Source organism: Dermacentor andersoni, chromosome 8, assembly GCF_023375885.2.
Source record: "Dermacentor andersoni chromosome 8, qqDerAnde1_hic_scaffold, whole genome shotgun sequence".
NCBI lineage: Eukaryota > Metazoa > Arthropoda > Arachnida > Ixodida > Ixodidae > Dermacentor > Dermacentor andersoni.
Window position 1 is genome coordinate 58069129 of NC_092821.1, and position 144179 is coordinate 58213307.

The 144179-nt window shown below is 45.7% G+C and overlaps 1 protein-coding gene, 3 long non-coding RNA genes and 1 pseudogene across 9 annotated transcripts; 4 read left to right on the forward strand and 1 right to left on the reverse strand.

The window, feature by feature from the left end:
• Nucleotides 1–11444: 11444 nt before the first annotated feature.
• Nucleotides 11445–22363, forward strand: LOC126520187 (uncharacterized). 5 transcript variants are annotated; one of them, XR_011889836.1, is made up of 2 exons: nucleotides 11445–11587; nucleotides 20900–22363. It is a non-coding gene; the product is annotated as an uncharacterized lncRNA (long non-coding RNA). The 5 variants fall into 5 exon arrangements; XR_011889835.1 differs by having other exon boundaries at nucleotides 11573–11661; XR_011889838.1 differs by lacking the exon at nucleotides 11445–11587 and adding an exon at nucleotides 11597–11665.
• A 24836-nt stretch (nucleotides 22364–47199) lies between these two features.
• Nucleotides 47200–100368, forward strand: LOC126526250 (cholesterol 7-desaturase nvd-like). 2 transcript variants are annotated; one of them, XM_072289696.1, is made up of 8 exons: nucleotides 47203–47397; nucleotides 59792–59869; nucleotides 63394–63556; nucleotides 63878–64004; nucleotides 75770–75958; nucleotides 76348–76769; nucleotides 96209–96382; nucleotides 98045–100368. In XM_072289696.1, the coding sequence occupies exons 1-8, from the start codon at nucleotides 47339–47341 to the stop codon at nucleotides 98207–98209; spliced, it is 1377 nt and encodes a 458-aa protein (XP_072145797.1). In that variant the 5' UTR covers nucleotides 47203–47338; the 3' UTR covers nucleotides 98210–100368. The 2 variants fall into 2 exon arrangements, with proteins under 2 accessions (XP_072145798.1, XP_072145797.1); XM_072289697.1 differs by lacking the exon at nucleotides 96209–96382 and having other exon boundaries at nucleotides 47200–47397.
• A 31384-nt stretch (nucleotides 100369–131752) lies between these two features.
• On the forward strand, nucleotides 131753–134543 carry LOC129382094 (uncharacterized). Its single transcript, XR_008610171.2, has 2 exons — nucleotides 131753–132051; nucleotides 133134–134543. It is a non-coding gene; the product is annotated as an uncharacterized lncRNA (long non-coding RNA).
• A 377-nt stretch (nucleotides 134544–134920) lies between these two features.
• Nucleotides 134921–137754, forward strand: LOC140212870 (uncharacterized). The gene is made up of 2 exons (XR_011889840.1): nucleotides 134921–135802; nucleotides 137610–137754. It is a non-coding gene; the product is annotated as an uncharacterized lncRNA (long non-coding RNA).
• A 3568-nt stretch (nucleotides 137755–141322) lies between these two features.
• Nucleotides 141323–142728, reverse strand: LOC126538919 (uncharacterized; annotated as a pseudogene).
• Between the last annotated feature and the right edge of the window lie 1451 nt (nucleotides 142729–144179).

Genomic DNA, 144179 nt, shown 5'->3' on the forward strand with positions numbered 1-144179 from the left:
GAATTTTATTGTTGGATGAAAAGAGTTTAGAAATGCTACACATTTATCTAGACTGTTTTGACCATGTCCCCATATTATGAATATGTCGTCTATGTATCATAGGTATGTATGGGGCTTGTCTGTGCAGCGCCAATAGGAAATCTGTTTCTAGAATCCCCATAAGTACGTTATTGCATTGCACCCCGTAAATAGGTTGGTGCAAAAGGCGTACCCATATTTGTCCCATGTATTTGTAGGTAGTAACCCTCCCCAAATTCAAAGTAGTTATGTGTTAGAACTAATTCAAGGAGAGACAAGTAGACTTCAATAGAATATTGCGCATTGTGTTTAGACAGCATTTCTTTTACCAAATATAAACCATCGGGAATTATAATGTTGGTGTATAGGGCCGTGACATCTAGTGTTGCGAGAGTTATGCTTTGGGGTAGTGTGCCTTTAGTATTAATGTCCTCCATAATTCTCAATAGGTGGAGCATATCTTGTACAAATGACGGAAATGGTTTGGGAAAGTCACCAAGTCATGTTTTCCTTTCTTTCTCTTTTTTTTTCTTTTCGCCTTCCCACTCTTCCACTCTTGTCCCCTCGTCTTAGAAACAACGCTTAGAGACGTCAGCCGACAGGGCTCATTTTCTTTGCAGTCTCTCCCTTTACAACCAGCCGCAACCTGCAACAACCGCATGTGACGTCATTCTACTAACCTATTAAAACTAACGTGCCGAGGATGACGAGCCCACCTTTGACGAAGATAGGTCCTCCTATTGAAACGTTCACTAACCTTTCTGAGGCACCTTATTTCTGTTCATAACCTTAATACCACAGTATACCACTCCATCTGTCAGCCCCATTCTTGATTTTGGAGTTAAGGATTTGGCCACCCATAGCAAGAACACGAGGAACCAAGGTCATCATGTATCAAATAAGAATCAGGTACACATATAGCATGCACTCATACCTGTTGGCTGGTGATGACCCACCTATCTGTGGCAAATGTGGCGAGACGTTGACTGTCCTGCACATATTTCTGGAATGTTGTGAAATAGAAGCTAAAAAAAAAAACTTTCGTTTACCATACCATCAGCAAATTATTCTTCAACCAGCAATGTTCCTTGGCAATAACCCACTTTTTGATAGTGAATCAGATTTAGGTTTTTTAAATGCTGCGTGTTTACTGAATGTTATACACACAAGTGATCCGTAGCACAGCCTCTTATCTGCTGCAATTGTAGCATTTAGAGCACAAGGGCATGCTTTATTCCTGAATATTCATACATTTAATTCTTACTATCGCTTTGCAAGAGATACTTTATGTTCATAGCTCACCTCACCTGTCACAGTTTTAATACATACACCATATATTTACAGCGAATATTTTAGGCTACTATACAGCCAGGTTACATCTATACCATTTATCACTGAACGCACCATTGAATACCTTATACCATTTCCTGGCACTCTTTGGCCATTATTGGCCTTGGTGCCATTAAACCCCATATGGCATCATCATCATCATCATACTTTGCTCTGCGTGAAGGGAAGGCTTGATTCAAGTCCTCAAAAGTGGCCACGCTGTTGCAAGCAATCGAAGGCACTGCCGCCAATGTAATAGTGTTTGAAGCGCAACATGGTGGCGCCATTTAGATGCTTCCACCAAGATCATTCATTAGATATGACCACAGAATAGCAAAGTTTGCAGACAATCTGGCAACCGACCGAAGAAGCTGTATCTGGAAGGAATGAATAACTGGCGATAGGTGTGCTTTAAATGCAGATCCCAGGGACACATTCACATTAACTGCCCTCATTTACATGAAAGATGGCCCTAAAATGTGGCCAAAGCCAAGTGCGATGACATACTGACAGCCAGGGTAGCTGCAGTGCACAGCGATGAGAGTGAGGACGGCTTGTTGAACGTCACACTGCGTTGCAAGGATGAAGGCATAGCAGCAATCGTAATGATGAGGCCAAAAGCATTGTTATTCAAGAGAGCACTATTCCACATGAATTAGTGCAGTCGCATGAAAAAACCTGGCTAATACAGCCATTCAGTGAGAAGGTTAAATCTAACTTGGTGGTGCTCCCTTTGGCTATCAGGCAAGGTCACCCATCGTTTGCAGGCATAGGGGAGCAGAGACCTTTATTGTGTGCTCTCACAAACTAATTGCACCCATGCATAGACTCTCTTATGTCCGCACAGAATTGGCACATTCGGTAGAAACAAAGGTATTATCCTGAAAGTTAGAGCATCACAGCTAACATGCCTCTGGTAGTCCCAAAGCTGGTGACAGCAGTAGAGTAGAAGCAGAAGAATAGTTGATTGAATGAATTGCTTGAGAATGCAAAAAGCAGGCAGGAGATAGCAGGGAAGTGTGAAGTAGGTGAAGGCAAAGCCATCAATGATGCAGGCATGGCGAAGAGCGATGCCAACTTATTCAGAAAGGATCAGAAGAGCGATGAGGCTCTCAAGAAGGTGTGCCAAGAAGCATTTTCCCACCTTTGAAACTAGCATGCAGATCAAACACCAGAAGCCTCAAACACCTTGATTGGCATTGGGTAGAGACAAGAAAGCCACATTCAAAGTGATTTTTGTGTAAGCTTGACCGAACGGACAAGACTAAGTAACCCTAGGAAGAAAAAACTCTTTGTTCTTCTTTTCTTATTCTGCTTTTTTTCATGTTCTGTGCTATGTTTGCTTTTTTGAATGTGTGCCATCGAAGTGTGGCATGACCTGTCTTGCGAAGCATTGTTTTTTTTTACAAGGCATACTATGTGTCAATTTCTTTTCATCATTTATGTCTGTGTTGACAACACTTTGAGCAAGTGGTTGTCGAATGTTGGATGGGGCGGGTGTAAGCCCGCCACTCCAGATGGTCAGGAAACAAACTAAAAAACGCTGGAGTTACCCGTTAGCTCATTTGTGCAGACCGCCTCTGACGGTGTGTCTCGAACATCGAGAGTAGGGGAGAACAGCTGCAACCATAATTTGCTTGCTTAGTTGGTAAAGTGGTGCCTTGTGGTCATCACGTGACTAGTGTAGTTGCTGAGCAAAATGAGAACAAGTTGAAAGCTGCAGCCAATGTTTAGACAAAATGACTTGTCTTTTTCAAGGTGATGTAGGCTTTCCTTGGCACAATATATATGGTATGGTTCTTCCGAAGGGGAGAGAAGGTAATGCGGCTGGATGAGGCCACAAACAAGGGTGTGTTGGTGGTGAGGGTGTAGAATTGAAAAGAGAGGTGTGCTATTCAATGCCGGCGGAGGAATGTGAGGTAGCGTCGTGTGTGAGCCAGTTGATGTGTTACTGTAGGTTACGTTTTTCATGAAAGGGGCTTGGACGACGGGAGAGGGTGGGGGATTATCTGCTCTGTTGAAGGTCAGCGAACTATCGTCTCTCTGAAATAGAGAATAAAAATAGCAGCAAGAAATGATGCTTATGGAAAAAAAAATTATTTAATAAATGTGTAAGTAAAAAATGAAAGAAAAGAAAAAAGTGAAGAAAAAAAAGCTTTTGAAGAAGTCGCACTCCCCTAAACCCATATCTTTCTAGCTTATTGCATGAAATATTGTGATCCACGGTGTTGAATGCCTTTTTAATATCCAGAAATACACGAATAGAAATATTTCTATTTCTGAGTGCTTCATTAATTATGTCAGTCACAGAAAGTATGGCTGTGGTAGTTGATCTAAATTTCTAGAAACCATGCTGGGATGATGACAGAATGGGAGGAACTGTGTTATTCTATGAGCCAGTACTTTTTCGAACAGTGTTAATACAGCTCAGGACTGAGATTGGCCTATAGTTTCCAAATTTATTAGGATTCCTACTTGTGTAGATAGGGACTACCTTGGCAAGCTTTAATATATCGGGATAAATGGCATACAAAAATGCTTTATTAAATAATATGCAATTAGGTACCAGCTAGGACACCAATGTTAATTTTAATTATGGACATTGAAATACTGTCTAGGCCCGTAGCCTTACTAGCATCCACTGAGTGAAGTGTACTGATTAGTTCATCACTACTTATTTCTATAAAACCAAAAGTGGATTTATGGTACTATAGCAAAGACGGTTCATCTGCAAGACCCATATGTAAGACTAAATCAGTACCAACTGAACAAAAGTGGTCGTTAAAATGATCTGATAAAAGATGTTTATCAATGGAGGAAGCCAAATCAAGAAGTGTCCGACTTCAAGCAGTAGGCCAAATTATATAGTTTCTTAGAATTGGCACTACACAAGTTTATTTGCTTACTGAAATAAAGCATTCTTTTTTGTTTACACATAGAAGCAATAGCTTTGTTCCTATGGATTCTGTATTCAGTACTGTAATATACGCTCCCTCTTTATTGTTTCATTTTAGTGTGCCAGTGATCTCGTATATTTATCGAGTTTAGTGCAATTTCCATCATACAAGGGCATAATGAGTGTGTATAGTATGTTTTCTTCTTCGTGATGCTACAGTCCTTTAGCACAGCTTGAATTTATTGACAAAGTAGCGGCAATGTTCACTTGCATACATTTCACCAAGGTCTTCAAATCTGAGTTGAAACAGCATAAGTGCAAATTTCTGGTAATCAATTTTCTTCACAAATCCACACATGCTGTCAGAATTCTTATGACTATCGTCTACACGGTATAAAAAAAGGAATGGCGAGGTGATCTGCCACAGCTGTGTCATAAGTCCAAGCGAGACTACAAGGCGGTGTGGAATTGCAAGCACATGGTCAAGACATGTTGAGCCAAATTCTGCTGTTCATGTAGGAGTAGATATAAGATTCGTAAATCCATATGAAGATAAGTCGGTGTATTTGCTTTGGGTGCTGTCGAAAATGGAGTGCAATTTCGATAAACAGAAGAAATCTCTTAAACGGAACTGCCTCTTAGATGGAACACCATCCTCATGGTTAGTTGGTTTTGTATTCGTGCAATTGTATTCAGCTTTGTCCCTCAGTAAATAGAACTCCTGATAAACGGAACCAATTTCCATGGTTCCTTGAGGTTCCATTTAAAGAGAGTCGACTGTATCAATGTTAGTATTGCCGATGATGATTGCATTTTTGTTCATTTCGCTTAGAAGCATAAAAACAGAGTGGAGCTCACTCAGGAACATGTTGCAATCTTCATGCCGGGACACTATACGCAACGTGAAGCACAGCTTCCAGCTTAACAAACAAAAACTCCGAACTACCACTGACACATGCGTCAAATGAGAGACAGGGGCAGTGTAAAAGAGACTTTCTAATGTAGAAAGGAACAAAGTTAGCTTGCTGCCACTGTTTAGATATTGGACTCCTCCCCCACCTTCAGAGTCGTGTTTGGTGTTCTCATCACCGTGCCTTACACCCAATCCTTTCCGTGCATGTATTTTGCTGCACGCAAAATAAATCTTCATTCACAAGTCAGCACTTGTCAGCCTCTGTTCCCTGTCCATATAGTTTGCACTGGTTTCATTCTAAATACAAAAACCAGCCCAGCAACAAACTCTCATGCCTTATTTTGTCTGTGCAGCACATCCCAACTCTTGATTACACCGAAGGTTGCTACCTCTTAATCACTCTGCTTAAATGCGTACAGGTTTTCTATATTAGATACACTTACACAGGTTAGCACTACTATGTATTTTATGCAAATGAAAGTTACTCTGCAGATAACTTGCATTTACTTTATTTGAAGACGAAATAACTTGAAGTGAATATGCATGTCCTGACAAGGTGAGGTTAATGAAAACTGATCAAAAATATTTTTTTAAAGTATACTGCTGGAGCTACACTACGTCAATCCGCATGATACTAATAAATCCCATGATCAATTTGGCTTGCTTTCTGTAAGCAGTGCTGACTGCGTAGAGCTGTCAAGACAGCTGGCCTTTGGTCTGACTAGCTTGCTTTGCTGTTGCTTTCGTTTACTTTATTTATTTATTTATACAGGCATCTCATGTGTTCTGATATGGGAACATTGTGTGAGAGAGGGATAAACTGTTGTTTTTTACAAGGAGCTGTCAATTCAGGCTTGTATACAATGTATCCAAGCTTAAAGCACCCTTCTACAGCCTTATTATGCTGAAGATAGTGAAAGGTCACCTGTGCCTTGCAATTTTTTCAGGCATCTGACTTATCAGGAGAGACCATTTCTGTTGGCAACAATAGTCAAAAAGTATTGAAAAATAAATTTCACCGACGATTACGATACTTCCTAATGCGAGGTTTCAGTGCAATTCTGTACGTGTTTCCATTTCGAGATATATTGGCTGGCGTGGACAATCTGTCCCGTGCGGCACATTGCAAACAGAAAAGTGTGGTGAAAATGCTTCGCCAATCAGGAGAATGTGAGAGGCAATGCGTGGGTGACACATGGGCGTGATTCACAGCAGCCACTGCAGACAGACCTCCACTCATGGAGCGTTTTGCTTCCATGTTGCAGCGAAGCTGTTAGCCTCTAGCTGGTTCGGTTTTCTCATGTCCACGTGTGGACATGAGATTCGTAAATCCATATGAAGATAAGTCGGTGTATTTGCTTTGGGTGCTGTCGAAAATAATGTGGTAAATATAGCGACATAACGGTTATAATGCGACAATAAGGTGTAAAAGACAGTGCAAGTACAAGAAAGCACTGTGCAACAACCATAAAACTTCACATTTCTTTAGTCAGTCAAGGCGTCATGGAATGAATCGTAGTTGGACGGGCATGCAATGCTGTCCGGGAGCGAATTCCATAATCTGATAGCATGAGGAAGAGCAGAGTAATGGAATGCATTTGTAGAACCGTAAAGGCAGGCATAGCTGAAATAATATTATGAAGCCTATGTGACGTGGAGTAGGGTCGTTTCAAGCATGCGGCTGTTCAAGTGGAGTGAAGGAATTTGTGGAACAGTGATAAAATGGCAATGTCTCTGCGAGTGCTCAAGGATTTGCGCAATGAGTGCATAAACATTCAAATTTGCAAATGCCACTTGCTGGACACAACCAAGGTAATGTTGTTTGCTGTCACTTGGAGGTACTCAGATTATATTTTGCATTCCACCTAATTGTGTAACTAGTCTTAATTAAATAATGTCTCAAATATTATAGTCAGATGAAAAGTTTTATGTGTGTTACACTGGACGGGTAGCTGTAATCATTTATGAGGAAGCAGCTTGCTCTGTTCTGGATCCGTTCTAGCGTTTCAATGAGGTATTTCTGGTGAGGGGACCAAATGGGAGATGCATACTCGAGCTTGAGATGAACGAGAGTTAGGTAAACTAGCTTGCGAACATTACAAGAAACATTTCTTAAGTTGCGTCGCAAGTACCCCAAAGATTGGGAGGCATTAGCTGAAATGGGCGTGATGTGCTCTGTCGAAGAAAGATTCGATGTGAATCGAATTCCTAGATACTTATTTTGTGTAGTGATTGCAACTGTGTAATTATTAATATGGTAAGGATACGGTGAGGTTGCCAACTTCTGGGTAAATGACATTACTTTGCATATTGAGGTACTTAAAGTCATTAGCCATTCGCACCAGCTAATAATTTGTTGAAGGTCTTGCTGAAGAACGAGATGATCATCTGAATATTTAATTGGGTGATAAATTATGCAGTCGGCAAATATTCTTATACTGGAGGACAAATATTGAGGTAGGTCGTTAATAAAGATTAGAAAAAGCAAGGGACTGAGGACACTACCCTGTGGTACACCAGAAGAAACGTCTGTTACGGAGGAAGGGTACTTATTTGCAATAGTAAACTGCTGACGATTAGACAGAAAGTTACGGAGTCGTGACAAGGTAAGACAGTCCAATTTTAGTGCGAACAGTTTTGATGTTAGGCGACAATGTGCAACACGGTCGAATGCCTTCTAAAAATCAAGAAACAAGCAATCAATTTGTAAGGTATAGATTAAGTTAGTGTGTACATCTGTTGCAAATTCAAATAACTGTCTCGCACGAGGTGAAGGGCCTCTCGTGCGAGATACCGTGCCCTTCCTAATTTGGACGTGATCACATCATCAAATTGCGTTATCAGGTGATATTGTAATGTGACAATGCTGTTATCACGCAACATAACATTTCACTTGTTGTCATGCGATCTTGGCGTGCACATGTAATCACCTGACCTTTGACACGATTACTTATCCAGTTACATCCTCATGGGCCGATCCCGGAGACTGCTTAAAGAAACGGCACGTGCACAGTGTGCTGCTTCTCAAAGAGGCATTACATGACATCTTAAGGTGACAGCATCACTTGACAATAGCGTCATCGCGTGACGTCACATTTGACGTGATTAGATGACATCATCAAGCAATATTGTGACGTAACGATGCCATTATCACGTAATGTTTGACGTGATAATGTAATCACATGACCTTTGCTGTGATTACGTCATTATGCGGCGCTTGAGATAATGACGTAATTATGTTTCGTCATCGTGTCAAACGTGACGTCGCCATTTGGGCATGTGAATTTTTTTCTGGCCCATTTTACTTTTAAACATTCATTTAGTTCAATAATCCACTTGTGCTTGGCGGAGGGCCTAGAAGAATGAGGATGCGTGCTGCATGTCTGCGCGCGTTGCTTGTGGTGGCGGTGTGTAATGTCGGCAACAACTTCGCTGTAGATCCACTTTCACAGTGGAATGGAAGCGGATTCTTATGGTATTGGTTGTGTCATCGATAAACAGACGATGCGCACTACTCTGGCGCCATGTCGTAGTGGTCATCGCCGCAAAGCCTGTCTTGTGCGGCACTACGCTTTTCTTCTCACGCTTTCTCCATGCCCTCCTCTGCGTTCCGCTTCATGGTTCTGCTGCACCCTCCTCGTCTGCTTTCCTCTTGGCACTTCGCTATCACTGCCTTTCATCCCCCGCTGCACTCCACATTCGCTCTTTTATTCTTTGCTGTGCTCGTTCGCTCAGTTACGCTGAGGGACGCTGACGCTCGCCACAGGAACGGGCACCTAGGAGCTTCACTCTAAAACTCAGGTACACACACTGATATAAGGGCCCGCCTGTTCTTCACTACATTGGACAATACGAGGATGTCTTCCTAAAGGCACAGAGGCTCACCACAGTTGCCCAGTGGCTGTGGTGCTGTGCTGCTGAACTCGGGTTCGTGTGCGCAGCAGCCGCATTTCGGTGAGGGCAAAATGGAAGAACGCTTGTGGGCTTATATTTAGGCGCACATTAAAGAAACCCCGGACGGGCAGAATCAATCGCAGTCCCCTACTTTGGTGTGCGTCACAACCATAATTTGGTTTTAGCACGTAACACCAAAATTTCAATAAATAATGAAGGCTTGAAGCTACTGCCACGTGTGTAGACATTGCCCACCAGCCATAGTGGATTCATATGAACGCAAGTGAAAAGCAAAATCACCATTGTGCTTGAAGTTAGTTGTATGTATAGCACCACAGTCCAATAAAAGTGCTTGTCCTCTACACACATTTAGCGACATTGCTGCCACTCCAATGGTGACATAGTGAGCATGGATGACTTAAGCCATCCCATGCAAAAATTCTCCAAAATTTTGCTGAAATATCCAAAGGCCCAACGTAACTGATAGACTAGCCGATTCCTTGTTTGGATATGCTGTCTAGTTTGTGCATGTTGTGGTGCAAGCATACTACCACTTTCGTTGAGCAGCCTGAAAAGTACGGTATATATTGCCCAATGGGTTGACAAGAATTTCTTCTGCCATCACGGATACAGCTGAAAAAAATTTCCAAGTCTTTTTTAAGTTGAAAACTCGTTCCATATGTTTATTTTCCTTGCCAAACATTTGCTAGCATTTGCCAAAATTTATTTTCCCTGCCTAGCTGAACTAAGAGGCATCAATGAAAAGTTCGCTTTTTTTTTAAAAAGCATGTTTTGTGATCCGGTTGTTCAGATGGCATTTATGACAAGACAATGACGTGATGTGACCGAAAAAATAGACACTTCAAATATTTGTATACTTAAAGTACTTTTAGCACCGGCAAAAGCAAGTAAGCTTGTAAAGTTCTAATTTTTTCCTGAACGTAGGAAACTCCGGAAGGCACACATAATAGACAGGGCGTCCCAACACACAAACACAAATAAATGCACAAACATTTAAAAATGTACAAATGCCACATGCTGGACACGACCAAGATAATGTTGTTTGCTGTCACTTGGAGGTACTCAGATTATATTTTGCATTCCGCCTAATTGTGTAACTAGTCTAATTAATGTCTCAAATATTATAATCAGATGAAAAGTGTCAATGAGAAAGTTGTACAGCAAATGAAAGCTGACGACAGTCAAAAAGCTCTCGAACGAAAAGCAAAGTGCTTTCGCTGCCATTCCATCTTCACATAGTGGAGTGGTAGTCATTTGTTCATTCAGCATCGTGGAAACGTTCTTCGTCGGTGGTCGTTAAATTTCGCGCCGGCGCCGTTTACATTCTCGTTGCTGTTCCCTCCGGCGCTCCTCGTACGCATGTTTTTCGGGTGTACGAACTATATGGGTCCGCCCCATCGATGGCGCAGTTGATTTTAGCGCCGATACCTCTCCTGCTTATATACTGCGATAACCCTGACGTCACGCTATTTTTCACGGCGAGCGTTCTAATCTAGCTGTTACGCATTTTGACATCTGCGTGGCCGCACTGCACCCGTAGGGTTTGTTAGAAATCGCTAAGTCCGTTTCTGTTGCCGGACGCCGGAAAAAACTACGGAAGGTTAGTCATATACAGCTGTCGCTGTAAAAACTCCCGACACATCTTTGTGTTGCTAATTACATGCTACATGGAAATGTTTTTCCGAGCTTGAAAGAAGCCTGCGAACACACGAAAAGTGTCTTGAGTGGCCACCCAGTCGCGCGGCAATTTGTGTGCATTCGCGGGCTGCTTTCACGCGCGAAAAAAACACTTTCAAGACGAAAGCCTTAGGTGCCTGTTGGCTGTAACTTTGGCGAAACTGCGCCGTGAATAAAAATGGCCGACTCCCCAAAAAGTAATGAAAGCACGTCGAAAAAACTCTGTGCCCTCTCACTCTGTGAAGAAGAATGACCAGCGAAGCTGTGTAGTGGGATATGGCGCATTGCACCTCCGCCGCGGGTCGGCCTGGCATTGCACTATCTTCGGGATTGGGCTGCGTATACATGTGGATTGCTTAACGCCTGCTTCACCTCCACCGCGGGTTGGGCCAGTATTCCGAGATCGGCTCACATGCCGAGTTTTTCTGCTTGCAAGGACACGAAAATTTCCTTGCACGGTAGAGGTATACAGCTTCGCTGTAAAATACCCGCATTGACGTCACATTTCTTAGGGAAGTTCCGGGAAACAAAGTAAATCCGTGGTTTTGAAAACTTTGTACATTTCAATCTAGGTGGACATCGAAACCGGGCCTTCTGGATACAAGACGAGCACGCTGGAAGCCACGGCTGCCTCACGATTCTGGCTTACTAAAGTTTTGGCCTAGTGGGTGCGTCATTGAGGAAAGCGTTCGAAAGTGTCTGCGTTCACCCGGTCGACGGAACGCAGGCGTTAGGTTCACCCAAACGTCACGTCCGGGATGTCGCATTCATTCTTTGTTTTTCGCGTCCGTGATGTCACATCCGTCTTTGGTTTTGGCGGCAGAATGGCAAGCTCAAAGGTGAGCTACGCTCAAACAACTGGACAAAGATGTGGATCGTTTATTTTTTGGGGCTTCTGCTAGCGTAAGCTATCGTAAGTACTTCACTTTTCCATTCGATGTGCCTCTACTATGCAAACCTACGCTTTCGGCTGCCTGATACTTCATTTCCAGGTTCCTTACCAGCTTATTTTCCTTGTGACGCATCCCGCGGACCGCCGCACCGATCAGCCAGTGCTACAGTGTACTAGCGCCGAGAACGCATATTAGACGACACTGTTTATCTTAGGTTCCTTCAAACTTGTAAGAGCCTTTTTCACAATCACTTAAAGGGGTTGGGACACCAAATTTTGAGGCTATAAAAAGCATGTTGTAGGCTGCTTCCGTATGCAAGGACACCCAGAACGAAGTATTGGACGCTGCAAACATTTTAAAATAATTTTAATTCAGCTCCAAAAAGTCATTAAAAACTCCTTCTCATAGTCGAGACCCATCGCTAGCGCGGCAGTTACTACGTCACAGAGGAGGAACGAAAATATTGACGTCATAGCACACTAGCACAAAAACGTGACGTATGATGAGTAGCGATGAAATGCCGATTACGGAGCGTGCTGAGCCGAGCGACCGAGCATAGCCTCCACTATGACCGAGCTACAGGCATATAGAAATCCTTTCTTAATTCAAAGAAAGAGTAAGGCGTGCAGGCACGGACACAAGAGGAGAGAAGTGGACAACACGAACGCCTCACGGCGGCCCGCGAACGGCAAACTGCGTGCGGCGAGTTGCCGAGCGGGCGGGCCTACGTTTGAGCCGGCCGACTTCGAAAGGGACCAGGATATGCGGCGTTCGTGTTGTCCGCTTCTCTCTTCGCATAGTCGCATAGTTCGGCAGCTCGGAGCAGTCTCTCATTCGCTTGGCCTTTCTCAATGTCAGGGCCTGTCCACGTTACCGACACGGAAACTCGCCGCACGCCGTTTGCCGTTCGCGGGCCCCCGTGCGACGGCGGTTTTGCTCGCGAACGGCGAGATTTCCTTGCCGTAGAGAGGATGGGCCCGGGACCCATTTGTGCGGCAGCCGTACGGCGAAGCGGCCAATCAGCGACCAAGGAGTGGTCACTCTGGCACCGAGGGCAGCTTCACCGCCTCTGATCGTTCGGCGCCGCCGATATCGTCGCTAGGCCTTTTCCGGTTCACTTCAAAGCTAAAGCGTACGGCGCTTCGGAATGAATCACCGACTCTCACAAGCCGCAATATTTCTTACCGTTGTTGTCGCTCTTCGCAATAATTATAATAATTGCGACATGCACTTCGAATCGCCAGTTGTTGACATCTGCTGGCAGAGCACGCGTATGCGCGAGCAGACGACGCAGAATAGTTTTACGTCACTATTTCTTGTGGCCCACGTGACCAAGCCATGTTGCGTTTCCTCCTCTGCGACGTCATAGCATCCCCCGGAGCCCAGAAACCGAAACCGAAATCGCTCGGTATAGCAATGCTATTATTAAATTATTTATCGGACATATATGAATCCCGCTGTGTGTATCGTGCTCCCTGAAGCATGATACAACGTTTGAATCAACAAACGCATGAACGAAAATTGTGATGTCTCCACCCCTTTAAACGTAACATTACCTGGTTACGGTGCTGCTACACGGCAGAATGTGTAAATAGCAGATGACCCAAGTGCGGCATGTGCGCGCACTTGTTTAGAGAAAATAAGGAGTATTCATCATTTATCTCGCAATGTAAACGCACATTCCTGACACATGGTTCAGGTCTGCCGTCCGCCGACTAAGGGCGGTAGTGAATGAAGTCGCTAAATGAGTGCTTTGCGGCGTCATTAAACGCGCGGGAAACAGCGTTCGTTTACATAGTAATATGAGCCTTTACATAGCAATATCGCTGCGCTGTCAACAGCCATTCTCTGGTAACCTTTCTCCGCAGCGTAACGCTCGAGTGCTCTGTGCAGATGTGACAAAGGTTGTGTGTGCGGTCGGTATTTGTGATTTTCTAGAAAGGAGCTTCATTACAAAGTGCATGATCAGGCTGCGTGGTCGTCCATTCTACTAGAGCGGGACAATCAATAAACGATACAAGCATGGACATACACATGCTTTTGCCAAATAACCCTTAAGGTGGGTCCATTTAATACTGGTGATTTAATCGTGGATGAAGACTGGGATGTTCTCTTTATGTGCTTGCTTCAAAGTAGGATAAATCGTAACTTGGCCAACAAATTTTACTAGTGTTATAAGGTTTTGTGAGAAAGGGTGTTGTGTATGGCTTTGTAACGAGTCATTGTCTCCCATCGCACGTGTATATCCCGGCTGGAAGTTATGTTCATGTGCTCAAGAGTGCTTCAGGAACCCTCTGAGCACTTGAACGTTGATATTACAGCCACTTGTGAATTCTGGTCCTATGTAAGCATTAAGGGGTTTTAGCACTCATCTTAGTGATAACCTTAGACGTTAATTCTATAGTGTATATTGTTAACTGACAAGCTGGGTCTGGTAAGTTTTACATCTTGACACTAAGAACCTGTGGCATGATGAGTTTGTGCAAAAGAACAGTGCAGGTGCCATCATATATACATTCATTGTCATTCACGCACACTATTGGAGGGACTCCAATCTACATTAAGTACAGCGCAATCGGCGCCAGTACCAGTGGTCGCTCAATGTGTGGTTTGGAATTTACGCCAGTGCAATAATCAGTACCATCTTCAATCACGCACTGACTGGACAGCGTTATGTGAACGAAATCCTTGAAGGAGTGGTTGATGAGTTTCTCGGCAAAGTCCCGCTGTCACATCTTCCACTTCTGCTGTATCAGCAAGATGGGCCACCTGCATGCAGCAGCAGCCGAGCACGAAACTGGTTGGGTGCTACTTTTCAAATAGATTGGAAGGCACGAGCCTGCAAAGAGGCCGGCTAGGTCACCTGACCTCTCCGTTAAGTTTCTTCCTTTGAGGTTATGTGAAAGATTGCGCCGGACGTCAGCTTAGACGGACGTCACATTAGTTCAAGGTAAGGATAACGGATGTCTGCCATAGAATTCCGGCATCGGTCATCAAGAAAGTCACTAAAGGTGTGATAAAATAGACAGTACTGCGTAGCTGCAAAAGGAGACCTATTTGAACACGTCCTCTAGGCTGATGTTCAACGCAGCTTACAAATTAATAGATAGTAAGAGCACACAGTTTTTTTTTTTTGTCTGTGTGTGTGTGTGTGTGTGCCGACATTCTGATTGCCAGTTCGGCTCATAGAAGTGGTATATTTAATATCGTGAACGCATTGGTTTTGCCTTTTCTCTACAAGTTGGTCGCTTTCCAGTGTGTTTATTTCGCTTTTATTTGTTGACACGAACCTGTTTTTGCAGCACGTGCACACTTTCATGAAAAATAAAACGCTCACTTTATATTGGCTTTGATCCGAAGCAAGTTTCTGGTGCGAAATATAACTTCGCCCGCACTCTTTCGATGCGGTGCGAGCAAAGTCTGGATTTTGAAACATTCTGTGCCTATTACATTGCTCTTCACATTTCGTGTGTGGTCAGAGCTGCACTATGGCTGCGTTATCAAGGTGCTTTTGTTATCATTTATCAGTCGGCCTTGAGAGAGGGATAATAAGTGTGACGTAGAGAGAAAGGAGAAGCTGCGAAACCTGCTGTTGGGGCTCCTTCCGTACCATTATCAAGGTGGTGCGCTGTCTCTTCGGGTTTGCGATAGGCAATGCAGTTACTTTCAATCAGCTTATTTGAGGGCACTGCTTTATGGTGCGGGTGAGAGTTCACTCACATGGTATTCGCCACCGCAAAGCCCGCATCGGCATAGCAGGTCTACAATCGGACATATATGATCTACCGCAGAAGGGTACTCCGCAAGGATCAATAATATCTCCTTTCCTCTTCAACATCGGACTTAGAAAACTTGCTTTACAACTGGAAAACATCCCAAAACTCGGATGTGCCTTCTATGCTGACGATATCACTCTATGGGCAACCAAGGGTTCATACGGCGACAGAGAAAACACATTGCTCACAGCTATCGGATACATTGAGTCATACCTAACCACAGCAGGAATGAGGTGCGCCCCACACAAGTCGGAGTACCTTCAAGTCCGGCCTAAGCAAACTAAGGAACATCGAGCCCCGCCAATACATCTCGAGATTGCCGGGCAACCTATAAAGCGCGTCCCGACCGCACGCATACTAGGTATGCACGTCCAGGAAAACAACGGCATAAAGCTAGCCTCAGAGAAATTAAATCACGTTATAAGAAGCACCGCATCACTCATCGCCAGAGTAGCGCGCAGCAAAGATGGTTTCACAGAGGACGAAACCTTAAGACTGGTACAAGCCCTCGTCATCAGCCGTGTCACGTACGCACTACCGTATCAAGTGAAGCGCAAAAGCGAGACGGAGCGCATGGACACTCTTATAAGAACGGCGTACAAAACGGCCTTACAGCTACCGTAAAGCACAAGCACAAAGAAATTACTAGCGCTAGGTGTATACAACACCTTTGAGGAGCTAGCAAGTGCCACGCTCATAGCGCAGAGGGAGCGCCTAAACAAGACTCAACAGGGAAGACACCTTCTTCAACGGCTAGGGTATCCGCTGACACCTCAGTACTGCAAAGAAGAAACACAACTCTTGCCTAACCACATTAGAGAGAACATTGTAGTAGACCCTATCCCCAAGAACATGCACCCCACCCACAATCAAGAAAGAGCAGCGCGTGCTCGCATGTTGCACAAACGCTGTTTCAGAGACCCGGATACGTACTACACGGACGCTAGCCCGTATCCCTCGTCGCCACGTTGCGGGCCCAAATACACACTCGCCGTTGTCAATCAGGGGAACCTGGTAGCCTCAGCCTCCATCCGCGCCACATGCAGCGCAGCAGCAGAAGCAGCAGCAATCGCACTCGCACTTCGCGACGCCGAGAGCAAGGGAACGTCCGCCCGCGTCCTTACGGACTCACAAGCGGCTTGTCGTTTATACATGAATGGAACACTCCCTATACAAGCCATTCGAATCCTGGGTCGCACACTAGAATGGACCCACGGTATCGTCTGGTGTCCCGGGCACGAAGGCCTGCGGGGCAACGAAGAGGCGGATTGCGCAGCTCGAGGTCTCACTAGCCGAGCGGCAGACCACACCGTTCTTCAGCCCCCGACAGACCGACGAGCGACCCACGAGTTATTAACGACAGGTCAACAAATATTACAGGACCAACGGCTCGGAAGAATGCAATACGCTCCCCCACGCAAAGCTCTCAATAAACTCCAGGCAAAGGACTGGCGCCGCCTGCAAACTAACACATACCCACACTTGTCTCGTCTACACGCAATCTCCCCAGACAGCTATACGTCCCGAACATGTCCCTGGTGTAGCAACCACATAGCGACACTCGCGCACATAACGCACGAATGCACCGACCGTCCGGGCGACGCAATTTCGCCACGAGTCACAACACACGCACTCACTACGTGGTCTTGGGAGGCGAGACTCTCCGAACTGGACCTGGGAAGCCAACTGGCGACCCTCGACCAGGCCCGGCGAGCCGCGATCGCCAGTGGAGCCCTGTCAGAGGGAACCACCCAGGAATAAACCGCGCAACGGCTTCTGCAATAATAAAGTTCCTCCTCCTCCTCATAGTTCGTGAGGTTATTTTCCAGTCGGTTAAATTGTACGCAATTAGTATGTCGCTGAAAACACTGCAGTTAGATATCATTTTGGGATGCCAACAAATGCCTCATTGACACTTTGAAAATTATGAGAGTACTTCTCGAGTTAGATAATTGTAATTCCCAAATTAAATCTCAGTAACGAAAGAATTACTGGCTACTACTCCACTTTACTGGAAACAATATGCACTAGGTTTTCTTCGAGTAACGGAACTGTATTTTTTTTTAAATCTTAGTGCATGATAGCTGTGGAACACTCTCTCTCTTCATCCCTATACCCCGTTTTCCAGTGCAGGGTAGAAAAACGGACATGCGTCTGGTTAACCTCTCTGCCTTTCCTCTCTTCTATTTCTCTCTCTCTATAATTCACTCAGTAACCATAATGAGGCCAAGCCAGATTCACTCGAAATCAGAATCAACAGCAGTCATGTGCGGCAGCACTTATGCTCGGACTAGCAGAAAAAAAAAGAGGCTGCAGTTTTGCAGAAAGGCGAAGCAGTGTTAGTGATAGCCAAGTATGCGACAATTACACGAAGGAAGATTACACCAGCAAGGGGACTCAGGCTGTGAAATTGAACTGTCTCCTACTATGAGGTCTTGTATATACTTAGCGCCGTTACTTCAGTGCTCAAGTCTTCGAGGTCAAACGAAGTTTCTTGAAGTACAAGAAATATATATATATATATATATATATATATATATATATATATATATATATATATTTCGTAAGGAACCGCTTTATTCCAGCCAAGCTCGGACTACTACCTCGAGGATTAAACTGTGCTGCTAGTGATGATGTATGCAGATGAAAAAGATGTGCAGATGATGAAGTTGAAAGCCAGGCATGTGTTGTGCCCATGCTAATTCTCTCTCGCTGTGGAAGCGGCCGCCTGGCTGCGCGTAAGTACTATAAAATGCGTCAAGTATTTGGTTTTAAGCGGGAGACATGCACTATCTCTGTGCCACAGCAACGGGAATCGGGTGGCGTTCTAACAAGCGAGACATGGTAATTGACAGGTGATGTCTGCTCAACGACCGCGGAAAGTCGAATAAAACACCAGAAATTTTTTGCATAAGCCAGGAACGCACACAGGAGTCCAAAGAACTTCGTCACCAGGAGAAAAAGTCACAGCACAGTGGGTCGAGTCGTAACGAAACTTGCGAGCGTCCTGGGAGACGCCTGTGTTAAGCGGGGCGAGGCGACTGCACTCCTCGAGGCGAGACACAAAGTGCTCCAAGAAAGGAACTGATGGGGGTACAGGAGTCGAAAGGAATGATACATCAAGAATGAAACTTGGTGAACAGCCATAGATGAAGAAAAAATTTTAAAAGCCAGCAGTACGTTGCGTAGCCATGTTATAGGCGAATGTCATGAACGGCAGGATTGCATCCCCGTTCGTGTGGCCAGGGCGGATGTACATCGCAATCATGTCAGAGAGGGTATGGTGAAAACACTCCGTCAAGCTGTTGGTCTGCGGATGGTAACTGGAAGTCGTCTTGCGAATTGTGTTAGAGGCGCACAGAACTTCGGTAAGGATTGAAGAGAGGAAGACTGCTGCGGTCACTGAGGAGAACGCGCGGAGCGCTGCGGTGTAAGATAATGTTGTGTAGAAAGAAATCGGCGACTTCAGCAGCAGTCCCGGATTGTAGAGATGCTGTCTCCGCATAGCGTGTTGGATGGTCTATGGCCGTTATAATCCAACGATTGCCATGTAAGGTCGTGGGAAGAGGACCATACAAGTCTATTTCAACTACTTCAAAAGGCGAAGCGGGACAAGGCAGAGGTTGTAAAGAGCCAGAAGGAGCTGTTGGTCGTTTGCGGCTTTGACAATGAACGCAGGGTGCAACATACTTCGCAACGGCTGAAGATGGGCCAGGCCAGGAGCAGCGACTTCATATTCTGTTGTAAGTCTTGTGGTAGCCTAGATGACCAGTCGTCGCATGATCGTGAAAGGCTTCAAGCACCTCACATTGCAGAGAACATGGTATGACCGCGACCCATTTGTTGCCATCGATGTGATAAATGTTGCGATGTAAAACCTCATTGTGCAGCTTGAATTGATTAAGTTGTCGACGAAGTCAGGCGTTTGGAGGTGACGAAGAATCTTCCGTGCGTTGGAGAATAGTTCAGCAGTATGGGTCGATGCGTTGGTGGGACACAAGGAAAGATGGGCTGTCGTGTCTTAGCCATTCGAGGGTTACAATGGGTAAAGCCGATGAAGAGGACTCAGGACGTACACAATCACGGAGAGGTTATGGTGAATCGTCATGATTCTTCAGAGGGTAGCAAGAGAGAGCATTGGTGTCTTGATGCTTCTTTGCAGCCCTGTAGGTGACATTGAAATCGTACTCCTGTAGGTGAAGCACACAGCAACCCAGGTGACCTGATAAATTCTTTAGCAATGAAAGCCAGCACAGTGTGTTATGGTCAGTAACGACTGTGAAATGGCGGCCATGAAGATATGGGCGAAATTTTTGCACTGCCCAACAGCAAGGCACTCCTGCTTGGTTGTGGTGTAGTAATTCTCTGCACTGGTTAGTGCACGACTAGCATAAGTAATTACTCGTTCGCGGAATGTGTTGTCACGTTGCAGTAGAATGGCACCGAGACTGACTGCTAGCGTCGGTGTGAAAGATGGTGGGCGCGGTCGGATCAAAGTGGCACAGTACTGGGTCTGACGTCAGGGCATGTTGCAAACGCAGGAAAGCATGTTCACATTCGTCGGACGAAACAAAGGGCGCATTACTGGCGAGGAGTTGATGGAGCGGGGACGTAAGCGTAGCGAAGTTGCATATGAAGTGCCGGAAGAAGCAAGTCCAAGAAAACTGTGCATGTCTTTTTGACGCAGGGGACACAAAATTCGAGAAGGCAGTAAGCTTATCGGGGTCCGGTCGAATACCTTCTTTGCTGACTATGTGCCCCAGAACTTTGATGGCCTTGCTGGCGAAACTGCATCTGTGTGTGTGTGTGTGTGTGTGTGTGCGCGCGCGCGTCTGTTGAGCTGCAAACGAGCATTTGCAAGAGAGACAAGGACTTCATCAAGACGTTGCAAATGTTGTGAGAACATGGTTGAAAACACAATGTCGTCGAGATAGCACAGACAGGTTTTCCATTTCAAGCCACACAAGACTTATCGATCATGCGTTCGAATGTGGCAGGCACATTGCAGAGTCCAAAAGGCATCGCACTGAACTCGTAGAGCCCATCAGGGGTAGCAAATGTCGTTTTTTCTTTGTCGGATTTGGACATCGGTATTTGCCAGTAGCCTGGTCTAAAGTCAAGGCTAGAAAATTATTCAGCACCGTGGAGTGAATCTAGTGCATCATCCATCCGTGACACGGGGTAAACATCCTTGCGCACGATTTTGTTCAGCGCACGGTAATAGACGCAAGAACACACTGAGCTATCTTCGTGACAATTGCAACGACATGAGTGTCAACAGCTCAAGTGACAGTTGATCCACGAGGCAACAGTTGGGGTTCGAGAGTTTGGTTTATTGCAGTAAGCAATGCAGACCCCTCAGAGAAGCGAATAAGGCCAGGGGTAATCAGAATTGCTCGAGATAGGGTATGGTCATAGGGTAGAATGAGTACGCCGCCATCCACAATGTTACAGGAGTTGACACCTATAATCTCTTCTCTAGGTGGCCAAAGAACGTAATCGGAAGAGGTGACGAGACGAATGCGTTCTTCGTGGTTAGGAAAAGAATTGCCAGTGGCATCCAGTTGTGTGAGGCGCTGACGACAAGAGATGGAAGCAGACGCCAAAGAAGTCCCACCCCAAGATGAGTTCATGGGTCACTCACGAAATACCGCAAAAACAATGTGGTGAAGAATTTAGTCTATGGACACACGAACAGTACACGGTGCGATTGGACGAATAATAACGTTGGCTGCTGCACAAAGAGAAAGGCCGGAGTAAGGCAATTCTTGTGTTTTATAGAGACCCGAACAGTCATATGGCAATAATCGCCAAGCGTCTTGTAACATGGAGCCACCTCAGAATTGCACCAAACAAAGATGATGGATGCAGCCAGTCTTGCCAGATAACTACATTTTGACTATTCTGTATTGTTTGCATTTATTGTGCAAAAGGAATTCTCGCAGATAGTTTTATCTTCAGTGGCCTTCAGTTGACGTCATCTGCTACAACTAGCACATAAGTTAACTCCATAGCACCACTAGGATGGAGACATTGTGTCGTGGGATGCTTCCTTAAAAGTGGGCAAGAAGATTCTAAAGGAAAAGTGTGAGATGGTCACAGTAATAACCAAGGCATTTGGCATGGGAATGACCCAGCTATGAAGGTATTATCAGATGTGGACAAGCATATAATACTAAATGGCGCCTTGCACGAGTCCCAAGTGTCAAATGTAATGAGTATTGTGCATTGAAAGGGCCAAAAATGTTTTGTACATGCAAGGGAACACTATGGGCATTTGATAGCAGTTGCTTAGATGTACTACATTAAAGGGAACCAAACGAATTCCCTTCGACATAAGCATGCAGCAAATTCAAGGACTAGATGAAGCTTCAAAGAAACTGCATTTCATGTAGGATAGGTGTGAATGACCTTTGTGCATGAGATCAGTGACAAAAACACTAAATGAATGCAGTACAGTGTCTGTATCATATCTTGTGCAGACCAAACTAGCCTGGAGTTTCAGCATTCCTTGTCAGTACATTTAAATAGGCACTACATTGTTCAAAGTGCTATATTGTTCTACAAAACATAATATGCAAGATGTAGCATGCTAACCCTCGTGGCTCAACAACTACTGAACCGAAACCTCAATGAGCAGTGAAGCGTCCTTGTAATTTTCATCGTAACCATACTTTTGCTCTTGAAAGTGAACCTCTTTAGTGAATTTGCTTGTGTATTAATTTTTTTTTAGGCAAGTATTTTTTATACATGTTAATGTCTCAATCCTGCTTTCTCTTTCCGGAGCTAAAACAAAATGCCTCTTATTTCAATTTGATCTTTTGACCTAGGAAGCCATCATCTGGTGCTGTGTACAGCAAGCACATGCTTCGGGCAAGGAGGGAGCCAGCACCACATCTACATCAGCAAGAACCTCGGTGCTCAAAATAAACATTTTCTGTGCAAATACCTGTCTTTTTATACTTCCAGCATGAATTAATAAGCTTCTTTTTTGCCTTCACATGCAGGAAGGTTTATAGGAATAAATAGTGACTGTTGAATGCCCAGGAAAAGCCTTGAAGCCATTCTACTTGTACAGTGATAAAGTACATGTGTACTTGAACTTGATAGTACAGAAACGAAAGGCAAAGTAACAGGCAAAATGCTCGGGGCAGCAGTCGTATAAATGGTAGATGAACACAGCTAATTGTGCTGTCCAGTTTCATTCAGTTTGACCAAGTGTTGCAAGAATTGCCTTCAATATGAATCATTCAGTTTAGCCAGCTAAAGTCGAACTCGTACAAACTTTGGAATGTCTGCTGAGAATTTTAGCATACATGGTATGTGTGCATCCTTCAGCAGCATTACAAGCCCAATAAGGTTTTTGCGTTACTGTCCCCCCTCCCTTGGGGTTATTGTAGTGTCTACTTCAAATGCTTGAGGGTATAATGGAGAATGACTCCAATTTGCTATAAATATGTGCAGTGTTGATGCAGAAATGAGAAGGCTATATAAATATGCAGGACAAGAGCTGCTAGGCCTGGTTATAAGCATGAATTAGAAATTTATACATCAAAGGCAATATGAGTACAATATGTTAAATGACATCCATATGTGGGAACTGCCCACATGAAAGGAAAGAAAGTGCAATGCTTGCAACCTACCAACACAAACATCAGTCGGGAAGGATTCTGTGAGGATACACTAAGTGGACTATTTCAGCACACACTGATTAGGTAGAGCTCTAAGCTGGTAGAGCAAGCGGCAATCGTCACCGTGGGCTCTCGTGCTCTATTCATTCAGCGTGTACTGGAATGGACAGTCCACTTAGTCAACACTTACAGACTAGCCCCCTAGGGCTGTGGAAGCACGCAGTATATTAAGCTTAAGTCTGTGTGGAGTGCTACCTCCTGCTTATGTGGCAAGTCCTCCTGTTTACCTGTTCCTTTCAACTGAGAGCTGAGCACCGCCTACGTTAAGTCAGAAAAAGCAACCAGCGTCCATAGAATTCAAACTATTACTATTTGCCCTATAAAAGGGGACAGTGAAGCCTAAAATGACACTTGATTTGGGCCATATTTTTCGCAATATGCCCGAGAATATTGGGATTTCCCATCAATTTTACCCTTCCTACATCACATAGTGAACAACCTGAAAACTTAACACTGTTGCGCAGAGCGATGAAGGGTCAGGATTTGATCGAGAAAACAACACGACACCTGAGCGCAAACTACGAACTGGTTTATTTTTCTGCAAGTGAAGCGTACATAAAGCCTACACGCATGCACAGGAGTCCTCTTCCCGGTCTACCTACACCCTCTATGGTCAGCGATTATGCTAATCTCTTTATTGCTGAGTGAAATAGACGGCGGGCTGACGCATGAGCCCTGTGGGTCCACCTTGAGGTTGTATGCTTCCACGACTTCTCTTTTCCTTTGGTTCCTACTTTTCAGCAGAATCATTGTCTTGTGATAATCACCAGTTAATAGTTTGTGCTCAGGTGTCGTGTGTTGTTTCCTCACTCAAGTCCTGTCCCTTCGTCACTCCGCACAACAGTGTTAAGTATGTCGAACCAACTAGCCCACTGCACAATTTTCCTGAACTTGAAAACAATTGTAAGCTAAAGTCCGTGAGAAACGAAGTGTTCTGTCATGACATACAGATTTATGCATGATCACTTTGCTATGTAAAGATACAATTTTAGCCAATGTTAACGAAGAGCTTCACTTTTGGAGTTCACTTATATAATGTCTGTGATGCATTGTGACAGTACGAGGTCCTGGAGATGCTACTGTGGAGATATGTCAACATTGAGCCTATTCCTGTTTAATCTATGGATAGATGCCTTCACGAAGAGTTGGAGAAACTGCACAATACAATGTTTTATATCACATGTAATAATTATGCTGTGATAAAGTGTACACGCTGAGCTTAATGTTTTAGAAAAGCTCAAGAAAAGGCTCCAGAATAGGTATGATGGATAGGCAACCTTTAATTTGGCTCTCTTCATAGTGAAGTCTAGACGCATCACCTCAGCCACACTTAAAAAATCTGTGGGCTCGTACTGCCTATGCCTTTACTGCACAAGTTGCCTTGGTGCTCCCAGTCTTGACAGGTAACACTTAAGCACCCTCTCATGCACATGTTTGTTCCAAAGCTACAGTTGCTAACTAAAGTAACTCCCACATGCGATTCTGTAACTCTAGACCTAATTGCAAAAACGCATGCAGTACTACGAGTTTGGCATAGAGTCCACATGAAATGTGCACAACTTCAAATTTCGTATAGGCAACAGATAACTGGTAACCTGTTAGAGTAACAAAATGGATGCCAAGGAAAATTCACCCAAAGCCTTAGGAAGAAAAATGAGGTGTTGTGATGAGATAAATAGAAATCACATTTGATCGACTGACTAAAGGCTGGCAGGGGTATTGCATTTGACATGATTGAAATGAGCTGCAGCATGGCATGGTAACTGTGGCAGCCTTTACAATGCCATGCTCTCTGAATTACACTTATGTGCATCCATATGCTGCAGCGACCAACTGTTTTTATTCAAGAAAGCCAGGTTTGTGGTTCAGCACACATCATACGCTGGCAAACTCACTGATGAGTCAACTCCCTCAGATCATCCCATGAGTCTGAGTGAGCCCAGCTGAGCAGTATTTTGGCGAGTTTGAGCCCGAGTGAGCTCGGCTGAGTAGTATATTCTTATGAGTTCAAGTGAGCAGCTAAGTATAATTTTGGCGAGTCTAAATAGTGAGTTCCGATTATTTTGCCAACATATATATGGTCCGTGTACTTTCGAAATTCAGGTACGACACTTGCGCATAGGTTGGAAATTAAGCTTCTCGCCAAGTGACTACTGCAGAAATGATCATAGAGCTAGAGAAGAACGATACGCCTTAATGATGCAGCGTGCCGCGCGGGATCCGTGGTGTGCAGCGTGCCAGTGGATGGGTGCGTGTTTGGGAAATTAGGGGGTTTCGACCCATCCACAGATAATTTCCATAATACCTTTCTCCATAGTGTATTATTGCGATAGCAATTTTTGGACACCCTAAGCGAATTTTCGCCATCGCCGTGATGTTTGGTTTAAAGTCCAAGTGTGACAAAAATTATAGTGCCCCGTTGCATCCCACGTGCTGGGGTTAATTGCGAATGAAAGGGTGCGAGGGTGAGCCGAGAAGGATGGCAGCTTTATGCGCGCTGTCCACGTCCCGTGATCAAGCGCGCGCTAGGGTAGGAGAGCGCGCGACGTCTCTTGCCCGGCCGTGCCCGTGCATACGGCTGTCCGCGCGCAGCAGAGTGCATATACACGGCCCGCGCGCGCCACATTTTTAAAAAGTAATTTGCGGCTGGTGTAAAGGCGGCAAGCCGACGTGGCTGCTGGTTTCACGAGTGTTGGAAGTAGCGTTATTCAAGTTTCGGACGAAACTTAGAGAACAGTGACTTAAAACAGTGACTTCCTTAGAGGGGCCAAAATTTTGGGGTGCATGAGCGACACGTATTGTAGAATGCAGTGTTCCATTGTAAAAAATTTTTTGATTTAACAAAGTAGAGTGCTGAGTGTTACGTCTTTGTTACATCAAGGTTCAACAAAAATTAAGCGCTGGATCCACGCTGCAACTGGATCCACACTGAAAACATTTGAGAAAAGATTTTTTTTAAAATACTCAGTACATTTGTATAAATCCCTACCTGCAGATATTCCTCTGGTTTAGCGTAATTATGTGCTGCCTACTTAACTTACTGACGCAGCACACGTATCATTGCGAAATTTGCTTTTAGAAAAAGCACTGAGTTATTGAATTTTGCGAACAGAAAAAAAATTGCAACTTCCAATATAGCGCGCTTTCTAGGCTACTAGGCTATTAAATAGCTACAATGTTCAAGGAACGTACTGTTTCCATGAGTGGTTTACTCATGCAGTAATTAAGATGAACTGCTCCTACACCTTGTAATAAAAAGCATATGCATCGACACATAGCAGCTGATATTCTTGCTTATTTTCTCATCACAGAGGTAGATGGGGCACATGAACCTATATGCTCACACAAATCAACGTGACCAACTACTGTGGAGACATGGCAACGAATTCTTTGTTTACCTTGTACACCACAAGTGCGAGGTTTGCGCATTCATTTGACTTCATGAAACCCTATTTATACTACAGGCTTTACGGCAATGCTTGCATGCAGTGCGGTGAAGCGCTCGACAAAACTGCACATATATTATATGGTTTGTTTGATATTAACTCGAGATGCAAACGTTTGTGAAGGCAGGCAAGCAATGTTTCCATTCACGCAGCGCACCAAAAGAGCGTGGTATATGCATTGATCTGGTTTCATGACATCGTACTTTTGCCATTAGCTTTACGGCAGTGCTTGTGTATAGTGCTGCGAAGCACGACGGAACTGTACATTATTATACGGTGTGCTCGAAATCCACTCGAGATGCAGACGTTTGTGCAGGCAGGAAACGAATGATTTAATTCACGTAGCACAACACGAGAGCGCGCTCTATGCAGTCCTTTGATTTAATAAAACCATATTTCTGCCACAGGCTTCACAGCAATGCTTGTGTAGTGGGCTGTGAAGCTCGACGCAGCTGTAACAACATCCCACGGTACACCCGATTTTTACCGCGTTTGTTTTAAAGGGCCCCTCACAGGCTACATAACAAATTTTGGTTATACGCTGAAAGATGTTACGTGCCCTCTAAGAAGTGTTCTACCGCAAGCATTTTTCAAATTGGTTCATTAACAGCAGAGAGAGAATGGTTGAAGTGCCGCGAACACATGATTTCAGGAGGCAAGCGTCGCCGCCTATATAAACACTCTCTCGACGTTCCCCGTTTCGCCTGTGTAAGCGAATTTCCTTCACTGCGTTCTCCCATACCGGAGCCGAGGGGTCGCGCGGCGGGTATACCCTGCCGTCTTCTTTTTTCCACCGTCACCGGCACACTTCCGGTGACGGTGTCGTGCGAGCTGTTGCGCTGCGCTTGTCTCGTTTCCTGTAGCGGACGATAATGCGCGCTCTACACGAGAACACGTGATTAGCGGTATAAGTCAGTGCCCCAGCACTGAGGCAAACGCGAGGGGATGAAGGAGCATGATCGCAATGCTGGAACACAGTAGACAATGACGTATAGTTTCGTTCTCTGCGCGCGTGCAAACGTCGGAAAAAGGAGACGAAACGGAAATTCATATTGCTACAGTGCGAAGTAAAACAAAAGCACCCAGACATTCGGGTTGTATTTTTCATTATTTCTCTTAACTTTAATTAGTCCACTGAAGCAACAGATTCAACAAATAACTGATGCTGCCTTGAATCTAAGTCACGTGTCACTCTGAATGACATCACAGCACAGCCTGTGCTCCTACGCAGCAGCAAAGTTATGGGCATTCATCTGCTTGCTGCTGCGATAACATTATGACACTTGAACTCAGAGGTACGATTTTTGTTGTGTGAGGTTATAGATAGCCAGTAGACTACTCGTCTGATGTTAAATGCTATGACCCACTGGCAATCCACGATGCACTCAATGAAAACGTTTTTATGCTGTGTGCGGCGTGACTCTCCAGTGACCCACACGCAAGAATTCTCGCTCTTGTGTTGCCATCTGAGGTTTGAAATTGCAACTAACATATATTTTTATTGCATTGGACACGGGGTGGCATGTTTGTTTCGGAGAGTCGAGTGGCGGCGCATTTCTCAGTTAGGTTTCTTGCAAACTTTCACCGCAGTTTTTGAAATACGTGCCGTTGGAATAAGTACCTGCATTTTTCTTGCTACTCCCAAACTTTTCAGCGTGTCTAATAGATAGATCCTCATGCCCCTTACGGATGCAAAAAAAAAAAACCACAATGCAGAGGAAACAAATAAACTTAGTTTTGGGCCAGAAGAATGCACCAGCAACTTCGCGATCACCAGCGGATGAGTCAAGTGCTTCAGTTTCAGATGTTCAGCAGTGGACAGACAGTGAAATCAGTGACAAAGATAGTGTTTACGAACCATCACAGACCTTAGCCAGCATGTCGAATGGAGAGTCAGACCTGACTGATGATTCTGAGGTGAATGATTCAGGATACGATGCTCACATTTCCCTCAGCCCATCTCTAGAGAAATGGACACCGGCAACAACCACTTCGCCTAGTGCGACACCGCACTCTAGGCCGCCCACTATCATTCAGTTGCCATCTAGCCGTTATGCCCCATCTTTATGTTCACTGTTTATTACGGATGGCATTTGGCAAATGACGGTCAATGAAACAAACAGGTTCACACAACAAGTGTTGAAGTCAACTACTCCTAAATCTAAATCACGGTTGAAAAATTGGACGGAAACCAATGCCCAAGAAATTAAAGCATTTATTCGAATACTGATTTGTATTGGTCTCCTCTGTCTTCCTACTCCCAAATCTAAATCAAAGTTGAAAAATTGGATGGAAACCAATCTCCAACAAACGAAAGCATTTGTTGGAATACCAATTTGTATTAATCTCGTCCATCTTCCTATCTGAGTCACTACTGGGCAAAAAGTAACCTGTATGGTGTTGAACTCATTCGTCAAAATATGAGCCGTGGCCGCCTTTTCCCTACTTTTGAGGTTCCGGCATTTTGCGGACAATTAACTGGTTGCAGAGTTGCAGGATCATGTCTTTAAGATCCATCCTTTGGTAGAGAAATTGAACCAAAATTTTTGCCACTGTGCTTGAGCCGGGAAAGGAGGTTGTGATAGATGAAACAATAGTGCCATGGCGTGGCAGACTTTCGTTCTTACAGAGTCAGGCTGTTCAAGGCATGTACCAAAGACGGTTACAGGCTAAAGGTTGATGTATATGCCGGAAAGTGTGACTGAACAGTTGGCATCGGACATGCCGAAGATGTATGCTTGAAACTCCTGCAAAATTACAAGGAAGTCGTGTGCCCGCTGTACGTAGACAACTTCTACATGAGCTTGCCGCTCACTCTTCGCCTTCTAAAGGAAGACACTTTCATTCGTGGCACAGTTCGCTCAGTGAGGAAAGGGCTGCCAAAAGATCTCACTGAAGTAAAGGTTGCAAATGGCAGTGTTACCGGACTTCAGTCCAAAAATGGAGTGAAGGCACTGAAGTGGATGGACAAGAGGCCTGTTCTGATACTCACATCTGTCGCCAAATATGAAGCAACTTTGGTGGACAGTGGGAAGAAAACAAGGGACGGCGCACCAATCATGAAACATCAGGCCGGTCTCGATTGCAATGCAGCAAAAAAGGGCGTCGACTATAGTGAACAAATGACGTTATACCACAACTGCCTTAGAAAAGGACTCAAGTGGTACAGAAAGGTAGCTGTTGAGTTGCTTGTTGGAAGTGCCATCATAAATGCGTGGAACTTCCATGGCATGCTTGAAGGAAACTCTACGCCAATTATAAAATTTCAAGATGAACTGGCTCATTCACTGTTCGGCCCTCGTCAAGACAACATCGAAGAAACTCGTGGGAGAAGTGTCCACATGCTAAGAAAAACTGGCACATCGGCACACGACACTCAGTGGCACTGCACTGGCTGCTATGCGGCAAACAGTACCAGCAGTAGCCCAAACACTACGGTGAGAGTGAGAAAAGTGACCACTTTCTGTGGATAACACCCCGGCAAGCCATTCATCTGCTTTAATTCTAAGCACAAGTAACCTGAGAAGCAAGCTAGCTTCAACTGTAAAATGAGTAGGATGAAAACTTCAAAACATGGCTAATGTTCATACTAAATTTTAGCCTTTCTCTAACTAATACATATTTCTAACACAGGAACTGACTTCTTGTCTTTTCTAATGGCAAGCACTTTGTGGTTCAACATAAATTTCTAGCATCTTGAATCCATTGAGGGGCTACAGAATGTATTAAAGAAAGATAAAAATGCATAATGTTGTGCTGAATGTGATCAAGACACATGTACAAGAAACTATAGTTATTAGTTCGATGAGGACAGTAATGTGCTTTAGCAAGTTAGAAATTTGTTACCAACTTGCCCACATTCACATCTTAACAGATTTAACAATGTTTCCACTACGTGGAGAACCTTGATCTACAGTGCTTTTATCATCCTGAAGAAGGTTGGTGTTCCTATTATAACACGTGTACTTAAGAAGCTCAATCTCTCAGGATTTCATGTTGTTTTACTTGACATAAGCTTACAAGGCTTACAGATTACGTGCTCATATCTCAACGTGAACACTTACTTCCTTTTCAATGATTTTCATTTCTGTAAAAGCACAGTAAATTTCGTCAGACGAGAAGTGCAAATGTGTTTTTTATTCTTTGATACTTTGTGCTTGCTATTATACAACTTACTTATATTACAACTTGCTTGTTTAGAAAACTCATAAAAAACACTCCCCCCCCCCCTTTTTTTTTCTTCTTTTACTTTCCATTGACTCTGACTTTCAGTATGTTAATTAACTTCAGAAGAGCTTGCTCTCAGGCTAGTTTGTACACACTGCTAAGAATGAAAAAATGGAGAGAAAACAGGACAAGAAAGAAAGGCCTACAGAATGTTGATTTGCGCGCGGCAATTTATATCAAGGATGGGGTGCTGGACCAGGGAAGCTAAGAAGCCGCCACAACAAACTAGGGGAGCTAGGTGAATGGCTTCGATATCCACACAGAAACATAAATATAGGAATGTTAGAGAATGCTGTGTCATTCAACAACCCCATGAATGTTGAAAAGTGCGACAGTGATTAGCTGAAAAGAGTTTCAGAGAGCTCCAGGGAGTGGGAGGTGGATAAAGTAAGGGGGCTAGGGTGGTGATGCGCATTAAGGGAGTCAAGAATGAAGTTAAGTGAAAAATTATGGAACATAGGGGGATTGTCTCATCACTGCTCGATCGCTCAACACCAGATGGCCGTGGCCAGTTGCCTTAGCCGAGATTCGCCTACCCTGTCATAGCATGTGCTGTGCTTGCTGCTCTGCAGTCTTTAGAATAGCCAGGTGTCAGGGCAGCATGCCCCTAATGTCTGCAATTAAGTAATAGGCGACTTGCAAAATAGTGCCCGCTCTCTTCCATACACAGCCATGGCTGAACCACTCACTAGCAAACCTGGTAAGAAAATAACGCTGACCTCCACTGTTACTTCGGCTGCAACAAGTCTGGGCTGCAAACAAGAAGACACAAGACAGAGCGCTGTCATGTTTTTAGCACAGTTTGCTTTCCTAAGTAATGTACCAACTAGGTCATAATATACATTATATAAGTACATCAATTTGTAAACAAAATGTTATTTTTAATATAATCATTTTTAAAAACAGCACAAGGATGATAGCATAATTTTAAGCATAGTGGCTGCATGCCTTAGCAATGAAAAACTTTTGTCAGAAGTTAAGCAAAGTTGTTTTGACAACGTAAAAATGTGCATACTATTGCTAAAGCATTCCTGTCCGGGGAGTGCTAGGAGTTTGTCTTGGTGTGATGTAAAACCCTCCACACATTTATATAGTGCGAGAGAGAGAGGTGATGGGGGAGTGGTAATGGCCAGTGGAGAATCCTTCCCTGAAATAAATTTCTGGCTACGTCACTGAATGTCTGCAATGCCTTGTAATAGCAATAGGTCTTGGATGGAGACACTATAGATGATACCAGTGAACCTATTGAGCCTATTCCTGTTTAGTGAGGTGATGGATGTTTTCCCAAAGAATTATAGAAACTGTACAATGGAATGTTTTGTACCACCTGTAATAACCATGCTGTAAGAAAACAGAAAGGCTGAGCTTAAATGTTGTAGGAAATCTCTTAAGAAGCTCGAGGATAGGTAAAGATGACTAACTCCTGTATTCTCCACTCACCACTCCACCTGGATTCAAATGCACAACAGCCCCGCTCCTTGACAGAGGTGGTTGCTTAGCTTTAATTAAACTTCATGTCAATTACTGTGAAACACAGCATCGGCTTCAGTCGAGGGGTGGCACTGCGCTCAGCTCAGTGGAATGAAGCTTCCAGTCATAGATGGTTTCAGAATACAGGGCAAGTGACCTCACATTTTACTCTCTTCGTCGTGAAGTCTAGACACCAAAGCCTTGGTTTGAACAAGTAATGCTTTAAGCGCTCTCTCATGCATATGTTTGCTTTAAGGCAGAGTCAGCTTACTATTTCCTGCTTCTGCCACATGCAAATGACACAAAAATATCTCAATAAAATGATTGTGATTTAAGTGGTAGACACTCTCTGCAAGGTGATTAAATGTTAGTAATAAAAGAAGCACTACTCATGTGCTGGTCAGCATCTGCAGCAATATGTTCACCAAGGTATTTTTTTTTGTCTCAATATATTCGATATTGTTGCAAATTTAAGAGGTTTTGCAGCTAACATGTAGCTGTTTACTTGTGTCTCGAGAACATACAGCTTTAGGTAAGAGGAGCGCTATATTGCATGATACAAAGGAACATTTTTAGATTGCGTGTTTTATTTTTGTGTGAAAAACAATTGTGAAGGTTTTAATTGCAAAGTAATACAGTAGGTGTTGGCAACGCGAACAAGCCATGCAAAGTGTATGCATTAGAAATGAACTATCCAGATGAGGACCCCCCCCCCCCCCCCCACTGATATATGTCAATGCTATAATATCAAATGCTGTGACATTTAACACATATGGTGACAAAAAAAAAGATAACTAAAGCAAGAGCAGCATTAATTAAACAACAATATCAACTGCAAAATTTATATAATTTTTCTCAAAACTTTTATCTTCGCATAAACTGTGGCCTCACACACTGTGGGCACCTTTGCTAACAACCTTCACATTTCACTAGTGCTAATTCTAGCTTCCCTCTAGCTTCTAGCTCAACTGCAATGTTTTGAATGTCAGGGCATGTGCAAGTGAAAATTAGTTTGTGATGGCCATGTGGATCTGTTTCTTTGCCTTAATAATAGGGAGAGGAGGGCAATATAATTGCCTTGAGAACTATTAAGCAGAAGAAGCATGGTGGATGAGGAGGAGTGGCCAAGATAAAACATTTCAGGAGTTCAATGTGGTAAGGATACAGGAGTAATATGATTAACTTCACAAGAATATGAGGCCATTATAACACTAAGGGAAACAGACTGGCCCATCACAATGAATTTTCAAATATTGTAACTGATCTAGAACACCTTGCACGGCTGCTGTAATTAGGAAAAAAAATGTAGCATTGCCTTAAAAAGACAGCTTTTTTGTTTGTTTACTCTGCTAAGCCACTGTACACATTATTACTATTACTTTTTTTTCTTTTGGAACAGAAAGTCACCATATGCCTGGAGGTTTTAGATCACCTTCTTGGTGTGCTCCCGATATATGAACAGTTCGAAAACATTAACATTGTTGCTTGGCTTATTGCCCAAGTAGACCGGCACGTAACGACTGACTAAGGGAGCAGGCGTGTGAATATGCACACCCTGTATCCAATCAACCCCTATATCAATCAATTTTGTACAATTAGACCTCCATATATTGAACTTTAATGTAACAAACCGTTTTACTTTGCAGAACTTATTTGGTGTGCATATAGAAATCTTCAAGTTATTGAATTCTGTTTAACTGCAATTTCAATTTACTGAAATCATAAATTCTTCTAAAATTTAAATGAGGATATGTGTTGCATTTGAACTGTAAATTCTATGGACGTACAAGCGCTTTCCGGGAGTAAAGCTTCACGATTTCCTTCCCAAGTTTATTCGACTTAAGGACAAAATTTTGCAGCAAAGTTATAAAACGACCACTGGTGACAAGCAGCTGACGGGGGAAAACTTACAAATCACAATAGCACACATTCAGGCGAGTATGTAAACAGGCGAACTAAGCAGGGAACAAAAACAACACAGCACTGCTTTCATAGGTCCCAAATGATCAGAGTTTCGTCAGAGTTGGTGCAAGCACGCATCCGCAGATAAAACGGGCTCCCACCGTGCATTGCCCAATACTTCGAGAGCTGACGCCTACACGACCACCGGGGTACGTTATAGCACTTGTTTCTGCTCTGATTGTATAGTGTTCGAATGATGTCGCGACAACGCAAGTACTTGCAATAGGGGCGACGACCTTTCACAACTCCAGAACATCACAAAAGAGCGTTTGCACATGTACTAACCAGCCAAACAAACTAACCACGGCAGTGAAGACCACTTAAATCGAAAATACAACGCAGAAACACCTCGTAAAGGTTTCACCATAGAGAAAGGTTACACCCTGTTTCACAGTCGCTCACAAGAAATGTCCAAAGTGCACTACCGCTGCCTTTTAAAAATCCAACGGGAGCCAAGCCAAATCAGTATTAGTTGGCTATATGGGTGAACGCAACGCACCCGTTCGCACCACCGGGTACGCGCAACGCCGGCCGTCATTGAGCGACGCACGTGATGGTGCGGAGGAGGTGGCGTCACGTCAAAAGTGTACAAAATGAGCTCATTAATGACGTTCCTAGGTCTACAAACGGTATAATGGTGTCGCATTCCCACACGTAAGCAGTCCTAAGTGTCTGCCGAATTTTAAGTTTAGTAATGCTTGTCGCGCTCTCTCTCTACGCATGGACGTCACAGTCGTAGCGGCAGTTGTCGGCGGCGAGCGGCCCATGGAGGAGCGTGCAGGCTCTTGCGGCTCGCGAGGACGGCCGCGCAAGTACGCGACTGCGGAAGAAGCGCGTGCCTGTGCACGAGCACGATGCTGCAGACAGGGGGATCCTGAACTGCGGAAGCGAGAAGTGGAAGAACGACGAATACGACAAGCGGAAGAAGCCGAGCGACGACGCCCGTTTGTATAACTTCATGTAGTGCCATATGTGGAGCAGGCTTTCGCCTTCTTGTGTCTGCCAACCGGGAGAACCGGGAATTCTCAGGGAATTGGAAGAGTCTGGAAATACTCGGGAAGAAATTAGGAAAAAATTTGTGCTTCTATCAGGGAAAATTAGCTGCAATTTTATTGAAAGTGAACGAAATTCGCGCTAATATGCAGGCTCCAGTAACAGAGGAATCGCAACAAATCGTATTTGACGCCGTGTAGTCGGCTCGAGCAGTTTCCAGACTACAGGAGTTTCCAGAGTACGCCCGACTTTTCTGACATGCCCGATAATTCAATGTATAAGAACGTCTGAAATTTGGAATGCAACTTTTGCCGTGACTGCACGTCCGAAACGGCATTAATCAAAGCCACCACCGCCGCCATTTTGATTATCTCGCCGCCTCGAACCGGCGCTCAAGCACGCAGATCCGCTGGCAGCCGTAGCCACGTCACCGTGGCAACACCAGGCCTAGTTGCTTCTACGTTCGCTATTAAGCTTCTTGCCGTGCGGCGCCATGTTTTTAATTGAGAGAAATCGCCGCTATGAACAATGGCAATGACTCCGCCGTTGTAATCCTCCATATTGGCTTCGAATCTTGAAAAACAATGCGTTGTATAATGCCGGCTCTCGAAAGTCAGCTTCGCCACAATACAGCAATGTTAAACGGCGAAGCATACGCAAAATATTGCGGTGAAGTTTGACAAGCGTGGGCAGCGGCAATTATCACGGGACACAATATGTATTCCTTAATTATACATGCGTGCATCCTCGTATCCTGTCGCACTATGAGCACCAATATGCCTAATAAGTTGACTGGCAGGCCTCCAGAGCTTTTTCGGACGTGCCTGTGGCCATTTGAGCCCTTAAGGGCAGTTGACATGCATTCATTTTTTCGGACTGCCCGATTTTTTTGGACGTTTTCGCGGCCCTTAGGGAGTCCGAAAAATCGTACGTTCAAAGTACAACTGACCAAGAGGATGCTTCGAATGGTTCGTGGGGCGAACGCATGGTGGAAGGAGGACAAGAACAGGAAGGATCCATGCATTGAGGAACAAACGGGAAAGGAAGCGTGCCGCCGCCTCACTGAAAAAAAAAAAAAATATGGGGTTTTACGTGCCAAAACCACTTTCTGATTATGAGGCACGCCGTAGTGGAGGACTCCGGAAATTTCGACCACCTGGGGTTCTTTAACGTGCACCTAAATCTAAGCACACGGGTGTTTTCGCATTTCGCCCCCATCGAAATGCGGCCGCCCTGACCGGGATTCGATCCCGCGACCTCGTGCTCAGCAGCCCAACACCATAGCCACTGAGCAACCACGGCGGGTGCCTCATTGGAGAAGTTTGAACTAAAAAAAAAGCAAACTGTTGGCTGACGCCGAGATGCAGGTGTCCCTCATCTTAACCAAAATAAACTTTAAAGCAGTGCAACCCAACACTGAGGTGTTGTGTACGTGCTGGGAGTATGTCAGGACAGTTTGGGTTGACTTTCGTTGCGACAAAGTTCAGGCCACATACTAATGAGCTTCCTGTTAGTTTACCGAAATAGCTCGTATTCGAAAATAGTTGCTTCTGTGTGCATCTCCTTTTTTATTGGTATTTGCAAATGTCCGACACGATTTGGAATGGGGTTTGCCTTTTTTTTTTAAATACATTTTATTCGTTGTGCATTTTACTAACATTTTGCTTCTGTTTTCTATTTGAATAAAATAAACATTGCACCTTACTATTCAAACTGGATTAAGTGTATTTTTATATTTTTTAATATGCTTACTAGAGAGTGACAGCATCGGGCAACATGGCGTCAGCCCGTCTTGACATATAACAAAGTTCTGTCTCATTCATAAAGATTTCCGGAGGCGCTCAGGGAAAACCTGTAAAACTGTAACCTGTAATTTGGAAATGTCAACATGGTAGACATCGTAGTAACACCTGCCGAACTTTTTTTTTTGTGTAGCAGGTACTGAGCAACAGATAGCTGTATCGGGAGTTTTTCATGTTGCTCTACAATTTTTTCTTGTTTACGCTTTTTATGTAAATATATCATTTCATAGGTTGATTATTTAAGACTAATTATGTAAATAGGCGGAATGCAATAAATAATCTGAGTGTCACCGAGTGACGGCAAACAATATTTGTTCTGTGCAGTTACGTGGCATTTGCATGTTTTAACGGTCGAGCCTTCGCCGTCCGGTGTCACTTAAGGGGGCCGAGCGCGCGCCGGGGTAGGGTTGGAGAATAGGGATATAGGAGCAGGTGCTTCGCCTGCGCGCGCCCTTTCGCCCCATGGATTCCGCTCGGCACGAGCGGTAGCGCCGACGTCGCACAAATACCGAGCTTCGAGAGCGAGGAGCGCAAGCAAGCGCCAGCGGAGGGAAGCCGCTACCGCCGAGGATCGAGAACGGCAAGCGCAAGCCAAGCGCCGGTGGAGGCAAGCCAACCCCCATTTTCAAGAGAAGGCAACCCTAACCGAGCGCCAGCAGGGGCGAGCTAAGCCCAACTTCGAGAATAGGAGGCCGAGCAGAGACGTCGACGCAGAGAGATTCCTCCCACGGAGGGTGCCGTTGCACGGTTCAAGAAAGAACTCCTCGACCGTGAGTGCGCCCGCAGCTCCAAACTGTGTGATAGACTGTGGTTTGATCACAACCTCACGCAACTGAAGAGAATGCGCAATCCAGAACCGAAGCTATAATCTAGCAAAATGACGATAATGCGACAAAAAGCCTTTCATGAAAGTCGCGCTAAACACGAGTTGGAACTTGAGCAAACGGCCACCAGCTTCGCTGTTTTGACAGCTTTCACTGCGTCGAACTGGCTTTACTTTTTTGAGATCTTCGTGCATGATAGTTGGGACACCCTGTATAGAATGGTAGCCCGGTTAACATAGCACAGTAAATGATCATTTAGAAACTCCTGTATGGGAGTTGTCCAAGTATGCGTAAGCATTGTGCCACTTAATTGCTCATCTCCACGCAGCCCGGTGTCGTTATCAATGTTACGAAGCTTGATTCGTCGTGTACAAACGACAGCGCTGCGGCGACACAAACAGGTGCGGACGGTGCCGCGATCAAGGAGCATTGATGACGCAAGCAAAGTACTGCAGGGGGCGGCGCCAGGTGCGCTGCTGACGTTCAGATCATTATAATCGTTATCGCTATTTAGCGCTTTATCCACTCGCGTCAAACCGTTATGAAGCGTGACCAAATGCACTCGGCCGGTGGCACCACCGCGCGGACCGTGCTTTGAAAGCGATCTGCGATGCCGACGAAGAGTACCGACTGCTGATAGCTTCGCGCGCCGTGTTCTCGCCGCTTGCTAAGCGTTGAACTGAGACGCTGGGGCCTTTATCTTGAAAGTGGTCCGTGAAAGTGGCAGAGTGAGGCGTGTGCTGAGAGCTCCGTGAGCGCTGTGTTCTCGCCGCTTTGTTGGCGTTGAAACGAGAGGCAGCACGAAGGTGAATTCGCTCGCTGCTGCAGGCGCTATTTTGAAAGCGATCGTCTTACGGGAGGGACGGGCGGATGATGGACGGACGATTTTCTCGCTGGGTAAGCATAGAAATGGTTACGCACAGTGGTGGAACAGCTGCGCCATTTGCGCCAAACTGCGTTGAGAGCGGTGTCCTTGCGCCAGCCTGCGCCGAAGCGGCATTTTATCGGAAAATTGCGCCAAGCCTGCGCCAAAGCATGCATAAGAGCGAAGCCCTTCTTCCGTCCATGCTTCGAAGCGAGAAAAACTGAAATCGAAACCAACAGCACGCTATCATCATAGAAGAAGGCAGATGCCCGGCTGTACCCGCCGGGGTTGCTCAGTGGCTATGGTGTTGGGCTGCTGAGCACGAGGTCGCGGGATCGAATCCCGGCCACGGTGGCCGCATTTCGATGGGGGCGAAATGCAAATACACCCGTGTAGTTAGATTTAGGTGCACGCGTTAAAGAGCCCCAGGTGGTCAAAATTTCTGGGAGTCCCCTACTACGGCGTGCCTCATAATCAGGTCGTGGTTTTGGCACGTAAAACCCCATAATTTAATTTTTTAGGCCCGTCTATAGCGTTTCTCACTGTATAGTATAGTCAGACTCGGTGGGCCCGTCCGGTTCGTCATTCGCGCATTTTCCTCTGACGGACGTATACAATGTAGTGGCGTTGTGTCGCCTCTCTGGCACTTTCTTTCGATGTTCATCGAACCCGCGTGGTACCGCGGAGTTTGCCGAAATATGATGTCACATTCTAACATTGAAGATGAACTTTTTCTATGTCTATGAGTGATAGCGGGGGTTTGCAAAAGCGCCGATTAGATCAGAATCGCAATAGTGCATAGTTAAGAACGGTATTAGCGAACAAGGTCCAAGTGATGCACGGCGAGGGCCGCAAAAGCATTGCGACCACCGCGCGATGCTTACATTATGCCACAGCGCAAGGTCATTCTATTGTTCCTGGCAACGTTTAACGCTTGAACGTTGTCTAGTGAGGCGAATCTAGCAGTGCTATTGGAGGAATTAGAGGGCAGTAAATGGCATATAATAGGGCTCAGTGAAGTTAGGAGGCCAAAAGAAGCATATACAGTGCTAAAAAGCGGGCACGTCCTGTGCTACCGGGGCTTAGCAGAGAGATGAGAACTAGGAGTCGGATTCCTGATTAATAACAACATAGCTGGTAACATACAGGAATTCTATAGCCTTAACGAGAGGGTGGCATGTCTTGTCGTGAAACTTAATAAGAGGTACAAAATGAAGGTTGTATAGGTCTACGCCCCTACATCTAGTCATGATGACCAGGAAGTCGAAAGCTTCTATGAAGACGTGGCATCGGCGATGGGTAAAGTCAAAACAAAATGCACTATACTGAAGGTTCAATGCTAAGGTAGGCAAGAAGCAGGCTGGAGACAAGTCAGTGGGAGAATATGGCATAGGCACTAGGAATAGCAGGGGAGAGCTATTAGAAGACTTTGCAGAACAGAATAATATGCGGATAATGAATACCTTCTTCCGCAAGCGGGATAGCCGAAAGTGGACGTGGAGGAGCCCGAATGGCGAAACTAGAAATGAAATAGACCTTATACTCTACGCTAACCCTGGCATCATACAAGATGTGGACATGCTCGGCAAGGTGCGCTGCAGTGACCATAGGATGGTAAGAACTCGAATTAGCCTAGACTTGAGGAGGGAACGGAAGAAACTGGTACATAAGAAGCCGATCAATGAGTTAGCGGTAAGATGGAAAATAGAGGAATTCCGGATCAAGCTACAGAACAGGTATTCGGCTTTAACTCAGGAAGAGTACCTTAGTGTTGAAGCAATGAACGACAATCTTAGGGGAATCATTAAGGAGTGTGCAATAGAAGTCGTTGGTAACTCCGTAAGACAGGATGCCAGTAATCTATCGCAGGAGACGAAAGGTCTGATCAAGAAACGCCAATGTATGAAAGCCTCTAACCCTACAGCTAGAATAGAACTGGCAGAACATTCGAAGTTAATCAACAAGCGTAAGACAGCTGACATAAGGAAGTATAATATGGATAGAATTGAACATGCTCTCAGGAACGGAGGAAGCCTAAAAGCAGTGAAGAAGGAACTAGGAATTGGCAAGAATCAGATGTATGCGTTAAGAGACAAATCCGGCAATATCATTACTCATATGGATGAGATAGTTCAAGTGGCTGAGGAGTTCTATAGAGATTTATACAGTACCAGCGGCACCCACGACGATAATGGAAGAAAGAATAGTTCAGAGGAATTTGAAATCCCACAAGTAACGTCGGAAGAAGTAAAGAAAACTTGGAAGCTATGCAAAGGGGGAAGGCAGCTGGGGAGGATCAGGTAACAACAGATTGTTGAAGGATGGTGGGCAGATTGTTCTAAAAAAACTGGCTACTCTGTATACGCAATGCCTCATGACCTCGAGCGTACCGGACTCTTGGAAGAACGCTAACATAATCCTAATCCATAAGAAAGAGGATGCGAAAGAGTTGAAAATTATAGACCGATCAGCTTACTGTCCGTTGCCTACAAAGTATTTACTAAGGTTATCGCACATACAATAAGGAACACCTTAGACTTCTGCCAATCAAAGGACCAGGCAGGATTCCGTAAAGGCTACTCAACAATAGACTATATTCACACTATCAATCAGGTGATAGAAAAATTACCGACGATTACGTTACTTCCTAATGCGAAATTTGAGCGCAGCAAATAAGCTATTTCACCTTTTCGATAGATTGAGGCAAAGAAATCGAGCAACACATGTATGCGCTATCACAGAATTTTTTTTTTATTTTTCACACGTATTCCTTTAACAAAGACTCCACTAACAGTTCTTGACAGTCATGAAGGAAGCTTTGTGGTCGGAGAAATTAGACGCAGGCGGCGATGAGCCTCCGCTTCGGCGGTGCGAACGGCAGAGTCTTCTCGGCGGCGGCGATGAGCTTCTGCTTCAGCCTCGCTTACTGCTGGTTGCTCTCGACGGCGGCGATGAGCCTCCGCTTCGGCGGCGCGAACTGCAGGGTCTTCTCGGCGGCGGCGATGAGCTTCTGCTTCAGCCTCACTTACTGCTGGTTGCTCTCGACGGCGGCGATGAGCCTCCGCTTTGGCGGCGCGAACGGCAGGGTCTTCTCGGCGGCGGCGCTTAGCCTCTGCTTCGGCGACGCGTACTCCTGGATCATCTCGACGGCGGCGACGGTAAGCTTCTGCTTCGGCGGCACGCACCTCTGGATTCTGACGGCGACGGCGCTGGGCCTCTGCTCTGGCAGCTCGTTTAGCAGCAGCAGCAGCAGCAGCAGCAGACGGAGGGCTTCCATCGGTCGTCTCGCTCATGACTCAGAAAGAACTGGCAGATAATTTCGCAGTGGCGAACGGCAGCGGCAATTTCGGCTCGGGCGGTGCACATATACAGATCCGCCGCCACCGATCTGGCTCTCTGATTGCCACCGCACAGGGCGAACGGCAGCGGCAATTTCGGCTCGGGCGGTGCACATATACAGATCCGCCGCCACCGATCTGGCTCTCTGATTGCCACCGCACAGGGGTTGCATTGGAGGAGGAGCGAAGAAAGGAATTAAGTTCGAGCCGGCGCTTTGACAACCGGAGACTCGCAGGAAGAGGGGGGAGGGGGGCGGCGTGTACACCCAGCGGCAAACGATGGGGGCAGAAGCGCGCGTAGCAAGCGGACAACACGATAAAGGGAGGAGGGAAGAGATAGCAGCGACTGACTGATGCCGCTGACGCCGATAGTGAGTCAACCCCAGCTGCGGAGTTGGTTTCAGGGACAACGCCGCCGATTCCGACACAAACAATATGATACCCTCGCTTCCGCAGCGCTAAGAACCAGGTCTAGCCGTGGGAAGGTGGTCACGTATTCGTCGACGTGCCGGGGCCTACGTGAAATAACCGGCGCGTCGGCAACTGAAGAGCACCCTATCCGCCACACAAGAACAGGGGGGGGGGGGGACCCTTTCCTCCTCTTTCTGCATGGCGGCGACGGTGTTCTATGCAGTCACGTTATCTTGACTCTCTAGCGGCGTCAGCGGCATCCAGCGGTATCAGTCGGTCGCTGCTAGCGCTGGGGGGATGAAAGGGGGGCGGAGCTGGTTACGAGGCCGGCGACAACGCCGACGACGACGCGAAACCCAGGAACGGACGCCAAAGAGCTGCGCTCTAAAAATGTGCGTAATATAACCAACCCTTATATATAGCTTTCATTGATTACGAGAAAGCGTTTGATTCTGTCGAAACCTGAGCAGTCATGGAGGCATTACGGAATCAGGGTGTAGACGAGCCATATGTAAAAATACTGAAAGATATCTATAGCGGCTCCACAGTCACCGTAGTCCTCCATAAAGAAAGCAACAAAATCCCAATAAAGAAAAGCGTCAGGCAGGGAGATACGATCTCTCCAATGCTACTCACCGCGTGTTTACAGGAGGTATTCAGAGACCTGGATTGGGAAGAATTCGGAATAAGAGTTAATGGAGAATACCTTAGTATTGCCTTACCTTAGTAACTTGCGATTCGCTGATGATATTGCCTTGCTTAGTAACTCAGGGGACTAATTGCAATGCATGCTCACTGACCTGGAGAGGCAAGCAGAAGGGTGGGTCTAAAAATTAATCTGCAGAAAACTAAAGTAATGTTTAACAGTCTCGGAAGAGAACAGCAGTTTACGATAGGTAGCGAGGCACTGGAAGTGGTAAGGGAATACATCTACTTAGGGCAGGTAGTGACCGCGGATCTGGATCATGACTGAAACAATCAGAAGAATAAGAATGGGCTGGGGTGCGTTTGGCAGGCATTCTCAGATCATGAACTGCAGGTTGCCATTATCCTTTAAGAGAAAAGTGTATAACAGCTGTGTCTTACCAGTACTCACGTACGGGGCAGAAACCTGGAGGCTTACGAAAAGGGTTCTACTTAAGCTGAGGACGACGCAACGAGCTATGGAAAGAAGAATGATAGGTGTAACGTTAAGGGATAAGAAAAGAACAGATTGGGTGAGGGAACAAACGCAAGTTAATGACATATTAGTTGAAATCAAGAAAAACAAATGGGCATGGGCAGGACAAGTAATGAGGAGGGAAGATAACCGATGGTCATTAAGGGTTACGGACTGGATTACAAGGGACGGGAAGCGTAGCAGGGGGCGGCAGGCTAGGTGGGCGGATGAGATTAAGAAGTTTGCAGGGGCGACATGGCCACAAGTAGTACATGACCGGGGTAGTTGGAGAAGTATGGGAGAGGCCTTTGCCCTGCAGTGGGCGTAACCAGGCTGATGATGATGATGATGATGATGATGATGATGACTGCACGTTTATCAACACCAAATGTCGTGGGATCGGCTTTCGCCAAATGTCGTAAGCATGAGCCTCAACTTAATTAACTGGGCTTTAATTAACTTCGCCTTAACACCAAAGGTCGACGGTTCGATGACTTTGTTCACGCCAACGCCGACAACTACGCCGGATTTTCCGCCTGATGAGCCATATAATGCTTTCGCATTAAAAAAAAATTTCACGACGTGTTCATTTCGTCAGGGAGTCAGTTGAAAGGTACGTTTCATGCAGAAAATGTTGCAGTTTTGCCCGAAAGGCGAAGCATCGAATTCAAAAGCAAACTAGTAGACTGATATACGAAGTAAGGATAGTAGTTTTATCGGTCTTGTAAACTCGTGAGCATTCGCTTACTAAATAAATTTTAAGAAAAATTCACTAACGATTACGATACTTCTTAATGCAAAATTTGAGCGCAGCTGTTTCCGTGTTTTGAATTCGCGATGTATTGTGTCAAAGAATTTGATTCTGAACGACAGGGTGCTCTCGGCGGCGGCGCTGAGCCTCTGCTCGGGCAGCTCGTTGAGCAGCAGCGGCAGATCTGCCGCTGCTGCTCAACGCAACCGGTGAAAATGTTTCGTCGACGAAACATTTTCACCGGCTGCGTCGCTCATTATTTAGAAAGAAAGCGTGACGACGGAAACGCGTCGCTCGCGCGGATGCATATTGTAACGGTGGCGGCGCCGCAGGCGAAAAAGCGCATGTGCATTGGCTTCATGCCTGATACCTGCTCGATGTATGCTACATGCCTGGTCGCCACCGGCACTCCGCTTTCCTGCTCACCCTTTGGCCATTCCCTCCTCCGCTTCCCGCCTAATGGTTCCGCTACACTCTCCTCTCCGCTTTTCTCCTCGCGCATCTTCGTTCTCGCCGTTTTTTTTTCATCTCCCGCTGCAGCACCGCGTTCGCTCTCATCTTTCTCTGTGCTCGTTCGCTCGGTTACGCCGACGCTCGCCGTACAGGAACTTGTGAACGCGCGCATGCGCAGTGCAGCACGGCTCGTACGCGTCGAAACGTGGCGCGATCTCGGTGAACACCTGCTCCCTGTCATCGCGCGCTTGGGCTGCCTCGCGTCGGCGCGCCTGGCTACGGAGATACGGCGCGGTACATTCAACTCTCAGTGAAGCAGATTTTTATCATGCAAAAAAGTGCTTAATCTTTCCTTTTTGTGCTGATCTAACAGCTCCAAAAATATAACAATTATTTTTATAGATATCGAACCATGTTGAAACACTGGCAGTAATAACGTACGAAGTAGCATCTTCCAAAGCGTCTAGGCATAGAGTTTCTCACTACAACACCTAGAGGGTAATCTGGCGCCACCGTCTATGGGAGTTTCTTAAGGGGGCACCGTGCCGTCATGGGAATGACGGGATATGTGTCTGCGAGGCTCGTGTTGGCTGGTGTTGCAAGAGGCTTCGACTAAAACGTGGATATGGCTACGCAAATAACGCGTTCTCAAAGTAAAATCTTCATAAAATGTTTCATTCACGCATATTACATCTTTACTCACCCACGATGCATAACCAAGCGAAGAAAAGCAAGAACAGACGACCAACTGTTTCAAAGCGAGCGCTGACCTTTGTCGTCTGTCCTCCAACTTTAGCGGCCCGCTGATACTTTTTGCGTAACATGTAGTCGTACACACAATAACAAGTTCAAATAGTTAAACAAAACATGTTTTCGCGTAATAATAAAGCTAAAACAGCTTTTCACGTGCTGTTCTAGTAGAAAATGAATCATTGTGACAGACGGAACGGTACTTGCCAAGCGCGTCTTCAAGGTGTCCTGTCTCTACGAGAACGATGCCAATCCGAATCCACAATATACCGGCATTCCCATGCATACCACAGCGCAGCAGCGCCAGATTTCCCTCTAGGTAATGTAGTGAGAAACTCTATGCGTCTAGGAGTGAGCCCAGTGAACGCGTGCTGTCGCGCGCATGGAAGCGCGTCTTTGCGGATGCAAACCACCATTCCTCGCGAGGCGTGGCAGGCGCGTAGAGGCAAGCCTGCGCGGATCTGCAAGCGTACGTGTGGTCTAGACTTAAGAGGTGCGCTCTAAAAGCATGGTGTCAGGCGCGCACATGCTAGCAGAAACACATCTCACACGATGAGCGCGGGCCCTCGCTGTCGACACGGTGGCGTGAGGAAGAGCAGCAGTAACAGCGAGCGAATTGACCTTCGTGCTGCCTCTCGCTTCATCGTGAATTGAGCGGCGAGAACACAGCGCACACGAAGCTATATATGAGCCCTCGACGCACCTAGACTCAGTACCCATCGCTTTCCAGATGGGGCGCGCGTGGCTGACTCTATTCATTGCAGATCGCTTGCAAAGTAAGCTCAGCGCGCCGTACCAACACCTCCTGGACAGGTTTACGCTGTCGCCGCCGGAATAGAACGCCCCCTCCTTTCCCAGTGCTTTGCGCGCACGACATCAAGTGATCAAGCCACCATCGTCGGCTTGATGCCTGGCTTGAACCCTCGCATGATTTCACTTGCACATGCAGCACACGGCGCGCGGCTACGGTGTTATCGCACCTAGACGACGGCATGACGACAATGGGAGGACGATGCTGAATAGACAATGGGGAAGCTACAGGATAACGACAACGACATGGCGACAGCCGTACGAGTCTTACGACGATGACGGCTTGATGAGCGTCGGATGTCGAAATTACAGGGATGACGATAGAACGACCCCGATGGTATCCCGACGACATTTAAGACAACGAATGCGTGACGACGGCTATGACAACGATGCAGTGACGACACGGCATGACAACGGCTTGAGGACAATGGGATGACGACCAGTGAATCGGGATAACGACGTGACGATGACTGCATTACGAAATCTATATGACGATGATGGCATGAAGAGAGTCGGATAGCGAAGCTGTGGTGCCGATACTGGCACGACTACGACGGCATTACGACGACTTTCTGACAATAGAGTCGTGATAGCGACTGACGATGACGGTATGACAACGGCGGCGTAATCACGATTAAATGACGACAGTATGATTGCAATGCAAAGGTGAAGAAAGGATGACGTTAATGGGGTGACGAAGGCGGTATGAGATCTGCGGTATGAGTATGGGATCACGTTACTGAACTGATGACAACTATAAAACGGCGGCGAGACCATAGAGAAACATACCTACGTAAAGGCCGGACACCCGAGCCGTTTAGCGGCCGCGTAAGTAAGGGTCTGACCACCCGTCTGGCGGCGTAGCGATTTGTGCTTCCACTTTACCTCAAAGGTAGGCTGCTTATCATATGTCTATGGGGTTACGTCCACGCGTCCCGTTTTCATAGAGACGTTCATGCTGCGCCGGTCATGTGCCGCTGGTTACGCCCACCCCACCGTGCTTTTCCACCCGGCGCCTCGCTCGTGCGGTAAGCTGTTTCCTTTTCTCTGCCGAGATAATTTTGCTGTTTCTTACGTTAAGAACACTGTTAGCAAGACGTTTGTTATGCTGAGTGAGCGTATTTTGGACGTGTATAGCATAGAATCTGAGCCATGGCATCCATTTACCGCGCAGCCATCCGTTTGTTTTTGCACCCTTGAAAAAAAAAAAACGGAAATAGCAAACAACGGGCAGGAAAGCACTAGACTCACCATTTAGGCAGTGGCTCTCGCAGAAGGCATCTGCGTTAGCAAACCATCCCTAGCATTGACTGCTAAAGAATTTGCATTCCTGAGGTCTGTATGTAGGAGGACGCTTTAGGCCTTGGCGCGGCCATGATGCGCTCTTGTTTATTTGTGATGACCATGTCGACTTGCACGATTGTAACTGATTATGATCAAGTGCGCCAGAGTATTATACTTACCTTTTTGTAATAAACACCCGTTGGAAGTTTGTGCTTGTCCTTGTCGCCTTTTCAGTGTCCCGTGTCCACTCTTGCGCTAGTCACTTCTACAGGGAATACCAACTAACCCGCTCTCACACCCTGCTGTAATGGTTGGCAGCCAATACAGATGCGGCATTGTGGAAAATATGGCTCACAAGTAACAAATATTTTAATAAAGTTTTAATTAGCGATTTTAGAGGCAATATTGCATCTGCAAAATTGAAGCTCGACAGTCATATGTTGCCCAATACAACTTAACAAAATTCGTCGTAGGTACTACGGCGTGCAGTATTTTGGCTGTGGGCAGCCCTGAACCCAAACTAAAATTAAACAGCGTGTCAGTGACGGTGACCTTCCCATCCGATTAGAAAACGCCACATGCTTCTCTGCTGTGCAGGCGGCAAAGCTATGACATTACGAGTTCTCTTCATTCTGATTCATAAAGCTTTTCTTTGTTTGTTGCTATTCACAAACGTCATTATCCGAGCTGCGGTACCGCCACAAGGTTGGGAACGGAGTAGAGCAGGCTTCGCGTCGAGTCCTGGCGTCACCATGCAAAGTAACTGAAGGCCGCGATGAAGCCCGTGCCAGCGAAAGCTTGGGCTCATGGAGGAAGGAAAGTTTTCCTTCCTCCATGCTTGCGCTACTGTTGGTCTGCACTCGTGACATTCTTAAAACTGCTGCACCCTTTGGGGTCTATATTTGCCCCACAATAACATTTGGCATCTCCCTTGCTAGCGTTTCCTTTCTTGAAAACTCGGCACTCGTTACTTTCCTGTCGAGAAAGCTGTGTCACGCTGATAACGCGCAAGCCGTTCGTGACTTGAATGTACCGGGTTCACAGCGTTAAAGAAAGGAAATGCGGGTAAGACAGACGGCGATTATTGTTGAGGTACACCCTCGCAATGTTTTAACAATAACGCGCGAGTGTCAACCGCGCGGCATGTCAGTGGCGCTGTAGCGGTGCGGTGATACCCTAAAGCCGAACAGCGCTGCAGAATACATTCGAACTAGAGTTCGTCTTGCACGACCGCACATAAAGTTGGCAATCCTGCAGCCCTCGCCGCTACAAAGCCATTGACACGCCTTGCGGTCGACACTCGCGCGTTATTGTTAAAAAATTGCAAGGTGTAATTGCAAGGTGTAATTGCACACAAAATTGCACACAAAAGGTGTAAATTTTTTAAAGAGCGAATGTAGAGGATAGAGATATCGACGTCACTGGTGCACTATTTCATATTTTTTTCGGTACTGCCATACTGGGCCGCCCGCAGTGCCAAAGTACTGCAGGCTCTAGCACCCAAGACGATTTTGTTTAGAGGAAAAAAAAAATGTTGAGTTAATAATGGGACTTGGGTCCGCAATTCCCGAATTGTAATGTTTCCTCTATGACTGCTACTTAACCAGTCATTTAAGATATCCTATTTTAACATAGCGCGGACTGAACTGAAGAGGGACCCAAGAGCCCCATCGCCGGACTATGTTCAGCGACGCCCGCTCCGAGCACGAGCGCGCCGCACGAGCGCACCGCACACGAAACGTTCCGCTAAAAGGCGAGTGGTTTAGCGACCACTTGGCGAATTAAATTTTTTTAGCTCGCGCGTTCGTGTAGTTACTACGTAGGATGCTGATAAGGCTGCAGCCGACAATTCTGCGGCACCACACATCGGGTACAAGAGGCTCGGGCTGCTGGTTACCGGAGCATTCTTTACCATTTACGCCCAGTCAAGCCAGCTGAAAGAGGGGCGCCTTCAGACATATGACCCTCCCACTGGCACCTGGCAACCGAACCCCACGGCTCCCGCCCCCGTTACAACGCCACTGCTTGTAGTTTGTGTATTTATCAAGTGTGTGATCCAGTATTTTTTTAGTCCAATTCCCTATGTAAACAAGAAAAAATAATTTTTTGTATGGAACTCCTATAGTGCGCAACTGAGAAAAGCGCCTCAGAAACAGTAAAAGAATTGCAATAAAGAGAGCCCTGATCGCATTACTTTTCCAATCTGCATGAGCTGACTCAGCCTTGCTGGTTCTTCGAGAAGCTTGGCGACTTTTCCAGTAAAATGGTTGCGTTCCACTAGTTTATTACCTCCATTTGTACGGCATTCTTAAAAATAAAACATTGAAACTCACGCGCTCCACTAGAAATGACGTATTGAACATTTTTACACCCAGAGGTAAACCAGAATCGAAAGCATTGTTATCGAAACCGAAATCAAAACATAGCTAAAGCACGCGTCTAAAATCTCGGAAGATAAAATTAGCGGTCTGACCAGCCGCTCAGGGCGCTGGCGGTAGTACAGTAGCCATGTTTTCCCAAGGCGTGACGACAACGGCATGACAAGGTTGAAATGACCGCAGTGCAGCTATCACGACGGCATAACAACCACGAGCCCATACCTAGTGGTTAAAGCTATCGTAGAACCTGAGTCACTGGACAGGAACAGAATGATTGGAGTAAGATATCGCGAGGCTGGAATGACGACAATGAAGCGCGCACGACGGCATCACTACAAGGAGCACATACCTAGGGGCCCAATTTCATGCAATTGACGCACTTTAAAAAAAATGGAGGCGAGAATGGATGAAGGAAGTAGGCTCAAGCAGGCAGAAAAGTTGGGCCACTGGGTCGGCGTAAGAGGTACGTAGGTAGGTAGCGAGCTTCTTCTAGCCATAGAGTTTCTCACTATATTACCTAGAGGGAAATCTGGCGCTGCTGCGCTGTGGTATGCATGGGAATGCCGGTATATTGTGACTTCGGATTGGCATCGTTCTCGTAGAGACAGGACACCTTGAAGACGCGCTTGGCAAGTACCGTTCCGTCTGTCACAATGATTCATTTTCTACTAGAACTGCACATAAAAAGCTGCTTTAGCTTTATTATTACGCGAAAACATGTTTTGTTTAACTATGAGAGCTTGTTATTGTGTGTACGACTACATGTTACGTAAGAAGTATCAGCGGGCCGCTAAAGTTGGAGGACAGACGACAAGGTTCGCGCTCGCTTTGAAACAGTTGGTCGTCTGTTCTTGCTTTTCTTCGCTTGGTCATGCATCGTGGGTGAGTAAAGATGTAATATGCGTGAATGGAAACATTTTATGAAGCTTTTACTTCGAGAACGCGTTATTTGCGTAGCCATATCCACGTTTTAGACGAAGCCTCTTACAACACCAGCCAACGCGAGCCTCGCAGACACATATACCGTCATTCCCATGACGGCACGGTGCCCCCTTAAGAAACTCCCATAGACGGTGGCGCCAGATTACCCTCTAGGTGTTATAGTGAGAAACTCTATGCTTCTAGCTATCTCTACCTAGCAGCTGGATAGCTAGCTAAGGAAGGTCGTCATAGTCAGTGACAATGGTCGTTATAGTCGCCATGGATGGATGGATGGATGGATAGATAGATGGATAGGCTCAAAACAGCTGAAGCAGACAATGCTATTCACATTAAAAAGAATGAGTCGAGGCTGTGGCGCTTGACGTCGCTTGTCTTGGTTTTCAGTTTGTAAAAGCCAGTCACACTTTGTTGAATAGCTTCTCGAACTCATTTTATTAACAATCTTTCCTTGATTCTCAATTTCATGGGCAAGGTTTCATATTGTTGCAGTTATGGTTGAAATGTGTATCTTACAGGACGAGGTTGACGGTATGTTCTAGATGGCGTCAATAGGCTTCGCCGGCTAACGTAGTCTTCCTCTTCTCATCGCCCGGCTCATGCCGTAGCAATCCTCGGTTCCGGCGCAGACGAAGCCCGCTGCACTCTTAAGCAAACTTACACCCTTTTGCCACACAACGATAACCGCCATCTGTCTTGTCCGCATTTCCTTTCTTTAACGCGGCGATCCCGGTACTTCCAAGTCGCGAACGGCATGCCCGTTATCAACATGACAGAGTACTCTCGACAGGAAAGTAGCGAGCGCTGCGTTTTCGAGGAAGGAAGCGTAAGCAAGACAGATGACGATTATCGTTGTCTGGCAAATATACGCCCCAAAGGGTGTACCATCAGCGTCAAATGAAACGTGAACAGCGGAGCGCGTGGCCCAAGCATAAGTGAAGGTGAAGTGCGCGCCGTTCAGTCATCACCATTGACAAGCGCGCGCATCCTATTTGTCTGCACGGCGCTCGTTTGGGAGTCAAACAAACAGCCAAACAAACTGCCAAACGCGCTCAGCACGCCCACGCCGGCCACCGTCGCGGCTGCCAGCGATACCGCGCTGTGCAATATTGCTTACTGAAAGAATGAATGTGACGCACAAGCGGCAAATCACAAGGGAATATATAATGACGGTGCAAACTGCTGCACTACGCGCACCGCTGTTCGCGCCGATAGCACTTGAGGTTTCGACGAACTATGCGACAATACTCGTCGCAAACTGAAATATTTTAGCTTCTCTTTCATTTTTATTTTCTCCCTTTCAAATGTAAGAACCAGAACAGAACAATGGGAAGCCCACAAGTGTGATTCGCCATTCACTACTGTTACGAGGGAGCGTGGCACAAGTACGTACGTCTTTATTTGCGCAGCTCGACGTAAGTGGTTGGATTTGCTCGTCAAACGATGAAACGTCGGCAGCAGTGACATTGACAGGGACACGTAACAGCGACCAAGGCGGTAGCAGCAACTCGTTCGAAACAACGAAATAGTTTTTCTCTGGTAAGGATGTGTCGGCAAGGGTGTAGAGAAGCGCGCTATTCAAAGTAAGTTCGGCTGTGCCGCAATTAACCGAAGCACAACAATCCTGAAGAAAGTCAATCCCGATAATCACATTACAGCGCGGTGGTATGAGAAATTGTTTTAGGATCTTCTCCTTTGAATAAAATGCTTGCAACACGAATACCAAGGGGAACAAGGCACTCTCCACTATTACTACGAAACATCGCACCATCATTCGACGGGAACACATCTTTCCGACCGATCGAGGCTTTCTTCGAAAGTCACACTCATGACGAAAACGGTAGCACAAGTATCCGCTAGTGCAGTTGACGGTATGCTATCAATTACCACACGCGCTTTGTTCATCATCATAATAGGCAGAGGAGTATTTCGCAGAGACGCTGACTGTCCGGCAACCTTACCTTCGTGGGCCGTGCCTGCTAGTTCCCCGACGGTGGTGGTTACGTAGCACGTCGCCGTGGTGACAGTGAACGGCGTTGGCGACTGGTTGGTGACGTCAGGCTGCGATCGGAAGCTGGCGAGTGACTCCTTCTGTTATGTCAACGGAAGGTATTCCCACGTGGCGAGCCCGTGGTGTTTGCAGCACCAGGGTCTGTCGGCCAGTGGTCGTCATAAATGCCATGTTCGAAATTAGGCCAATTCGGCGGCGGGCCATATCTTGTCTGTCGGCGCCGGCGACAAAAACGAGCAATGTTTCCTATGGCGCCACAACTGTAACCAACAGGCGATGCGCCACCGGCGTTGTATGCTTCGGTCAACCCTGGGACGCTACGAATAGTAAACGCGGTCTTGCGAATGCCTATTCTTAGTGGTAGCCCTACGAATTAGTTGATCGTGCGTCGTGTCGTCGGGGAAGCAACGTCGATGCTGTCGCATCTGATTGACTCGACGGTCTGCAGCTCCTGGCATGACAGACAATGGGGACACAGCAGATGCATGTTTTTGAGGTTGGTTGGAAGCGCAACCAAGCTGTTCGACATCCGCCTCTTTGGTGTGTCGTTCAAGTTCTTCGTGGACAATCTGCCTCACAGTTGCCGCAAGGTCAAACTGAAAACTGTAGTTGCATGTCAACGATTGCAACCGTTGTAACATTCGCTGACCTCCCGAACTTCTCCTTTCCGGCTATCCTTTCCGATTAAGTAATTGTACACATGCTCAAAAATTTATTTGAGAAGGTGTCCAACTTTGTCCTCTTCAGACGTTCGAGGATGGACCGTTTTAATAGCATCAGTCGCCTCTATGTATGCAGTACAAGTCTCACCTGGGACTTGAGCAGGCGGAAGCAATGTCTGCTGCGCCCGCTTCCTTTTCGTGGTGGAATCTCCAAAGCACTCTGAGGTCAGCAACGACTAAGCTGTCCCACATTGTGAATGTATCTTCATGCATGGTTTTCGAACCACACTAGCGCAGTGTCTTTGAGGAAGAGAGCGACATTGTCTAGCCGAGCCGTGAAGTTCCAGCCGTTGTACTTGCTTACACACTTGTAGTGGGTGAGCCATTCCTTTCCTGATAAAGGGCGTGGCTCCATCTGACGCATCCAGGCACCGGTTGACCGTGCTGGAGCAGTCAGAGAAGGCTGTTGGTCGCCGCTGTGCGACATTGGGATCTCCAATGGCATAGGCGCCGACTACGGGAGGGCTCCTTGGCCCTCCCCCCGGCGATACCGAAGCCTACTCTACGCCCCCCCCCCCCCCCCCCCGCTTAGTATCAGTACATAGTTCTGGCACCGACGTCATTTGAGGTTTCTTTGGAGTTGCCGCTACCTTTTCACTTAAAATGTTATTGTGGCTAAACACTTATACCGCATTACTGTTGGCGCGGACGTGGACGACTTTTAATACTTTCGCTTATTTCCGCAAATCCTGACATTACGACGACATGCGCATTAGCAGCACCAGTGGCGGCTACCTCCGTATTTTTTCACTTTAGCATATTTTTAACACTTTCACTGCATAGAAACAATATATTTAAGTGTATACACAGGACAACGCTTATATATTTTAAAAAGAAGGCGGTAGCCAACTAACATTTGTTTCGAATGGTATGGATTGTCAATGCCTAACGAATGAATATGTTGCTGTATGATCACCTTGCTTCAAATTGCCTTTTTTTACCCCGAAAAAAGAAAACACCTGCAGACTTCAGTGACCCTTCGGCAGAGTCTTTTATCAACAGCGTGTGAAATGCACGTGAATATGTCTCGGTGTTGATTTTCTTTCCATCAGGCAATGCTAACGACTCATGAAAATAAAACTCTTATGATAATTAAAAAACATTATTCTGGATGGAAACATCGCTACTTGCATGCAGAGGTCATAAATACATATAATTCACTGAATAACCGAAATGAGGCCAAGCAGGATCCACTAGAAATCGGAATCAATAGCAGTCACGCGCATCAGCGCTTATAGCCGGACTGTATTATAGCGAAGTATAAGACAGTCACACGAAGGAAGGTACGCCACCAAGAGACGCCAGTCTCTTGGTGGTGCGAGGGGACTTGGGCTGCCAAAGCGAACCGTCTCCTATTGTGAGGTCGTGTATATACTCATGCAAGGCCGTCACCTCAGTGAAGAATTCTTCGAGGTCACACGAAGTTTCTTGAAGTGCAGTTGTTGGTGAAGGCAACATATAAAAGCTGGTCAACACCCCCTCCCCCCCCCCCCCTCCCGGGGAAAATGCAAACTTTCCGCCTTATGTCGAAGTGGTTTCGGACGCAGTCAAGCGAGGCGTCGGCTTCGGCGTGGTGGGACTTGCTGCAGCAGCTCCGTCGTCTTGGCTGAAGTACCCAGCGCCTCCACCTCAAAACTGTTACGGTTACAGTTGAACTGTGTTTATATGCAGGACGGCGTTGATGGTCTGGTAAAGATGGCCTCAATAGGCTGCGCCAGCTAATGTCTCTTTTAGGCTGTCTGCGCGATGCACGCACTAACATTTCTAAAAATATTTTTTTTTTCCAAAGTAGGAAGTGTCTTTTTGTAGCTGCTCGCATGCATAGCTGAAATATAGTGCTATTTAATGACGTAAATTATATTTTTAGGCCGGCTACCAAAAGAACTTTTTTGACCTTGAACACGAAGCTTGTGTTCAAGGTCAGAAAAAATAATCTTTGCAGTTTGTTTTCGGCGATTTGCTGAACCCTCAACGCTTCAAATATTTTTCGGCTATACTATGTTAACCAGACTACTATAAATATAGCGCCTTCTGTATGTTCCTACGATCCGAGAAAGAAATTCGAACTTTGCAAGTTTACTCGCTTCTTCCGGCGCCAAAAGCACTCGAAGTTTTCAAATGATTGAAAAATTGGCCATTTCGGCAGTCATACCAGTTCACTGTCTTGCCATACACGCCACACGAATGACTGTATCGCGCAACAAGTCTTTAAAAATAATGTTGATTGGTGCCTTGCTGAGCTGGGTAAGAACATATTTTTGCCAAGAAAAATAAACGTGGAGAGCGTGTTTGGAACTTTAACAAACATGCGAAAATTTTAAATTTTTATCTGTGACGGTCAAAAAAAAAAAATCGCCGCCCCTTCCATAAGGATGGTCCGTAAGGATGGTCGAACAGCGGAGCTATGTTAGCTACACCGAGTGTTGCACCTTGCAAATCAAACTTCGCAAGCAGTCTATATTGTAAATCTTTCGTTTCACCGTTCTTTCACCTCATTTTCGCTTTTGCGTGCTTCGCATGGTGAGCACGTTTTACGAGCTTTTTCTTTTTCAGTTCTCCCAGTGTTCCTTTTTGTTTTTGCGCGTGAGGTTTGTCTGCGTTTTGCCGTGCTTTCTTTCGCGTACAAGTTGCTCGGCCCCTTTTTTGCGCACCAGTAATGAGAGCAAGTGAAACAATGTGAAATGCAATGTGAAATTAATTTTGTATTTTTTCTCTAAGTTTTTCTATTCATTTTGTGTGTAATGTTTTATTTGCTTGGTCTTGTCTCTTCTACCGCTCGATCTCGAGTTGTCTCTCTTGCGTGTGCACTGCTCGGTGTGCCTCCTCCGCTCGTAGTGCTTTGTCTGGAGACGTTCAATCTTGCTTTGCTTGCTCTTGAGCTGACGGCAGGCGACGGCGTTCACACTTCACAATCACAGCCTTGCGCTTCAAAATTAAATCTGTCCATTGGCCGCCCAGCGGGCCGAGGATGCCGCCAGGGCCCACGAACTCCTGGCCGTCACCTAGGCGGGGCCTTTGGCCCTCCCCACCAACTCGCAGGACACACAATAAAGTTCTTTCCTCCTCCTTCATGAAAGGCAATGAACGGCTCATACCCCCTACAGCAATGGCTCAGAAGTGGAATTCTACGCTTGAATGACGAGCGGCAACGCAGGTAGCTGTGGAAGAAGACGCCGACGACGAACGGGGGAGCAGTGGCACGAGCGCGTTGGCGCGCGCTATAGCGCCGAGGGGCGCCAACGAGCCAGCTGTGGAAGACGACGACGACGCTCGAGCCATTGCTTATAAGTGTGAGTGAGTGAGTGAAAAACTTTATTGAGCTCCAGATTCGCTGGTCTTCTGTGGTCTTCATATGGCTTCGTCCATCTTCTTGCACAACGGTCGGTTGCCCTTAGTCCAGGGCTCCGCTGGATGCTGCTACCAGTTGTGAATCAGACCTTCTTGGTCGACCCGGCGATCGCTGGAGAGCACTCCCTCCCATTTCTCCGCGCTCGGGTTTGGTATAACGGGTACCACGTCTATCTTCTGGCATGCCCACGTTATGTGATACAGCGTGGGTGTTTCGGAGCATCGTGGGCATTTGTCATTGTATTGTGTGGGACGATAGTTTTAGCGAACTCCGACAACGACGGCACAGGGTCCGCATAAACACCTTCGCTGCCAAAAAAAAAAAACGCCCGTTGATTTGGCGTGGAGTGACCGTATTCCAGCAATGTTTAGCGTAATAGTACTACCTATATCGCTAAGGGCGACCCCTCTTCGCCCACACCGCAGTTTTTATTTGCTTTAATCTATTAAAGTGGCCCTGCAACGCCGTTTGCTGTAGGTTTACTCTCGGCAAGTCATAGAACACAGAACAAAAGGAATTATGAAAATTGACCGACACAAATCCAAGTTATCGGTCAGAGAAAATGAAACATACAAGCAGAATGAGAGTTAGACCATTCAAAATTTTTTTTTGCAACGCGGAGTTAAGAGATTCCAGACACGTGTATCTATACCGCAACCAACACCCATGGCTAATTCCGTATTCTTTCTCAAACTATGGCCGGCGAAGGATCACTCAAGCACACACTAATCACAGCGCTTAACCACGTACACTGGCAACAAAACATTTTCAAATTAAATAATGCATAGATTTTGAGACTCCTCGTTAAGAAACGCATACCTTGGCATATGCTTTGATGTTGTACTCTTTGTGACAACAATCACAAAGGATGTACTTCAGCATGATTTCTAAAGCTAAAAGTGCTGGCTATACCGCAATCCACAGCAGATGTAAGCATGAAATGGCTACCGGCAAAGCAGATTTGTTGGAGACGATACTAGGCGCAGTCTTAAAAGGGGTGTAGTGCATGTTCGCAACGGCACACACCACCTCGCCACACCACACGACACCATACTGTGCACTGGCCCGTATGGACGCAATAGTTTTGTGCCGCAGACAGAACCTCATTGCAAGTGTCGTCTCGGTCAAACAGCCATCCGCGATGCGCCAGACGCGCCGCGGACCTCACGGACCGCTGGCGTTGAAAGGAACACAGGCAACTGTCTCAGCGCCAAAAGGTGACAATCGAGTGTATAGCCTTTTTAACGTCGCTATTGGAAATGACAAATAAAAGTTCAGTGCACTAGACGTTAAGACTTTAGTGTCATTGTGAACAAACCTTTGGAAGAACTCGAAAGCAATATGTTTTTTGTAACTTGTTTGGGAAGTAACTAGCGCTTGTGATGCGGTCTTGACTGGTTGGCCGGATGATCTAGTGTTCTTCTCGCAACTTGTCCGGATGTTCTCGTTTGAGTGCTTGGATAACGGCTCCGGCTTTTGGCTCAAGGTCTCTTGAAGGTCGCCGATAACGGGAGCAAAAAGTATTTGATGCTTAAAAACCAAGTTATCTTAGCTAATTACCCTTCAGCGCTCATACCTATGGTCATCTTGGAGAGATGAGAACATATAATGGTGCGAAAAGCGCTGGAAAAAATTTATAACCATAACGAAAGTATCCTAATTATCTCGTTTCGCGGAATGTTCTGATCGTCAGTGCCCCAGCTGAATGTGTTTAACAAAACATTATGGCTTAAAATGCTTTGTTCATTGTTACCATCACTTCGTCAAGTGTTCGTCTCAATGTTTCCAAAGTTTTTGTGCGAAAATTTTGATATTTTCACTTCAAAAATTTCGGAACGTGTACATTTTTATAGCGGTCCTGCACTCTCTTCGTTTCCTACTTTTTTCTTATTCTACTGAATGTGGAAGATCGTGCACGAAAACGAAAATAAAGGGGGGGGGGGGGGGCAGGATGGCGGGGGTATGTTTCGTGTAACGAATACGGCGCCCAGCTCTGCCTCATAGCGTGGACGTGAGCCACTTCTGGGAAAGATGCCACCGACACAGGAAAACAGACACGCTCATGGTGCGAGAAAGCGCTTTCAAAACTCCACGACCCTGCCCTCATGTCTTTAAGAGAAGAGACTGCTTTTGGTAGTGCTTCCTCCGGCTCTCAGAAATTAGCTGAGTGCAGCGGATCCAACAGCCGTATTTTTTTCTTCCCGCCTCCCTCTTTTAAAGCGCGTGTACAAGACAGTGGGGGAATCGTTGTCTTGTCTATGGTGGTTAGTGGAAACGTCGGCCAAATGGTCCCTGATCAAATACGGCTGTCAGAAAATCAGGCCGGATATTTCGCGCGCTGTTTTTCTCTGAAACGTATAATAACATATGTGCTTTTCGCTTATCCGTTTCTTTATGTGGCTGACCCGATGACTTTCTTCGATTGCTCGCCACTGGAGAACCGACCGCGGACATCTGTGTTTGGTACCCTCTTATCACTGCGGAAAGGCTAAATGCTGGTGAGGAGGTGGCAGCTACTCTTCCTTCCATTTGACTCGAGGGCACCGCTGTGGCGACCACCGTTCGAAATACTAGCGCTGTTTTCGTTTTCGCGGCGCGGTAGGACAAGGAACAGCCGAAGAAGAGAGGGAGGGGGTGTCCACGTTTCAGTGACGATTTGTGGCGGAAACTTTAGATATAAACAGGACAGGCGCTGGCGAGCGTGGCCAGTTCACTCACTAAAGTCCGGGTGCTTCGCAGTGAGCCTGCAACGGTGGCCATGGCAAGGAACTCGTCGTCGTGGGAAAGTGCTGGTGCGAAATCGCTTGGCTTTTTAGGGTAAGTTGCCAAGATGTTCTATGCGCGAGAATTTGTCATCTTCTTAATTTATGAAGTAGCGTGTCAAGGCTATTGGCAGGGCCGACATCTACGGCTCGCATCACAGCCGTTACTTGCTTTATCTTTGTCTCTTTTTCGCATGAAAGGATTTGATAACGGTGAAACTCGAGATGGCGACCACGTGGCCAGCCTTTAAAAAAACATGTATTGTACTCAAGAAGGATCACTTGACTACCGCTAGCGTTTTTTCGCGAGTGGCATTTAGCTAGAAAAAAAAAAAAACGAAGTATTCACTATAGAGAAAGTACGACAGCGTACGACTATAGACAAGTGCGTCGAGCGAAGGCGCCAGGATGCTTTCTCTGCGAAAAAAAAAAATTACACAGATCGTTCCTGTCTACTTTCGCGAGTGGCATTTGGCTAGAAAAAAAACAAAAACGAAGTACTGACTACAGAGAAAGTACGACAGCGTACGACTATGGACAAGTGCGTCGAGCGAAAGCGCCAGGATGCTTTCTCTGTCAAAAAAAAATTTACATAGATCGTTCCTGTCTACTTTCGCGAGGGGCATTTGGCTAGAAAAAAAAAAAGAAAAACGAAGTATTGACTATAGAGAAAGTACGACAGCGTACGACTATAGACGAGTGCGTCGAGTGAAGGCGCCAGGATGCTTTCTCTGCCAAAAAGAAAAAAAAATTGACACAGGTCGTTCCTGTCTACCTTTAGGAATTGAATCCTTTTACGTAGCCCGTGGAATCTGGTCAGCCGGAAACGAAGACGTTCAGCCATATTCCACAGCATGTAACGGTTGATAGCAGCAGGCGGAGGATTTGGAGTAGCGGTCGAGTGCTCGACTTAAGTCGCGTAAACACCGGTTCGATTCCCCACACCACCTCGTTATCATTTTTTTTTATGTTGCACAAGAATAGCTTTGAATTCTTGCGAACGGAAGGACACATTCAGACTATTCCCTGTAGCTCACAACTGCTATATGCAGTAAAAGAACGTAGACTTGAATTCGAGTATTCTTTTATACCAGAATGTCGTCGTGCACTTCTGAAGCTGGGCTTTGCATCACAGAAGCGTTCGGCAACTAAATAAAATAAAACAACTGTGCTAGGAGGCTGAAACAATTTATTAGAGACAATTAATTAGAAAAGAAGCTATAAGCAATTGAAGCATTTCAGAGGAAACGCCCCTTGAAGTATGGGTGTAGTAATTCACGCTTCATTCTAAACACTGGTAATGGGTACAGAATATATAGATTTCTAAAATATTAAATTTAACATCTAAATCAATAGGTAAATCGAATCAGTAAGCCAACTTAATTGCTGCTAATTTGATATCATACTCTGGTTAACAATAATTTATTACTCCCATTAATTGAGTTGCAAACGCCCCCTCAGTAACATGAACTTGAAATATCTGACAAGAGGAAGTGTTAATCACAGAATGAGTGACATATTCGGCGTGGGACATGCAGAAGGGAAGCATTTGTTTGGCGCGGAATAGCAACGTTCACTCTTAATCGCCTCCGTGTCAGCGCGAACAAACTATCGAACATGTTTTTGCAGAAAGCATGCGGCAGTTCTTGCAACATTATTTTCATGCTCTTCGATGTAATGAGGCGTCCGTGGCAACGAAATACTTTCGATTTGTCTTTTCAGTTTTCAATTCATTTCAGACATTAACGGACAACGTGAAATATGGCCACGAGGTAAAGTAAAAGGACACTCCTATGTCTCCTGACAAGGCCTTCACCCCGGACTTGTGTCTGACAGCTGGAACAAAATCATTACAAACATGATGGATACAATAATAATTACAGTACTCATTACACGGGTATGCAAACAAGAATGAACATAAAAACACCTGGAACACGATTGTTAGTGAAAAAGATTATGCAATCTCTAACAGTGCATGTAGCAATCATTGGACAAGCATTCCACAGAGGAGTAATACGTCAAATTTAGCCATTCAGTATGAATCAGAGGTATTTCTCAGCATTGTATGAGACGTCATGGAAAAGCTATTGTAGGTTAAAGCGAGGCAGGAGAAGTTGCTTTAAAAAAACAAGGCATAGATGCGTTTTCATTTGCGAGTTTGATTAAGGCTGGGTATGCATTACGCTACAAAATTATTTGATTCTCGGTAGTTTTAGTACCATATTTAGTACTTGGTCTTGACCCCGTTAGTGAAATAGTGTGTAGGTCGTATACCACATCTCTGTTTAAATATTTATTTGAAAAGGCGGCATAATTGTGTTTAACTTCACGGAAAAGTCAGTGTGGCTAATCAAAACTTATACAACTGTGAAGACGGTAATATGTTTAGGGTTTCGCACAATGAATTTGTCGATCAGGACGGATGAGAAGAAACCAATTTAAGCTTCTTTTTTTTGGAGAAGCTGCACGTTCCCTAGACTAGGTGACAGCATGTTACTTGAGAGTGGATAAATGAAAAATATAGTTATTTCCTAACACGTAAGGGCAAAAAATTATTTGTCTGTATGACATACCAAAAGATCTGGATAACTTAGCACGAATATATTAAGTTCAGACCAACTGAAGTCAAACCTAGAAAAGACTCCCAGAAATCGACAAGAGTCTACGTGTGGTATTACAGAATTGTCGGTGCTCTATTTTGTGTCATGAAAGAGCGAAGTATTTTTCGTACGAAATAATATGTACTGTGTTTCGTGTACATTTAAGTTAATCTCATTTACATTAAGCCAGATGTGAAGCTCGTTAAGCCAGGTGTTCTAATGTGTCAAGATCTCACCAGAAAAGTACATGACGCACATGGCAATGACAGGAGTTAAATAAATATTAGTGATATTATTAATGTATAAAAGAAAAAGCAATGGACCCAGAATTGATCCCTGTGGGACCCCAAAGTTTATATCGCCCAAACCTGACTGAAATTCGTGAAGCTGTGCGCATTGCATTCTTGCGTTAACTTCGGCTTTTCGGGAATAAAGAAAAATTCCCACTGTAAAAAGTCTCTGTTCAAAGTTACTAAATACGTTTTCTTTTATCTGCAATATGCAGGTTCCACCGATTTTTCAGGCTAAAAGCCAAACTGGTGTTTAGAGATAATATTTTTAACTTTTATGAATTGATACAATCGTTTGTAAATAACACGTTCTGCGATTTTTTTTTAAAAGCGGCAATACCGATATTGGTCGATAATTATTGAGGCCATTTTTACTACCGCCTTTAAATACGATTACCTCGTGCAACTTTCATTCGGCCAGGAAACGTGCCCGTCACCAGCATTCTGTCAGAAATATAAGTTGGTGGTACCGGAGATATAGTAGATAGCTGCTTTGACAGGTAGCACGCTGGTTTTATCGTAACCGGGCGAGCAAGTGTCTTTCAGTACTTAGTACAGTGAGTGCTATCTCTTCTGATGTTGGCTCCAAAAGCAAAGATTCGCTGCAGTTCGTAGGAATGTATGAACTAGAAGATTTCGAGGCTGCTGCTATTTTGATGGGTTTATTGCAATTTATGCGTAATTTTCAGGAACGCAACGGCCAGCGGTGAAAGAACGGAACTGCACCTTCCCTTGCCAGAGATTAGCATACAATGCACGGTCTACGATCAATGTCTGGGGCTTGTTGTTGCCGTAGCAGCCGGCGCTATACTTTGGAAAATCATGATGTCCAAGAGTAGCCTCACAAGAAAGGTGAGAAAGACAAAATTTTTTTTATTAAATTTGTTAGGTCCAAGAAATGTGCAAGCAAACATACCTCACATTGTCGCTGATGCCGGCCGTAATCCTACGTATTTAGAAAAAGAATGAACAGACAGAAAAGATGACAGAAACAAATGTTGATGTATGAATAGGCTCGTTGCATTGTGACCTTGAAAGCAGACAAACCTTCAACTTTAGCAAAATATCGCAGAATAATCACCTAAAGGACACTTTGTCAGCGGCATAATGAGTGTAACAATGATTTGTTTATTATGCACGGAAGCAATAAAACATATGCAATACTTTTTTCAGCCACATAAACCAAAATCACGGAGGCTGCTGTCTGGGGCTCTTCCGCCAGTTTTTCCAAATGGTTGGATTCCAGTGCTTGAGTCGACGGAACTTGTTGTAGGAAAAATCAAATCAGTCAGCGCCTTAGGTAAGTTTCCCTTATCCTACAATTTCTGACTGACTCGAAGTGCCTAAAGTTCAAGATATTCAAGATCAAGATATTCCATCTACATATGTGCGAGAAATTCCATAAACTCCTTACGTCACTTAGCACTCTCGTATCGCATTGTCTAGCAGTGCTAGCAGTCTAGCAGTCTAGCAGTGCTATTGGAGGAACTAGAGGGCAATAAATGCGATATAATAGGGCTCAGTGAAGTCAGGAGGCCGAAAGAAGCATATACAGTGCTAAAAAGCGAGCACGTCCTGTGCTACCGGGGCTTAGCGGAGAGACGAGAACTAGGAGTCGGATTCCTGATTAATGCGGATATGTGGGGTAACATACAGGAACTCTATAGCATTAACGAGAGGGTGGCAGGTCTTGTTGTGAAACTTAATAAGAGGTACAAATTGAAGGTCGTACAGGTCTACGCCCCTACATCCAGTCATGATGACCAGGAAGTCGAAAGCTTCTATGAAGACGTGGAATCGGCGATGGGTAAAGTCAAAGCAAAATACACTGTACTGATGGGCGACTTCAATGCCAGGGTAGACAAGAAGCAGGCTAGAGACAAGTCAGTGGGGGAATATGGCATAGGCTCTAGGAATAGCAGGGGAGAGTTATTAGTAGAGTTTGCAGAACAGAATAATATGCGGATAATGAATACCGTCTTCCGCAAGCGGGTTAGCCGAAAGTGGACGTGGAGGAGCCCGAATGGCGAGACTAGAAATGAACCCTGGCATCATACAATATGTGGACGTGCTCGGCAAGGTGCGCTGCAGTGACCATAAGGCGGTAAGAACTCTAATTAGCCCAGACTGGAGGAGGAAACGGAAGAAACTGGTACATCAAAAGCCGATCAATGAGTTAGCGGTAAGAGGGAAAATAGAGGAATTCCTGATCAGGCTACAGAACAGGTATTCGGCCTTAACTCAGGAAGAAGACTATAGCGTTAAAGATATGAACGACAATCTTATGGTCATCATTAAGGAGTGTGCAATAGAAGTCGGGGGTAACTGTGTTAGACATGATGCTAGTAAGCTATCGCAGGAGACGAAAGATCTGAACACGAAACGGCAATGTATGAAAGCCTCTAACCCTACAGCTAGAATAGATCTGGCAGAACTTTCCAAGTTAATCAACAAGCGTAAGACAGCTGACATAAGGAAGTATAAAAATGGATAGAATTGAACATGCTCTCAGGAACGGAGGATGCCTAAAAGCAGTGAAGAAGAAACTAGGAATAGGCAAGAATCAGATGTATGCGTTAAGAGACAAAGCCGGCAATATCATTACTAATATGGATGAGATAGTTCAAGTGGCTGAGGAGTTCTATAGAGAGTTATACAGTACATATATCAAATGGATACACAAATACTACAGTGGAATGTTAGAGGACTTCTCCATAACCTTGACGACATTAAAGAACTACTACACAAACACAATCCCAAGTTGCTGTGTGTTCAAGAGACACATCTAAAACGCACACACTTTCTTCGCCAATACACCATCTTCCGCAAGGACCATGATGAGGCTAACACCTCGTCCGGCGGTGTAGCAATCCTTGCAGACAAGTCCGTAGCTTGTCGCCAGGTGGCATTACAGACACCCCTCGAGGCAGTGTCACTTAGAGGGATTATTTTCAAGAAGTTGGTAACCGTCTGCTCCATTTATATACCTCCCAGCTATCATCTCCAAAAAACCGATTTCTATAACCTGAAAAATCAGCTGCGGGAACCCTACATACTTGTAGGTGATTATAATGCCCACAACACGTTGTGGGGAGACGCGCGTTGCGACGCAAGAGGCCGACTTATTGAAAATTTTATCCTGACCTCTAATGCCTGCCTATTTAATAAGAAGGAACCAACATATTACAGCCTTCAACACAATTCATATTCATCCATAGACCTAGCAATAGGCTCTGCTTCCTTTCTGCCTCTTCTTGAATGGAATGTGATAAAGAATCCTTTTGGAAGCGACCACTTCCCTATAATTTAAAATCAATAATGCAACATGACAACCCTCCCCGGTTTCCCATTTGGAAATCAGCATCGGCTGACTGGGAGCATGTTAAAGAATTTACTCATTTACCACTCGATTTTATAAACAATTTTAGTATAGATGAAGCTGTCGCATATTTTACTGCTTTTATTATTGATGCTGCTGAAAAGTTTATCCCGCGAACAAATGGTGGTTCATTTAAAATACGTGTTCCCTGGTGGAATGATGACTGTAGAAATGCGCGAAAGAGGCAGAATAAGGCATGGGGAATGTTGCGTAGGTCGCCGAATGCAAAAAATCTTATTTAATTTAAACAAATAGTCACAGGGGAGGCGCATACGGCGTCAGGCGGAGAGAAAGCTGGGTGAGGTTCCTTTCAGGCATCAGTTCTTAGCGAAAGTTTGGAATGGCGTAAGAAAGCTAAATGGGCAGCAAATAAATCCGTTGCCTTTGGTGAACGATCAAGTAAATACCTTTGAAGAGCAGGCAGACACCCTAGGGGAGCACTTTGAGCGTGTGTCGAGCTCAATCCACTATTCCCAATCCTTCCTTAAACATAGAGAAATAGAGGAACGAAAGTCAATCACACGAAAATGCAGACAGAATGAACCGTATAACCGGCCTTTTAGTATTGCCGAGGTGAGAGCCGCTTTGAACACATCCAAAAGTTCTGCACCGGGACCTGACAGGGTCATGTATGACATGATCAGAAATTTACATACTGACACACAAGTAACACTACTCGCACTTTTTAACACAATTTGGGCTGTGGGATACCTCCCATCCACATGGAAGGAAGCGATCGTAGTTCCTGTGCTGTAGCTGGAAAAAGACCCTTCCTTGGCGACAAGTTATTGTCCGATAGCTCTAACAAATTGTCTGTGTAAGCTTTTTGAAAAAATGATAAGTCGCAGACTTATACATTTCCTTGAGCTCAACAATATGCTCGATCCTTATCAGTGTGGCTTCAGAGAAGGGCGGTCGTCAACCGATCATCTTGTGCGCATTGAAGGAAATATCCGCGATGCATTTATACATAAACAGTATTTCCTATCGATGCTCCTTGACATGGAAAAAGCGTATGACACGGCATGGCGTTACGGTATCTTGCGAGACCTGTCGGAAATGGGCATCCGTGGAAATATGCTGAACATAATTGAAAGCTATTTGTGGAATCGTATCTTCCGCGTGAAAATCGGCAACGTATTGTCGTGACCTTTTATACAAGAAACAGGTGTACCCCAGGGAGGAGTACTCAGTTGCACTCTCTTTATCGTTAAAATGAACAGACTTCGTCCTTCACTGCCACCGGCCATTTTTTATTCCGTCTACGTAGACGATATAGGGATAGGTTTCAAATCCTGCAACCTTACAGTGTGTGAAAGACAGGTACAGCAGGGCTTAAACAAGGTGTCCAAGTGGGCAGACCAAAATGGATTTAAAATCAACCCCCACAAAAGTTCTTGTGTCCTCTTCACAAGAAAGAGAGGTCTGGTCCCAGATCCTTGCGTAGAAATGGGTGAACAACAAATACCTGTAAACAATGAACACAAATTCCTAGGTGTAATACTTGACTCGAGGCTTACTTTCATCCCACATATAAAATGTCTTAAAGCAAAATGTCTAAAAGCAATGAATTTACTTAAAATCCTATGCCACACAACGTGGGGTAGCGACAGACAGTGTTTGTTGAATATTTACAGCAGCCTAGTTCGATTACGACTCGACTACGGTGCCGTGGTTCATCACTCTGCCGCACCGAGCGCGCTTAAGACGTTAGACCCCGTTCACCATCTCGGTATCCGCCTGGCCACTGGTGCATTTAGAACAAGCCCTGTTGAAAGTCTATCTGTCCAGTCAGATCAGTGGTCACTCCATTTTCAGAGAACGTACACCAGCTTTAACTATTTCCTTAAAGTTCGCTAAAATAAGGAACATCCGTGTTTCACAACTGCTAATGACTTGACGTGTGAAACACGTTTTCGCAATAGACCCTCTATGAGACTTCCTTTCTCACTGCGTGCAAGAGAACTTAGCGCGGAAATGGATGTCCCAGTTCTCGAACATCGCTTAATGCCTCCAGCTAAGTTACTACCGCCCTGGGAGTGGCAGGTGATAGACTGTGACATATCCTTTGTAGAGGTCACAAAGCACGCTCCTGAGGTTGAAATTGCTATGCATTTCCGTGAACTTCAATCGAAGCACTCCTGCAGCGAATTCTACACAGACGCGTCAAAATCCAATTCTGGCATGTCTTTTGCTGCAGTTGGTTCCTCATTTTCTGAATCTGACGTGTTGAATCCTTTAACAAGTATCTTCACTGCAGAATCCTATGCAGTACTTTCTGCAGTAAAACATATAAATTAAAACTCGACGGAGCAATAGTATTTACAGATTCGTTAAGTCTTGTAAAAGCGTTAATTTCCTTACGAAAGCATACAAATCCTGTTTTCTTTGAACTTTACTCGCTCTTATACAATATTTATGTATCACATAGACACATAGTAATATGCTGGGTACCTGGCCATAGAGGTATCGAGGGTAATATACTGGCTGATAAAGTGGCCACATCACTCACATCGCTAAACACTTTTCCTACAGCTGCTGTCCCTGTCACAGATCTGAAGCCTTTCTTGCGTAAGAAACTGCGACAACACTGGCAACGCATGTGGAACGCAGAAATAAACAAACTGCACGTTATAAAGCCACAGTTAAATTTTTGGCCCTCCCCAACAAAATCACGATGTCCCAACAATCAACAGATGTCCTATTCTGCCGCCTCATTATAGGGCACACATTTGGTACACACAATTTTCTGTTTACTGGAAATGAACCGACAACCTGTGGTCGATGTGGTGAGAGGCTGACCATCCTCCACGTCCTCATGGAGTATCGCAAAGCCGAATCTGAAACATTTTCCTCTTGCATATCGTTATTCCGTACCTCTTCACCCAGTTATGTTTTTTGGTAAGGAACCATTTTTCAACACCAAAGTAGTCCTCAATTTTTTAAATGAGGTTGTCCTACATGTTATGAGCCCAATAAATTCGTAGCGCATCCTCTTTCCAAAGGGTGCCGCTGTGATAGTCGTTTTATATAGCACATGCCTCCAGGCCCTTGTGCCTCAAGGGCTCTAACGAGGCCATGGTGCTCTAGTGAATTTTAGAAACTTATGCATTTTTTATATCGTATCGTTATTTTGCAATGTACCTTAATGCTCATAGTACACGTCATTTGTCATCGCCATAATTTTATTACACGTATATTTTACGCACTTTACAGTGACTATATTTTAGGCCCCTTTACAGCCACGGCACATCAACTTCATAGAACCCATCACCCCACTGCGAAATCACTAACACTTGCATGGCGCTCTTTGGCCATACCTAGCCCTTGCGCCAATAAAAACCACACATTCATTCATTCATTTTTACAAGTAACGCCGGAAGAAGTAAAGAAAGCCTTGGGAGCTATGCAAAGGGGAAGGCTGCCGGGGAGGATCAGGTAACAGCAGATTTGTTGAAGGATATGGTGGGCAGATTGTTCTAGAAAACTGGCCACTCTGTATACGCAATGCCTCATGGCTTCGAGCGTACCGGAATCTTGCAAGAACGCAAACATAATCCTAATCCATAAGAAAGACTTGAAAAATTATAGACCGATTAGCTTACTGTCCGTTGCCTACAAAGTATTTACTAAGGTACATCCATTTCCATATATATTTGCCATATATATATGGCAAATAGAATCAGGAGCACCTTAGACTTCTGTAAACCAAAGGACCAGGAAGGATTCCGTAAAGGCTACTCAACAACAGACCATATTCACACTATCAGTCAGGTGATAGAGAAATGTGCGGAATATAATCAACCCTTGTATATAGCTTTCATTGATTACGAGAAAGCGTCTGATTCAGTCGAAACCTCAGCAGGTATTGAGGTATTACGGAATCAGAGTGTAGACGAGCCGTATGTAAAAGAACTGAAAAATATCTCTAGCGGCTCCACAGCCACCGTAGTCCTCCATAAAAAAGCAACAAAATCCCAGTAAAGAAAGGCGTCAGGCAGGGAGATACGATCTCTCCAATGCTATTCACAGCGTGTTTACAGGACGTATTCAGAGACCTGGATTGGGAACAATTGGGGATAAGAGTTAATGGAGAATACCTTAGTTACTTGATATTCGCTGATGATATTGCCTTGCTTAGTAACTCAGGGGACCAATTGCAATGCATGCTCACTGACCTGGAGAGGCAAAGCAGAAGGGTGGGTCTAAAAATTAATCTGCAGAAAACTAAAGTAATGTTTAACAGTCTCGGAAGGGAACAGCAGTTTACGATAGGTAGCGAGGCACTGGAAGTGGTAAGGGAATACATCTACTTAGGGCAGGTAGTGACTGCGGATCCGGATCATGAGATTGAAATAATCAGAAGAATAAGAATGGGCTGGGGTGCGTTCGGCAGGCATTCTCAGATCATGAACAGCAGGTTGCCATTATCTCTGAAGAGAAAAGTGTATAATAGCTGTGTCTTACCAGTACTCACGTACGGGGGAGAAACCGGGAGGCTTACGAAAAGGGTTCTACTTAAGTTGAGGACGACGCAACGAGCTATGGAAAGAATGATGGGTGTAACGCTAAGGGGTTAGAAAAGAGCAGATTAGGTGAGGGAACAAACGCGAGTTAATGACATCTTAGTTAAATCAAGAAAAAGAATTGGGCATGGGCAGGACATGTAATGAAGAGGGAAGATAACCGATGGTCATTAAGGGTTACGGACTGGATTCCAAGGGAAGGGAAGCGTAGCAGGGGGCGGCAGAAAGTTAGGTTGGCGGATGAGATTAAGAAGTTTGCAGGGACAACATGGCCACCATTATTACGTGACCGGGGTAGTTGAAGTATGGGAGATGCCTTTGCCCTGCAGTGGGCGTAACCAGGCTGTTGATTATATATAATCTCAAGCGCGTCGGCTTTTGTACATGAGCCATTGAAGATTCCAGAATTATCGCAGGTGCCGCGCCTATTACTATACAATTCGCGCCGCGCATACAATCAGATTACAGAAGGCTCGGTGACAACGGATAGAACCATCGATACCACTCGAAGAACTTCCGATACACATGCAGGTGCGTTCTGCACTGAAAGACAAACACGTGGGAATATATATATATATATATATATATATATATATATATATATATATATATATATATATATATATATATATATATATATATATATAGACACGTGTACTTGTTTATCTTTATCGGGCGACCACGTATCAAGTTTCTGGAATGTTATCGATGGTTCCATCCCCTGTCTGTGACTGAACCTTGTGTAATCTGATTGCATGTATGCGCGACGCAATTAATGTAGAACTTTGTCGAACACACGCAGGCCCCAGCGATCACTCTGGAACGTTCGACGACTGATGTATGAAAGCCGACGCGCCTGACCCGCTGTTCAGATTTTGACGATCGCCAACTGTGTTCGCCGCTGTCGCCGTTCTTTAAGTGTAGCCTGTTTTTGTGGGCACAGGTTCGCCCAGGTGATCGCTTACGCTAGCTGGTCGCTGTCAAAAGCGGAAGGCAATTATTCTACGACCGAAAAGGAATGTCTCGCCATCGTTTGGGCTACAACGAAATTTCGCCCTTACGTATATGGCAGGCCATACAAAGTCATCAGCGACCATCACGCGTTGTGTTGGCTAGCGAATTTAAAGGCTCCTTCAGGACGACTGGCGCGGTGGAGCGTCAGTCTACAAGAATACGACATCACTGTAACCTGCACGTCTGGACGAAAACGCTCCGATGCCGATTGCCTGTCAAGCGCCCCCATTGACCCGCCGCCGCTAGAGGACGACGATGACAAAGGCTTCTTTGGAATAATACGCGCGGAAGACTTCGCTGAACTGCAACGAGCAGACCCGGAGCTAAAAGGCCTCGTCGAGTATTTGAAAGGGCACACCGACGTTGTCCCTAAGGCATTTGAGCGAGGATTATCTTTGTTCTCGCTTCAAAACAACATACTAGTAAAGAAGCACTTCTCACCGGTCCGCGCCGACTACCCTCTTGTTCAGTCAGCGCTGCGTCCAGAAGTACTGCACGCCCTGCATGACGATCCGACCGCTGGGCACCTCGGATTCTCCCGGACGCTATCGAGGATACAGGAAAGGTATTACCGGCCGCGCCTGATCACCGACGTTGCCCGTTACGTTTCCAGCTCTTTCATGAAAACTGAAGGAGTTTGATCGCTAGCACGCCTAGCATGCTAGTCCAGGTTATTTCAGTGGTAAACAAAATTATACACACAGGTCATGCGACACACGCATAACTCACACACATAAAAGAATATGCATAATTACAGTATCTCCCTGAGATCTTAGGTAAGTTAAAAGCACCCTCGCAGTGCGGGGACGCGCAGGCTGCGGTATATTCTGTGATCAAGTGCAAGTTATAGCTCGAATATACTCAAAGGTATATTTAGTGCGCTCATTAGGACCATAGAGTTTCGTTTGACCACCATGGGAATGATGAGTAATACATGAATTTGTCTGATCTTCATGTTTGGGTTTAGAAGTTCTTGTGGCTTCGTTTATTGCTGTTTATCTGGGCCTAAAGTGAACTAAACTAAAAAAAATTATACTTTTTCAATACAAAAGGTGATAAGACTCTGCAAGCATAATCGCAGCTGCAGTGGTTCCGCTTGTGCATGCATTCGTGGCATACTTATTTCAATATCGGGCTTCTATGCTAGACGTCCTGTGTTCAAATTCTGCTGTCTGACAACTTTAATAATGTGTACTTCATTATTTATAACGCAGTACTTTCTTTAAAATGACCACTTTGCAGAGACACGAAGCCGTTAAAGCCAGAAGGACGAAGTTTAGGCAAATTCATATACTACACATCATTCGCATGCTGGCTGAACTATCCTGCTTGCAGCTCCCGTAGACACTAGCGCCGCAGTTTCCTCTAGTAATTGTATGAAACTCTATGATTAGGAAGACCTTTGGGAGTGAAAAACATTTACCGATGATTGCGATACTTCCTAATGCGAAATTCGAACGCAGCTGTATATGTGTTTTCGTTTAGCGATATATTGGTTGGCGCGGACAATCTGATCATGCGGCACGTTGCAAACGAGCTAAGAGTGGTGCGACTGCATGCCTCACTAATCGGGAGAACCCGAAAGGCAGCGCGCGGTTGACGCGTGGCCGCGATTCAGAATGCACAGCTGCGGCTTTCTATAGGAAGGTCCCGACGCTGGTTCGGGTTCGGCCGCACCGCTTTTTACGGCGACGCCCCTCGCCTAGTCCCGGTGCAGTGCCGTTCCTGCTTCTGCAGCCGCCGCAGACAGACTTCCGTTCATGCAGCGCTTTGTTTTGACGCGCTTGCCGCATGCCTTATCGATGGCATCATCGGTGAGCAGACGACACGCGCTACTCCGGCGCTATCTCGGAGCGATCGTCGCCGCGGAAAGCCCCCATTCACACTAGCAGTAAAACGAGCGCGGCGCGGCGCCGGCGTTCAAACGCAGCTGCGGCAGAGCAGCCACACCAACTGGCGGCGAGCCGCTGCGGCAGTCACGTGACAGCATGAAAATATCGCCTCCTCTTTGTAGGCGCAAGATGTCTCGTGCTTTTTTTTGCTTGCTTTTTGGAATAGCTTCGATTGAACAAGAGGGGACACTCGACAAAAACGGGCAAAAGCAAACACGTCACGCCTAGTGTTAATCCCATCCGTTAGCTGACGCGAGCACCGAAAAAAAAAATTAATTTAGACGTTTTATTTATTAAAATTCTTTTTCGCTAAAAATTAAAAGTTTTGAGTACAAACGAACTTATAATTTGAGTCTTATTTTTGTTGCGTTACCTAGCAACAAGCTAGCGGCACGCCAAACACGCCATACATATGCGCCATTTGCATGCGTCATGCGCCAGACACGCCACTGAAGCGAGCCAGGCCGGCTGCGCATGTGAAGTTCGCCTGTTGGGCGACCCGTTTCTTTTGGACGTAGCTTGCTTGTGGCTCCCGTTGTATTCTTGCGCTTTTTGTGCACTTCGACATCCCGCCACTGCACTATTGACTACGGAAAGGTAAGAAATATTGTTTGACAATCTGCTACGCATTTCAAGCTATTTAGGGTTTTACGGCAGGCAACCGAGACTTGTGACGCAGTTAGCGAAAAGCAGTTCGGGCGTGTGGCGCAGTTCGTTTCGCATGTACTGAATATTGCTGGGACAAGTTCGTGACGCTTTCTCTGACCCCGAGCATTATCGTAATTAATTTTGCTGGTTACGTTTTGGGACACTTTTGAAGTACGCTCGCCGCTCCTGACGTTGTGACGCAGTTAGCGAAAAGCAGCTCGGTCGTGGAGAGAAAGTAAGTTCTGCGTGCACTGAACCTCAGTGGGACAAGTTTGTGACGGTTTTGTTACCCCGCAACAACATATGCATTCTTTGGGTACTCACGCTAGCGAAAACGCGACAAGCCAGGAGTGATAATACTGGAGTGCGCTGCTTGCGCCGGCAGAACGCGCAAGATATAACGTCGAGGAGCTCAAAAACAGCACATACAACAATTAAAGCAGACAGTATTTGTGCCATCTGCATTGTAGCTGTATTAAAATGTAGATCACCGTTGTAAAGCTACGCCCATGATCTATGAACAAAAGCAACGGACCTGTATAGGAAGTTTGGTGAGCCGATTCATACTCATATATGTTTAATTTTGAAAGTTACCGTAAAAGCGACAGCAACAGTAAAGTGGGTTCGTTTACCAGCTCGCTCACAACGTACACATTGTATGATTTACCTCCACGGCTCACAAGAGAGCTGCTAAGAAGCTTTAAGGGAAGGAAATATGCTTTCGTTATCTCATTGCAACAAATGAAAGCCTTTGACGCCCCTACGCGGTCAGCGCAAGCAGTGAGAAAGGTAATTAAATGCAGCCATACGCTGCATGGGTACATAAGAGGTGCATAGCGTAGTCGTCCTATAGATATGTAGGAAAAGAGAACTACGCACGACATAAATATCCTAGGGCGACTATCCCACTGGTCCAGTGCATGCATTGCTGGCGCGTGGAAGCTATCGCCGTTCTATTTACATCGGTGGATCGCATAGGAACTGCAGTACCATTTGTTGAAGGCACGAACAAATAAATTATCCTGCGACAACCGTTTCGTGCTTTCTCCGACAACGCCAGGACGGGCGCCAACTTCCAACTAATTTTTTTCAGAACGAGAAATTATGGGAAAGTGAGACATCCACCCAATCGCAGCAATTGGATGAACTATTGGATGAAGTGCAGAACTATTATGTCAAACTCTTGCCTTTGCTTCGAGTTGACAAATTCGACTTCGCTCTGCCATCTGCTAGCCTCCTGGTTAGCTCAGATGGTACAGCGGCTGCCCCGGAAAGGCGGTGGTCCTGGGTTCGAGTCCCAGACCAGGACGAATTTTCTTCAACTGCGAGGTTTTTCTTTCGAGGAACCCATATGGGTTTCCTTTCTTGCAATTGCTACGACTGGGTGTATGTCTCATTTTCCCTTAATTACTTATCTCCACGCTGTGGGTTTCCGCCCAACTATTACGTCGGAACGAGAAATCCTTTATAACTACAGCCAGGTCACGCGATCACAGTGAACATGCTACAGCGGACTCTGGACAAACAAGGATAAATAACAAAAATCAAGGAAACGAACCCATAGTTTGCATTATTATTTACGCACGTAATTGTGGATTTTCTGCAGGTCAGGAATTTGTCGCAGTCCGATGTGAGGACGGAACGGCACGAGTATTCGATGCATACTGCCCACATTTGGGCGCCCACCTGGGAATGATGGGCCGTGTGGCGGGAGACATCATCGAGTGTCCTTTCCACGGATGGAAGTTTGATTGTAAAAACGGATCTTGCATCCACGTGCCGTACTCCGTCAAAGGTGAGTGGGCGTGGTAAACTTTAAGAGCTGACGATTTCACACAACATTGGTTGAAGGGTTCATTCGGCCAGTTCGCAAACTACCAAAGTCCTGCGTGCACTAAATATCTCCCAGCAAGATGGACGTAGCCACTGGTTATTGTTCTCAGCAGCGAGCGCATTGAATCGTTCGAATTTAGCGCCAATACAACACCGTGCTGAGTCATATGTGTTTGTACCGGCAAGACTATCTATTATCTCCACTCTGTAAAGCATTCATTCACACAGTTCTCATTGCAATGCGCCTCCTAACAGTAAGCCCTGAGAGTAGCTATAATATGCGTAATACTCCAGCGATGAGCCGCGATGAGCATTTTAAGCCGCAATGAATTATCTCGTTCCTTCCTGCAGCCCCTTCTTTCGCCAAGGTGAAGGTATGGACGTCTAAGGAACTCCTCGGCCTGGTGTTCGTATGGTACCACGCAGACGGCAACGCACCCTCATGGAACGTACCAGAGGACATATTGAGCCGCACTCTAGAGTCGAAGTCTACGGGTCGATTCGAGCACTCGGTGCACTGCCACATCCAGGACATAGCTGAGAATGGCGCCGACTCGGGTCACTTCAACAAGATCCACAAGGCGAGCAGCTTGGTCAACGGCACCGATTTCGAGAAGAACATGGGCGAGTCGTGGAAGGGCCGCCTTTTCCAGCACCAATGGGTGGCTACATGGAGCCCAAACAAGCACGAGGCTACGGTGGTCATTGAGGCCTTCATATCTATACTCGGCTGGAAGCCCGACTATCTGCGTCATCATGTCGAGGCTCGCCAGGTACATCCAAACACACTGAGTTTCTCCTCTTTTCAGACATTAGGTTTAGGTTAGAGCCTGCCAGCTCGTTTTGTTAGAAATAATGCGAAATGTGGATTGAACAGGACATTTTGCGGTGGAACGGCCGGTTTACTTCATCGTGCTGCCTGGAAGAGCAGATAAACATGTTGGACAAATATGCAATCGTTTTGTTATCTGATAAGGATCCTGAGTAGACGAATTTTTTCTAACGCCAAGGACCAGTAAGCATGTGGATGACTTGGACATAAGAATTGTCTTGGGCTGATCGCCTTAATCATCCCATCAAGGCGATAGCTATGAACTCTTTGCAGTTGAGTTGTGTGTGTGGGGGGGGCATGGTTAGAGGAGCAGCTATATACTTTATCGCGATTAATCATGAGAGGTGACGCTTGCTTTCAGTTCAAGTAACATGGTACCTAGTATTGAACTGTTACGTACATGACTAAACGGCTAAACGGTAGCCTAGCCCCTAGAGCTTCTGAAAAGTGGCACAAATTGATGGTCTGCGGCGACTTCTAGGTGACATGCTGTAGATTTTTTTTGTATTCGTAACAATGGCGTTTTCAGGTTGTTACACAGCGTTTATAGGAGAACTTTTGATGGTTACTACAGGACGTTCATAGCAGATTATGTGCGCGTTATCTTGAAGTCAGGAGAGAGGAGCGTTTTACTTGTCATTGTGGAGATCGAGGTGCCATCCCGCGTCTCATCTCCCACCTCAATCGTGGTGACGGTCACTTGTCATGCTCTGTCTCCGGAATCGCTGCCAGCTACTTTGCCGCGCCAACCGTGCTTCTCCCTCCGGTCGTCGAGTCATACGCTCGAACACACGCCGTGTGCGCTCCGATTGACCTCACCGTGACTAAACACCTATATTCTGGAAAGTAGCGACACCCTCCTTCGCGCGCGCTGCGTACGGTACGCTTTTTCTGCCAGCGGCTGCTGGGCGCTGCGGAAGAATCGGTGTGCGCGCTTGTTGTTCCAGCCATTTGAAGCGTTACTGTGGTATTAATCGCCCAATGACCCTGGCGTGATTGCGGTAAATTTCCGATAGGTCATGCTGGCCAATATTTTCGAAAAAGACTGTGCGATGAACTAGCGGAAGCACTCTAAATAAAGTTAGAGGCACTTAAATCTCCTTACGTGCATTGATTGCGAAAGCATTATGACACTTCCGCGCGATATTTCTTGCATTCTTTGTGGAGGCAGCGGCGTGTTTGGGTATGGCGTGTCTGGACGTGTCGACTATATTGACGTTCATACTATTTCGACATCCAGGTTACGTGGCATTGTCATATGATGTCATCACTTGGTCATGTGACCTTGCAACTTATGATCCTTACTTGGTCACGTGACTATGTCACATGACGGGATCCCTTTGTCATGAGCTCGAATTGGACAAAGTAACTTTTGAGGGTTGGCCAGGTCGGTGTTGAACGTGGGTCAACTCGACTTTCGAATTGAGCAAAGTCAATTTTAGGGGTGGGCCAAGTAAATTTTGAGTGGGCAAGGTCGGCTTTGAACGTGGGTCAATAAAATTTTTTTCGAATTGGGGAAAGTCAATTTTTGGGGTGGATCACCCAAATTTGGGGGGTGGGCCAAGTCAATTTGAGGAGTGGCCCAGGTCTGTTTTAAACGCGGGTCAACTCAATTTTCGAATTGGGCAAAGTCAATTGTTTAGGTGTGAGCCAGGCCGGCTTTATTTGACATTGAAACGGGTCGCCATCACTTATTCACGTGGGTTTTGGTACGATCGGATGTTAACGCTGGACGGATGCCGGACTTTTCGCTTCATGGGGCATATCAAATATCAGACGTTTTCTTAACGGATATGCGACCTGGGTGACAGAGTATTTGTATAAAATATGTACAACCTCGTTAGAACCTTTTGTGATACCCGACGATTGGCGCACGCGAGGATATTCTCAAATCCTAAGTCTGGATCTCCATTAGAATTAAACAACTACAGACCAGTTTCCCTAACATCCACAATTTGTAAGCTGTTAGAACATATTATACTTAAGGCGATTATGATACATCTAGAAAATAACCAACTGCTTCCTAACAATCAACATTGCTTCAGGACTGGTCTGTCCACTGCAACTCAGCTAGTCGAAATAACCAACGATTTCGTAAATTCACTAAATATGACGAGTCATATTGACGCAGTATTTAGACTTTTCTAAAGCGTTTGATGTTGTTCCGCATGATGGTGTAGTAACTAAACTGTATGCTATTGGTATTGAACACATTGTTCGCTGGATAACATGCCACTTAGCTTCAAGGAAGTAATACGTGGCTGTTAAGAGGAAGTTTTAGCTCGGGCCCAACTCCGACGCGGCTTATTTAAATACATGTAAAACGCAAAAACGTTTTTCTGAGATAACCCCTGGACCGATTTTAGTGAAATTTGCTGCATTTGAGAGGTAACGTTATATTCTAGAGCCTGCTGGAAGTGGAATTTCGATTTAGGGCGTCAATGTTGTTAAAATAATTTTCAAAAATTCGCAAGCTTGAAAATAATAGATGCACGAAGTTTACAGATTAATACCTGTGCATCAAGGACAGATGTCGCGGTTCTGTAAACGGCACCCATTAGACTATTAAGAGCGGACAAATAGAATTTGTCATTTTATATCTTACACGAGTTTGTTACTTCGTGTACAAGGGTTCTGCAAAAGCTGTATTTTTATATTACTAAATTTTTTGAGATTCCTGTGTGACATATCAATTTTGTCCTCTTAAGATGTGCTGTTAGATACAATTCACGGAATTGTGATATCATTTTTCATTGCCGAGTTAGAGTTGTAAACATGATAATTTCATTTCCTGAAAATTTTTGATTTTCGCCAATTTTTAATGAAAAATTGACCTAAATAAAAAATTCGAAACCAACAGTCCCTAGATTTTAAGGTGTCCCTTTAAAAGCAAAAAACCTCGTCAAATTTGGTGCAGTGGTTGCCGAGAAAATCGAATTCTCCTTTTATATGTATTTAGATAGGAGCATCCGAGCTAAAGCTTCCTCTTAATGACTGCATCTGATACACTCGATGTACACTCAAGAGTACCACAAGGGTCGGTGCTCATTCCACTGTTGTTTTTGTTTTATACAAATAATATATATTTATGAGTCCAACCAGCTGTAAAGATCTGACTTCTTGCGGATGACTGTGTTGCTTATACCAGCATAAATCAACACTGTACAAGTCTGACTTAATAGTGCATTGCATTCAATCAGTACATATGGTGTGACAAATGGGGCTTGAAGCTCAATACTACGAAAACGGCGAGCATAACACTTAGTAACAAAAAAAAGCATTTAGAATGAGCTTAAACCATTACATATGCTTATGTTAAAAAAACTCTGCAGGTGAATTATTTGGGTCTTACACTCACGAGTAACTTAAGTTGGGTACCCCATACAGATAATCGTTGTAGTAACGCAGTGAAAAAACTAGTAATTTTCAAATGGAAACTACCTCATGCGTCACCCGCTGAAAAGTTAACAGCAAACAAAGCTCTCATCAGGACAAAATTAGAATATGTGGACCAAATCTGGAGCCCTTATCAACAATATGTAATTACAAAAATAGAAAGGGTACAGAAATTACCCTTGATGTTTATCATTCCACCTATTCGTGCTTCTCGATCCTATCTCCTTCACGATCTAGGGCAAAGATGAAAAAAAAAACGCGGTCATCGTAGGGTGGTGTCCAGATTAAAATTTACCTATCGGCTTTACCATGGTCACCTTAAAATACCGCGTCAGTCACATAACCGAGCCGTCCATGCGCTTTCACCGTACACACCACAACAAAACAGTTAACTATTTAGTTACCTTAACATAATACGACACAATCGTTCGTTCATCTGTTGAATAATCTTTCTTTTAATTATTAGCATCCTGCACACAAGGAAGGAAATTAATAAATCCTCGTGTTTGTTTTATTAAATTTAATTAATATATGCTCAATGCAGTGAACTGTTGTGTGTATGGTATTTCACTTTGTTGTTGAGTTGCGAAGTGCGAGTATTGTTCCTACTTCATATTTATTGTTGATAATTCTAAATTGCAGATGCTGATGTCCCTGTCTTATTTATATTCTTTTATTTCTTGTCTTGTTTATTAGCATTGATGTAAGCACTCCTGCTTGGGCCCGAATAGGGCCTGCAGTATTTGTAAATAAAAGAATAGTAAATAAATAATGCTTTCGCATTAATAGCTATCGAGCAGTAATTCAGTGGTTTGCTCTCCATGGCAGTGCCGCTTTGGCCATCCGTGGCGCGGCAAAGTACCGTATGCGGAAAATTTAAGCAGTGCAGGCAACTCATGTGTTGATTACATATGCGTGGCTTCAAAAAAAAAAAGAAACTTTCAAAATGCGTGAAGTCAACAAACTTCACTTACGTCGCTTTACAATGAATCAACAGGATGCAGCATGTACATACATTATACCACGATTAAGGGGCCAAACGCAATGCGCGCAGCTCTTATTCTATGACAAGCCGCGAATAAAGCACGCCTGTCACGCGATTTTCTTTCGTGTAGCTGGCTGCTTACTGCACGGTAGAGGCTGTTAAGGTTTTTTTTTTTTTTTTTTCATTCGGAAGGTCAGACTGAAGGGTGGGAGCCTACCAGCATACGTTTAAAAAAATCAAGCCACATTCTCAAATTTATGCACAAGAACTTGGACACTTAAATATACCGAGCCAAAAAGCATCGCGCTTCAGTGGCTTCAGAAGTGCTACACACAAAAGTTATGAAGGAAAACGAGACACACAGTTAGGCGAACGATGAGTCGCAGGCAGAACATTGTAAGGAATAGGTGGGTTAAAAATAATTGAAGTGCTCATTTTGTGCTTCTTTGAGGCGTCCTTGTTCAGAGTCGTCTTGTTGAGCTTGTGACGTGGTGTCCGTGTATGTGTCAAGCAGTGGTCAATCCTGGATCATGTGGTGCAGGGCATCTAGGACGTCACAGTGGGTGCATTTGTACGAGTACTGCGCAGGATGGAGTATGTGCATCATTATTCCGTGTAAATAGGTATTTGTCTGTAGGCAGTGGAGGATGACTCCTCTTTCTGCTCAGGCAGGGTATGTGGTGAAGGGTACGTTCTTCTGTGGAGTCGGTGGTGTTGCAGAAGCTCCAAGTAGTTTAGAGTGATGTCATCAACACTGATGGCCGGCCTGGTGTGTGATGGCAGTATTCTCGCGAGGAGCTGCGTGTGCTGCCTCATTTCCTGTCACGCCCGATGGCCTGAATCCAGTTGATGTGTGTTTCGGGAAGCGGAGCGCTTGCGATGTGATTTCGAAGCATCTTGACTGTACTTTCTGATATGCATCCTTTTTGATAGTTCAGAGGTGCCACTTGGGAGTCAGGCAGGATTAGTGCTACTTCAGTGCAAGCTGTTATTGCCGAAGCGATTGCCCTTTTTTCTGTGGTCTCGGCGGATCTTGCCCAGATGGAGTGAGCTGAGAGTTTTTTTTGCCTTGGTGATCCGTGACGCTTACGGTGAAGGCGCTTCGTTTAATATACTGGGTAGCATCAGTGTATCTTATATCAGGGTCTCTCCCGTATCTCCTGCTGCTGAGAGCGCGAATTATGCTTTGCCGACGCTACTTATGGTAAGTTGGATGCACATTGCGCGGCGTACGTGCAACGCTGTACACTCCCGGAGTGCCGGTGAGTTTCTTGCTTTCTGGCCTGTTTCGGCAACGTAGCTTTCACTATAAGTTGAGGTAGCGCAAGAGTGCACGTTCGGTGGGTGTGAATTTGAGCAGCTCTAGTTGACTGATTTTGTGAGCCACGATGAGCTCTTCCTACGTGTTGTAGACGCTGAGCTTGAGGAGTTTCTCCGTTGATGGCATTGGTGGAAGGATCAAGGCTACTTTGATTGCCTTTCGAATGACGTTAAGTTTCTTGATTTCAGCCGACTTGAGTGTCAGGAGTTCCGTAGGTGATACGGCCAGTTACGAGGGCTTGGATTATCCTTAGTGTGTCTTGCTCCTTCAGTCCGCTTCTTTGGTTTGTGATCCTCTTGACGAGGTGCGTAACTTATGATAGTGTGCTCTGGAGACGCGGGAGAGTGGCCGCCCCTGATCCGTCCTTGTGGTTGAAAAGCCCCAGTATTTGAAGGACTGTAGAGATTTGGCTCCGCTGAGGAAGACGCAAGGATCGGGTTCGATATAGCTGGGTGGTCTTGCTCGTGTCCGTGTTCTCAGGACGAGAAGCTCCGACTTTTCGAGTGTGCATTGGAAAAGGCTGTCTCGGAGGTATCTTTCGATGGTATCAAATGCTTTTTGTAGATTACGTTCTTGTTGTCCGGTAGTAGGTGCTTTGGTCCAGACCGTGACGTCGCGGGCGTGAAGGGCGTGGTGTATGTTTGGGATGGCGTTGAGTTGATTTGGTAGTTTGATCATTGCGACGTTGAAAAGGATGGGCGAAATGACTTATTCTTGGGGGTTACTTTGTTGGGTAGCTGAAATTTATCGCTGCGGAAGTTACTGACGCCTACTGGGGCTATTCGGTGCGTCAGAAAGCTGCTGATGTAGTTACAGATCCGGGCTCTACAGCCTGTACCTTTGAGGTTGTGTAGTAGGGCTTCGCGGGTCACGTTGTTGAACGCGCCTTTTACGTCGATTGCTAGGATTGATTATTTGGGTCTGCGATCAAGGTAGTCGAGCAGGTCTTCGTTGAGGAGCAGGAGGACGTCCTGCGTGGACAGATGCTGTCGGAAACCGAACATGGTGTGCGGCAGGTATACGTTGTCCTTGAGATATGGTGTTAACCGGTCGTGACCTTGTGCTCGAGGAGTTTGCCCACAGGACGTGAGGGAGATGGGTGGAGGTTTTCGATACAGGGGTTTGTTGGGTTTTGGAATCATGGTGACTTCCGAATGCTTCTGGGCTGCTGGTAGGTCCCCTCTTCCCCAGCAGTCGTAGTAGTGGAGGAGAGCTGTGGGGGTCGATAGCGGGAGGTTACGTAGGAGCTTATTAGTGATTCTGACATTGCCGGAACTGCTGTTTATAGTGGGTTTGACTAAGGCTGCGTGGAGCACTGTTTGCGTAAATGTTCGATTCAGGGTTGGCCTTGTTGCACCGTCGTTTGACTTGCCGCTCGCCGACGAAGTGGGCTTGTCGCTGCTCAGTTTCTGCTGAAGCTCGCGAAACAGATCGTGCTTCGATATAGCGTGGTTGTGGATTAGTCTGCGCAGGTCTTGCCTTTGTTGCACTTTGGTATGATCGGTAGCAAAGAGAGTGCGTAGGAGGTGCAGGTTTTCTTGATGCTGAGTGTTCCTTGTGTGTTGTCACACCAGGTGTGCCAATTTTCCCTGCAAAGTTGCTCCGCGTAATCTTGGGCCTGTTTGGTGAGAAGGGCGATTCGTTGCTGAAGTTTTCTACTGAATTTCCGTCTCTTCCACCTCCTCAGGATGCTTATTTTGGCCCCCCATAGATGGAGATGTGGGTCGATTGCGGGGGTGTTGGTGCTTAGTTGCATGTTTAGTATGGCTTTCTGCGGAGATGAGAAGGCCCCTGAACTAATAGTCGATGTTGTCTATGGTTGTGTTGCCACTGAAGTGGACGCAGAAGGACTTCCAGTCTGTTAGGCGGAAAACTCCAGTCTTCGTCGGTTTCCGGTTGTGGACAACGTCTAGTTGGAGAATGTGGTGATCGCTTCTGAGCGTCGGCTCCACTCCGACCAGGGGACGTTGGCTGTGAAGGTTAGGTCCGGGTTCGTGTCCCTGGAGACGCTGTTTCCGACTCTGGTGTCCTGTAGCGGGTCGTTCCAGAGGGTCAGCCTGTGTTGTTCGGCAGTGTCGTGCACTAGGGCTCCCATTTCGGCGGTGTTTGGATAAGCCCATGCTGCATGTGAGACGTGAAAATCTTCCATGATGACAACTAGACGGCCTTTCGTACGTTTCCTAAGTTCACGGATAAAGTGGTCGAAGGGACACGACATCGCATCGGGGATGGGACGCTCACGCTGGTTCATGTTACAGGGCGCTATCTCCTTGGCGGTCTGTTCTTGGCTTCCAAGCCAGCACTCTGGTGCCAAGTTATTGCTACCACTGTCTGCATCATAGCGCTGGAAGCCGGTCCTGGACGAAACTTGCTTCACCTATTGGCAACCCGGACGTGCAACGACTACGCTCCACAGAGCGTGTGGAAGCCATAAGAGCCAGCCATCGACAACGTACCTTGGGCATGACATCGCGTAGGGAATGGCAAGTTAACGTTGATTTATGCTACAGGTCAGTTACCTGAATAATTCGGCGTGTGTTAGGAGCAGTAACTACTGTATATGCGCGGTGTCCTGCCCTGTAGAGCTTCATGATTTGTTTAAGCGGTTCTTGCTGTTGGATTCTAACATTCACAGTGCTTCATCTGCCCTTCTACTCATACTTTCTGGAGGAGTGAACCAAACCCTGGTCCAATGTCCAAACATGAAGCTGGTGCATTTGCCCAGGCTCTAGAATCCATTCGAAAGCTTGAAAGTAGTCACGCTGCTTTAATCGCGGAACTCAAGAACACGAAACAAAAGCAGGAGGCAGCAGAAAACGAAGTCAAGCTGCTCAGTGCAAAAATCATAAAATTAGGATCCGCCATTTCTTCGCATTGCACAGCCGAAGCCGGGACAAATGCTGAGGCTGTAAGCAATGTTTCCAAGCAATTGGCAGCAATAGCTTCAAGATGTAATGACGCTGAAAATAGACTACGCCGCTCGAATCTTATTTTTTGCAATAGATGATGATCCTAAAGAAATTTGGCTGCGTCTGAGCAAAAAATTTTCAAGCGTTTCTCAGAAAAACTTCGTGTTACCTCGACAGGTCAACAATTCGAGCACGTTCGCCATTTGATCAAACATTCGCAAGAAAAGTGCAGGCCAATTATAATAGCAAAGGCCACTTTTTTCAAAAACAAAGAGCGCATCTTGGCTTCAGCGTCTAAACTTAAGGGATCAACGTTTTCAATCCACGAGGAATTTTCACCCGCAACGCGACAAGCGAGGCGGAAATGAATTATTTTTACTAAAAATAAAAACAAGGCGGTTAAGTTGCATGTCGACCGAATGCTCATAGACTCTGAGACGTACACCTACGGTGTCGCAACTCATGCACTTGTCATGGTCAATAGCTCTGGCACAATACTCATGTGCACAATCACCATAAACGGAATCAAACGCATACTTCCTCATTCTGATCATTATCGTTTGCTAATACCCGTCGTATTATGTCAAAGCGCGATCTTGTTTCTTCTCTTGACGACTGCAATTCGGATTATCTTGCTTTTACCGAAACCAGGTTAAACCCTGAAATAACTGACAACGAAAATTTCCCCAGTAACACAACTTACAACATATGCAGTCGCGAATGGTATAAGAAAAGAGGGGGTGGTGTCATGATAGGAATTAAAAAGAATATCACATCTTCAGTTGTTAAAACCCATACTAACTTCGAAATCATTTGGGTGGCCTGCTTCGTATCAACCGTGAATATAATGCTCGGTAACTGTTACCGTGTGCCGGATTCTGATTTTTCCTTCCTAACTGCATTACATATAGCAGTATTAATGAAGTAATTGCTCTGTATCAGGTAGATATAATGTATCTATTCGGAGGTTTTAATCTCCCTTTAATTGACTGGTTTAATTTATCCTCATCGTGTCATATATCCGCAAGCTTTATTACCTGAACATTCGATTTTAACCTATTTCAAGTAGTTAATCACTCGACTCGTAATTCCAATCTTCCGGATTTCATTTTAACAGCAGCTCCAGAAACTGTCACACACAACTTACTTAGATGGATTCGGTGCTCACCAGCTACTCCAAGTGACCATCAAATTCCGTGCGCGTCCACCGGTTTCACCACAAAGCAAGTTAGAGACTACAATAAAGGTAATTATATCATTACTAATATGGATGAGATAGTTCAAGTGGCTGAGGAGTTCTATAGAGATTTATACAGTACGAGTGGCACCCACGATAATAATGGAAGAGAGAATAGTCTAGAGGAATTCGATATCCCACAAGTAACGCCGGAAGAAGTAAAGAAAGCCTTGGGAGCTATGCAAAGGGGGAATGCAGCTGGAGAAGATCAGGTAACAGCAGATTTGTTGAAGGATGGTGGGCAGATTGTTCTAGAAAAACTGGCCACCCTGTATACACAATGCCTCAAGACCTCAAGCGTACCGGAATCTTGGAAGAACGCTAACATAATCCTAATCCATAAGAAAGGCGACGGCAAAGACTTGAAAAATTATAGACCGATCAGCTTACTGTCCGTTGCCTACAAAGTATTTACTAAGGTAATTGCAAATAGAATCCGGAACACCTTAGACTTCCGTCAACCAAAGGACCAGGCAGGATTCCGTAAAGGCTACTCAACAATAGATCATGTTCACACTATCAATCAGGTGATAGAGAAATGTGCGGAATATAACCAACCATTATATATAGCTTTCATTGATTACGAGAAAGCGTTTGATTCAGTCGAAACCTCAGCAGTCACGGAGGCCTTGCGGAATCAGGGTGTAGACGAGCCGTATGTAAAAATACTGAAAGATATCTATAGCGGCTCCACAGCCACTGTAGTCCTCCATAAAGAAAGCAACAAAATCCCAATAAAGAAAGGCGTCAGGCAGGGAGATACGATCTCTCCAATGCTATTCACAGCGTGTTTACAGGAGGTATTCAGAGACCTGGATTGGGAAGAATTGGGGATAAGAGTAAATGGAGAATACCTTAGTAACTTGCGCTTCGCTGATGATATTGCCTTGCTTAGTAACTCAGGGGACCAAGTGCAATGCATGCGCAAAGCAGAAGGGTGGGTCTAAAAATTAATCTGCAGAAAACTAAAGTAATGTTTAACAGTCTTGGAAGAGAACAGCGGTTTACGATAGGTAGCGAGGCACTGGAAGTGGTAAGGGAATACATCTACTTAGGGCAGGTAGTGACTGCGGATCCGGATCATGAGACTCAAATAATCAGAAGAATACGAATTGGCTGGGGTGCGTTTGGCAGGCATTCTAAGATCATGAACAGCAGGTTCCCATTGTCCCTCAAAAGAAAAGTGTATAACAGCTATGTCTTACCGGTACTCACGTACGGGGCAGAAACCTGGAGGCTTACGAAAAGGGTTCTGCTTAAATTGAGGACGACGCAACGAGCTATGGAAAGAAGAATGATAGGTGTAAGGTTAAGGGATAAGAAAAGAGCAGATTGGGTGAGGGAACAAACGCGCGTTAATGACATCTTAGTTGAAATCAAGAAAAAGAAATGGGCATGGGCAGGACATGTAATGAGGAGGGAAGATAACCGATGGTCATTAAGGGTTACGGACTGGATTCCGAGGCAAGGGAAGCGTAGCAGGGGGCGGCAGAAAGTTAGGTGGGCAGATGAGATTAGGAAGTTTGGAGGGTCAACATGGCCACAATTAGTACATGACCGGGGTAGTTGGAGAAGTATGGGAGAGGCCTTTGCCCTGCAGTGGGCGTAATCAGGCTGATGATGATGATGATAGTATAATTAACTCAGAGCTAGGCAACCTTTTATCGATGTATTGGAGCCATCCTTTTACAGCAGATCTGTCTACGAAAATTGGGTTCTATTCAGAAATACGTTGTCTGCGTTAATTGAAAAGCACGTCCCTCTTGTTACTATAAGTAACGATAATTCCAATCCATGGTTTACTGCCATTCTTCACAGAATAAGAAACAAGAAAAACGCCTATATGAAAAGGCGAAGAGCGTACAAACAACATTGGCTTGGGATAGATACAAAAGCTATCTAAAAGAGTACTGCACAGCTTTCTTGGTCGCCAAGGATAAATATTTCTCAAGATCTACCAGGAATACTTGCAAGTAATCTAAGTAAATTCTGTGGCATAGATAACCCTAGTAATAAGTGCAGTAATATTTCATTGCAGGATAAAAACCGCTCACCTATTCCTGACAGTGTCCGACAGCATTCAACTCATTTTTCACATCCGTCTTTACAAGAGAAGGTAGTTCTAACATACCTATTGTACCCGATTTTGATTTCCAGTGCATGGCTCCCATCACTATCACTTTAAAAGGCGTAGTCCATCTTATAGAGAGAGAGAAAGAACTTCATTTAATCGCCTGCAGAACGACACCATGACTAAATGGCGCCGTGACGTGGTTTGGCTTTCTTGGTCGTAGCATTCCGCCGCAGCCGCGAGTCGCGGCGGAATCGTTGTACTTGTCGAAGTTTCGTCGGGGAACTTGGTGCAATCCCATAGGATGTGCGTCAGGGTGGCCCTCTCCCGCTGGCACACGCGGCACACATCACTCACATATAATTTCGGGTACAGATGATTCATTAACACTGGGGTGGGTAAGGAACCAGTTTGCAATTGTCTGAACAGCCCCGCCTCCGCTCGGCTCAGCCCAGGGTGCGAGGGTGGGAAAGTCCTTCGAGCCAGGCGGTGGAACTGTGTAAGTTCGTTGAACGTCGTCATGCGGTCCTTGGCACTACACCACTTTGGACGGTCGGTTGCAGCGGCGCGGTTGGTTAGCGCTCGCGCCACTGCGTAGATAACCTTAAGATGTCTTCATCCTTTGGCATAGATGTATAAATTATAAAATACTAAAAAAACGCAGTACTATTGTCCAGCAATATTCTTCTACACCTATTTGACCAATCCCTTACAAATGTTATGCTTCCTACAGACTGGAAGACAGCAACAGTTTGGATTCTAACATAATTGACGGCACCACAGAATATAAGTACTTAGGAGTGTTCCTTACGCCTGTGTTTAAGGAAGGTAACAAGACTTCTCGTGAAAATTACCGTCGTATGTCACTAACGTGCATTTGCTGTAAAATGTTAGAACACATTATCGCATCCCACATATATTCTCATCTTGAATATAACTTTTTTTTTTACCCGAAACAGCATGGTTTCCTAAAACAATTTTCTTGCGATACCCGACTACTAGAATCCACGTCAGACTTACTTTCATACGAACAGTAATAAACAAATTGACTGCATCTTTTTGGATTTCTCGAAAGCATTCGATCGTGTAGCCCATAGTCGCCTGATATCAGTTTTCTGCAATTAAACTTGACTCACTAATATATCATGGATTCGTAATTTTTTTTCTAATCGCGATCTGTTAACTTTTCCTCTGCCCTGTCTGACTTCACCTCCGATGTACCTCAAGGCAGTGTACTAGGACCTCTTCTCTTTTTAATTTACATTAACTACTTACTGAGTAATATAGCCTCTTCTGTACAATTATTTGCTGCTGACGACTGAATGGTATACCATTCAATTAACTGTTCTGCTGACCACGCGGCACTACAGAATGATCTTGAACATATCAGTGATTGGTGTGCTACGTGGCTCATGTCCCTAAACGAGTCAAAGTGCAAAGTAGTTTCCTTTTCTCGAACTGTCAACTCTCACTTTTCTTATAATTTGGATTCTAACATAATTGACCATACCACGGAATATAAGTGCTTAGGAGTGTTCCTTACGCACAATCTTTCATGAACTAATCACATCACCTCCATTTCGGCTAACGCCTCCAAAGCATTAGGATTTCTGGGCTGCAACTTAAGAACTGCGCCGTCACCACTAAGAAAACTAGCTTACATAACTATTGTACGGCCACAAATTGAGTACGCCTCTTGTATATGGCCTCCTCATCAAAAATACATAATCAAACTCCTGGAGAGCATCCAGAATAGAGCGAGCCGTTTCATTTCAAAAAACTATAGTAAGCAGTCAAGTGTAACCCAGATAAAAGTCGATCTTTCGTTGCAACCACTAACTACTCGCCGTGATATTTCGCGTCTATTATTATTTCATATATCCTTTCACACAGTTGGCCTATCCTTATCAAACCTGAATAAAGCATCCTCGACGTCGCAGACTGAACAATCAGTTCAGCTACACCCGAATTTATGGCAATACACACGCTTTTAATTTATCAGCTTTGCCCCGTGCGGTCCGTTTATGAAACTCTTTACCAGATAACATCGCTTGCCATTCGAAACACAGTGCATTTCACAATCTTCTAATCTATCAATATGCCGTTTCAACCATTTAACACGTCTTGCCTTTTAATTTCTTCCTGCATTTCTCTACAAGTTAAAAATGAATTTCAGTGATACTAATTTTTTACTATACTTATTACTGTATACATGCAAATACGTTTATAATATTATTATGCTATTGTGTTTACTGTTTTTTGTTATTGCTCTTCATATTTTATTTGCTAATGTCGTATTAATTTTCCATGTTGCGTGAATATTCCTTTCATTGTACTGATGTTTATTTTTCTCCAATTCTATACGAATACGTTACCGTATTTCCCCCCTTACACAATGTCTTCTCGAAGGCCTGTAAGGTATTTGTGAATAAATAAGTAAATAAATTCCAGGAGTTGGTCGTCAGGAGGGCTGTATATGCTGGCGATAAAGAGGCTTCGGTGCGTTTTTTCGTCTGGCAAAATCTCCAGTAGGGTGCGCTCGATGGGGAGGTCTTCTATTTCGTGTTCTTGTGTTGTGGGAGTTTTCTTGGTTAGGGTGGCTGTGCGCTGGGCTGTGTATGAGTGGCGTAGACTTGAAGTCGAACATTGTGGGCGTTGAGTTCCTGTAGCGCAGTGACATCGGGATGGTCCTGTTTGACGAGTTCTCGTAGGTTTGCATAGCGGAGGTGGAAGGACCGGCAATTCCATTGCCAGATGCGCAGGGTTTCTTGCGGGCTCCTCGTTGTGGTTTTAGGTGTTGCCATAATTAGGCTTTTCAGTTTCAGAGGCAGATTCACGGTTGGGTGAGATTGAGTGGGAGGCATTGTGACTGTTCGTGTGAGCCTTCTTTCTGCCTTGTTCGGTGGTGCTGAGAAGGCTGTCGAGATAAGAATTCATAACGTAATTCTTCTTTGCGTGCGCTATGAAACTGTTGACCTGGGCTGTTAGGCCAGTGACCTGGCTTGGGAGAGTGGCCACTTGATTCGTTGTGGTGGTGACTTGGGTGGGAAGGCTCGGAATCCTGTCAAGATAGACTTTGTGTTGATTTCGAGCATGGTGAGGTTGTACGTTGTGAATATATCCTCGAAGGCCAGGAGATGCTTCTGAACTATAGCTTCGATCGCGGCATCAACTGCCTCCGTGGTGTAGATCGGAGCCAGAGAAGCGTTCCAGAGTCGAAATTTCGGCCGCTAGCCAGAGCAATCGGTGGCCGGAAAGAGAAAGTCGTCACGCTTCTGTTGTAAAAAAGAATGCTGAATCAACAAGCCGCGCATCCGCCTTATGCAGCCGCTGAAGAAGCCGCGACATCAGCGACAGTTGCAAAAATCACATGCCGCTCGTCCACTAGATCTCGCTCGCGCTCCTAGGTCGAATATGGGGGCGCCTCCGAGCGCTCTGAAGTGAAAGGCGATGCTCTGAAAGAACCAGGTGAATGTGTTCCAAGCGATCGATTTCGACCAGCCGAATGAGTTGAGTGGTTGTAGGCTACAGGTGGGATTAGCCACTGGTGCTACTGGTGGCTGCTGGTGACAGCCGAATGTACCATTGTGTGTGTGCTATCTGTTTGAGCAAGTATTTCGTTTTTGTCTCTTGAATAAGATAGACAAAGAAAGCATCATATGTATGCCAAAACAGCTGAAAAAGAGCGGGTAAGGTAAAAGGCACCTTTTAGACAGAGCGATGATCAGCCACTTTTTCTGCCTGGTCTGTGATTTATTTGCCGCTTTTTTATAGTAGTAAGTGCGCCCACAACTAAAAGCGCCTATCCACGCCTGGGAGGGCCATTATTGGGCGCACTCAACTTTCTCGTGTGAGCAAGGTAATCAGAGCTACGAAGTTTTGCAGGAATCAACATTTGGACTTGTTAGCAGAAATTCATATTTGGCTTAATCAGCGCACAGGAAACGGACAGAAATATAAAGCAAGGGTTTGCCGTGTTCTCTCGCCCTGCCCATAATCTTCTGCGCGGTCTTCCAAGTGAAAGATGGTTCAGGCCAGGCACGCACCGCCCCCCCCCCCCCCCCCCCCCGAAGCTAAGCGGCATACCCCCCCACCCGCGCCACCACTCCTCACACACATTCCTAAAGCGCCGCCATATCAATCTTGAGACGTGGCAGCTATTCGGCGGTCAACATTTTGCTGCCTTTTTCACTCCTTTTGGATGGCAGTAGTTATCGGCATCTCCCGGATTTTGAAGGACAGTTTCCGCATCGATTCGGTGCCCGCGCGATTAACTCGAGATGCGTTCAGTTGTCACCATCTATTGCAACGGTCAAGCGCATCGTTGTTGCTTCGTTAGTTCAACCTTCTTTGCTTAGGATGATCCAGTGACCAGGAAAGAGGTTCAGTTCGTAGTCATCTGGTCTGTATGCTCGTGGAACGAGTTGCAGCCGGAGACAACGCCAGTTGCGTTTAACGTTTCCTTTTGCTTCATTATTTCATCGAGTGACGGCTCGCCGCGACGCTGGCATATCTTCGGAACCATACACCCGTGATATAGGTTATATAATGTGTCAAATGTCGTGCGAAACAGCGTCTATGACCAAACCCTGCAATAACCGTTAATCCCATAAGCAGTACGAATGTCACCCGTTACTTCGTCTGGTTTTTCGCTAATTGTACAGCATTTTTCATGCAAAATTGGCAACTGGAAGCAAGAGTCGCAAGGTGTTGAAAAATTAAGCGATCTACAAAGGGAGACAGCCGAGGCGACAGCCAAACAGGAAGGAAACACGGAAATTAACAAATTTAACCGTTACTTGTGAAACCATTTATGGATATCAACATCTTTTTATTTAAAGAAGTAGAGAAAACGTCGCCGGAATTGGAAAAGGATTCCGTATGTTCTGAATGACGCTTCTACCGTTATCAGTCTAGCCGCCTGACATAGCCACTTCTATGCTATGCTTCTGTGGGTGTTTTCCTAACCTTCCGCGGTGGGCTCAGTACGTCTAGAACGCAGCGTCCTGCGCTCTACGCGGTCGTATGGGACTGGCATATCCACGCATCGTTACGAAACTTCCCAAATAACAGTACAAGTCTGTTTTGGCACTTAACTTGGTAGAGCAGTAAACGAGGGATCCAAAAGAACTCTGATTGTTCCGCAAATATATATTCCTGTGTATTTCTTCCAGAGCTAACTTAAAGAAAAACCTTACTAGAAATACACTTTCACTTGTTTACTTGTTCTTAGCAGTGTTCTTACTGCGCTTCTTTCCTGCGCCAGTCCATTTGATGTGGTTCCTTGTTTGTCAAGCAAAGGAGACATCCATCTCACAGGCGTATACCTGTGAGATATACCTTATTCCATTTCTCTTTTGCGCATTTACGCGGTGTTATGGCGAACGGTTGGTATTACTCACGTTTACACTAATAAAGGTCCCCCCCCCCTCATTTGGGCAGAAAGGTTACCTTGGGTTGCGCCCCCCCCCCCCCCCCAAAAAAAAATCCTGGGTACGTGCTTGGTTCAGACTATACTCTTCCTTAAAGCCTAGTTCGTTTTCCTTTCTTCACGCTCCTTCTTTAGATTCCGGACGTTCTTCACGTTTTGTTGCTGTGTGCTCCTATTTAATGACAAGCACCTCTGCGTGGTCGCTTGCGCCTGGCCGTTGCGTTCGCGAACAGTTACTAATCCTTGGTTTGAATAGCCGACAGCGCTGCTTCAAATGTCTGCCGTTGCGAAGAAACACTACGTGACTGCCCTTCTGTAATAATTAACGAATTGACCTCAGCAGCCCCTAAGCCAGCTAAGTGGGATACCTTACGGTGATAGCAAAATCGTGGGACCGCCTCGCATGTCGCAGCAGCGGCTACAGAGCCACAAAAGCACTGCCGCGGTTCTTGAAGTCGACAGGACTGAGTGACAGGGATGAACATTACAGTTCGTCTCGGTCTACAGCGCACCAGAACTCTGTCCTCTCAACCCGTCAATGAGCTGGACTCATCAACCAGAGCACTTACGCCTTATGCTCTGCAGTGACTCCTTGAGCAGCGCATCCACCATATTCACAGAATCTCCCGACCCCAATACAACGCCTAATGTATTACCAGTGGCGAGGGCTCGGACAATGAGATGCGTGTACAATAAAGTTCACCTCTCTCCCACCTTTATTTTCTACCCTTGCCCATAGGCGCCGACTATACGGCCCCCCTCCGGAGTTTTCCCGGGGAGCAGGGCCTCCCCCCCTCCCGGGTTATGTGAAAGATGGTGCTTACATGATCGAAACGCACGTCAGGTTAGGATGTCTGCCGTAGAATTCCGGCGTCGGTCATCAAGAAAGCCACTGAAAATGCGATAAAATGGACACAGTACTGCGTACCTGCAAAAGGAGACCTATTCGAACACGTTCTCTAGGCTGGTGTTCAACAGACCTTACGAATCCATATATAATAAGGGCGCGCTGAAATCTGATGTTTTGTTTTTTTTCTTTTTTTTTGTGCGTACATCCTGATTGCCAATTCGGCTGATTTAGAGATGGTATACTTACTTTCTTAAACGCATCGTCTTTGCCTTTTCTCTACACGTTGGTCGCATCCCGGTCGGTTTATTTATTTTTTGACACTAACCAATTTTTGCGACACGTATACACTTTCATAAAAATAAAACGGTCACATTAATTTGGCTTTGATCCGAAGTAAGTTTCTGGTGCGAAATTTAGCTTCGCATGCACTCTTTCGATGCGAGCAACACCAGGATTTTGGAGCATTCTACTGCATTCTATTGCATTGCTTTTCGCATTTCGTGCGTGATCAAAGCGACGCTTCGGCCGCGTTATCAAGGGGCTTTTGTTATCAATGTGATTGTTCGGCTTTGAGAGACGGATAATAAGTGTGACCGCAGACATGAGAGGAGGGAATAGCTGCGAACCCGCGAAACCTGCTGATGATGCTCCTTCCGTAGCATTATCAAGGTGATGCGCTGCATCTTCCGGTTTGCGAGAGGCAATGCAGTTACTTTCAATCAGCTCATTTGAGGGCGCTGCTTTATGATGCGGGTGGGAGCGCACTCACGTGGTGTGCGTGCGTGTGTGTGTGTGTGTATAATATATATATATATATATATATATATATATTTGTCCCGGACCAGGACGAATTCTTCAACTATGAGGCTTTTCTTTCGAGGAACCCGTATGGGTTTCCTCTGTAGCAATTGCTACGAACGGGTGGATGTCTGATTTTCCCTTTATTCATATATATACACACACACACATGGGGGGGGGGTTCGGAAAGGTGGTCGCCCCCCCCCCCCCTCGGGAAAATGAAAACTCTCGGCCTATGCCCTTGCCACCACTTCCCCCGCGTTATGGTAACCATATGAGCCCACTCCTCGTTAATCTTTCTCTTACCTCTTTCTCACCAACCTATATACAAGATTTCTGCGACTGAGCAGAAATGACCCATCTGCCTGTATCATTCGTGCAGATAGGACCTGCACTCGTCGCTATATCCGTCTGGGGCCCTACAGGACACTACGTGGCCGTCCAATCACTGACGCCAGAAGGCCCCTTCGACATCAAAGTGGTACACAGGCTGTATTTCGAGCCAGGAGTGAGTTGGCTGCTGCGGAAGTTCTACACCATGACGCTGCGAAACATGGTATGCGATAAATTGATTTCGACGGTTCACGTGATTCACAAAGACAAGAAAAGGAAAGTTTACTAGAATGGCTGTCATCAAAACATACATTCCAAAGAGCCTGTTGGGCAAATTCGTCAAAGTTGAATACAGAGCTGAGCGCAAAACACGCACGCCCAAGAGCGAAGATGAACAGCGCCTAGCTAAGTTCCTGTTCTCTCTCTTGAGCAAACGTGTTTTGCGCTCAGTTCCCTACAAAAATAAGCAATGTTACCTATACCTTGCGGCAAACACGCATTAGACCGATAGCGTTCGTTGTCATTTATAACCTAGAAACATGTTGTGCAGTGTCATCAGCGTCAACATACGATTGTACTGTGCTAAAATTACCGCATTCTTTGTCATTTATAACGTACACACATGTTGTGCAGCGTCACTAGCGTCAACATACGATTGCACTCGGCTAAAATTACCATGAACTAAAGGCATTACGTACTGCGCTCTCACTTTCAACAGAATAGTGAAAGAACGTGATCGCGCGCTTCACTGTGATTTGTTTGTACGTCAACGCCACTTCATAGTGGCGGTCGGGCAGGGCGATAACCGGCAGCATTTGCAAGTTTAGGTTCACCTGCTGCAAACAACACTCGTCCTCCTCCTCTGACGCTGCCAAACAATTTTTCCTCGCCCTTTCGCTGTGCTGTGCGCCAAAATTTCATAGAGCATTCTTTGCTTCAAATTTGTGACAAGCGCACAAGTTCTTTACATACGCTGTATGTGCCAATTACAAAGTATATATGTGGCATATGACGCATGCAGATTGCAGTAGATATCTTACAATATTTAATTCCAATAATATTGCCGGTATGGAACCGTCAAATTTATGCATGGTGCAGGGTCACGCGTTTGTACAGCCTCATCCATGTCATTCACCTGATAACTACAGAAGGCAGCGCAAATTGCTGTCGAACAATATAGGTGATGGCGAACAACTCAGACGGCTGGAGTGCAAACCATTTTCCGCGCTGTTTGCCATGTTCAACGTAAACAAACTAGCGCAGCTTAGAACTCTCGATCGATAAGAAGTGTGAGCAACAACTGTAGGATGCGGGTCTGTGGCACCCCTTTCGGTCAACCGTAACATGCACCTCTAAATTTAACAGGACGCTGTCGTTGCCACTGCGAATGATGCAGAAATTCAGGACTGCAGCTATTATTGCGTTTTGTTCCCATGTGCGCATTCTGTAAAAGAATAGCACGTATTGCTTGTATGCCGTAATGATCTCTGTAAATACTGAATCAGTTGATTTGGCCAAGTGACCATTCCGCCGTGTAAAACCTGGAATCTTCGCCTTCTTACCGCTATTCCAACGCATGTCACCCGCTTTCTTATGAGTGTTAACGTCACGTCAGTGACCACCGATGCACAGACATTCTAATTGTGCGCTTCTCTGAAGACTATAGGTTCTGATCAACCAGGCTGCAGATCTGTGGTTATGGCTTTTCGTTCTGCTGATGGAGTTGGTTCTTCTGTGAGGTCCATATTGGCGCCCCTTCTCGAACTGTGCGGGTTGTCTCACACAGATTCTTCGCTTATTACACGTGATACAATGCAGTACTAAGAATCTCACTCGTTCTGCGGCGTTGAATGTGCACGCTTACGTCTTTTTTTACTCTTCGTAGGTGGACCGCGACGCGGCAGTGTGGAACCACAAGTTGTACCTAAACAGGCCAACGCTTGTCAAGGAAGACCAGTCGATTGCCGCCTTCCGCAAATGGTACTCACAGTTCTACAGCAGCAGCAGTCCTACGTGGCAGGAGATACGCGAGCACACCTTGGATTGGTGACCGCGGACATCCCACTGTGTCACATGAACTATGGACAGCGGGCCTGAACTTAATTGCGTGGTATACGTGAACTTATTTTCAAGCCTAGCTTCGCGGCCCGCATCCCAAATCGGGTATCCGTGCATCTTCCGGCGCTACCACTATGCGGTGGGAGACGACTGAAAAAAGAACGGACAAAGACCCAATCGGGTTTCTGCACTCAAGGCATTCGCTGCTTAGAATCATGAGGACTCGTGAATTGTGCCACCGACATTGAAAGTTTGTAGCGCGTTGCATCTTTCTATCACCTTTTGTTACCTTTATCCCTTTCCCCAACACAGAGTAGCCAGCCTGTGCTTGCACTGACAAACTTCCATGTTTTCCCCTCTCATTTTTCCCCTTAGGAATTGTCAGTTAGCTTTTTCCAATGAACCCGGCATAGCGACTGCTATTTGTCGGCACATTTACAAGGTGTACGTCCCACGTAACTCGAGCCAACATTTTAAAAATGAAGAGCGCGTCGGAAGCGAACTAAACCGGACGCATACTATTCGCAATAGGCTATAGTAGCTCAAGCAACTTTTTGTTTTCCCCATTACTAGCTAATTAATAAAGTTTATTTACCCAACTTATTATTATTGGCTGAGGATACCAAGTATAATACGCTGATTTGTAGAGCACCTTCAGAAACCACCGATCGAGTTGTTCCCTGTACGATATGTCTCGCGTAGTCCTTTTTTCCGGGTTTCTAAGGAAGCCCGCGAAATACTGAAAAAAAAAAAGCCACCTGACGGAGCGCTTGCGCAGTGGTATCGTGCTGCTCTCAAGCGTGCGTTCGGTGAACATGGTCGGCTGCATTGTGACTGGCTACGGGGAAGCGGCTGGGCGTTCTTTATCTCCTCGGCAGTGCTCGACCGGCAGCATGCATTTGCGCCGTCATCAGACGGGAGCCGCCGGCCCAGCTGCCTACAACCACCATAACGCCCTGCCGCTTCACTGTCGCCAGCCACGACGCAGCCGACCATGTTCACCGAACGCACGCTTGAGAGCAGCACGATACCACTGCGCAAGCGCACCGTCACGTGACTTTTTAAAAAATATTTCGCGGGCTTCTTTTGCCACCCGGGAGAAAGGACTACGTGAGACGTATCGTACAGGAAACAACTCTGTCGGTGGTTTCTGAAGGTGGGCTACAAATCTGCGCATCATACTTGGGGCACTCAGCCAATAATTAAAAAGTGGGGTAATTTAACATAAGTAATGAGTGAGTTATGCGGAAAACAGCAAAATTGCCTGCGTTACTATAGGCTAGTGCAAATAGCATGTGTTCGGTTCAATTCGCTTTCGACGCGCTTTTCATTTTTAAATACTTGGCTCGAGTTACGTGGAACGTACACCTTGTATACCGTTTGCAACCGCTTATTGCAACCATTGAGCGCACAGGAGCAGGCGTGCGCATTGCTGTTTGCGTTGGAGGTGGATAAGCAGCAGGGACTGCACTCAGCTTAACCGAGCAGCGTAGCACATCACGCTCGCAAAGGAGTATGCTCTGTGCGCATGCGCCTTCCGTTGCTACTTACGTGGATTGACCATCGCTTTGGTCTGCGCTGCCATGACACGACGTGACTTATATACAGCCCGTTGGATAGCTGTAAGTCACGTCTTCCAGTTCGCTCTTGTTTCCAGAAGACAGATCCAGCTCCGTGGAACCATTGTAATCAGTATATCTGTCTAAGTCATCCATATGCGCGCTCATATTTTCTACCAGTAGCACCTGGCACAATTTCTTGAATTCATTAATATCGCTTTTAATGACATTAATCAATTGTCTTAATCTCTGCTATCACTACCTGTCTATAGGTAAGCAACTCCAAGCCACGTCTTTTTGCCTTAAATCCATAAGTCCATAAATGTTCCTTACATGTCTGTTTTAACCTTTAACACTTCCTGCCTCACCTAATTATCATGCCTGCGCCTTTCCTTGACCCAGTCATTCTGTTGCACCCATCCCATATAAAGTTCTCTAACAGGCAGCTGCGTCCCTTCCGCTTCATAATCATCATCACACTCTGTTGAACACTCTGCCCCTAATAATAATAAATGATCCTAAATGAAATACCCATTTCCATGTATTTATTGTGTTTGTGCGTCAAAAATTAAAAAAAAAGTGGGCTTGGGCCGATCCCGGAGATATTGAAATACCGGGCCGACCCGCAGCTTAGGTGAAGCAGGTTTCAAGCGCTCTGTCCACAATCAATCAGTCGGTCGGTCGGTCGGTCGGTCGGTCGGTCAAAGCAAAGGTGGTTTTAAAGTGCCCAGGAATAACCTCGAGTGTCTTAGGGCCGGTGCACTCGGCAAAACAATGCACAATAAAACGGTGCGCACACGTACACATGCGCGCGCACATAAAAAATATTTTTGAAAATACAGATTTTAAGAGCATAACATGTGTACACGAATAGAACATAAAGCAAAAGTGGAAACAGAAAAAGGATTACAGAATGACGAAACACACAAGAGATGTGAGTTTTTGTTCAGTTATTGAAATTCCTCTGCTACTCCTTTCAGGAAAATATTAAAATTAGGCATCAGGATATTCAGGAACTCTGAATGGGCGTTATATGTCGCCTGCACTCTAGATAGAGGGTCACAAAAATTTGAAGCCTGAAAGGCGCGCTGTTTCCTTGTGCCTTTCTGCGGAATGTATAAGCCTACATTAGAAAGCAAGTGCGAGCAGCAGATTTTTCCATGTATTAACTTGTGGAGAAAAAGAACATCCCATTTGTTGCATATACAAGTGAGGGTATACGCAACGGGAGTGTCTTTGTCAGCTCTTTGAAGATGGAAGGCTTTTCACGGAATCGATGTTTAAATATAGATGTGAACTTTTTTGCATATATTTTTCGAGAAGTTAACAATTTGACCTACAAGTGCCGCCCCAAACGACGGAGGCGTACTCAAGAACTGGAATTCATGCGCTCTTATATAAAGTTTGAAATGGCCCAGGTTGTTTGAGGTCTCTCGTCACCCGACATACTATTACGATATTAACGATATTATCGGTAGATACCCGAGAGACGAGCCGCCGCGAGAACGACGACGAAGTGGGTCTGTGCCCTTGGCGCGAGTGAAGATCACTAGGAGAAGTGCGCGACGTTCTGACAACTGTAGGATTCAGCTCGTTCGAACCGGGACCGGGATCGCAACAGTGAGCTTTCGGGGTTTTGGCTAAGTGTCGGGTGGATTTAGTCCAGCTTTGTAGATACCAAGCAGGGTTTTAAGATAAATTTACATTGTCTGCTACGGCGATAGAGCCACAAATGTCTAAATGTTCTCCAGGGGACGGCTCGGGGCGATCTCCGCCCTGGTCGGCCTCGCTACCACCTGATAAAATGCCTCTTGAAGCTTTCTTTCGTAGTGGGGTGAGCAGCATTCCTGTGGCGCTGGTGCCTCTGCATGGAGGAGCCATCCGGCTCAACAACCCGAAGGCAGTGCAGGCGGAACTTCAGGCGGCAACGCATCACTACTTGCACGTCACTGATGTGCGACAGTTTGGCAGAGGTGGAATTGTTTGCCGTTCGCCAGACCAGGCGTGTGTGTACGACCTACTTAAGTGCTCATCATTTGGATCGATGCAAGTGAGTGCCTTCATTCCCCCGCATCTTGCCTGCACTAAGGGAATAGTTCGTGGTGTAGACTCCTCCTTAAGTCCGACAGAGACCCTAGAAAAGCTCTCCGCGGCGGGAGTAATTGCTGTTTACCGGTGCAACAGAATGGTGGACAATACACGCGTCCCTACTGAGTCAGTAATTGCCACGTTTGCAGGTACGTCTTGCCCTACAGAGATAAAAGTCTGGCCTCTAATATTCAGAGTGGACCCGCTTGCCTCGCGTCCATTACAATGTTGAAATTGTTGGCGCTATGGTCACAGCATGGGTGGTTGCAAATCCAGCCTTCGTTGTTGCGTCTGCGGCGGGAGCCATTCCGCTAGTGATTGCTCGGCCGAGTCTGACTCTTGCTGCCTCTGCGGTGGAGCCCACAAAGCTGATTACTCAAACTGCCCTGCGAGAACTCAAGAAGTCCAAATAATGGAGGTTATGGACAAAAGGCGCTGCTCACGTCAAGAGGCAATTGCGGCGGTAAAAGAAAGAGCCCATGGTTATGCGAGTGTGACAGCACGAACCCAAGCTGTCGTTGATGGAAGCCTGTCAGAGGTAATCGCACAAGCTATTGAAAAGTCTATGGCTAAAATTATGGAGCGCATAGTAGAAAGCGTCACGGAATGCTTCAATGGACTGGTTACCTCAAGGTTAGAAAAATTATTACCGAGTGTTACTGCCCTGCCATCATGCTCTGACATGAATGCTTGTTTAACCCACTCTCAGGAAAATGGAGCAATTGCGTCCGCAACCCATATAGAGCATGTGAGGTCTGTCGCAGGTACCTCAACCAAGGCAACTAATAGCCCAGACAACCCGGATTATCCAGACACCTCAAACATGGAAATTGACGTGAGGGCACATAAAAGGAGGTGTTCTCCCCTTGAGGCTACCACTTCACACTCAGTTAGTAAATCCAAGAAAATCCTCCCTGAAGTCAACCCGAAAGGTAATATATTGGAGGAGGCTGTGGCCTCTGCGGTGCTCTCATCACTGGAAGGTAGATGAGGGTATTGCAGTGGAACTGCAGATCAGTATTCGCTGCTTCTACAGATTTAAACGTTCTATCGTCTCAAATTTCTCCAGATGTAATTTTACTGCAAGAAACCTGGTTATCCCCTGAAAAACAATTTTCTCTGCGCAATTTTAGGTCCTTTCGCCTAGATCGCCCATCCAGAGGTGGGGGACTGTTAATTATGGTCTCAAGCAAGTTTTGCCACAGGGCAAATATATCATTCCAGCTGATGTCTCCAGAGTGTGAAATTCTAGCAGTAGAAATTACTCTCCCTGGCAGTAGGCCTTTCTCATTAGTCAATATATACTTTCCCTCGGGTGTGCAGGATACACACCCACTGGACTCGGTTATGGCGAAATGCGGTAAAGATATAATTTTGGCAGGTGACTTCAACTCTCATCATGTATCATGGGGATCCAGGACAGACCCGTGCGGAAAGCGTCTATGGGACTGGGCAATCACAAATAACTTTTCATGTCAAAATTCAGGATCAGTTACGTTTCTTCGCGGACAGTTCAGATCTGTGCTGGATCTTACATTTTCAGGTCCAGGTATTCCCACATCCGCATGGGAAACGGTGAATGTCGGGACGACAAGCGATCATTTGCCTATTGTGTTTGAAGTGGTAGGTCCGCAGTCCACCGTGCAGGCTCGAATGCACTCTTTTGTGGATTACCGTGCATTTAAAAATTGCTTGCGGACTACTTTCAAATCAATGGAAAATTCTCCGTTGAAAGCCGAGGATATTTGCTCAATAATTGATACTTCGCGCAAAAGATCAGAGTTCCAGTTAAAGGCATGTAAAAACACTGCTGCTACAAATTGGTGGAATGACGATTGCTCGCGGGACTACAAGCGACGCAAGGCTGCATGGAAACAACTCATGCATAACCAATCTCCGAAAAACTGGAAAAACTATAAATTTATTGCTGGAACATTTAAAAGAACGGTAGGTAAGGCAAAAGACGATTACAATGTCCGACATTTCGAATTCCTTTCGAAAGCAAATAATAAGCGTGCATTATTTCGGTTTTTAAGATCCCAAAAAATGATTCCACGCCCCTTGAACTGGGAGTCGATAGTTTTAACCACAAGTGAAAAAGCTGACTCCCTAAATGTAATCGCGCAAGGGTTAGAGACCCGCTTCGCTACCTCTCTTCCCTTCTCTCCTTACGCGCAGGGCACTTCAAAAAATTTCGAAGAGTTTTCCATGGAAGAATTGTCCCAAGCCGTTTCCTGTTTACCAGCAGCAGCCCCAGGTCCCGATGGGGTCACTACCAAGATGATTAAACTTCTCTTTGAAGTCGCTCCTAACGGCTTGTTAGATACCATAAATTACTCGGTACAATATGCATGGTTCTCTCCTATGTGGAGAATTGCGAAGGTGCTTCCTCTGCTGAAAGACCAAACCAAAGGGTATATCCTAGACAATATTCGGCCTATTTCTCTAACATCAAATTTCGTAAAATTAATAGAAAGATTATTAAACGCACGTATGGTTCAGTTTGTGACCAAAAGAGAATTATTGAGCCCCTGCCAAATTGGATTTAGACCAAGGATGTCCATTTGGTGCGCACATATCGACCTAGAAAGCCGAATTCAGTTGGCTCGTTACCAAAAACAATATGCTGCCCTAGTCACATTAGACATTTCTAAAGCATACGATAGTGTGGAATACCCTTTATTAATAAATAGGATGCAGGATATTGGATTGCCAGACTACTTCGTGACGTGGACTGCAGAGTTCTTGCAGGGCAGGGAGTTTTACTGTGCACAAAGCGGAATTTCATCGGGAAAATTCAGACAAACACGCGGTGTTCCTCAGGGGGCAGTTTTGTCCCCACTGCTGTTTAACATCCTACTCAGCTCCATTCCTCATCATCAAAATGTAAGCACGTACGTTTACGCTGATGATATAGCGTTTTTCGCATCAGCAAGTGATATTCAGTCACTGTACGAATGCTTACAAGAATACTTATGCGAGCTAGAAGCATGGCTGGACAATATTCGCTTGTCCCTTAATGTGAATAAGAGTGCCGTTCTTGTCTTTCCCCTACAAGACCCAGTTACTATATCCCTTTCATACCGTCACTCCACTATCCCACAAGTGGAAAAGGTCAAGTACCTTGGAATTATTTATGATGGTAATCTTGATTGGCGTCAGCATATTGAACATATAACTTCAAAAGCTTCTCGTGCAATGGGGATATTACGAAGGATAAGTAATTATCGATGGGGCATGCGCAGAGACACACTCATAATGATTTACCGCATGTACATTCGACCTATACTAGAGTTCGGTTGTGTGTTATTCTCCGGCGCCGCGGCTTACAAGCTACGCCCACTAGTTTTGCTGGAACGGGAAGCGCTTCGCTTATGTCTGGGGCTACCAAAGTTTGTAGCCAACGCTGTGCTCTACAAGGAAGCACGATTACCTTCCCTTGAAATGAGATTTAAGATACTTACCGTTCAAACAGTTATAAGGCTCTATGAATCCCCACTAAGAAGATCCCAGTCCATCTTCATCAAACAACGAGTCCAATTTTTTGGAGTCAGATGGCCACGGTTTCACACGCCACAAGTCATTGTATCGCAATCGTTATTGGATCCGTTAGACGTAAATATAAATGATATAATCACGGAAAACAGCATCTCAAATTCACTAGTTATTACTTATGATGACCTATACCCAAGTAATGCAAAGCAGCTTCCCTCGCATATTCTTAACGGCTTACTCCAGGATCACTTGAATCAACTCCACACTAACGTAATTATAGCAACGGATGCTTCGCAGAGTGAAGAAAAGGCAGGAGTTGGAATCTTCTCATCATCATTGGACTGGTCTTTTTCTATTCGGCTTCCCGACTTCACTCCAATATACCTAGCGGAATTCCTAGCTGTTGTCCTAGCTTTACGAAAGCTACAATCTTTCAGGTCAACGGCGGTAATAATCACAGATTCTTTGTCGCTGTGCACCACACTTACTGCTCCCGGCGAGACACACATATTGAAAACTTTGTACTGCCTGGCTCCAAGTCATTTGAGAAGTTTACGATTGATATGGGTACCTGGGCACAAAGGCATATTTATGAATGAGGTGGCAGACAGCTTGGCCAAGGCTTCTATCAGCGGTCCAGTGCTTCCCCTTCTTCCAACGATGGGCTTTATCACGTCCGCCAGGTTCAGAAGATACATTCTTTTAACATCTCAATCGAACCTCAAATCATCCTTGGAACTACGCCACTTACAATTCCCTTGGAGCAGGAAGTTTTGCAAAACAAGACAAACTGAAGTTACATTAACGAGACTACGTTGTCGAGTCCCATCTCTAAATTTTTACATGCACCGATCTGGTCTGGCAATATCCCCATTGTGCCATTTTTGTAATGCATTAGAGACGATTGAGCACTACCTACTGGAATGCCGGCGTTTCTCCTCCATGAGAAAAATGACACTAGAAATTACAGTGCGACAGCTTGGCCTGCCATTGAACACTCCGGTACTACTGTCTTTCGGAGCGTCTGTGCTTGGGCACTCACACAGGAATGTGTGCTTCGCCTTAGAAAAATTTATTATTGCATCAAACCGATTTCATTGATGACCGTATTATTCTATTCATTCCTCCTCTATTGCCTCATTGATATATTATAGATAATTATTTTTTTTTCCTCTACGTAGCATGACAATCTACTGAACCGTTTCGACTTTCCCTCGCCTAAATTCATGTAACAAAATTTTTGATCCTTACCCCCATTTTCTGAACACATAAGCAAAGTCTGCCCGACTCTTGGCCAATCCCCGCGAGTGGGTAAGCGCCAATCTCATCAAGGACATCATCATCATCATCATCATGTCGGCCTGGCGCTCTGGCTCCAGTCAAGTGTAAATAGCCTGCAAATAGCCTCTTTCGTCTGTGTCTTTCTACACGTAACATTCTGGTGGAAGTGAGCGATCCCCGTCCTCGCCACGGTACTCCGGAGTGGTCGGTACATCGAGCTTGTCACCATGCCTCCCGGTGACGAGACCACCTCTGCAACGGCTTCAGCTGGTCCGACTGCTCCCGTCGTCACGGTTGCCCAACATCGCGACCCTGGTGTGTTGACGAATGGATCAAGCTATACGAACATGCCAGCGCTAATAACAGGTTGGACCCAACAATCATGCTCGCCAATGTCACCTTTTATCTCGGTGGCACCCCACGCGTGTGGCACCAGACGCATGACGACGAGATAACCAGTTGGGACAATTTCAAAGAAAAGCTCGCGGAACTGTTCGGCGACCCCATTGGCCGCAAGGTTGCCGCGAGAAAGGCTCTTGCGTCTCGTGTTCAGACATCTACAGAGACGTACGTTTCATACATCCTCGACGTCTTGGCTCTATGCCGAAAAGCTGACGACGCTATGTCTGAAGCTGATAAAGTGTCACATGTCCTAAAAGGCATCACCGACGACGCTTTCAATTTGCTTGTTTTCGGCAAAGTCTCGACAATCGACGCCATCATTAAAGAATGCCGGCACCTTGAGCCGCCGTATCGCACACCACATCACGCGGCTACCCAACACTGCTGCTACGTCGACATGTGAGGGTCGACCACGTCAGGCTATCACCGGTGACGACGTCACCCGTATTGTTCGCCGCGAGCTCGAGGCCGCCTGTCCGCCAGCTTTCGCCGCGACGCCTCCCGATCCGCCAGCAACCACGATTGCGATGATTCAGGCAGTAGTCAGACAGGAATTTGAGAACATGGGTCTGAACTCCGTGTGTACAACGTCTCAACTCAACGTTCCCCAGTTCTCTATCGGCCCTCCTCCACCCGACAGTCCTTTTCTGCCATATCTCGCCGCAACTCGTCCGAATGGCGTACCCCTGATGACAGGCCGATCTGCTTCCACTGCTGTCGCATCGGCCACGTCGCTCGTCACTGCCGCAACCGATGGCCACCACCTCTTCGGACATACGCCGCCACTTATTCCCGCACTTTTGGACCTTCTGTTTCCTATGCCACCCGCCATGAACCCACTGTTGCTGATGCCCCTGCTCCGAACCTTCGCTACAGCCGCTTGCCCTCACCTCGACGCCATCAGCCTCGTTCGCCTCAACCCCGCCGCTCCTCTTCGCCGCCTATCACCTCTCGGACCCAGCCGGAAAACTAGGCACTGCAGCTTCTGGAGGTGAAGCTGCGTTGTCGACCCTGCCCTCAAATCCTCTGCTCACGTTACCAACGAACCAAAACCTTCTTGACGTTGACGGCTATCCTGTCACTGCACTCATCGATACAGGCGCACATCTTTCTATTATGAGTGCTGCCTTCCGACAACGACTCAAAAAGCTCCTCACCCCAGCGTCGGCGTGCACGCGTCGTCCGCGTTGCGGATGACGGTACTGTGCCTATCATCGGCATGTGTAGGGCACGAGTCAGCATTGCCTGCCGCCACACCCCTGTCCTCTTCACCGTGATTGCTCATTGCCCCCACGACCTAATTCTCGGCCTCGACTTTCTCTCCGCGCATTCTGCCCTTATTGACTGCTCTGCCAGTACCCTTCGCCTTGAGTTGCCGATTCTTGCAGAACCTTCTGACGCACCCCAGTGCCGCCTACGCCCCACCGACTTTATTCGCCTGCCGCCAAAATCAATAGCCTATATTGAACTCTTGTCTTCCCCACCAGTCCCTGATGGCGAGTACCTCGTCACTCCTCTGGCCGACATTCCACTACGGTATTTTTATTTGTTTTATTTATTTATTTGAGTACCCTAAGGGCCCGTTAGGGCATTACATAGGGGGGGGGGGGGGACGATTCAAGCATGAGTGAAATCTGTACAATGTAAATATATGAAGGCATTAGGAACCATAAAAAACATCTAGCAGAAGCAAACAAACAAAAAAAAAAAGAAAAAGAAAAGGGTAACGAAATTTATACAATGTTTAGTAGCGTGAAACACGCATAAGAACCTAAAATGTGATGCAAACAATCAGTACCCATCGGAACACGAGTTTAAGGATACAATCAAACATTTAAGTAAACAGCCTACACAGATACATATCAGATGAAACGGAATGAAACAGATGAACGGAATGAATGAAACGGAATGAATGACTTTACCGTGCCTCACAGTATACTTACCATTACTGCGAACCGCACTCGCATACCTATCTTTAACTTTGTATTGTCTCGGCGACCATCACGTGGCAGCGTTATCAACTGATGCTTCTTGCGAGCTTAGTAGGCCCATCGTGCCAGCCTCGGCCGCCGATCCCAAGATACAGAAAATGGTTGCGACGGACCTGTCTTCTGCGCAGGCTGAAGACCTTTACCAAGTATTATCGTCCTACAGAGATATTTTCGACTTCGACGATCGCCCTTTAGGCCAGACGCTCGCGGTGCAGCATCGGATTCTTACTGGTGATGCTACTCCTATTCACCGACGACCGTATCGAGTTTCTGCGTCGGAACGCCGAGTAATTCAAAGTGAAGTCAACAAAATGCTAGACAAAAACATCATTGAGCCTTCTTCGAGTCCCTGGGCGTCACCTGTAGTGTTGGTTAAGAAGGATGGCACGTGGCGCTTCTGTGTAGACTACCGCCATCTGAACAACATTACTAAGAAGGGCGGTCACCCGCTTCCACGTATAGACGACGCCCTTGGCTGCCTCCACGGTTCCAGCTATTTCTTTTCTATTGATCTTCGTTCTGGATACTGGCAGGTTGCTGTTGACGATATGGACAGAGAAAAAACCGCGTTCATCGCACCTGATGGCCTATACCAATTTAAAATAATGCCGTTTGGATTATGCAACGCCCCTGCCACCTTTGAGCGTAGGATGGACTCCTTGCTCCGTGGTTGGAAATGGTCCACATGTCTCTGCTACCTCGACGACGTCATCGTCTTCTCGCCAACGCACGACACTCACCTTGAACGTCTCGTAACTATACTTGATGTAATTCGAAAGGCGAAGCTGCAACTTAACTCGTCCGAATGTCGTTTTGGCCACCGGCAAATTACTCTTCTGAGCCATCTCGTTGACGCTTCCGGAGTAAAGCCTGATCCCTGCAAAATTCGCGCTGCCAGAGAGTTTCCGGTTCCGAAGACAGCCGCAGACGTTCGAAGTTTTGTAGGGCTATGCTCGTACTTTCGTCGTTTTGTTCCAGATTTTGCGACAATTGCTAGACCCCTAACTAACCTTTGAAGAAAGGCGTACAATTCTCGTGGGGCACTAGAGAGGCCGCCGCCTTCTCTCGTCTCGTCACTCTTCTAACCTCACCACCCATTCTCGCCCACTTCGACCCTGATGCCCCTACAAGATTGCGTACAGATGCCAGCGGTCATGGCGTAGGTGCCGTCTTAGCCCAGCGTCAGCGTGGCCAGGATCGCGTTATTGCTTATGCAAGCCGCCTCCTCACACCATAGGAGCGCAACTATTCCATTACCGAACGAGAATGCCTTGCTGTAGTCTGGGCGGTTGCGAAGTTCCGTCCTTACCTCTACGGTCGCCCTTTTCCGTAGTCACTGACCATCACGCTCTCTGCTGGCTCTCATCGCTAAAAGATTCCACAGGCCGGCTTGGTCGATGGGCTTTGAGGCTACAAGAATTTTCATATTCTGTGGTGTACAAGTCTGGCCGCCTGCACCAAGACACTGACAGCTTGTCGCCTTACCCTGTTGACGACTCTGACTCCTCCAATATGCCAGTGCTGCTTGCGTATTCTCTGTATCCCAGCTGCTTCATTTCGCCGACGAGCAACGTCGTGACGCCAACATCAGAGGACTCATCGACCGTTTTGAACACTCTCCGGCCGACGCCACTCTGCGCCCCTTCGTCCTCCGCGACGGTACTCTGTACCGTCGTAACCTTCATCCGGACGGCTCTGAGTTCCTACTTGTCTTACCTAAACACCTCCGCTCAACCGTTCTAGAAGCGCTCCACGACGCACCAACGGCAGGACACCTCGGCGTATCTCGAACCTATGACCGTGTACGTCACCGTTTTTTCTGGCCGGGCCTTGCCCGTTCCGTACGACGTTACGTCACCGCTTGTGAACTTTGCCAACGACGCAAGAAGCCTTCCCAGCCCCCCCGCTGGTTACCTGCAGCCGCTCGACATCCCTGCCGAGCCCTTCTATCGTGTTGGCTTAGACCTTTTCGGCCCATTCCAGAATCTACATCGGGAAACAAGTGGGTTGCAGTCGCGGCTGACTACGCGACCCGCTACGCCGTAACCCGCGCTCTTCCAACCAGTTGCGCAACTGGCGTTGCGGACTTCCTTCTACATGATATCATTTTGATGCATAGTGCTCCGCGTCAATTGCTAACAGACCGTGGCCGTACGTTTTTGGCGAAAGTCATTGACGACACCATGCGGGCCTGCTCCATTCATCATAAATTTACTACCTCCTACCACCCTCAAACGAACGGCCTCGCTGAGCGTTTGAACCGCACCCTTACAGACATGCTATCCAAATACGTTTCAGACGACCACCGTGACTGGGACCTGGCTCTACCCTACATTACCTTTGCATACAACTCTTCCCGTCTCGAAACTGCCGGCTTTTTCCCGTTTTACCTCTTGTATGGCCGCGAACCGGCGTTACTACTAGACACCGTGCTTCCGTCCACCACAGCTTCAACTAGCGCTTATGCCCGTGATGCAATCGCCCGTGCTGACCATGCTCGTCAACTTGCGCGCGTTCGTCTACAAGTCTCTCAAGACAAACAGTAGCGACGCTACGACCTCCGTCACCGTGATGTCCATTTTGCGCCCGGCACCCTCGTGTTGCTTTGGTCACCATCGTGTAATGTTGGCCTTTGTGAGAAACTGCTTTCCTGTTATACCGGTCCATATCGTGTGCTCCGCCAAGTGACCAATGTCACCTATGAAATTGTTCTAGCCACGCCCACTACGTCCTCTGATGTGACAACCAGTGAAATTGTCCACGTCACCCGACTCAAGCCCTACGATTCTCCACGTGCCTTGGATATTTAAAAGCACCGTGACGGCGCTTTTGCCGCCGTCACGTTACGATATTATCGGTAGATACCCGAGAGACGAGCCGCCGAGAGAACGACGACGAAGTGGGTCGGTGCCCTTGGCGCGAGTGAATGTGGGCCTGGTGCTCTGGCTCCAGTCCAGTGTAAATAGCTTGTAAATAGCCTCTTCCGTCTGTATCTTTCTACACGTAACAATACTGTGCCGAGCCTTTGAAGTGCGCGCTGCCTCGTCTGCTGAGCGTGGGCGAGAAACTCTGAGAGCTATCGAAGTACACTCCAAGACCCAATTGTTTCCTGAGCTCTTGGTAGGAAAACATTTTTAATACTATAAGGAAATAAAGTCCTGTTATTCTTCCGCGTGAAGCTTACAATTTTCCTTTTTGATGCATTTATGGTCAGCTTGTTTCCAGCGCACCATGACGCAAAATTCGCAATGTCCTTCTGCAGAGCGGCGCAATCATTAGCGTTTTTTACCACTCTGAAAGATTTCGCGTCATCCGCATATGACAAAATTGAACAGTTTTGAATGACTGCTGGAACGTCTTTAATAAACAGCGAGAAAAGAGGACCCAGGACAGACCCTTGAGGAGCTCCACTTGTAACCGCATAAGTTCTGACGTCTGAGAATTTACGCTAACTTAGCAGTGCCGGTCGCGTAAGTAGCTTCTTATCAGCGCTGTGACAGAGGGGTGCAGATAAAGTTGTGTAAACTTTTGAAGGATTATTTTTTGGCATACAACATCAAACGCCTTAATGAGGTCAAAATAAATTACATCCAGCTGTCCTTACACACTGCTTGAGAGACATGCATCATGCAGCTAACGAGGTTGGTAGTTGTGGGTCGTCCCGATATAATGCATGCTGCTGAGGAATGAGTGTTTAATAGAGTATGAAATTATGAAGTGCGGAGTTGACTCGAATCATTTGAATGCTGCGCATAGGAGAAAAATAATAAAAGAATGCCCGCTGCATTATTCAACTGAACCGCCGACTGACTGGGCTTTTAGTAACTAACTTAAGGAGTGAGTACCAACACCTGGCAAAGCGAAGGGCCATTGCTCACTTTGAAGGTGTTAGGAAAGCAATAGGTCCTACACTTGCTGAGCTTTCTGCAACCGCCAAGATTGACACCATGGTTGTCAGTACAGTAGATGTAAATCCTGAGCTGTCAACCACACACAGCGAATACGAAGTATCTTATGCATGTTCAACCATTGTTTCGCACCTACGTCAAAAGTCGCGCAGACCCCCATCGCGAAGCACCGTATCATAACGGACCCGACCGAACGTCCCATGCGTCAGCACGCCTACCGCGTGTCACAAAAGGAGCAATGGGGCGATTCGTTGTCAAGTGAAGCAAATGCTAGACGACGTAATTCTACCCTCAACCAGCCCATGGGCGTCGCCAGTTGTCCTTATCAAGAAGGACGGCACTCTTCGGTTTTGTGTGGATTACCGTAAACTGAACAGGGTGACGACCCCCTTCCCCACATAGATGACTCTCTAGACCGTCTTCAACATGCCCGATACTTCTCCTCAATAGATTTACGTAGCGGATACTGGCAGATAGAAGTTTATTAACGACATCGCGAAAAGACTGCTTTCGTAGCTCCTGACGGCCTGTACGAATTTAAGGTGCTGCCCTTCGAATTATGCTCAGTTGCCGCGACCTTTCAAAGGATGATGGATACCGTGCTGTCAGGTATTAAGGAGGAATCATGTCTCGTCTATTTAGATGACGCCGTTGTTTTTTCTCATACATTTGAACAACCCTTTCAGTGCCTTCAGTCCGTGTTCCTTGCAATTTGATCTGTAGGCCTGTCATTAAAGCTAGAGAAACGCCATTTCGGTTATCAAGAACTAAAGTTCCTCGGCCACGTTGTTAGTAATGAAGGTGTTCGACCAGACCCAGAAAAGAGTATGGCTGTTGCCGCATTTCCACCGCCAGCCAACAAACGTGACGGGCGCCGCTTCTTGGGCCTCTGGTCATACTACATACACCTTGTGGATAATTTTTCCAAGATCGCAGAACCCCTCACTCGTTTAACAAAGGAGGATATCCCGTTTGTTTGGGGTCCGAAGCAAAGAGCCGCCTTCTCCGAGCTTCAACGGCGCCTTCAGGCTCCGCCCTTACTTGAAGATGCCGACACTGAACTGTGAACTGATGATAGCAACATCGGCCTCGGTGCAGTCCTCGTGCAGTGGCAAGATGGCGTTGAACGTGATATTGCTTACGCTAACCTCACCTTAACCTCTGCAGAAACGAACTACTCTACCACTGAAAAGGAATGCTGATGTGTCGTCTGGGCGATAGCTAAGTTTCGGCCATAATTATACGGTCGTCCGCTCAGAGTGGTTACCGACCATCATTCCCTTTGTTGGCTAGCCAATCTCAAAGACCCTTCAGGAGGTCTTGCCAGGTGGAGCCTTCGTCTTGAAGAATTTTATGTAACAATCTTCTACAAGTCTGGACGGAGGCACACTGACGCTGAATGTCTTTCGCGCGCTTCACTTGCAACGGCTTCAAGTGATGCTGATGATGACGGTCGTTTTCTTAGCGCTGTCAGTATATCTGACTTGGCTCAGCAACAGCGGGACCATTCAGAACTCGGGCAACTTATCGACTATATTGAAGGCCGAAGTTCGCATCCTCCGCGGACATTCACGCGTTCACCATCTTCGTTTTGTCTCCACAACAATGTCTTGTATAAAAAGAATTTCTACCCGTCAGCAACTGGACATCTCCTTGTCGTTCTATCCGCGCTGCGTGCCGATATTCTGTCCGCCTGCCATGATGAGCCCTCTTCAAGCCATTTGGTATTCGCTCGCACCTTGGCCCGAATTCGACAACGCAACTACTGGCCTAAGCTTGCTGAGGAAGTCAATTAGCACTACGTGAAAACTTGCCGCGACTGCCAGCGCCAAAAGACTCCACCTCATCGCCCAGCCGGTTTGCTGAAGCCTGTTACGCCACCAACACAATCATTTCAACAAATCGGCATGGACTTTCTCGGGCCCTTCCCTAAGTCTTTAGCTGGCAACCGCTAGATCGTGGTTGCGACTGATTGCCTGACGCGATAGTGCGAAAGTGGAGCCTTCCAGCGAGCCACTGACAGTGACGTTGCGTACTTTTTCATCCACGACATAGTCCTCCGGCATGGTGCACCAGAATTAGTAATTACAGATCTTGGTACAGCTTCCACAGCTCAGATGATGCAAGACGTCATGATGCTTATTGGTACAGCTCATCGCCGAGCCACTGCATACCATCCTCAGACCAACGGTCTTACGGAGAGGTTAAATAAGACAATCGCTGACATGCTTTCCATGTATGTCGACAGCGAACACAAGAACGGGGGCGATGTTTTGCCTTACGTTGTATTCGCATATAGGACACTGCTGTTCAAGAAACTACTGGGTTCACTCCTTTCCGTTTGCTCCACGGCCGTGAGGCAACCACCGTGCGGGACGCCATGCTCCTCCCAGAACAATACGACGCGGAGGAATTTACCCGGCTCGCAGACGCAGCTCGCAAGCTTGCACGCAAGTGAATCCAAAATCAGCAATCCATAGACTTCCAGAGGTTTAACTTTCGCCATCGCGAGGTTGTCTACCAACCCGGTGATCGAGTTTGGGCATCGACCCCGATTCGCCAAGGCGGCCGGTCGGAGAAGTTACTGCGCCGCTACTTCGGCCCCTAAAGAGTCCTCCGTCGCCTCAGCGATGTGAACTACGAAGTTCTCCCTAAATACAAGAGTCGGCGATCCCGTCGCGTGCAGCCTACAAATGTTGTTCATGTTTCTAGGATGAAACTGTACCACTCATGTTGACGAGGCCATTTTCACTTCCACTCGCTTTCATTCCGCTTGTGTGACACTTTCCTCTTCACAAACTTTATCAGTGTTGCTGGGTATGTGCTTTGTTTTTTCCCCACTGTTTTACATTTGAAGCATCGGGACGATGCTTTCTGGCAGTGGGGTAATGCCACGAGCATAACATTTGGCTGTGTCGTAGGTTTGCAGCTTCTGCAGATTCTGAGGCCGACAACGACGAAGACGCACTCTTAGTGAAGGTGTCGGACGGGACCTGTCTGCTTCCATTAGATTAAACTTCATAGTTTTTGTCATATATATATATATATATATATATATATATATATATATATATATATATATATATATATATATATATATATATATATATATATATATTTATTAACGTGACTATATCAATGAAATAGTACCTAAAGCTACGGCCTTTTGTCAGCAACTATATGCGTGGTGCAAAAGAAATAGGCTTAACCTAAATGAATCTAAAACGAAGTGCCTCCTGTTTCGTCCACAGGTATCTGCGGATATAGCAACTGGGTGCATAACTTAGTACGACAGAAAGCGGAGCTAGTTGGTAAGGTTTCATTATGCAAAAAAGGCGAGGTGTGCAGACAGGACACAAGAGTAGAGAATCGTTCCCTACATTGCCAAGATTGTAGCTGCACGCCAGGGTTAGATGAATGCGCGATATTGTACAGGCATAAGAATGAAGATACGCGTATTATGGTCGAGGCATGGCACATCTATAATGGTGGAAATGCGTGCGTGAGTCAGCCTTCGATTACTTTACACAAGGAAGAGATTAAGCGCCTTAACAGTTATCTCTCCCGTAGACCCGCACATGTATCCGACTGACACGTGGTGATACCATTCCTGAGCTTGCGCAGATGAGTTTTGTGTCTTCTTTCTTTTTTTTTGCCTCAGTGCTCCCTTCAGTTGATAGTCGGCGTTCGTCTTGTCCACTTCTCTACTCTTGTGTCCTGTCTGCACGCCTCACCTTTTTTTCATAATGGGTGCATAACCCTAGGTCCTTAGCAAATCACCACTGAAAGTCCAGTAAAATTACTTGGAGTCGTTTTTATGGAGCACATGTCTTGGAATGAGCACATAGAAAACCTACTAAGTAAAGCTGCCGGTGTGCTAAGTCGTTGTCACCACATTCTTGCGACTAATGTTAAAAGGGCTCTTTACTACGCCTTGTTGAATTCCCACTTGTACTACTGCGCATCAGTATGAGGAAACACCACACATACAAACCTACATAAACTTACATTAATACAGAAAAAGGCACGACGGTCTATTGATAACGCCCCGTTTCTAGAACGTATACAGATCCACTTTTTCGTAAGCATAAAATCATAAAATCGGACAAAATTTACACCCACAAATTATGGGAGCGATAACTTCAGCTACAGAAGGAAGTGCTACTTAAACGGGGAGTGGAAACAGCTTGGTTCATGGAGCTTATTTCAAAGTGGTATACACTGTGGTCCTCACGAAATCCGGCAATGGCCTTAAGTCGCACAAACAAGGCCAAGTACTCTGAAGCCCAAGATACATTGCACACCGGTGGCAGAGGAAGCAATCAGAACTATGAAAGTGGGCGCCACATCGCACTGGAAACCATCGCAAGCTGCCCTGTTCACATCTTGAAGGTAGGCTAAGGCTGCGCGAAAGACGAGGACAGCGAAAGAAACACACAACAGACCACGAGCGCAGTGTTGTGTGTTGTGCGTTTCTTTCGCTGTCCTCGTTTTTCGCGCAGTTTTAACCTGCCTTCAAGTACGAACGAACTAGCCCTCAAGAACGTCCTACTGCTCATATAAACTACGGCTGCTCTTCGCCTCCAAGAACTGCTCCTAAGTGACGAAGGATATCAGTTCCTTCTTACAAGCAGGCTGCTGCAAGGCTCCTTAAAGAACATTTCATCGGTGGTGCGGCTTATGAAGCCACTTCCCAGTGCCTACGATCTCAAGTGCGCTCTGGGACTTGTGAGCGTCAGCCAATTTTCGCATACGCCGCGGACGGCAAATTACGATCGAACTTGATGGCCGGGAGTACCTTGTAGACCTGCTATCCCAGGGGAAGAAGACCTGTGTCGAGAAGGAAGTTGAAGAAATGGACGATTCTAAGATTTTGTTCATTGAATGATTGCCGTCAACAGAATGCAGTATTATGTTTAACCTCGGAGGATTTCTTTTGAAGGGAATGCTGAAACTCGTGAAGTCTGCAAAATGCAGAGATGCTCTCCTTGGAACTGCCAGTGACGAGTATGCTTCACTGACAGCACCGAAAGAGTATGTTTCGGATGGAGGCAACCTTGTCTACTCTAGCAGTGGAGTGATGAAAGCCCTGAAGGACTGTGAAGAGCACTTTACGGCCATCAACTCTTGGTGCACGGATAAAATAATCACGATGAAGTCGCCGCTTCGTTCACTTACAGCATACCTAAGCAAGGTACACCGCCGCAGCCTGTGTGTATGCACGGATCACAAGGAGGGTATATACAGAACACTTACTGAGAGGCACGCAAGAATAAGACTGCGCATCCACTTTCGTCAGTTTCCAGCCGGTATAGTTCGAATGGGCATGCAAGCAAAACTTGTGCCGGAGTCAATCTTTCGTAAGAGATGGAAACACAGATCACCTGCACGCTTAAAAGATTTTGGTTCACGGGGTTTTTTTTTTTTTATTCATTCACGAGCACTCTGTGGCGGCTAGTGTCAGTCATCAGCAAATTCTGCCATGGAGCGTTTTATTTCCTGATGTTGACAGCGCAAAAAACGTAGACGGGGACACGAAACGAGAAGAGGACACCACGAGCGCTCGTGGTGTCATCTTCTTGTCTCGTGTCCCCGTCTACGTTTTTTGCGCTGTCAACACCAGGATGAAAAATCAACAAGCCCAAGCTGCTGTTCTAGCGTTTTATTTGGGGAATTCCTTCTGTCAGCGCAGCATTTATGTACGCAAACAAATGACCTGTACACTGGAATAGCCGGGTGTCGTTTCATAAAGGTAGGTAAGCGAAAGAGACATTCTATCATAATGACTTATGTAAAATTCTAAAAGCTAACCCTAGAAAATTTTGGGAAGTCATAAACCCGCAATTAACACATGACGTCACACTTACAAGCGATAAAGACGAAATTATAAGCGACGCTGTTTGTGCTGATACCTTTAACATCGCGTTTTCATCCGTGTTCACTGAAGAAGTCGACTTGCCTCTTCCTACGCCACCTACTACGACACTACCAATGATGGTCCCTGTTTGAATTTTTGTCGCTGGCATTTCATCACTGATTGACAAATTAAAACTTTCATCATCGGCTGGTGTCGATGATATTAACTCCAAACTGTTAAAAAATATTAAAGAAATTATTGCAGTGTATTTTTCGATGCTCTTCTCACTTTCACTCGAAACAGGAATTTTACCAGACGACTGGAGGGAGGGAAAGGTCATTCTAGTCCACAAATCAGGTAACAAACAATCCCCCCTAAATTACCACCCCATTTCTCTAACAAGCGTCCCATGCAAAATTATGGAACACGACATATACTCTCACATTATGAACATCGTTGACATTAACAATATTTTTCATCCTTCCCAGCACGGATTTCGTAAATCTTTATCTTGTGAAACCCAACTTGCTATATTTCTTCATGATCTACATTCTAATCTCGACCACAACCTTCAGACCGATGCAATCTTTCTCGACTTCGCAAAAGCATTCGATACAGTATCACATAAACGCCTTATACTAAAACTCTCCCAGCTGAATTTGCACCCTAACCTTCTCGCATGGATCACAGCATTCCTCAACAAACGCTCCCAGTTTGTTTCAATCAAAAATAGCCATTCCAGCTCTTTCCCAGTAACATCCGGCGTCACCCAAGGATCTGTAGTCGCACCGCTCTTATTCCTCATATATATTAACGACCTGCCCGTATATGTATCCTCCCATATCCGTTTATTTGCCGACGACTGTGTCATCTATCGCACAATTACAAAGATTTCTGATCAAACTGCACTCCAACATGACCTTAACCTTGCACAACAGTGGTGTGATCTTTGGCTAATGAGGCTTAATCCCACTAAATGCAAGCTCGTTTCCTTTCAAGGCAAGCTTAATCCCTTATCATTCTCATACATAATCTCTCACTCCACTATCGAACAAGTTCAATCATACAAATACCTAGGCGTCACCTTATCCTCTGACCTTTCATGGAACGCACACATCAGCAATATCATATCATCCGCGAATAGATCCCTCGGTTTTTTCGAGCGTCATTTGCGTCACGCACAATCAGACATAAAACTTCTCGCGTACAAATCACTCATCAGATCGAAACTAGAATGTGCAGCGCCCATCTGGAGCCCGCACCAGGTATACTTAAGAAACGAACTAGAATCTGTACAAAATCGTGCCACTATAGGTTCATCCATTCTTCATATTCATACGACATAAGCATCTCATCCCTAAAATGTAAAACTGATCTTGCTAACCTTTCTGTGCGTCGCCGCATCGTCATTCTTTGTTTGTTTCACAAATTATTTCACAGTTCCCTCAATCAAGCACCGTATATCATCCAACCGGCACGCATATCTCCCCGTACGTCCCATGCTTACTCAGTCGCACGCGCACGTGCTCGCACCACTACTTTTGCGGCCTCATTTTTTTCTTCGCACAGCAGTGGACTGGAATGGCCTTCCCCGTGACATTGCAGCCATCACGTGTTCATCAACTTTTGTGGACAACCCAACTGCATTTGTTTGTCATGAAGATGATCTCTCCGTAACCTTTATTTGTAAGCCCACCCCTTATGTAATACCCCCTAACCGGGGTCTTTAAGGCAATAAAGTGAAGTGAAGTGATAAAGCCGAGACCACACGTGCGCTTGCGGACGCGCGCAAGCTCGCGTCTGCGCGCCTGCCGCGCCTCGCGAGTAATGGCGGTTTGCATCCACAAAAACACGCGACAGCGCGCGCTCACTGCATGGGCTCACTCACACACGCCTTGGCAGGCGCCACTTTGGTATCAACAGTGTTTCAAAATGATCCGATATCTACAAACGTAATTGTTAATATTTTTATAGCTGTCATAGCAGCGCAAAAAGGAAAGAATAACCACTTTCCTGCACGATGTAAATCTGCTTCACTGAGAATTGAACGTTCCGCACCGTAGATGCGTAGCCAGGTGCGCCGACTCGAGGCAACCCAAGCGCGCGATAACAGAGAGGAGCTGTTCCCCGAGATCACGCCGCGTTTCGACGCGTACGAGCCATGCCGCACCGTCTGCGCATGCGTGGGCGCGTGAACGCGAGCTTGCGCGCGTTTGCAAGCGTACGTACGTGTGGTCTGGGCTTAACATGTATGTGTCAGGTATGCCCGCACAGTGCGTGCTTTAAATGGTGAGGCGGGGGAGGTAGTATCGAACGTCAGATATTAATAGGGGAACGCGGCAGGTGTTTATATATATATATATATATATATATATATATATATATATATATATATATATATATATATATATATATATATATATATATAATGTATTTTAAACGATTCTTTGTGTATTTGGAATGCAGAGTTTACGAGGAAAATAAGTAAGGCTTTAGCCTTATCGAAACTGTCGTTTCCGGCCTGAGGAAGAAGATGCGTTTTTAATACAAGGAAGTCTACGTCGACCTCTAGCACATAACACATGCGCAAGCCGTCAACTTATATGAAGTACATCGTTCCCTTAATAAGCATTTAGGCAACAACAGCACCAAGTACTGTCCAAGCTTGAAAAAAGGAAAAAAAAGCTCGCTAACATGCACTTGTTTCCGAACGTATCTGGTGCACCGCAAGCCACCGTTACTAGATTACTTCTTTCGCAAGCGGTAGCGCATTTCGCATGCTACCCTGCTGCGGCGGGCGGCGTAATGGCGGCCGTCGTAGCAGACGACGCGGGTGTCCTCACATTCGCGGGGGCATCAAAGCACACTAATGTAGGGTGCCTCGATGCGAGCGCGCTCTCGGAGGGTGGAGTCATTCTGTGAAAGGGTCAGTGCCGCCTTCCGACCGCCGGCCGTCATTGCGCTCCCCACAGTTCGTTACGGTCGGTCGAGAGAGACACGTGCACGGCGTTTTCCGGTCCGAAATGCCCGGGTGTTGCGTGCCCCAGTGACGAACCACTCACGGAATGACTGGAAGATGTTCCGATTTCCTAAAGAAACCAAAAGACGACTCCTCTGGCTGGTTAAGGTCAAGCGCGACAAGTGGCAACCCACGGACTGGTCGTGTGTGTGCAGCGTAAGTTATGCCATTTCTGCGTTCGTAGTTATTCGTTCATTTGTGTGCGTTTTTCCGTAGCGTGTTCGTCTTGTATTCTTGATATCTGGTACACATGCATGCGTGTGTAACTCGTTTATTTCTGGATAACACAAAATGCTTTGTTTTTAATCGCTTGTTGCACACCGGCTGCAAGAGCGTCAAGATGTACAGTACGCGCACGTTGCGCGCTCTTTGTGACCGGCGCCTCGTACAATTTAATTTTGTACTTAGCTGGAAGAGCATACGCATGGCGCAGCAGAAGGTAACGTGAGCTTTAAGCTTGCCTTTCATGTAATGACATACGGATCGTGTTGACGTGTTTTCCCGGCGTTATTCTTGTGCCGCTGTCCAACTCGGGTGGTACTTGGTGTCCGTGCGTGTGTGTGTTCATGCGTGCGTTTGTGTGTGGGGTGGATGAAACCTATGACCACGCATGACGCATGTATGGTCATGACAAGCATATGTGTAATGTCACGACTCATCATGACTGATTTAGTGACAATTAATTGGTGCTTACTGCTATGTATAGAAACAACGTAGTTGTGCATTGGGCGTGAGTAATTTGATCATGCATTGTCTGTGCGTTCGCTATTTTTTTCCCCACCCGATGATCGGCGAATTATCTGAATATCGGATAAGAGATGATTGATGAGGATTTCAAGGCTACGTGTCCGTTTAACGACAGAAAATTATTTTGGGCGGTGACCGAATTAGACGAAAAAGAGAGCTGTTGTGTTTGGGCTCCGCGAACTTTGTGGAGAGCATGACGCCAGTGTTGACCTACAACATTGCCTTTTTGAGCATACATATAACAGGGTGCCACTTTTTATATTTAAAATGATTTCTTAGCTCACTGCCCTTGTTCCACCTGTCAGTATAGGCAAGAAGCTCTAATATTTTAATTTGGAAAGTGCACACGCCTTCAGTTCATATTGTAGAATTTCCTCACACTGTCCCTGTCTGTTCAGAGAAAGCCGACAGTCTTTGGCTTCTTCCTGATTATATTTTAGCCAGCCCCTAAATTTCACTTATCACTGTTCGTGGAAGTCCCTGTGTGTGTTAGTTATTTTGGGCTGTTTAGAAGGTTAGCGTGGAGCCTTTTCAATTTAAACAGTGATAAGCTGGTGTCACCATTGCATGCTTCCACGCTGCAGGCACATTTTCAAGGAAGCGCCTTTGAGCAGAACCGGGCGGACGGCTGGAAAAAATTGAAGCCCAATGCTGTGCCAACGCTCTTCTCGTTCAGAGGTAAGAAGCCACATATTTGTGCACTAACTAAAGTTTGCGGAGCTTGTTTCTTAATCCTGTTCCTTCTTGCAGTCTTTGCCGGTTTGTTGCTCTAGCTTAGCACTGTTATGACCGGCCATCCTTTGTCACGTGGAGCGATTATCCAGGTGTTTCTTCGGAGACAGAAAAGACGCAAATTACAGCAAGATGCTCTTCATACCACCGGTCAATGAAATAGCTCGTTTCCTCTCTTTTTATGGAGAGATGAATCAACCGCGCCTGCCATCCAGAGGCATGCTACTGACAATTCCGTATTTTGTTTAATTTCCATTCTATATGTAGCATAACTCGGAGCATGTTCGTTCATAATGATAAAAGAATGTACCCGCTGAGATGCAACGTCTGTAGTTTCTCTTTTTTTCAGCGATGCCTAAGCACAGGAAGCCGCCAAAAGAAAGGCTTTTACCACAAGGGACACTTGCGGCAGAAGAAGGAACACATACTCTGCAGCATCGACCCAGTCCTTCTGATACCTAACCGACAGACATTTAAGACCAGCATGTCAACGACGTGGCTGATGTGGCGACGAGGTGCTGAAAAAGAAACTGTGCTAAAGATGTTCAAGAAGAAATTGATGATGGCGAAATTCTTTTCATTGAAGCACTGACTTCAGTTGAGTGCAGCATTTTGCACCATATTGGCGGCTTTCTTGTGAAAAAAAAAACCCCGAAAAACTGCAAGCAGTGCAGGGCTGCAATGCTGGGCTCCACGAGCCATGAGCATGCATATTCAACTGCACTAAAAGAGTATGTTCATGATGGTAAGAATTTATGTTATCCGAGTGGTGAAGTTATGAGTTTGCTCACATCCTGCGATAAGCACTTTAAAGGAATCACGTCCTGGACTGACAATCTGTTCCCCCTGAAGGCTCCTCTAAAGGCTGTGACAGAATATTTAATCAAGAGGGTTCAGTGCAGTCTGGAGGCATGTCAGCGACACAAGGATTCTCTGGAACACATGCTGATATCAAGTTATGCAAGAGTGAGGCTACGCATTCACCTGCGCCAGCTCGAAGCTGCGAGAATTAGTGGGCATAGAAGCAAGACATGCGCTGCAGTTAATTTGCAGCGAGTTGTAGCGTTTGTTCTTGAAATCCTTACAGTTCCCGACCAAATAAACAAGCTATCACATCGGAAATTGCTATCTATTGAATGCACTTTTTCTCAGTGTTGAGAAGCCGTATGGCCACTTTATTTTGGCAGCATCGATGACCGGTTTATAGCAGTTACCAATTAACAATATATTCGTGCAGAAAATATGCTAAGCAGGGCTTTATAGTTAGTTACTACGTCAGAGTCGTGATTTATTGCTACATAAGCCACATGTAAGGTACCAAATAATCTGGTATGCATTCAATATTTTGTTTACCCTCATCTGCATATTTACAGTAAGGTAAAAGAATTCAAAACAAAATTAAGAATAATTATGGAAGCACTGCTAAACAGAATACGGCCACAAAATAAAATAAAACGTTCAATGAAAGCGCATGTTATATACTCAAGCTGAACATAAAGATGCGCCAGAAATGGTTCATTTCGTAGTATTAGTGTGTAATATCCCACAGAACAAATATAAATTACGTTTCGAACTACAATGAAGCAATAAAAGCGGCCCGGATGTATAGGCTCCGTAGTTATCGCGCTCGAATGGTGATCCTGAGGACGTAGGAGCCACCCAGCCGCGGCGGCCGAGTTTCTATAGAGGTTAAACGCATGGTGCTGTGTACTAGTTCGGTATCGCTGCATGTTAATAAAACCTCAGGTGGTCAAGATTTCCGATGCCCTGTACCACGGATCCATCACACCCGATGCTACGAAATCGCAAAGAAAGGCTGTGGATGTGATATTGGTTGAAATATGCGACGTTAAAAAATTCGCAAATGTCAGCACAGGTAAGACAGACAGGTAACACAGACACAAATGAAAAGCTGCCACATTCACTACAGTTTCCGTGACCCCGAAGCAACCATTCAACATTGGTAGAACGTCACTTACATACATCCGCGTTTCAACCGCAGAGTGGTTATTTGACTATTACGATCATTGCTTTCTACTCAGCATTGCAGAATTCAGCCCGTAAATGGGCTAACTTATGACTGATTCGAAAACAAGATTTGAAAGTAGGGTGTGCGATGACAATTATTCTTTTGTCCCGTGGCGGCACATGGTTTGTTAAACAAATTCAGGTTTCAGCTGGCAGCCAAACAGTCTTTACGCTTTGGTTAAAGGCACGAAACTCGCACACAGACACAGCGAAGGACGGTGGGACTCGTGCCTGTGTATGTTTCGTGCCTTTGACCAAGGTGAACAGCCACCAGCTAGCCCAACAAGACGTTCATTTAAGGTCTGCGCAGCTGGCGTGGACGGCAGTTTTCTGCTGCCAGCAAGTCTAGTTGGAAATTCCGCTTTAAAAATAAAAATGACAGAATATTAAATTGATGCCTTAACATTGCTTATGCGAAAATTTCGTGTTCTCGACATGTCATCAAAGCAGCACACGCTATCAAAGCGAACTACACATGCAGCTGCGCGACGCCCATTGACTGCCTACGGAGCGGGCATCATAATGGCGGACGCCGTAGCAGACGACGCAGTTGTCTTCACCCTGCACGGCGGCGGAGGGGAGTGCACACATCGGGCACCCTACTCTAATGCGAGTAGGAGGACAGTTACGTGGTATTTTCCATATTTCACGGGGTTTATTTATCAGTCGGGAAAATTAGTACGCAATTTGTACGTCACTGAAAACATCGCAGTTAGATGTTTCTTGATTGTGCCTACAGATGCCTCATTATTATTATTATTATTATTATTATTATTATTATTATTATCTTACAATACTGCCGCTCTCAGCCGAGAACCTAGCAGACGGGCATGAATACTTTCTTTTCTGTGCATAAATACACGTGCGAGCTACACAAAGAATGAAAAAGCAACGATATTCAACGAAATACAAAAGGTAAGGTAGATAAGGTATACAATAGAACACTAAACAACGCAGAAGAAAATTAACAACAACCGGGGCACATCATAGACAAAGCAAAAATGTGAAATATTTGGGAACAAACAAGTGTATACAATTTTTTTTCTAAGTACTGTCAGATTAACATAAAGAGAATAGGGAACAAACATTAGAAGTCGTTAATAATCTCTTGTGATGAGCTCCAGCTGTGAAAAGAACAGGGATAAAGAGTTTGTCGCTGTTAATGACGAGTTCATTCCATTCTCTGATTACCCGAGGAAAGAATGTATATCTGAATGCGTCATTAGAAAAGGAATACTCGGTTAGCGTAGGCTCGTGTTGATGCCGTGTTATTCTACATTCTAGATTGCGAATATGAAATGTACTGGGTGATTTCAATTTTATACTGACGGTGCAGAATTTGAAACAGGAATTTTAGTCGACCTTGTCTCGCTCTCGTCGATAATGTGTTGAGGCCTGAGGAAGCTAAGAGACGTGAAGGTGAGTCAGTAGAACGATATTTGTTATGAATGAACCTTGCAGCTTTTCTTTGTACAGCTTCAATTTAGCTGTGTTAGTTGCTGTGTAAGGAAACCAAATTGTGTTAGCGTATTCTAAAATAGGTATCACATGTGTTTTGTAAGCCAGAAGCTTAATGTTCGTTGGAGCGATCTTTAGGCGTCTTTTTAGATAAAATAGCTTTCGCACTGCAGTAGTTGTGATATTAGTTATGCGTGTTTCCCAATTGAGGTTTGATGTCAGCGTTATCCCTAAATATTTCTGTTGCTCAACCATCGAAGAGGCGTGCCATTAACGATATAGGTGAAATGATAGGGTTGCTTTTTTTTCTTGTTACTGTCATTGCCACTGATTTATTAACGTTAATAGACATTTGCCACTGGGAGCACCACTCGGCTAGCGTGTTAAGGGAATCAGAAAGATCGATATGATCGCTATGGCTGTTAATTTCTTTATATTTCACGCAATCATCCGCGAAGAGTTTGATTTTGCACGCTATAATATTGGTTATATCGTTAATAAAGATAAGAAATAACAGCGACCCGAGTACCGAGCCTTGTGGTACTCCAGATGTGACAGGAACGACATCATATGGCATATGGTCAAACATAACAAATTGTGAGCGGTGTGTTAGAAAGGCTGTTATCCAAGCAGAAACTTCTCCCTTCCCCATGGCTTGCTCCACTTTTGAAAGCTTAGTGTGACTCACGCATTCAAAAGCTTTAGATAAGTCAAGTAAAATCATGTCAATTTGAGAATGATTATTAATACTAAGAGCAAGGTCATGAACTACCTCTGTTAGTTGAGTGATGATTGATAAGCCAGATCGAAAACCGTGCTGGTGAGGCGATAGGATGTTTTCGCGTTCTAGAAACACTGTCATGTGTTTTAGAATGATGTGTTCTAGTATTTTGCATGAAGTGCTGGTGACAGATATGGGTATGCAATTGGCAACATTATTTTTGTCTCCTTTCTTGTGGATCGGTATTATTTTAGCCTTTTTACAGTCATGTGGTAGATTAGTAGTTGCTAGTGACTTACAAAAAATCTGTCCCAGATATCTACTGCACTACTCAGCATATTTTTAGGAATTCGTTTGGAATTTCGTCAGGGCCGTTTGCTTTCTTAGGGTCAATGTTGAGGAGAAGATTGTGGATTCCGGCGTCCGTTATTATTAAGGGATCAAGCACTGAAGTGCAGGATGTGGAAGAGGGGGAAGTGTACCATTGTCTTCCGTGAAGACTGACTTGAAGAAATCGTTATATTTATTTGCCGTTGCACTTCTTTCTTCTTCAGTTAGTTTGGTTGTTGTCCGCTCGGTATATATAGTGCGCAGATGTTTCCAGAATTTTTGTGGGTTATTTTTTAGGAAGCTAGCAAGAGTGACACTGTATAGTAGCATTGTTTCGAATCTTTTAGTTTCTGCTTGAAATGCATACCTGCAGATTTTAACTTCAAGGTTGTAGATGGTTTTGGGTTATTCTTGTTTGCCTTACGAAGCCGATCTGCGCGCCGTTTAGCATGGATAACCTCGATCGCGTGTGATCCATGGATTCTTAAGGTGCTGGTTTTTCTTTTGCGTTTGAATATAATTAGTTATACAGTGCAGGACAATGCTCTTAAAATGTAGCCACAATGCATCTACATCGGTAGATTCCTGAGATGCTTTTTCCAAAAGGGAATCGAATTCATGCGACAGATAAGTTAGTATGCTGGCGTCATCTGCTTTATGAAAGTTTTTAAAAAAAACTTTTTACTGTAGACAGGGTAGTAATAGAATGATCAAGCTGGAATGTGCACATATGTATGCTGTGATCAGATATCCCTTCAATAATGTCCATTTGTACTTGACTTGTAGAAAAATGGTTGCTAAGAGATATGAGGTCGAGGATATTTTTCGTTGAGCCTTGAACGCGAGTAGGACGAGTGACAATTTGATGTAGGTTAAAATTTAGCATTAAGTCTATTAGCACTTATGAGGCTTCTGATGTGTGATGCATTAATTGTGGGCCAGTCTATGTCAGCAAGGTTAAAGTCGCCCGCAAGAATAATCCTGAATCGATGGACATGACGCTGCATACATTCTAGAATTGCTGAAACCCTAGCAAAAATTCTAATAGAAGTTTCTATTAGTCTAATACAGTTTGTACTAGTTGTATAAGTTTTGTATTAGACCAATAGAAATTTCTATTAGTTGTACTGATTGACCTATAAGACCAATAGACCCTATGTATTAGACGTATTAGTCTTACACAAACAGTGTTGCTTGTCTGCTAGTTTCTTTATTAGACTGATACGTCCTATTGACTTTACACAGATTGTTGCTGGTCTGTTATGCAATATGCATTGTCGAATTCAGTTGCCCCTGTTTGCTGCTTGCTTAATGCGAGGGTGAAAGTTTATGAAAAATTAAAGGGCCCCTGAAACGGTTCGGACAAATTTTGTAGACGCGTAGGGTACAGCTTAAGTAGAACATTCGCACCACAATTTAAGTGAAGCGTTACGTATTAATGGAGCTGCAAGCGATTACAAGTTACCCTCCTCCCTAGCCATGCTTTACCTCGTCAACTCGTTCGCTGAGCCATCGCGGCTAAGCTCCGCCTTCACTGATTCTGCGTCACGATGCGACGTCACATCGTCCACGTCCGGTTATATTGGAGCCCGCCTCCCGCCCGCGCGAATTGTGTCCGCTAGCGGCTTGGCCGTCAGCCCCAAGCGAGAGCTATCGTAGCAGCGTGCGTTGCGAGCATTCTGTCGTAGCGCCGAACGTGTCTGGTATTCCGGTAATCACACACTAGCAGAACGTTTCGACGGAACGGTGAAGGCATAAACTCAAGCTGATGAAGTAACTTTAGCGTAGACGTACGTGAGCTGCCTGATCGGTCTCCACGGTCCAGCCACCCGTTGGCGCAGAGCTTAGCCAGCCAAAGAAAGAGCTAATATTGCTCTAACCAAGTGTAAAACGTTTTAAACATTTACAAAAACAACGTGTTAACGATTACACTCCTGCGAAAAATTTGCACCAGCAGCAAAGAAGAATATATTTTGTTACTCTACTTTGTGTGGTTGAGCTCTATGCCACCAGGTGGCTGCACCGTGCAGACCATTATCATTTGCGCTTCTGTTCATCCCCTGAAACGACACGCAAGGGCACAGGGCCAGGCCCTGTACCCTTGCGCTTGCGTTTACCCTATTACCGCACTCGTGAAACGCTATTGGATTAGTAATCTTCCGGTGTAAAGTGACGGCCGCAATCGCTCAAATCCTGGCGCCCATCGGATAGCGGCTGTCCAATGCGCTGCAGCCAGTCCGCTCGTCTACTGGCTTGCAGAGGGACACGATGTCGCAGCTTGACATATTGCCAGTCGCTACGCTTGCAGTCCACAACGCAACAAAGTCGAGTCATAGCGTTCGCGAAAAGACAGGCCGACACTGACGGCGGAGCTCTCGTCAAAGACCGAGCACGTTGTAACACAAGCAGACGACACTTGCTGTGTGCCGGAAGTGCTCAAGTGTACTGAAAAATTGTTCTTGTGCATTCTCTTTATGTTACTTTCTTTTTATAAAAACAAATTAACTAACATTCCAACTATAGCAAACATCATTTGTTTACCATAAAGTTGGAAAAATTATCGATCACGCGCCCTGGTCAGCCAATCGGATAGCTCACCCTACTGACGTCATATGGGTGATTTCCGTCATGTGTAGGGACGGCTTAAAATTCCGCCGAGCAGTGTGCTGCAATCGCCAGCGATGTGCATTCTTAAAACCTTATAATAAATTACACGCTTTACGCGGAGCACTTAGATGCTTAAATTAATGATCAGAAGGATCTATTCTAACGACTCAGCACGTTTCTAGAAAATTGTCAAAATCGTTCAGGGTCCCTTTAAGTCTGTATTGGGGACAATTAGCAGATAGGTCTCTGATTATTTGCTGAATAATTAAGAATTTTGCTGTACAAAATGTGCAGCACACAGCATTCACACGTTTGTATTAGTTTCATCGCGTACGCGTATACGTCCCAATGGGCATTGAAACTCCCTCGGACGTCCGCATAAGATCCTGACGTCCAAGTCCTAGAGCAGTCGTCCTGGGGACATCCAGTGGATATCATTATCGGACTAATTTCAACATCCAGTTCTTATCCTCCTGCGGACATCCTTAGGTCATTCGTGCTGGACATTTCGCGAATGTCCCTAGCAGGACTTCGTTCGGACTTGAGTGACGAACTGCTCTGTTGCTGAGCATTTTTGCGCTTGCAAATATCAACGTAGAACCGGCCTTGAGTTCATTCAAGCTAACTACAGCTAACTTTGTTCAGTAGAGGCATCAACGTTTGTCGGCGAAATATCAATGAGTCCTCAAACATGCAACATAAAATAAACCAAATTCGACCGAATTCTACCTGCCCATGGGATTTTTTTCAGAGCATACAGGCTACCACGGAGGCAGGTTAGTGTACTGGTTCTAAAGCACAACGTGATCGTAAAAGCTACCAAGCTTGTGTGACCGTCTTATTATTATTACTTGCAGAGCCACAGAAACATTTCTGTGCTTAGAGTGCTTACGCGTTATCAAACATATCCTTTTTGGACCATCACGCTCGCCAGATATCGATGTGACCAGAGACCGACTGTCCCATTGTATAGTTGACGTCCATTTACGACGCTTTTCAAATAATAATTAACAGCAGGCTCTCATTTGGAAACTTCAGAAATATTTATATCATCCCTAAAGACGCAGAAAACGCGTCGCAAGCATACCCATTATGCTACCAGCGCAATCTTTTCTGAAACTTAGCATACCCTGCATTCTTTTTCGCGGGAGACTATTTCTATTTATCGTTTGGGGCATCCTTCTGGCAGTATTTTTGAAAGTGTGGATGGGCAGAATTTCACTGGTGGCATTAACCCTGTTTTTATGTACACTGCTGTTGTGACAGTTAACAACACGATAATAATTTCCAGTCATCCGAGGAGGCACCGTCGGAAACAAGAGACGTTTCGCGCGCAGCGCGAGCTAAGCGCGGGCGCGACCTTGAATGGAAGCGGCGAAAACGTACACCTGTGGGAGGTGCAATCGTTCCGCCAGGAGAGAAACGAGCGCCATGCGAGCGCTGGCGTCTAGGATGAAACTTGGCGTGCGAAAAAGGCGCGAAGGCGAGCGTTTCGCGCGTTTATTGTGAGTGCACAGGCGCCATTTTCAGTTGTTACTACGGCTGCGCAAGGTGCTCAAGGCTGTTGTTTCTTTCTCCTGGGCTCCTGGCCGGGTTGGCCCCACAGAAAAGGTAAGCTGAAGCGTGCTTGGACTTTATACTATACTATGTGTTGTCGGTATGTTCTACAGGCCACATATGCGCAGTAGTTCGCGTGAGCGGCTTTATTTTAGTCGCATATATGCAAGGAGGTGCTGCTGTACGCGATTGCTTGCGGTCGCATACGTCGCTGGGAGCTGCTACTCACTACTCTGTAGCGCACGCAAAGTATGCAGAGAGCTCGCAAGAAATTTGCTGAAGAGACAGCGGCATGGGAGACGAAGAAATCCTTTCAACTTCTCTATTCTCCGTGCACCGGGCAGGAGTGTTCTCCGACCAGTCCATCTGTTGTTTCGCAGTCCTTGTGCAAACGGTTGGAAACCGTACCTTGTGTTAACGTGAACGAAATCGTTCAGAAACCCAAGTCGTCAGAATATGACACACTTTCAGAAGACTCCACATTCTGTGACCGCGATTACTACGTGCGATTGAGATTCGGTGCGGATGGCTTTCCACTTCGTGAGTCAGGCAGCAATGTATGCATATTTAATTTCTATAGTAACACATGATAAAATTGAAAATTTTTATATTAGCTGGTGAGATTGTAAATGTGGCATCTAATACAAGTAATACTTTGGGATCTCCTAAACATGACCACTGGCTTGTAAATGCCTAAACATACAGCACAGCTGTATAATTGAGCCTTTACCCCACCGTCAAGGCATCTAATTACTAAAGAAATCCTAAAATTAGCAGCTTTGAGACCTAGGCTAATTTGGAGCAATATTTTAAAATATGCGCACTGTATTGCAATGTCAGGTGATTGTCAGTTTACACTATTCACATTAAACAAACTATTCTCATAGAATAGTGTTTGCAGTCTTTTGCTTGGTAAATTTTTAACTCGTTCCATGGAAGAAATATTTTTATTTTTGTTTTGGCGTGGCTGTTGCAGGCAGGTAATTTTTGAGCTCACAGTCAGGTTTGTTAATTTATTATATATCTTTCCTAGTACAAAATAGGAGGTGTTTTGCCATATTATGGTGGTAACAACTTTGAGATTTTATTACTGGTCACAGTTTTCGAACTTGTTCAAGCATGTGTTCTTTCTTCAGATGCGTTATGCCACTGTTGAATTCACCAAAGCTGAAGAAGTGAAAGTTGTTCCTACAAGTTGGATCTCCGACAACAAGTGTTGGTGGCCAGCTCACGCAAAGCCCGAAAAGCTTACGTCAATGGTGAAAAAAATCACACCCGGTGGAATCAACGTGGAAACAGTTTGACATTTCTGTAAAAGGGTTATTGGTGGGAGCCATGTTTTGGTATGGTGATTTTTTAGAACAAAATGAGAGTAAAAACTTGACCATTGCATTGTCATTTCTTGTTCAGCCACATACGATCGTGCACGTAAAAAGCTGAATAAAAGTCAGTTCACATCGGACCTGAGCAGTGACCCTGACTTGGTTCAAAAAAGACGCTGCCGAGCACCATTTGTATACACAGACTCGGATTAAAGTGACTCGCAGCCTTCTCCAAGCTCTGTGAAGCAGCTGCGAATCCCAGAGGTTCCCGAAGATATTCCGCAGAGTGAGGTAAATGTGGTCACTACAGCTTTGTAACGCAAAAAATATAGCTGCTGTAAATAAAATATTATGATTACTTTATTCGTACGATGGTGCCCCTTTAAAGCTTTCTCGTAGTTTATGATTGCTTGCTCTGTCTAACATCTGTGAATGTGTCCCATGTTTTGTCCATCTGTGCAAGTGAGCTCCGTGGGGACAACAGTGCCATTCCGGTTCTATGAGCCTGAGTTCATTAGCTGTTTCCAAGGTATTGCTAGAATTTGAAAAAAAGGCACGGTCCAAATAATTTAGGTCTCAGCTGTGTGATATTTTAGGTGTGAGGATTGCCAGTACCTTTATGTTCCTTAGTCATTACTGAATGTAGTGAAATGTGATAGCGTACTGATTGCCAACTTTTTTTCTGGGATTCGACGAGCCTCACCTCACGATTCATTCACGCTAATGAAACAGTCAATGCCTGTGCTCTCTTCATGTCTCGTATCCCATGTGGCATTCTGTGCTTTTTTTTTTTCATGTTCCCTGATGTTAAGGTGAAGAATAAGTGTATTGCAGTGAAAGAAGTGTACCACGCTTTTGAAGTACACTGAGGGCTACACCTGGTCCTGCCTACCTTGATGTTTCTAAATATGTATTATCGCGATAGTGGTGCTTAGTAGACGTTCTTATATTATGTGATCTCATTTCACTCTTGTAGCACTTGGGGGCTGGAAATTTTAATGTACTGCTGTAAAAGCTGTCACCTGCAGCCTTTGTCTTATTTTGTGGTAATAAGTTGTTAACATTTATTATAATGCAGGACTGTCACATGCATTCTGTCTCTGAATGTTATAGGTTTGCAGTATCTTGTCTCGTGACCAGTTCTGTGTTTGAATACTTGTAACACTTGCATTACTAGCGACTCTCTGTATTAAATCGAGCTTTTGTAATAGAAATTAATAAAAATATCTGTGAAAGTGATTCTCTCTCCATTTTATGTAAACTTAGCTTGCTTTGGAGTCTGCGTTCTATGGGTGCAAGTTGTATTTTCATTAGTACATGCCAGTACTGCACCATCTTTGCAGCACAGATTCTACAGAAGGCCAATGTTTACGCTAACTGTGCTATTTAGCCCATTTAAATAAATATGAACATCCTGCAGACATCCCTTAATGGTCCACGGTTCGTCGTACGGATGTCTGACGGATGTTTAGCAATGAAAACATAAAGAAATTCTTGCGTCCGTGGAACGTCCGTATATCCGTTCTAGACATCCGCGGTACACCCCTCGGACTGCCAATTAGTATGCGCCTCTATGGATGTCCGCCGTACGCCTTTTAGGCGATCTGCGGACGTCCTAGGGATGACCAAGATATCCAGAATCGGTAGTCCAGTGGATGTCCAGAGGAGTTCACATGCCCATTAAGAGCTAGTGAAACTGGCCCCTATCTCTCAGCGATATACACGAAAGCGATCGACGCGCGCCTACATGGTCTTGCCAATTTTGCTTCACTGGCGACGTCTCACAATACTATTATAGGCTTCTGTTCAGCCTCGTCGCGATGAGTCGTGAGGAAACAGCTAGTGTTTACAACGCAGCAAATACTTCTCCACGAAAAAAAAAAAAAAAAAGCAGAACGAACAACCAACCGTAGCCTACAAGGCAGAGTCGCGATGCCCGGTGGGTTTACGAACGATGGTGCAATCGCAACAACCATATTTATTTGGCATGCCTATTTGTTTGCCACTATAGTTTCGTTAGTCCCGTATCTTCTGTTGAAGTGCGCATAAGCTTGTAACCCAAATTGATAACTTAATACCGCATATAAAAGGCCGTAATATTTATTGACATCAAAGAGCAGTATCGCAGAGAAGGAAACACGGCAGGCGGGAAGATCGAAAAAGTGCGACCGTAGTCAGCCGTAGTTGCGCACAGCACGTGTGCATTGGCGGCTGCCATGTGCCATGTTGCAGTGTACTGTAGCCATGTCAAGGCGAGGTGTGCGTGATTTTTAGTGAATGAACGATGTGTTTATAAGGAACCCGCGGTGTTGGCGTCTGCGCAATCTTATTCCTGCAGTAATATATTTGGATATGGGTGTTGTGCGACTTCAAAACAACGGCACGCAACTGTTTTTCACCCCTCTGCTTCGTGGCTTTGTGGATCTATCAGCGTGCATCGATGTGATGTGTTTTCGCCGGCGCCGATTCCCTACCATTTGGAGGTAATTATTGTACTTATTTATGCTTCTATAGTATAGTATAAAGTTGTTTCTTTCTTTTTTATCCCAATGGTGGATTTACTTCATTACAGTGTCATTGGGCCGATTGTTGTGCGCATAGGCAGGTTGCGAACGTAGTTCCCGCGCCTACAAGGGCGCCCCTCGCGGCGGCGCGCGCGGAACCGGCAGGATACGACCGGCCCGCTTGCGTTCGGAAAGCCTGTCTGCGCACTGTTTCGCGCGTAGCTGTTGCCTTTTCTGAGCAATGGCGAAGTGCAGCACGAGCTGTTGCGTAGTGGGCTGCAACAGCACGTACACCAACTCACGAGGAACAAAGCTTTACAGGTTTCCAAGCCGACCGTATGAAGCAGAACGGCGTCAACACTGGATAGCGCTCCTCCAACGGCATAAGCTGTTTTACGTTCCGGCGTTATGCCAAGCGCGTTAACGCTGAATTCTTTGCTTTTACAGCAATGATGGCAGCAACGGGACACCTGCAGTGCGTACCAGGATATGCAGCAAACAAAGTAGTTTGTTCCCACAATGTACCGCAGTAAAGCAGTGGAACTCTTTCCCAATCCTCTCCCATTCAAAGAGCGCTATAAGGCTTGCTCAGAGATTTGAGGAGGGGTTGCAGCTCTTTGAGCTGGCATACACCCTTCTGCGCCCAGCATATCAACTAAGGGGCAGTTGAGATCAAAATTTTTGACGGCGTGGTTTATTGGAACCTCCTTTGCACGCACTGGAAAATCGCAACATAAAAGTATCGCACTTCCAGTAACTTGGGCGAAAATATTTTCCCAGCGTAATCTAACACAACTGGTAAGCTCCTCCCCTTCTTTTGTGTTTGGGGAGAGCAACGTTAGAATACGTCGGGTAGGTCTTACTAGTCGTTCGTACGCCCCACGTTCTTGGATGAGATGTTTTGGATTCGTATTTGCCGTCCTGTATGTACAGGGAAACTACCGCGGCGTCCTTGCACTTCCCTGCGATGCCAGCACGGCAATCGCAGCTCCCCGCTAGGTTTTGTCTGCTGTCGCCGATCTTCGAGAATCAATGTCGCCTATAATTTCATGCGTCCACACCGTAGATTATATAACGAAGTAACTTACGCTGAGCTTCACGCATCTCGCTGGTGCGTTATTTTTCGTTTGCGGAATACACCTAGCAGTCACTTCCGATCAGTGCGAGTTCAACACTTCCCTCACGTCATAGACGTGCCCCACTTCAATTAGACGACTTCCTTTCTGTAAATTCTTTTCCCGGAAAAAGCTGTCGAGATCTTGTAATTACCGAAACCCGGCTAAAATTAATATCGGCACGCTGTTTCGCGCCATCGCTACCGTTTGACAGGGCGCCAAACACGCAGCGCGGGCTGCTGACGCCGTGAGTCATCCTACCGCATTCGCGCAACTATTCGTCAGATGGCGCTAGGGGTCGGAAAGACAGGGCGCCGCCTAGCACTTGCAACGTGCCCATAGCAGCAATGACATGCCTGTTTCCGGCAATGCGGTGCAAGATTTCTGTCTAGAGTTGTTCCTTATCTGCCTACAGTTTCGATGTAACACACAGAACATCTTAGGTTCATTTTATGTGCCGTCTAATTGTTCTGTCATATCAGGTGACGTCATTTTTCTTTACGATAAACATGTCGAACTAAGCATATCACGCTTTGTCCTAAAATTAGTTTGGAAATTACGGGGCCATATTATTCCAATTTAGAAACAAATATTGTCAGCTTAAACATTTAGTGGTAGAACTAGCACCCCTGCTTTTAAATGTTTCTATATGGGTGTATGTTTCTGTCCAGGTTTTTTTAACCTATCAAAAGGACGTTCTCTGGTCGAAGTGGTGGAGTAAAAGCTCTTGCAATCAAGATTGCTGACCTGACGAGGATCTGGAAAGAGAAATCTGTAAAAAATATTAGATGTACTAATAAATGCTTCTAGCAATTATGCCTGTTTTTCATTCTGTAACTGGTGCATTGCAAACTTTTCTTTCACACCAATATACCTAGCTATTAGACTAACACGCCGATAGACTAATGCACCGGTATACCTATCAGACTAATAGGCCAATACACCAATAGTTCTATTAGACTAATTCAATAATAGACATAATAGATTGTATTAGTGTCAATAACCTCATAGGCTATTAGTTATTGTATTAGAATTTTTGCTAGGGAAGGCATGCACTGTCCGAGGAAGGGCTCCGATAAACGCAGCCGGTTACAATTGACGTCCCGTCGCACAAAAGTTTGCAGAAAACGGCTTCAGCGTTGTCCACCTCGGGAAGAAGGACAAAGCGGAGACAGTTTATCAGTAACGCCACTCCTCCACCCCGTGAAGGTCAGTCTTTTCGGATGATTGTGTAGTTAAATGGAGCTAAAGCCCCTCCATCCACGCGCCACCGGCGGAAACGTGTATGGAGGAGGAGTTTCCGTTATGGCCACAATATCGGGCTCGTAGTCGACTAGGAGGCTTTCCAAGGCTTCTGTTTTATTTAGGACACTGCGGGCGTTTACATTATCAATGTTAATCTTTTGATTGTGCCGCTTGTGCGGCTCGGCGGGTTATTCGGCGGTTTGTTACTGTGTCGTTTTTTTTTGCATCTGTACTTTGTCCTTCTTCTCTTCGTCCCAAATATATGCGCGTTTGTTAATGTAAAGCTTGTCAAAGGAAAGTGATACTTCTTCCTTTTTTGACGGTCTGATTTTCGATTTACACTTTGATAATTAGAATAGCACGTCTATTCGTACCGTGACGGGAGTGATGATCAATTTAGAAAATGTATAATGTGGTAAAACCGATTGTCAGCTCGCTTAGCTCGCTCTGCAGACAAAAGTCCCACTGAAACACCTCCCGCCGGAAGTGACGGTTTTTTCGCCATTTTTGCGGCGTTGCATCCAAAAGGCTTGAAGTCATGCCGTAAGTCAATCCAAGATTTTCACATGCCAAGCCGCGCACACAGCCGCAAATCTCAAAATGCGCCAAATGTGCTTGTATTTTATGCCTGCGCCTATGTGACAGATCGCTTTTTCGCAGGCGTTGTGCTAGTTGCGCATGTCAGTAGCGCAAGTTGGTCATAAATCCTAGTCAGAGAGAAAGGGCTTCGTTTGTTCTCTTGTGCGAAGCGCGTCCGCCGCGGACGGGAATGATGTTCCCCACACGTGACGTGTCGGTGTAGTTGCGGAGTTGCGGATACCTGCCGAAAATTCTCACCATTTGACTTTCGTGTCATATTTCAGGTGGGGAAGCTCTTGTATAAACGCAGTTGTAGATCAGCGTCTGTGTATGTTCTCGTCATTCATGTTTGTGTGAACATCTCCCCAAGTGCACGGCTTCAGCAAAATCATTGTAACTTGTCATAGCCCCCATGTAATATGTCAGTGTGTACCTGCCGTGGTGGCTTAGTGGCTGCGTTGCGCTGCTAAGCCTGAGGGTGTGGGAACGAATCCCGGCCACCGCTGCCGCATTTCGATGGGGGCGAAATGCAAAAACGCCCGTGGTACCGTGCATTGGTGCATATTAAAGAACTCCACATGAACAAAATGAATCCGGAGTCCCCAACCACGGCATGTCTCATAATCATATATGTTGATTTTGACACGTAAAACCCAAAAATGATTTTTTTTTACTTTGTCAGTGTCGGACCATATTGCGCTGTCAACTTTTTGACTACCGTAGTGCGATTTTCTTTGTATCTATTTGGAATTTCCGTCAAGGCCACGGGTATGTGGAGCTGAGTGGTTTTCGGGAGCAAACAAGAATGTGGTATGTATTAATAAAAAGAGGAAATAATTTTTGCTGCAGTTATGCAAGGTTAGCTACAAACAAAATAAACAATGATGTTCCCTTCAAGCTGTCAGATTTCTCTCCCCGCACTCTCAGATGCTCATGCCACCGAAAGAATGGAGGAAGTTTCTGCTTGATCAAGAATATATGTCATTCGATTACTATCGACAACACGCTGTTATTCTGCCTTGTCCCAGCATAGCTTGCTTTCATGTTCACTTTACACTTGCATTATCCCATTAGCACACTCAGTGTACGAAAGGGAAACGGAGAAACCTACGTGTTCCTGTCATTCCCTTTCTTGCTATAGCATTGCATATATTTAAGACCAGCGTCCACTTCCCTCTGGTACAGGTGGCTTCTTTGCATCAATATTGCTGCTGAAAGCAGCAATGTCATTTGCACTGCTGTTTGCATTTCTTGGTGTGCAGGCAGGACATTGATGTCACATGCTTGCTGTTGTAACATCCTACTTAATTTGTTGTTTTCAAAATGAACTTTTAATTGCGAGTCAATGCTGTGTTTGTCACCTTCTTTTCTGGTCCGGGTCTTTTTGTGTTTTTCAAATGGTGGTAACATACTCTCATGTCCTTTGCAGTGTGCTCACAAGGTGTCACAATAGCGGAGCCCCTGTTTGCATCCAAGACCATTCTCCTTGCCCCTTCCATCCTAGTTGCTTGCCTCATCATCGACTGTACTAAGGTGAGTGGCAGCTGCTTCCTTTTCTTTCTTTAGAGCACTTTCCGCATGGCTACCAGCCGACTGCCCTGGCGCACAGCCCAAGCACCTAAGAGACGTAGTGACTTCTCATCATCTTAGAAGAGGAAGAAAAAAATGTACACAATCCACTTGCAGCCAAGCATTACAAGTGCGATGTTACTTGAGGTTGCAGACACATCAAGAGCCTTGCTAGCTGAACCACCACCTACAAATGAAGAAGAGTTACAACTGCTGTATTCAAATCTTGCTGATGCTCTTGTGCTGCACCAGCTTTCTTCATTGTGCTCTTACAATAAAGTGCTAGCTTCGAGCCACTTGCAGGAACATGGTCCAAGGACTTGGAAACACTGTTTCAATGTGGTGGTAACTTCCTTGCTGAGTATCACATCAGTCAAGAAATGGTGGACTACGTTGAAGGCTCCACAGAAGGACAATCAAGTTGTCCAAAGTGGCTTGCGTATCGTGCTGGCAGTATCGCAGATTCTGTGACAAAATGTGTGTGCTCGAAAAGCTTGAATAAGTCTTCTGAAGAAAATGTGTTAAGCCATAGTAGCACAAGTTCACCTCTGCATCGACAACATGGGGACTGGAGCATGAGCATGGTGCATTCACGAGCTTTGTTTATGAAATGGTGCTGCATCATATTGACTTTCAATACTTTGGGCCAAAAATTCATTTGAGTACACAGCATTCGCATCTTGCAGCAACACCAGATGCTTCCCTCAGCTGTATATGCCATGGCAATGTTGTTGAGGTTAAATGCCCTTACACACTGGCCAAGAGAGGTACACAAAAAGTGAGAAACGGCCCAGATTGTTGTCTAGAGAATGTGAATGGAAAGCAGACATAGAAATGGGCACACCCATACTACTTTCAAGTTAAAACACAAATGGCAGTATACAACGGAACATCGTGATTTTGTTGTTTGGATTCCATCGTCAGGGTTAACAAAGGGTTACCAGGGATGATACCTTTTTGGATTCCGTGCCCACTTCTACAGAGAAATTTTTGACACAAGCGATCATGTCAGAACTACTTGCTGAATATTTCGCAAGGAAAACTACTGAAAGCAGCCAAAACAGCAGAGATAACGACCTGTAGTTTTTCTGCAGAGGGCCTGAATCTGGCAACTGCTGGCATATGAAGGCCAAGATTGCAAGTGTAGATGTTATCACTGCATTTGTACATTTTAAATAAAAACAGTGGTTTTACTACGACTGTGTCACTGAAAAGAGCCTACAGAAACTGCTTAGCTTGACATAGCAGCAGCCCCATTCAGCTGTTTGTCAAACATGGTCGAGACCGCCCCTGGAATGGCTTGCGCACTGACAAATGTAAATGCTAATCAGATTGCTACGATTGTTAATCATTTCAAGACGCACTCTACATGAAAAATGAATAAAACCAGACTAGAAAAGCTTGTTTGCCAGACACAATAGCCGGTCGTGGCCAGAACTTTATTTCAGGTCAGCCAGATTCTTACACTTTTAAGACCTTTCGTGATTTCGGTTTGGCATTAATTTTCGTTTGGCGTGCTCTTCTGTGAGATCAGAGGCAAAATTGGACAAAAATGGCCTCATAAGCTTGTGGACAATCAGCTTTAGCAGGGCCCTGCTGTGAGGCTCTGTAGTGTCCTTCGAGCACACAAACAGCGGATTTTTTGTAAGTGACGGCAGCACTAGGTCTGCAAACTTCTTAAGCGGCCTTGGCCCCCTAACAAGCACAGGAGCCACACTTGATGCAGCACCTTCCAGGCGGCTGACGAACCCTACGAAAGCCAAGGTAGGGTACGATAGCCCTCCCCGGTCCATGCCTGCTATGATGGCAGTAGTGGTAGACCGAGAGGCTGGTGCCCTCAAATTAATGAGACAGCCTTCACATGCAATGCAGTCTTGCACGGCTCTGATGAAGAAGCCAGCAATCATTGCCAGTGTGCTGGCTCGAAGGCTTCGTTGAGGGGCACCTGAAAGAATGAAGGCAAATTGGAACTTAATGACACTTACTCTGAAAAATGCTATTGGCAGCATTTCAGTCCTAAATCAATCTTTCGCAAGCAGAGTGCCCAAATATTGGTAATATGTCCTTAATTCATGCAAACGGGTAATTTGTCAATGGCTATAAGACGGCTGTTTAGGCAACAACACTTTTCGGAGGTCACCGTTCAGGCACAGCTAAGTGCAGAATGAACGCTGTCCCTTCCTCTTGGTCGAAGCCTCAGTCGTTGATCCCTTCGTTCAGACCCTAAAAGTTATTTTGGGACAGCACCTGAACTCACTGTTTTAGATCAATATCTCTACTTTTCTGAGAAGCAGAATCCTTAAAACTTGGATGACGGAAATGGCACCAGGCCTTCTAGCTTCTGACTGTGAATTTAGAAGCTGCACGTGTACATTTAGCATACAAAGCCCAAATTATTAAAGGGTTGTCCCAGCATACTTGGAGAGCGCTCCAGTGCAGCGAGATGTGGGAGCAGAAGCTTCTTGATACCACTGTCGATAGTGGCCTTCACAGGAATGGGAAACAGTTTTGATGTCTTCCCCAGCGAGCCCACCACACTCCCAGCATAGGCACTGGATGACGCGTAGATGATTCCAGTCACCAATATTTTCTGTAGAGATGATAGGGCTACGTAGGTGTCGGTTTGGTCATTGGACCCATTCAATTGTCGTATTGTAGAAAATAGTGACTCTACATTGTCACTTGAGAACTTAGCTGTGAGCAAAAAATGAAACCCGGAGTTTAAGAGGAACTTTGTGCATAGCACTGTCGACATGCTGGTCACTCTCAGTGCCTCATATGTCTCGTCAGACAGGAATTCCATCTTATATGATATGCTTTCTTTCCATTCCATGAAGTACATCATAAAGTCGTTTTCTAGCCATGAAAGTCTGAAAAAGAAAGCTTTGCAAAGTAGTAAATTAGCGCATGTCACAAGAAAAGCAGCAAAGACCTTCAGTAGCTGTTAATAAAGAAAACCTGCTTTCCATTAGCTCCACACTAGAAGCCGAAACTTGAATATTCAACTCTACAAATCCATGCTTTCAACAGTAAAATATGTCGATGACTGAGTGGTTATGGTGCTCGGCTGCTGACCTGAAAGACGTGGGTATGATCCCAGCCACGGCGTTTGCATCTTGATGTAGGCAAAATGCTAGAAGCCTGTGTATTGTGCCGCGTCAACATGTGCTAAACCCCAGATGTTTCAAATTATCTGCAGCCCTCCACTACGGCATCCCTCATAGCCTGCGTCGCTTTAGGAAGTTAAACCCCATAAACCATAAATCAGTAAAATATGGTCAGCATAAACACTAGCGAAACTAAGACACACTTCTTGTCTTCTGCACAGTAAAATGACATCCTCAAGGCATCTCTGCTTGTCCAGTGGACAGTGGTGCTCTTAATATTATGGAGCACGAACCATTTGTGCACCAATTCCATGAATTCCACTGTTGGCAGGCAGTCGCCGAAGCCAGGAGCTCCAAGGCTCTGACCATGTTGCTGCAAAAATCACAGGACTGTGGTGACCTAAACGAGAATAAGAGTCAATGATGATCATTCTTCTAATATAGCTAATCACCCTGCCCACTGCTGTGAAGTCGAGGAAAAATGTTATTCAGTGCGTGCAGTAACCCAGAAACTGATCCTTTACGTTTGAAGCGAGGATCCTTTACACAGCCAACAAACTATGTGCTTGCATACTTTACCTGTGGCGAAAAAACCTGAACAGCCCTGCTGACGTTCATTTTTTAGAAATTTGTTGGTCACAGGTGCTTCTTGGTCAGGCACCTCACCAATTTGAAGGCGCCTTGCTTTTCCTGAATCTTGTACAACAGTCTGTAACAAGGTGAAACATTAGTCAAGTTTGA

What these genes read in the sequence shown, in the direction of transcription:
- LOC126526250 (XM_072289696.1), top strand. Translation starts at nt 47,339, where the DNA reads ATGTGCCGCTGGTTACGCCCACCCCACCGTGCTTTTCCACCCGGCGCC. An exon ending in AAATCGCTTGGCTTTTTAGG is followed by an intron (nt 59,870 to 63,393) that starts GTAAGTTGCCAA and finishes CGTAATTTTCAG; the next exon opens with GAACGCAACGGCCAGCGGTG. An exon ending in ATCATGTCGAGGCTCGCCAG is followed by an intron (nt 76,770 to 96,208) that starts GTACATCCAAAC and finishes TCATTCGTGCAG; the next exon opens with ATAGGACCTGCACTCGTCGC.